Source organism: Petaurus breviceps, unplaced genomic scaffold (assembly GCF_028583685.1).
Source record: "Petaurus breviceps papuanus isolate PSGF00001 unplaced genomic scaffold, PetGlider_PUasm1.0 91133, whole genome shotgun sequence".
In the NCBI taxonomy this organism is placed as follows: domain Eukaryota; kingdom Metazoa; phylum Chordata; class Mammalia; order Diprotodontia; family Petauridae; genus Petaurus; species Petaurus breviceps.
Window position 1 is genome coordinate 58,604,123 of NW_027187419.1, and position 116,289 is coordinate 58,720,411.

General features: G+C 36.9%; 2 protein-coding genes across 2 annotated transcripts in view; one reads left to right on the top strand and one right to left on the bottom strand.

Moving 5' to 3' along the window:
• Positions 1-19,708: 19,708 nt before the first annotated feature.
• On the bottom strand, positions 19,709-81,765 carry MTMR6 (myotubularin related protein 6). The gene is made up of 14 exons (XM_069080259.1): positions 81,418-81,765; positions 56,671-56,787; positions 52,547-52,709; positions 50,859-51,016; positions 49,514-49,642; positions 42,434-42,568; positions 38,409-38,541; positions 37,781-37,890; positions 33,657-33,782; positions 27,468-27,517; positions 26,762-26,962; positions 25,249-25,380; positions 25,040-25,166; positions 19,709-22,230 (listed from the first exon to the last, which is right to left on the bottom strand). Exons 1-14 carry the CDS (start codon positions 81,439-81,441, stop codon positions 21,964-21,966), a joined length of 1,872 nt encoding a protein of 623 aa, XP_068936360.1. The 5' UTR covers positions 81,442-81,765; the 3' UTR covers positions 19,709-21,963.
• Positions 81,766-90,366: 8,601 nt separating this feature from the next.
• The window catches only part of NUP58 (nucleoporin 58), a 73,181-nt gene continuing 47,258 nt past the window's right edge, over positions 90,367-116,289 (top strand). Inside the window, exons 1-9 of the mRNA XM_069080199.1 lie at positions 90,367-92,303; positions 102,625-102,755; positions 105,776-105,811; positions 107,310-107,462; positions 108,119-108,253; positions 111,244-111,354; positions 112,117-112,141; positions 114,782-114,847; positions 115,676-115,850. Coding sequence (XP_068936300.1) covers positions 92,194-92,303; positions 102,625-102,755; positions 105,776-105,811; positions 107,310-107,462; positions 108,119-108,253; positions 111,244-111,354; positions 112,117-112,141; positions 114,782-114,847; positions 115,676-115,850 — 942 coding nt within the window. The 5' untranslated portion in view covers positions 90,367-92,193. The remainder of the gene's footprint in view (positions 92,304-102,624; positions 102,756-105,775; positions 105,812-107,309; positions 107,463-108,118; positions 108,254-111,243; positions 111,355-112,116; positions 112,142-114,781; positions 114,848-115,675; positions 115,851-116,289) is intronic.

Genomic DNA, 116,289 nt, shown 5'->3' on the forward strand with positions numbered 1-116,289 from the left:
TAGATAGATAGATAGATAGATAGATAGATAGATAGATAGATAGATAGTAGCTCTTTTTGTGGTGGCAAAGAATTGGAAATCAAGGGGATGCTCATCAACTGGGCAATGGCTGAACAAGCTGTGGCATGTGATTGTGATGGAGTACTATTGTGCTATGAGAAATGACAAGGTGAGTGGTTTCACAAAAACATGAGAAGATGCAAAGTGAAGTAAGAAGAACCAGGAGATCATAGTACACAGTAACAGCAATGTTGTAATGTTGTAATGAAGATCAATGGTGAAAGACTTTGCTCCTCTCATCAATCAATGATTCAAGGCAATTCCAAAGGATTGATGATGAAAAAGTGCTATCCACCTCTAGAGAGAGAACTGATGAACTGTGAGGGAGGTAGGGAGGGAGGAAGGAAAGAAGGAATGAATGAAGAAAGGAAGATTGAAAGGAAGGAAGGAAGGAAGTCAAAAGAAATAGGGATGTACAATATGGAACACCACATATAACATATTTTGGGGATATAGTGATTAGTTTTACTGGATTTTTTTCTCCTTTTTTATTTATAAGGGATGGCTCTCTGGGAAAGGTTAAGGGGAGTGTTACAATGGGAAATGTAGTTGATAAAAAAAAACAAAAGATATCAATAAAAATCTTTTTTTTAAAGGAAGATCATTGGGTTTGAGTCAAAGGAACTGGGTTCAGATACTGTTTCCTGCCACTTACCACTGCAATCTTGGGCAATTCAATTACATTCAACAAGCATTTTTTTTTTTAAATGCCTATTACATGCAGGAATGGTGCTATGGCTTGGGGATGTCAAGAAATAAGAACAGAATGTTTCTCCTGCCCTTGAGGAGCTTACTTTCTGCTGAAGGTGAGGTGTGATAAACAAACATAAATAAAAACATAATTTGAGAAAGAAGAGAACACTAACAATTGGGGAACCAGGAAATAATAATAATGTTGTTGTTGTTTAGCTGCTTAGTTGTGTCTGACTCTTCTTGACCCTATTTGGGGTTTTCTTGGCAAAGACCCTGGAATGGTTTGCCATTTCCTTCTCCAGCTCATTTTACACATGAGGAAACTGAGGCAAACAGGGTTAAGTGACTTTCCCAGAGTCACACAGCTAGTAAGTGTCCAAGGCCAGATTCCAGCTCTGGAAATTAGTCTTCCTGGCACTCCCTCTGTACCACCTAGCTGCCCACAAGCATGGTATAGTAGACTTGACCAAACAAACATGGCAAACATGAAAAAATTCTCCAAAACACTAATAATTAAATAAGTGAAAATTAAAATACTTCTGAGATTCTTCTTCACACTTGTCAGAATGGAAAAAATAACAAAAAGGGAAAATTACAACTTTTGGAGGGAATTCAAGAAGATAGGCACATTAGTATACATTTGGTGGCAGAATTGTGAATTGGTCTAGCCATTCTGGAAAGCAATCTGGAACTATGACCAAAAAGCTACCAAAAAGTTGAGCATATCCTTTGGTCTAGTGGTAACACTACTGGTCAATACCAGAAAAAGAAAAAAAAAAGAGAAAAAGATTCATTTCCACAAAAATATAGTGGTATTCTTTGCTGTAGCAAAGAACTGCAAGCTAAAGAGCTACCCATCAGTTGGGGTATGGCTAAACAAATTATGTATGTGAATGTAATATAATATTGTCATTGTTGTTCAGTTGTTTCAATCATGTCTGACTCTGTGACCCCATTTGGGATTTTCTTAGCAGAGATACTGGAGTGGTTTGCCATTTCCTTCTCCAACTCATTTTACAGATGAAGAAACTGAGGCAAAAAGGGTTAAATGATTTGCCCAGAGTCACACAGCTAGTGAAGTGTCTGAGGCTCATTTTGAACTCAGAAAGGGGAGTCTTCCTGCCTCCAGGCCTGGCTCTCTATCTACAATGCTACCTAGCTGCCCTAGTGTCTTAATTACCTTGAAATTAACCCTCCTGAAGGTTTGATTGTTAATGAAATGGCTTTGGGGAAGGGGGTTACTTGCTAGCTTCTCATGGAGTGGCTAAGAATGAGGTTTAAATCTAAGCACTCAAATTTTGTCTCTTTAAATTCTTAGGTTTAATTTGTTCTTAGCTTATTGGACAAAAGGGAAGTCTATATCTAAATAGCTAAAATGTATTCTTGAATTCCTTGATTTGCTGTAAACCAAAAAGGATCTGGTGTCCCAGGAGTGTGGAACTTGCAACCTGGAGGCCACATGTGGCCCTCTAGGTCCTCAAGTGTGGCCCTTTGACTGAATCCAAACTTCACAGAATCCGGCTCTGGGCTGTATGGAACTAGGAGGAGCCATAGGCTACTGGCAATCATGATGGGTTTTTTTTTTTTTTTTAATACATTTGGTTTTTCTTTTTTCCCTTTCTTTTTCTTCTTTCTTTCTTTCTATGGTTATGAGCATAGAACTATATATAGTTATATCTTTTTTGTGAAATTTTATATTTATATTCTAAATTAATGAATGCCAAAAAGGACATTTCCATATTAAAAATTAGAACAGAAAAAGAGGATGGTACAGTGGATAAAATGCTAGGCCTGGAGTCGGGAAGACCTGAGTTTAAATACAGTTTCAGCTACATACTAGTTGTGTGAAAATGGGGACGTCACTTAACGCTGTGCACCATAGTTCCATCTGTAAAATGAGCTGGAGAAGGAAATGGCAAAGCACTCCAGTATCTCTGCCAAGAAAACCCCAAATGGGGTCACAAAGAGTTGGATACAACTGAAAAAAAAATAAACAAAACTGAACAAACTGAAAGACTCAGGATTCTAGGCATTTCTTTGCCTGCCACTTTTCTTCACTTTGTTACTAGCAGGAACTTGTGATCCTGCCCACTGCCTAACCCTGACTGCTTCCTGGCATGGCTGGCAACTCCTTGCATCTTTTTCAGACTCAAGGACAGGCCAAGGCAGAAAGAAGAAAGAGAGCGGGGAGAAGAAGGAAAGGGGGGAGGGAGAAGAGGTGGTGAGATGGAAAGAGGAGAAGAGGAGGGGAGGAGGAGAGGGGAAAAGGAGGGGAGGAGGAGAGGGGGAAAAGGAGGGGAGGAGGAGCGGGGGAAAGGGGGGGGGGGGGGAACGCGGGAGGTTTCATATTCTATGCCTGTTCTTCCAAAATACCTTCTACTAAGCCATGAATGGATAGTGTTCTGGGTCACTTCTGCCCAGAGGCTCTTTGACTCCTTCCAAAATGGAGAGAAATTCACAAATAGTAATTACAACTTTGAATGTGAACAGGATATTTATAGAAGCTCTCATTGTAGTGACAAAGAACTGGAAATTGCAGGGATCCCTATCCATTGGGGAATGCCTGAATAAGTTGTGGTGTATGGTTGTGATGGAATACTACTGTTATAAGAAATGATGAGCTCACTGAGCTTAGAAAGGCATGGAAAGACTTGCACAAAATGATTAAGAAGAAAGTGAGCAGAACCAAGAGAACATTGGATACAGTAACAGCAATATTGTTTTTAAGTACGACTTTGAGAGACTGTTATTTTGACTATTATGAATACCCAAATTAAAAATAAAGGGCATATGAAGAAAGATGCTATCTGCATCCAGAGAAAGAACTGATAAATAGAAGTATGCATAGAATAACTTCACATGTATTTGTGTCTAATAGTAGCCATCTCAAGGGGGGGGGAGAAAAAAAGGAAAAAAATTTACATAACTTTATTATATTTTTAAAAGGAATAGCAAGTTGTACACAATAGATTTGCTGTTTCATATGCCATCATCTTTTTTTTGTACTATGTTATGGAAATGCTTGTTTTATTCCATAAATTAAAAATAAAATAATTTTTTTTTTAAAAGCCTTGTAGGGGACGGCTAGGTGGCACAGTGAATAGAGCACCAGCCCTGGAGTCAGGAGGACCTGAGTTCAAATCCAGCCTCAGACACTTAACATAAAACTATCTGTGTGACCTTGGGCAAGTCACTTAACCCCAATTGCCCTACCTTTCCCCCTCCAAAAAGAACATAAAAAACCTTGTGGGCACATATACCTCCAGAAGGGCCAAACCAGACACAGGGTCAATGCTTTGGGTGGAAGTATCCCCTACTCTATCTATGTATCCAGCTAAACTCTTAGTCCTCAAGGGCAAAAACTGGATCTCATCTAAACTCTCTACTAGTACCTAGCAGAATACTCTAAACCCAGTAGACACATAAGAAATATTGAACTGAGCTACTCTCATACTATATTTTTATCCCTCGTATCAGAAGCTGAATTATATTTCTATATGTGTGCATTTATTTTTCTGGGGGAAGCAGTACTTGAAATTAAATGTTTAAAACTCAAACTCACAGATGCACATTCCCAATTTAACTTTGCTACTACAAACACTTGTACTGGTTAGTTCACAAATTATAATTTCACAGTATAAAACTTCTTCTCTTCCCCATCCTCATCTCCCTAAACACGTACTATTATGTGGTATTTTCTATTGGGGACCTTTATTTTCCTCAGAGATTTCAATTCTTGTCTTTTAATTCTATTCCTGTCCTATTCATGAATTGAAAAAAAAAGTCAAGTCTGTAAATATTTCTGGAGGGGAAGACATGCATTTCCTGTTAACACAACCCTAATTCCACCACATGAATCACACATTTTATCGGTGTTTTACAAACCCCCAATATAGCCTTTAAATTTTTTGCTTTGTGATTCTGAATGTTTATAATAAAAAATATTGTTAGAGATTCCCCTCATGAAACTTGAGTCCCATGGCAGACAAGTTCCATTTCAATCCACAAAGTAAATCTAAAATATTGAATAAAGACAAGAGTTGGCATTTTCTTTGCTCCTTCTGTTTGAGAAAGGAGATATAATGATTACTTGGCCTTTATTTGATTGTATATTAGTTTTAACATAGAATTGTTCGGCATCTGAAAGAACTCATAGAAAATCTGAGCGTACTCCAACAATACCACAGTACTTCTGGGATTCCGGTTTCAAAAGGGCAGGCAACACTGACTTCATTCATTCTCGCTTCCCCATTGGTATTTATAAGTTGCACCTTTTCCTACTCTCACAAACACTACACTAGTGCAGATAACTTGGAAACAATGCTCTTCGTGGCATCATTGAAGCTCCTATGGGGCAGTCTCCAGCTCCACAATGAATGAAAAGGAAAAACAAGTTGATAGGTTGAGTCTCAGATACTTATCAGCTGTGTTACTCTGGGCAAGTCACTAATCTGTTTGCCTCAGTTTCTTCAACTGTAAAATGGGGTAATATATCTGTAAAGTTCTTAGCACAGTGCTTGATACATGGTAGGTGTTATATAAATGCTAGTTATTATTATTAGCTGCTATAGTTCAATTCAATAACAAATCCAATTCAACAAATTTACTGAACATGTTCTTATGTCCAAGGCACCACGATAGTATAACAGGACTGTAGAATGCAGCAAGGCTGCCTCAATTTATGTGGCTCAAAGGGAAGTAAGAATAGAAACAGCTAGTATCCCTTCTCCCTATTCTTCTTCAAGGACACCAAGATACTCCAGAGTAGCTGGTCACTCTGCTATCCTCAGGCAGAGGGGGTACCAGACTAAAATTAAATTTATTTGCTTCCTTAATTATTGTTGGTCTGGAGCAGGGGTAGGGGGGACATAGTTTTCAGGTTCAAGCTAAACTCCTGATTGCTATTTCTTAACAGGCAAAGAGGACCCTAAGCATTAGATCCAAGGCTTGACTTCCTTCCCACCAAATATCAGTTCCATGATGAACACACATATAGCAAATAAAGCAAAAAAAAACAACAACTATGAAACAAACATTTATCCAAATTGATAGCAAAACAAGAGTCAGAGAAAGAACACATAGGAGAATATACACCAGACAATACAAAGTAAAGGAGCTCTCTCCCATTGGGAGTGAGGTAACTCAGTTCAACCAAGAGAGTCTCAGATCTCACCCAAAGGGGAAATTCCCCCAAGTATCTCATGGAGTCACCTAAGGATGGGGATGACAGAGGTTGCCAGCTCTTCTCTTGTAGGTCTCTTCCCAGCAACCTTTTCTCTTTTCATTGACCTGAAGTGAGGTTGGCATGGTCCATCTTCTCTCTTAAGGCTAAAAGTCGTAAGTGCTAGAAGCTAGAAGATGCCAGAGACTCGACAGCCCCATAAGACTGAAGAGAACAGGTCTCTCGTCTCTCCCACTCTCCCCAACTCTGTCCTCACACAGAGCATTGATATTCACCAGCGAGGAGAAAGTCTCATACCACTGACCTTTTGCACCAGGGTTAGAATAGAAAAAAGACAACTTCTACCATCAAAGAGCTTGTGATCTAGTAAAGGGGAATTAGACATAGATGCAAATAAGCACTTACAGACAAAATAGGGCTTCAAAAGATAGGAGAGGTACTAGAGGCTAGGACAAAGGAGAGAAGGATCATATGTGACTGCAAAAATTAAAGAAGGTTCCTCCAGAGATGGCTTCTGGTCTGGGCCTGGAAAGGTCTCAGTGTGAACAAAAAGGAATGAGGTGAGAAAAGGCACAGAGCACTGGCAAGATTGAGGAATTTTCTGGGAAGGCCGAGTTACCCAGCAAGACAAGGAATATTCTGGGAAGGCCATATTACCCAGTTTAGGGGACAGGAGGAAGAATTGTGTGAGAAAAGATTGAAAATCTAGGTTGGGGCCAGATTTCAAAAGGCACTGGAAAAGTTAAGAGTTTTTACTTTATTCCAAAGGCAACAAGAAGTCATTGAAGACTTTTGAGCAGAGGAGTGATGCAATCAAATCAACGGATTAGAAATATTAAATAGGGAAGAGATCATTCTTTTCTAGCTCTAACAGCTTTATGGATTAATTGAAGTAGGACAAAAGTCATAGTTTGAGGAGTACAGCTTAATTTCCATGACCATGCAGAGATTCATCCACAAAGTCCTTTAATAATAGCTAATAATAGTAATAGCTAGCATTTACATAATTCACTAAACTCTGCAAAAGGCTTTAGAAATATTTTCTCATCTGATCCTTACAACCACCCTGGGAGATAGGTACTGTTATTATTTGACACATGAGAAAAATTAGGCAAACAGAAGTTAAATGACTTGCCCAGGGTCACACAGTTAGTAAATGTCTCAAACCAGACTTGAATTCAGTTCTTCCTGATTCCAGGTCCACTATGCCACAATCCACTGTACCAATTAGCTGCCTTGTTTGATTTCTTATTATGATGCAGAAATGATAGGTTTTACAGCTTTGTCTATACTCCTGGCAAAAGTCTATTTCTACTTTCTGCAGACCAACCTAATTAAGTAAGGAGAGACATTATCAAGGAGACTAGCTACTTGGTGATAAATTCCTTGGCCATTGGGTAGAAATAAAACAAGAAATAAAGAAAAATTTAAAATGACCCTCCGCCTTCCAAGGATCCCTTATGCTCCTGTAGTGACAGAGGCAGAGTAGTAGAAAGTAAGTGAGAAGTAGTTAAGGATCTTATAGTTTAATTTTTTTTAATTAACAAAAATCTATTTTCTCTTCTTTCTACCCACCATGCTAACAAATATGCATAGTCAAGCAAAACAAATTTCCATCTTGACAATATCCACAAAATATATTTCTCATTCTGCACGCTGAGTACATTGACTTCTCTGTCAGAAGTCTACAATATGTTTCATCATGGTTGGTCACTGCATTGATTAGAGTTCTTAAATCTTTCAAAAAAATTTTTCCCCAATTTTGTTCTTGTTTAACATGAAACTATTTTCTTTTCCTCTCATAAACAGAATCTACAGTTTTTAGATCATCTATAAATATTAATTTAGCTGATGGTATTCAAAATGTGAAATATTTGTCCAGTGATTAAGGAGTAGACAGATTACTTATAGGAACTGAATCATATTCATTATGACAGTCTCTCTACAAATGAAACCAGAAGACAAAAGGAAATCATAATTAAATGAAGGAATAGTTAACAGGATCTTTTTCTGGAGAGATGAACAAAGGAAGAGGCAGTGATTTTTTCATGCCTCCCAGGGCAACAAGAAACATCATTTCATTGGACATTTGGTCCTTCCATTTTTCAATGCTCCTAATACACATTTGCAAAAAATATCACCATAAAAATAATCACAGTTTATGTGCCAACATCTGTTGCTGAAGATGAAAGTATAAAAAAAAATCCTAGGGAGAACTCAACACAACTGCTCAAATAAAACCAACATATATGGTTAGAGGTAACATAGGACTTTTTGGGTCATTTGCCCTATCAGTAAAAAAAAAAATTAGCATGCCAAATAAGTATATATTTATTTATAAATTACATAGGTGAAGTATTGTACTAATAATGATACACATTATAAAACTTACACAAACAAAAATATTAAGGATAAAACATTTTGAAAATGTTTTATTTCTTAATGACATAAAAATTTTGCTCTCACTAGAATATTATGAATAATGACATTTTTAGTGAGATCAATGCAACTGCATATCCTTCACTATTTTTTTTTTATTATCTTGACTTAACACTTTGTGATACAGTGTTAAGTCAGGTTCTAAGTGCAGTTCAATTCAATACTTGAGTTACTGGCTATCATAGGTAAGCAAGAGATCTCACTAAGACTTGGAGATCCAAATGGAAAAAGTATATTGCTGGCTGCAGTTAATAAAGCGCAATATGAAGTTTTTCTTGAAATTCATCTGGTAAACTTCTATCACCCCTGTCGTCACTCACTGTTCTTACAAACTAACAAGCAGGTACTATATTTTTATTTCTTTGTTTTTTGGAGGGGAGAGGGCAGGGCAATTGGGGTTAAGTGACTTGCCCAAGGTCACACAGCTAGTACATGTGTAAGTGTCAGAGGCCACATTTGAATTCAGGTCCTCCTGACTCCAGGGCCAGTGTTCTATTCACTGTGCCACCTCGCCGCCCTATATTTTTAAAAAATAAGTTCAAAAGTCAATGAAAATTTCCTTTCAAAGATTTTTAAATAGGTTAGAAAAGTCTGTTCCCAAGTTATTCAAGTTAATCCACGAGCAAGTATTTAAATTAAGCATTTATGATGTGCCAGGTGCTGTGCTAAGTGTTGAGGATACAAAGAAAAGGTAAAAAAACAGTCCTTGCTTTCTAGGGGCTTATATTCTTTTAAAGATCAACAGGTGTATCACAGGATAGTCAGACATGGAGGGATTGCAATCTGCATCTTTGAAGGGAGTACCCACATCAATGAGGTCTTAGATCCATCTGAACACTGAAGTACGCAGAGATTATGACATTTTCACAAGTTCCATTTTAGACAGAAATCTACTTTTTAAAATGTTATTTTATGAAATAAAACAAGTATTTCCATAACAAAGTAGAATTTTTAAAAAGGGTACACACGAAACTGCAAATCTATCATATACAAGTTAGTTTTTCTTTTAAATATATGGTAAATTTATCATGTAAATTTCTTTTTTCTTCCTTTACCCTCCCTCACCCTAGAGATGGCTACTATTAGACACAAATGTATATTATAAAATCATTCTATGCATACTTCCATTTGTCAGTTCTTTCTCTGGATGCAAACAGAATTTTCCTTCATATGCCCTTTGTAGTTAATTTGGGTATTTATAATAGTCAAAATGACTTAGTCGCTCAAGTTCTTAAAACAATATTGCTGATACAATGTTCTGTTCATTTTGCTCTTCTTTAGAAATCTACTTTTAAAAGTGATTTGAATAAGTTTGTTTAGAAGAAGCATCCTATTCACAGAAAAAGGAAGTTTTTAAACTTTTAAACTAAAAAGTCAAATAAATCTTCCCTCTCACTATCTCTTGTTTCTTTCTTTTCTATTTTCCCTTTAAAGATGAGGGAAGGGAACAAATCTTTGGACTTAAAAATCCTGAAAAGAACACTGTTGTAAATTTCATTAGTTCAAACCCAAATCCCTAGGAACCAGAAAATGAACACTAAATCAGAAGGACTTAAAATGAAACAGATGGGTTAAGAGGAAATAGAAACCAAGGCATTGTAGAGCTAGAAACTGGGTTAAAATGTCCAACAGAAGTTATGGAGACACATCGCATCATACAGTATGCAAGGAAGATCTGTTCTTAAAGAATATTGGGCCTCTAGTAGCAAGAAAGAGAAGGCACATTAAACATTTATTGATACCGTCTACTTTCACTTTTAGAAAGCACTTGGCAAAGATCCACTTGGCCTGCCTCCTAGAACAGAGGCAAAGAACTCTGGCTGCCTAGAAAATTGGCTAAAGAGTAAAAGATGTTATCTAAATGGAACCTTTGTCAAATTGGCAAAAAGCTTTTAGCCCAGTATTGCAGGAATCTCCATTATAAACCCAGATTCTTATTAAATCACATCAATATTGGAATTAAAAGAAAGAAAAAACTTGAATGAGTTCCAAGTTCTAAAAAACACTAAAATATTTAGACCTATCTTCGGTTAAATCTGTGGGTTTTTTTGTGGTGTTCAGGGAAGGTGGGGAGAAGGAAAGCTTGAAAAAATTTTATATAGCAACTTTAGAAAACTAGGAAATTATAAATTATTTAAAATCTACTTTACCCTTCTTCATAGGGACTAGTAATTATATTTATTCAATTTTAAAAATCAATATTCTTTTATTAATCAATAAGCATTTATTCTTCATACACTTATTTGAATGGATGAAAAAGCATTTACTGTATTAAGTGCTTCCTCTCTGCCAGGCAAGAGGCAGCAGGGTATGATGGAGATATGGCTCTGAAGCCAATAAGACCTCAGTTCAAGTTCTGTCACAAACATATACTAACTTTGTGCTCTCTAGGCAGCTTAAGTCTACAAATTACAGAAAAGTGCTGACTTTCAGGGGTAGAGGGATTTTCCTCACCCAGGAGTTCCTTATATTAATGAAATCAAAGGTCCTGTCCCTATGTGACAGATACTAGGCTAAGTCCTGGAGATATAAAGACTAAAAGGGTCTCAAAAGGAGACCAGATGTCTGTGTTTTCTCTTTTAATATGGTGTCTCCCCCCATTAGGCTGATAGGTAGTGCCATAGTGCATAAAATGGTGGCCCAGGAATCAGGAAGACTCCTCTTCCTGAGTTCAAATGTGACCTCAGACACTTACTAGCTGTGTGACCCTGGGCAAGTTACTTAACCCTGTTTGCCTCAATTTTCTCATCTGTAAAATGAGCTGGAGGAGGAAATGGAAAACCACTCCCAGTATCTCTGCCAAGAAAACCCCAAATGGGGATAGTTAGAATTGGATCCAATTGAACAATTCACCCTATTAAGACTGTCAGCTCCTTGAGAGTAGTTATCTCTCATTTCCTATGTATATCATCCCTTAGAATTTAGCATGGTGCTCGGCATAGGGTAAGCACTTAAACATTGCTTTTGTATTCATACATAGGTACATACAGAATAAAATTAAATAAATATGAGGAAGTTTAGAGGTCACTAGCAATGGGGGAAGGGTGAGGCCAGATAAGGAGGTCAAGAAAGGTTTTGTGGGGGCGGCTAGGTGGTACAGTGAATAGAACACTGGCCCTGAAGTCAGGTGGACCCGAGTTCAAATCTGACGTAAGACACTTAACACTTACTAGCTGTGTAACCCTGGGCAAGTCATTTAACCACAATTGCCCTGCCCTCCCCCCTCGGAAGGAAGGAAGGAAGGAAGAAAGGAAGGAAGGAAGGAAGGAAGGAAGGAAGGAAGGAAGGAAGGAAGGAAGGAAGGAAGGAAGGAAGGTTGGTTTTGTGTAAAAGGTAATGCTTGAGTTGAGCCTTAAAGGAAAGAAGGTCCCTCCCTTCCTCTCTTAGTTCTGCCCTCTAGGGCTAACTAGAACAAATCTAACTTATTTCACCTGACAATCGTTCAGCTATTTCTTCTAGACTATTCTTCTAAAATCATCTTTAATTCTTTGAGATCCTATAATTTTGTTAATGAAATTGTGAGTGATGCCACACAGGGTTACCCAAGATGGACAGGTCATAGTGGAGAGTTCTGACAAGAGGTGATCCACTGAAGAAGGAAATGGCAAATCACTCCATTATCTCTGCCAAGAAAATCCCATGGGTAGTACTAAAATGCTAAAAGATATTATCAGAGACAAGCCTTGAAGGTCAGAAAGGCCTGGAGTTTTATGGTCCATGGGGTCACAAAGAGTCAGTCACGACTAAATGACCAAATGATAAAAGCAGTAATAAATTTATAGGTAAGCAAATAAGCCTCTCTCTTCTAGATCTATCCTCAAGGCACAAAGAAACCTTGCCCTTCCTTGCTGTGACCTTTAGGGGAAAAACTTTCTCCTGAACTTGGAGCGCTAGGACCAATAAGAGCACAGAAAGATGAGGAGTAGTCAAAGGCCTAGGTTGTAGGCGAATGCTAATTTTTGTAAAATAATATTATGTTGTGATGTTTGGTGAAGTAAGTTGAGTAACCATAAGGCTGACCTCATGAAGATCACCTTAATGTTTTTGCTTCTTTAGACATCTGATTTCCATTAGATTGTAAGCGCCTTGGAGGGTAAGAACATCTTTTGTATTTTTTATACGCACAGCATTGAGTACAGTGCTTGGCATATAGTAGGTGTTTAACGTTTATTGATTAATTTTTTTATTACCTCTCGTATCAAGTTTTCCCCTCTCCAGGAGCTTTCTGCCACTCCCAAGCATACATAGATTTTTTTCCCTTTTTTTTTTTTTTAAAGCAATTGGGGTTAAATAACTTGCTCATGGTTACACGGCCAGTTATTTTGTGTGGGGTGCCAAGTATCTGAGGCCAGAACCGATCCCAGGTCTCAGGACGCCGGGGCTGGCGCTCTTACTGCACCACCTGGCCATCCCTGATTTTTTTCCCTTTTGTAAACTTGTTTCTTTACCTTGCTGCTCTCCTAGTGAGATTTCCTGTGATTTTCCTCATGGCTTCCATTCATTCAACATATATTTAAAAGTTACTGCTGTATGTAGTAGAGGTAGGAGGATGGAACGGATAGAGTGCTGGGCTTGTATGACAAGAGCTGGGTTTAAATTCTGATTCTGGTACTTACCAGGTGTGTGGCCCTTGGTAAGTCTATCCTTTGTCTATCTCAGATGCTGACAAAATCATAAATCCTTGAAGTATCAGTTCTGTGTTCAGATCATTTTGTTGAGGGAGAAGGGGAGTTACACAGCTAACGATGGATGGGGAGAATCTAGCCACTAAGGCCATGTTTTGTTTTGTTTTTCATCCTTCTCCTCAAGGAGAATATAATCACCTCCAGACTTTTCACACCAGTGGTTTGCCTTAAGATGATCCTTTATACCATCTCCAGATGAACTATTCAAAAATACTTTCACTTCCCAACTCTCCTCCGTAAAATGAAGACAAGATTAGTGAATAAGGAACACCATAAAACTTGAAAGAACTATAGAAATATTTTCCAAATTTCTTGCTAGACTACTAATTCTTTTTTTCTTGGGGGGCGAGGCAATCAGGGTTAAGTGACTTACCCAGGGTGTAAGGGTTATGGGATTTAAAGATCTTCCATGCCCCATTGGACTTGCTGACGTAGCAGGAAGGGGCGGAGCAAGAGGAAGCGGAAGCCAAACTAGAGTTCCTGCGGTGGCTGGCGGTGGTGGCAACGGCGGCGGCAGCAGCAGAGGCAGCGGCAGCGCGAAGCCCTTTTTGAGTTAGCCAGGATTTCTGCTAAGGACTCCTGCTGAGGACTGCCATGGGCCGGAGCTGCTGGGAGTGCGCTTCCCGGACGCTTAGGTGGTTGCTGTGAGTGGGGAGAGGAGGACCTTTGTCTGAGTTAGCCTGTTCTGTTTTAAAGGCTTGAAAATGTGGGTGCTTTCTACTTTATCTCCCTGTGCCAATGTCATAACTACTCTGATGGCTTTCACTTTCTGGTTTTGGGACTCAGTCTTTTGGTATCTTAATAAATTTTCTGGTTTATTCCCCCATATGGCAAACATGATGTATTTTGTGATGGATAATTATATCAGCATATCTGTAATCTCCATAGGCATTGTGAATATGGCATTGCTGATACACAGGGTCACACAGCTAGTATCAAGCATTTGAGGCTGGATTTGAACTCACATCCTAATTCCAGGGCCAGTGCTCTATCCACTGTACCACCTAGTTGCCTCTATACTACTAATTATTAAAACTGTCACTTTTCTATTTACAAACTTTGCAGCTCCTTTTCAGAGAGCAGAAGCCATCTCCTGCTCCAAGTCTAGGGCAACATTAATACGGCTTCTTCCTATCATGAACTATTTCCCTCTATGTTGTGGTGGTGAAGCTGTAGTTTATTGGTCAGGATCTTTGCATAGCCCATGCCAGAGCCCCCAAGATCCATGCAGAGGACAGAATGGGGAAGGGCATAACTTTCATAGATGGGCATAGTGTGGGTCACACCATTATCGGAGTCCATCACAATATCAGTTATAAAACCAAAGGCATATAAGGATAGCACAGTCTGGATGGTAACATATGTTGAAGGTCTCAAACAGGATGTCATTTTTTCTCTGTTGGCTTTGTGGTTGGGGAAGGAGGTTCTGTGAACAGCAGTATGCTCTACAGGAATCACATGAAGTTTATTGGTACCAAATCTTCATGTTGTCCCAGTTGTTGACAATGTCATGTTCAATGAGGGTACTTTATAATCCACAACACCTCTCTTAAATCTGGATCACAGTCTCTACTTACCCATATTTCTGGCCCATACCCACATCACACCCTGATGTCTGGGGCACCCAACAATGGAGGGGATGACAGCCAGAGAACTTGTCTCCCATAAAATTACCTTTACATATTACAGAGCCATTTTATTTTCTAATTTCTTAATTCAAATTTTGTATTTAGTTCTGAATTCTCTCCCTCTTCCTTGCCTCTCTTACACCCATTGAGAAGGCAAGGAAAACAAAATCCATTACAAATATGTATAGTCATACAAAATAAATCAATATCATGGGGTCAATTTTGAGGTGGTGAAGTTTAGAGGAGGGGGGTCTCCAGGATGCTGCTGGAGCTCATATCTATCCTCAGATTCATTCTTAGCTCTTCCGTCTCCCTCATCCTCTTTCTATCCAATCAGTTACCAAATCTGATCAATTTCAATTCCATCAAGATCTTCCATACCTCTCTCCTCTAGATAAACAGCCACCACCCTATCCTTCATTATTTTTTGGCCTGGATTATTGCATAACTCCCTAATGGACTCCTTGATTCCTGTCTTCCCCCTTACCAATACATTCTCACACAGTTGCCTAAGCAATTTTTAAAGCACAGATGCATCCACATCATTCCCCTGCACAATGGCTCCTTATGGCCTCTAGGATAAAACACTTTTGCTGGGCATTTTTATCTTTCACAGGCTAGGTTCAGTCTACCTTTCCAAACTTACTTCACATAACTTCCCTTCACATGCTGTGTTTCAGTCAAATGAATCCACTTGTTGATCCCCCAAACTGCCATTCCAACCTATCTCCCTACCCTTGTTAACTTTCCCTTATTCTTGGAATGCATACTCTCCTCACTTCTGTTTTTTGGAAACAGAACCCCTAGCTTCAAGATTGAGCTCATGTGCCCTGTCACCTTCTACAGACAGCCTTTCCTGTTACCTTTAATTATTAGTACTCTCTCCTTCTTCAAACTACATTGTACTTATCTATTTTAATGTATATCCCACTGACAAGTAAAATGAAAACTCCTTGAGGATAGGGACTCCCCCCCAATTTTGTTTGTATCACCCCAGAATGTAGCATAGTGCTTTGAATATAAAATGCAAGTTGAATTCAAAGATCTACTAAGTAATCATGTCAAGTGAGGTATCTCTGTTCCCAATGATGATAGAGTTCTCCAAATATTATTTGTCAATATTATAATCATGGCATAAAGTTCTAGCACACTATAAAGCTTCTTCAGTGAAAGAAAAACAATGCAAAGGGGACTAACTAGTTTAAAAAAAACCAAAACTATGGGGCAGCCAGGTGGTGCAGTGAGTAAGAGCGCAGGCGCCAGAGTCAGGAGACCCAGGATTGGTTTCGGCCTCAGATATTTAACACCCACACAAAATAACTGCCTGTGTAACCTTGAGCAAGTTACTTAACTCCAATTGCTTTAAAAAAAATAAAAGCTAAACTAAATGGATGAAAAATTTACATTCAAACAAATACCTTGTTAGATAGGCAGCTAACTGGCCAAAGTAGCTTGTCTTTGTATGTGTACATATATACACCCACATATAATACATAATGAAAGTAGCTTCAGGCAGTCAATGAGAAGGCAGAGGAGCCTTACTCATCTGCATGGAGTACCCACCCCAGTGAAATTGTAGATTCAATGAAAAGTATGGTGATCCAATTTTGAGATGAAGCAATGTGACTACAAATGAGATTCAAATGAACATGCCCCATCAAGATGATTGTATTTGAACAGATGGAGAAATAAGGGAATCAAGTGAATGTGAACAAAATGAAAATGGCTTTAGTGTAGTCTGGTCCTGAGATGTCTCTGAAACAAGATATATGTGAAGACCCAGCAAACCTACATGGAGGCTCACATGCTAACTTGAAAGCAAGGAGCTGAGGTAGATTATAGAATGACAGAAAACAAGACTTGACCGAAGGTAGCATGATCCTCTTTTGAGTAATCTTGTAAGAAAGCCAAAGTCCTGGCTTTGACAGACTGATCCAGAAATCTCTAACTACTTGGGAAATTTAATTTTATAGACACAGAAGCTTGTAGACAGGATATACTTATGTAAACAGAGATCTGGTGAGAAAATACGTAACACTTTGGTTTAATTCTACTGGTCTGAGAAATGGTGTCAAAGTGAGATTAAAAATTTTGAAGCACTAAAATAAACCCCACTTTTTTCACAAATTCCTTTAATAGACACCTCTTTGTCTTCCTGAAGAAATCTTATAAGGGAACATAAAGGTAATATGAATGGGTTTGGACATTTTTGGGGGGGAGGAGAGTGCTACATAAAAGCATATGCATATAAAAGCTACAGCTGAATTATATTAACTGTCCATAATATATAACAGCACCGAATGAAATCAAAATCATTCAAGGTAACTGTTCCTGCTTATTTTTAAATGTCTACTTGAATATAAATTACACACCATTTCAGTATATAATGCACAGCCCTGATTTACCAAGGGTTATTCCAACCATTGTAACAACCATTCAGTCATCTCAGGCAGGCTTAGAAATATGCTGCTGAACAGAAAAGCCCTACTTGGTAGATAACAATCTGCCTCAACTTCAGTAATTTCATTTCGATCACCTCACACTGATCCTCGGGGTTTAAGATAAAATTAGGAAAGTAGGGAGAAGGGAAAAAAAGAGGAGGGAAAATTCAGTGTTCTGGTACCAAACATGCCTTAGCCTCCCAGTTTTTTTCCTATCTTTCCCCTTCCCCATCATAAGATTCTTAATGGCAGATATCTACCTATTATCTATTTTCCATTCTCCTTTAGCCACTACTTTAAGTCTATCCTCCCAAAGAACTGCCCTAAACGTCACTGATGATGATTCCTTGCAATAATCCAATTACTGTAAAAATCCCCAGGCTCCAAGCTTTGAGATGCCCTCACATAAGGGGAAATTTTTAAACTAAGATATGGTTCGAGAGATATAAAAATTGTAGCAGCACATGAACCCCTTGTTCAGGAAAAGAATTGGCCAACTGTTTGAACTGGGAAATTTAATGATCTCATCTCCACAGCTGTTAGCAACCTATATTACCTCAAATATTGCTATACTTTTATATTACCACCTTTATTATAGAATACAGCTATTATTTTATTTTCATGCCCCACTTGTAAAATTATCTCCTCTGTTGGGGAAACTGAGGTTGGGAGAAAAGAGGTTACAGGGCAGGTAGGTGGCACAGTGAATAGCACTGGCCCCAGAATCAGGAGGACCTGAGTTGAAATCTGACCTCAGACACTTAACACTTACTAGCAGTGTGACCTTGGGCAAGTCACTTAACCCCAATTGCCCTGCCTTCCCCCCCTCCAAAAAGAAAAAACAAAAGGTTAATTTGCCTGCGTTGGTGATTTAGTAGTGTTATCCAAGCCTTAAATTAATTCTTTCCACTAACAAATAAATCCTGTCTCTTCATAACAAATCTGATCTTGATGGTTTAGGTACAAACATGTGTAAAGGTAGAATAAAGTAATTTCTTAAAAGTTGCTTCTGCTATGTATTATGATTTTTCAGAATGTCATTATCACAAAATTTGTAAGAACACATGCAACTGGAAATGAGCAAGAGTGAAAGATGCTGGGGCGGCCAGGTAGCACAGCGAGTAAAAGCACTGGCTCCAGTGTTGAGAAGACCTGGAGATCGAATCCCGGGCTCAGACACTTAGCACCCACCCAGAAACACCTGGCCATGTAACCTTGAGCAAGTTACTTAACCCCAATTGCTTAGGGGCGGCCAGGTGGCTCAGTGAGTAAGAGTATTGGTTCCAGTGTCGGGATGACCTGGATCAAATCCGGGCTCAGATACTCAGCACCACACCCAGAAATAATAACTGGCCTGTAACCTTGAGCAAGTTACTTAACCCCAATTGCTTAAGAAAAAAATTTTTTTAATAAAAAAAAAGGGTGAAAGATGCTGAATGAGTCACAATGGTATCCACAAATGTTTATGGAAAAAGATGGGTAAGAATCACACAGGATGGAGGGCAAGAACAGATGTAATCGGTACCAGCAGGGGGAGTACTTATGTCAACAAGCTCACAGCCATACCAGAGTATGTAAAGTAGTTGACCAAAGTATAATTATTTACTTCCTTAGAAATATTTCTGAATTTGACCACAGTGACTCTGTTTCAGTGTAGAGGCCTGGTTGGGGATTTCTGGTTTCCGTTTCCAAAGAAAAGGCAAATCTGAAGACAAGTGATATAAGCAGCCTTTCACAAGTATGCAGTTGACATTTTAAATTACAGATTGCCATTTTCCTTGAGACAGATCACTAGCAATGTAATTTTTTATATGCACAGACTCCCTATTCTATTTTATTTCACTAATCAGGGTATATTAAACCAGTTGTCTTAAAAAAAAACCAGGGTCAATTTAAACAGCTCACAACAGAATGAGTAACAGGAAACCTGAATTTGGATGATCATTACCATTGATAAGAACCTACCATGCTTTATGCTACATGTATCTTATTTAACTGGTAGGCTAAAAGGAAGTCCTTTAGTTATCTGAAAGATTAGGCTACAAATCAACTTGATGGTCTATTTTTAGGACCTGTCAACTAAGAATGAACTCTTTATGTCCCCATGTCATTTCCTAAGCTACTGATATCTTCCCCTACGTTGCATCCTTTACCAAGATATCCCTCTTTAAATCTCTGTAGACAAAGATGACAGATATTTTTCTCTACAGTTGAATTTCTTCTCATATATACTATCAGACTCACACTGGATAAGAATAACTACATTCCTGGTTTCATGCAAACTTAATCTTCCCAAACATCAGGATAAAGAATATAATGAAATTCTGTTTGCAGCATCAGAAAGTGACAGGGACATCACGAAAACAGCACAACAGTTTTTAGCAACTGTATCAACTGCAAACTATTTTCCTTCCTTACCCAATATTTTTCTCCAATAAGGAATATTAATCTGCATGCCTACTTTGGATATTTTTAAATGATTTTTTTTAACATACTAATAAATGAAAAAATTAATAGTATTAAAAAAATCCACATATACCATTATAATCAACAAAGGTGAAGAGAATTTGACAGAGAACCAACTCTTCCTCATTCTTTAATTGGCTTTTTGTTTCTACGTTAATGGGGAAAAGGGAATGGCAAGGACTGGCACCTTTATTAAAAAAGAAAAGATTTCAAAATAGAACTTATACATTTAATTAACTCTACACAATATATATGAAATAATATACATGTTATAATTTCCATACACATGGAATGTAAAGATAATTTTACAAGACATACACAATCTCGTTTTTACCAACATATACTTTGTAGGACACTGTGAATGATAAGTGATTTTTATGTATATACTACCTCAGTTTAAAGATTAAAATAATAAACCAGCAAAATGAATACAAGAAGTTTGCCATTAAAGATTTCAATACCCAAATCAGCAAGTAACAAGGCACCAAAGTTTCCCTTTGTTGATGGATACAAAAATGACTATGCTCCCTTGAGCTGATGCTTATAGTTGGAAGGGAGAGGAGACTACTAACAGACAGACTGAACACGCAGTATTTTTTGCTAGTGTTTATAAAGGAGTATTCCTCTTATTATGTAATGTGCTCTGGAAAGACATTTAAGGATTACATAATAAACTCTCCTATAAATAAGGCTTTTTTCCTTTTGAAAAACATAGATGCTTCTGAAAGGTCAAAACTCATCAAACAGATTCAGGAGTGGAAGAAAGCATGAGGTTTCCTATACAGCTTTTCCCAATACTCCTCAATCTTAAACTGTGCCACCTGTCTTACTCCAGTTTTGAGCATCTTAATTAGTTGAGATTGACAATTGTATGTGACCGTGCTTCCTTGGAGGGGTGAAATAAATCTGTAATAGTGAACAGATGACAATTCAAACTATTTTTTCCACATTGTGACAAGGTAAACACTGTAAGAACCATAACCAGATCCTAATTTTTGTGCTTATACTACTACTCAAAATAAGGCATCCACCATTTGTTAGTAATACAGTTTTGAAAACTGCTTTTCCCTTCTACTTAGGAAACATACACTGATGATTATATGAAGTATGTAAAGGCTAGGAATAGGGGAGAATAAAGCAGAATTTTATTTTAGCTATGAGCTCTTGTAAAACTTACCAAAGAAACCTTTCAAAATCTGCTCTTATTAAAGTTTTTTCCTGTTTTCCCTCTTCTCATTAAAAAGAGAAGGAAAAATATCCTATACACAAGTGAATTACTTTTTGAAAATCGTGCTTTTAAGCAAAAACCTAAGCTGCCTATACCCCATTTTATTATTAAAAGTTTTTGTTTTAACTTAAAGCTAGACAAACTAAGAACAGCAAAACATTGAGGGATAAGGCCTTTCTTCAATGAAAGTCTATAATGTGCTTTTCATTATTTCTTTAAAGAAGAAAATGTATTACAGGGCATTGTTTTTATTGTATTGTTCTTTATATCTCATACATTGTTACCAAAGGAAGAAAATTCACCACAGCAAGCTGTTAATTATTGAAATGCAATAACTGATATATATAAGCCACAGTCTTAAATATCCTGGCACATGCACATGAAACCAATAATCTATATTATAACATGTAAATGCTCTAAAGTGGTAATATATAAAACAAGAAAAACGGAAGAATTTTCCATTTTTACCAATTTTAGATTTAACACATTTGTAATTCTTAAATTGCTCAGACCATGAACTTCTGACAATATTCTATATTCACAATAAAGTTCTTAAGAACAAAACAAGGCTCCTACTGCCCCCTCCCCCCAAAAGGTAATGTGAGTGTGTGTGTGTTTTAGCTATAAAAATTAATAGGGAAGACAAAGTTAAAAACTTGTATTAAGGCCCAGTTCAGAATATTTATCATGGCACTTCAGCATTAAACATCAATAGTTGACAAATTCTGTAGGAATCTATTTTTGTGGACAAGTATATGTGTTACTTCAATTGCAGAGTGAATAAAAGATCATTTTGTTGATTTTTTTCCTCAGTTAAAATTAAGGTAATTTTCATGTTCAGCAGAACATGGGATCATCTAGCTACAACGAACATATACATCATAAACTAACATCAATTTTCAAGGTTACAGTGCAAACTGCATTTTTATTAATATCCCCCAATACCGCAAATGTCATCCCTTCCTAAAAATGAAATCACACTCACTTAATCCCCTCAAGAGAGTTATTTGCATGCTGTTCTACTCTAAAACCTAACATTGGATAAATTAGCTTTTGGTCATGCAGCACAGACCATCCTCACAATCATCCATCTCTTGTATTTCAGTCCATCCAAAACTAAATGCATTTCACTGTGGTAAAATTAACAGGTCATCCTTGCTACTCCATACTCCAAAGTGACAACTGCAGGTTCAGTTTTGGAAAATTCTTCCGCATATTCACTATAACGATTGTCTGCGGTGTTGCTGCCCTCTATAGTTCGAATAGCATCATTCATAGGTAACAGGGTCTGCTCCTTCTTAAAACACAGCGGCGAAGGTTTGAGGGCTGAAGAGTCAGGATGGATAGAGTGCAAAGATTCCTTGGTGAGAACTGTATCAGGTTGCCTGTCTTTCTGGTGTTTAATTTTCTAAAACAAATCCAAATTTAAAAAATTACTGTTACTGAGAGCCTTTTAGGCTTATATATTTATTATTAAATTGAAAACCTTTTTTAATATTAATTTTAAAAAGTTCAAATAAATAAGATATGGTTATAAATGCCAGCTGCTTAAACAGATTTTAAAGTTTTTTTTTAAATCAATTCAGCTGGACAGGACATGAAGGAAATCACTTAATTTTATCTCCACATATGATGCAAATATGTATCAATTACCCAGAAAAATGTGCCTCTCTACCTATTTACATTGCAGATTCTTATATTTCTCATACCTGATTTTTCATGGAAAAAAGTTTATAACAAAGAAATTAAGATACTTATTCAATAATAAAATATTCTCTATGAAATTTTTCCTGATTTCTTCAACTGCTACTGCCCTCAACTATTTAGTCTTTTTATGTATATATGCATACTTATTACATATATATATATGTATATATATATATGTATATATATATATATGTATATATATATATATGTATATATATATATATATATATATATATACCTCCTTGTCTCCCTAGTTAGAATACAAGCTTCTTAAGAATAGAGATCGTTTTATTCTCCATATTTGTATCCTCAACAGCTGGCACAGTAAGGGCTTAATAAATACCTGCTCATTGAGTGATATGTTATATAAATTATTATGTAAAAAAGAATAAAAGAAAACATAAAAGCTAGTCATGGTCTAACTTCAGTCAGTCTAGTTATGAACTATGATATAAAAAGTCATTTCTAATACTTATTCCAACAAATATCTGATGATGCAAAATATAGTATATTCAACCCAAATCCACAAGTCTTATGTGATTTAACTTGATAAACACGTATTAAGTGCCAGGCATCAGAAATATAAAGACAAAAAACAAAATAGTCCTTTCCCTCAAAGAGCTGATGTTCTATTGGGGTGACAACATATATACTGAGTAAGTCCAAACAAAATAGTTTAAGGGCAAGAGAATGAAGATGAGAAAAAAAAAAAGTGTCAGTAGGAGCTGACACCCAAGCTGTCCTTTGAAGGAAGTTGGACATGTTATAAGATGTAGATGAGAATCTTCATAAATATGCTTACCTAAATTATCTTTACTGTATATAAGAATTCAATTATGGTCTTTCCTACTACTGTTTACTATGTTCACATGATGGATTTAAAAATCTTCAAACTTGAAGCCAACAAACTTGACTGATTCCTGACAAAACTGACAGCAAATCACTTGACAAAGAATATTCTTGTAGAAAACATGGAGAGAAATGAGCTAGATGATAATATAATTAGATAAATTTAGACTTGGTTCAATGTCTGGACTCAAAGGGTGGCCATTAATGGTTGAGTCCACAAGGCATCAGAGCTCAACATGTGCTGCACAACATTTTTATCTACAACTTAAAGAGATGACATATTTATCAAATTTTCAGACGATATTAAACTGTAAGGGAAAGTTAATCCCAAAAAGATCATGACAGGCTAGAGCACTGGGCTGAATCCTTTAAATTCAATAGGAATAGACATAACTTCTTGTTTGGGAGTTTAAAAAAATCACCTTCACAAGTGCCAGGATGGGCAATGTTAGACAGTAGTATGTCTGAAAGACATCTTTAGGATTTTAATGCCCAGCTTCAATTCAACAATGACATGTGGCAGCCCCCCACCCCCTCCCCCCAAAAAAAGCTAATATGCTCCAGGTCTGCATTAAAAAAAGCCTAGTCTCCAGAAATAAGGAAGTGATAGTCCCTCTGAATTCTGCCATGGGCAGACCAAACTGTGACTATATAGTAAGTGCTACGTGACACAGTTTAAGAAGGAAATTGATAAGCTGAAGAATGTCCAGAGGAGAGAAATCAGAATTGTAAAGAGCCTAGAATCGGTGTCATATAGGAAAAGGTGAAGGAACTAGGGATGTTCAGCCTGGAGAAAACTGATAGGTGACATATTAGTTACTTCCAAGTATCTGCTGTCATGTGAATGAGGGATTGGATTTTTTCTGTTTGGCACCACAAAGTCAAACAAGGAAAAATGGATGGAAGCTGCTAGGAGGCAAATTTTGGCTTGTTCTCATGAAAGAGTTCCTGTAATACTTGGAACCAGTCAAAAATGGAATGAGCTGCCTTTGGAGATTCCTCTTCATCAGAGGTCTTTAAACAGAGCCAGTATGAGTGGATGAGTTCTTTAAGATATATATATATATATTCAGAGAGACTGGAATAGTTGGCCAGGGGGATCCCTTCCAATTAAAATTCCATGATTCTATGAACTTTCCTTAGAGTGTAATGAAGAGAAAAAAATATTCCTCAGAAGATAAACTGTACTTTTCAATGGCTTGAATTATTCTCTAGACTCACCCTCTATAATACTGACATCTTCCCTCTTGCTATCTTTTGATGCCCTCACCCTGGTAATCATTAAGTACTACTGTGGCATCATCCTCTGGGAAAATTTTTAAGACTGGTATACAAACTAATCTATGTGAGATGGTCTCCTAGGTATACTGTCTGGGAAAAGTCCTCCTTAGCGAATGGTAGGTCAACCATATTTTCTCCCAAAATCCTATTTAGTTTTTTGATTTTAACAATCTACTCTGTCCTTTTGGATAACAGAAGACACAAAAGATAAAATAACTATATAACTGACACAAACTACTTTCTTTGAAAGAAAGGAAACGAAGGTTGGTTTGTGGTAATGTTACTGACTTAAAAGACTTATTGCAATGATTGATTACAAGAATAAAGAACTGAAGTTACTTAATAGTTCAAACTAATATTATGTATTTTAGAATACTCACAGATTCCAGTTCTTTAATTTCTTTTTCTAGTTGTTTATTTTGATCACTCATGTTCATAAGCAGCTTAAATACGGACTGCCTAGGATGCATTGCCTGATCAAACTGATGATACATGTTTCTCCAAAACCTCAAAGGAAAGGAAACAATTATTCTCACGAGTCGCTCTTCAGAGGAGAAGAATGTGTAGACACTTGGGTATGGCCACTTACTTGAAGTTGAAAGGAACGGTAGCAGGCTCCAGCACGGCGAATTTCCGAGAACTGGGGTTGTAGAAAGGATTTAAGTACTTTTCTTGGTCATCCAAAAGAAAGGGCCACAAGGAGTAAGTCTTCTCTTTCAACCTTAATATAGTCAGAATGAGCAAGTTCTCGAATGTAAATTAACATGTACCATTCCGACGCTCATTTCTCACAGTTCAACACTGTGATTCGCGCCTTTTATTCTTCTTCTATGCTCATCACATACACAAAGTAAACCCCACACGTATACGACTTAAGTACACCGAGTGAAAATGAGAACCTTCTTCAACCCTGGCTGGGACTGAAATTTAACTAACATGGTAGATTAGAAATCCCAGAGTTTGGATTCTATCCTCTGGATCTCCATTATCCAATCTGTCATCAAGTAATATAAATTGCTTCTTTTAAATATTTCAGTTTCTATTTAAATATTTAACTTTGGCTTAATCTCCATTCCCACTGCCACAAACTTAGTATAGACGTTTGTCATTCCACACCTAGATTTACTGCAGGAGATTCCCTGCTAGCTACTGGCAACCCGTCTTTCCTTTCCTCCACCATTCATTTAATAAACAACTACTCAACGCATTTTATATGTGAAGCATTGTGCTGAGTGTAAAGGATGAGATGCTAGGATACTGCCATCAGACTAGCCTTTCATCAGAGCACTTCCCCACTCAAGAACTTCTAATCATTCCTTACTGCTCACATGGAGGCTAAAATGTTTATGATTTTCAAGGGCCTCCACAGGACCTCTTTGTATAATTTCCAGGTTCTACCAACTTCATTAGTTAAGTCACTATACCTAAATTATTGTTTAAGAACAAGGGATTTATACTGGAGAAGAAACAAGTTCCCACAAGGTGGCACATCAGCATAAAGTAGTGAGAAAGAACTTCTCTAGGTTATTAAAAAAACCAGTTTCTAGTTTAAACTTTATCACTAAGTAGGAGTATGAAGGTCTCTGTACACTGTTTTCAATGGAAAAAATGTAGGAATCAAACTTGAAAACTGTCAGATCTAAGATTACATATTTCTACACAGAGTGATCCTGAAACAATCTGTGACTACTATAATGGCTAAACATCCTTATACATTTCTAATTTTATTTTTATCTCACAAAATTATTTATTTGGAATTATGAGAAATGTGCTTTTTCCTTATACTTTAAAATAACCAATAGTTCAATGTTGTATCAAATTTTCTTCCCCCCCCCCCCCCAATCTAGTCCAGTGATTTCATCAATGTAGAGAACTCCCAGTAGGAAAACCCTATTGACTCAAAGATCAGTTACTCATCTGTATAGGGAAGATGCCCTCAGGCAGTTAAGAAGTTAAATGACTTGAAAAAGGACTTGAAACCAGATCTTTACAAATCCAAATCCAGGGCTCTTTCCGCTACTTCACAGTAACTCGGTAACTATTATTAGTCTTCAGCTTGTTAGAATTTTTTTTAAAAACCAATTCAAAATACATAATCTTACTTGAGATCTTCTCTTTCTTTTTGACAATTCCCAAGGAAGTTTCCAAACTGGCATGAATGGACATGCTCATGGATCTGAAGAAGAAATGCTTCATTGTATTCAAAAGCTTGTGGAAATTGTTCTGTCAAATGCCACACACATTCCAAAAACTGAGTAAACACTGGTGAAACTTCCTTTGGGTCACCATCCAAATGGCCACACCTATATATATATGTCCCCCAAAACAAAAAGTTTTTAAAACGTATGTGAAAGAAATTCATCAATTATGTTTGGATAAACTACATACATGAAAAAAGTCCAAACATTTTTTGTTATACTGACATATGAAAACTGGAATTAATTTACTTATAATAAGGTATATACATTTAATAGACAGCCTTACAAATACATTTCAACCATAACAGACCAAATCATCTGCTGCATTCAAATACTGAACACTAAAACTAGTATTCAATAATCAAGTTACTTTTATTTACACATCATCCAACTAGCCATTAAAATAAATATAATCTAGAGAGCTGAGAGCAATTTATTCTGGTAGCAAAAATGTTAGCTTTCATGTAAATAATAATATAATTTATAATAGTACCAATACTTCAAGATATTAATGCTCTCTGCCATTAGACACAATTCAGTTCAAATAAACTGTACAATATTGTAAAAGACCAAGGTTGTTGATTATACACATTTTACAACTATTCTGTACCTATCTGAAAACTTATGTCCAAAGGAGATCCAGTCCTTCTCTATCAAAACCTAGAAGAAAAATAAATTACCAAGTCATTTCAAAAAACTGCCTTTCAACGTACTCTGAATGATCAAAACACATTATCCTAAATATAGCATTAAGCATCTTTCCTTAATAACTATAAAAACATCAACTTCTAGTATTTTCCTGTGACATTATCTTTTCCCATATTATATTCTACAGATCTTGTTAGCTTCATCTAACACTCTATAAAAAAGTATTGAAAAGAAGGACAGCTGTTTCCTGTTAATCTTTAATGATAAAGCAGCCTAGGAAATAATGTTAAGAAAGAATTTTAACATTTAAACTGAAGTACAATTTTAAAATGAATCCAGTTGTTACTATCAACTAACATATTGAGTTACTATTGTGTTGACTATAGACCTAAAAAGGCTTTACAAAATAAAAATAAGTTGCAGTCTCTCCTTAAGGTATTTTTCAGGTTAAAAAATGAACACAAAGAAACACAAATCCAAGTTTATACAAAGCTATATCGAAGTGGGTTTTTATAACTATTATGAATTGTTGTTTTGTGCTTGTCCTTCATTTTTGAAGAGGACCATGACATCAGGAAAATGATGACAGGACCTGCAGCTGACTGTGATTGAGGGAGAGAGGGTTGTGCAAGGTCACCAGCCTCACTTTCTCCTCCAGAGCCGTAAGTGTTTTTTATCAGAGGGTTCATGGAACAGGTGTGTTTGAAACCATTTTAAAGGATATGAGGAATAAGGACAGTAAAAAGACAACTATCTTCCCTCAATGAATTTCAGTCACTTGGCTGAGGTCCACTACATGCTCTGGTTCTGCAAAAATTGGGAAATGTCACTGATGAATTATTGTTAGTGATATCTGGAAGACCATGAAAAACAGGAGCAATACCACAAGACTGGGAAAAATGCACATATTTTCCCAATTTTCAAAAAAGGTAAGAGAATAGAACCTGTATATTATAACCCAGTGAGCTTGACTTTTGATTTCCTGGGTGAGAGAAATGATTAATTACTAATGTCTTGGGAAGACTTAGAGCTCACAAGCCTTCTTTCAAAATTCTGACTTTAAATTTAGTTTTCTTGAAAGACTTTACTGATAATGAGATGGCACTGACTCTCTGATCTTGGTCAGACCCCACCCAACCTTGCAAGGAATTGGGTGGACGCAGATCCTTTTGTCTAGATAACTCAAGACAGCAGGTGATCTGAGTAGAGAAAATTTCTCTGTCCAAAGGTCACTCTCAGCTCATCATTTAACACCTAATAAACTGTGAGCCCCACCACCATGGCTGTCTTGGGTCTATGACAGACAACTAAATGAACATCCTTTTATTGAAAATATGCTGGCCTTATTAATAAAATGATTAAATTACCCAGAAACTATGTCTTTCTAACCTTTTTAATCACATGGGAAAATTCTGGAACAGATTATTAAAGACATGGTTGGTGAACATCTAAAAAGGAAAGTGGATAAGTACAAAAAACATGGCTTTAGCAATAATAAACTGTGCCAGACTCAATACATCTCTTTTTTGGATAATATTACTGAACTGATAGATGAAGATAATGGTGTGGATACAGTTTACATAGATTTTAGCAAAGCTTTTGATAAACTATAGCATATTTATGGAAAAGATGGAGAGATAATGATTAGATAATATACAATCAGATTCAGAACTGTTTGTATGGCAGGGTTCAAAGAACAGGTGGCAATGGTTCAGTGTCAACATGGTGGGTCTTTAAGGAGTAACTCAGGCAATCTGAGCTTGGCCCTAGGTTGTTCACCATTTTTATCAGTGACCTGGATAAATGTATAGATGGTATATGTTCATCCAATTTGTGGATAACGCAAAGTCTGGAGGGTGGAAGAGGAGATGGAGTATGATAGATTATCGACAGTCAGGATCCAAAAGGATCTCAAAAGGCTGAATCTAGTAAGATGAAATTCAATAGGTTTTTACCCTTGGATAGAAAAAAATCAACTTCTCAATAGATGGAAGAGAAATAGTTAGATAGTAATTGTTCTGAAAAATATCTGGGGGTTTTAGTGGACTGAAAACTCAGGATGTTAGTAGTGTGATGTATCAGTCAAAGAAGCTAATAAGATCTTGGCTACATTAAGAGTGGCAAGGCTTAAAATAATACAGTTGATACCGTCATTCTATTCTTCCCTCAGGAGACCACATCTGGACTTCTGTGCTCAGATCTGGGCTCCACACTTTAAGAAAGATATCAATAAGCTGAGTAATACCCAGAAAGGGCAACCATGACAGTGAACGGTCTTGAACCTATGCCATATGAGGATCAGTTGATGGAATGTGAAGTGTTTAGCCTAGTTAAAAAAAAGATTTGGGGAATATGGAGACTATTTTCAAGAATTTAAAGTGCTATGGTCAAAGGATATGAACAGGCAGTTTTCAGACAAAGAAATAAAAGCTATCTACAGCCATATGAGAATGTGCTCTAAATCACTACTGATGGGAAGAATGCAAATTGAAACAATTCTGAGGTACTACCTTATACTTATTTAGATTGTCTTAAGAGGACAGAAAAGGAGAATGACAAATGTTGGAGGGGATGTGGGAAAAATGAGACATTAATGCACTATTGGTGGAGTTGTGAACTGATTCAACCACTGTTTAGAACAATTTGGAACTGTGTCCAAAAAGCTATAAAAATGTACATACTTGGGGCGGCTAGGTGGCGCAGTGAATAGAGCACTGGCCCTGGAGGAGGACCTGAGAGTTTAAATCCAGCCTCAGACACTTAACACTTACTAGCTGTGTGATGTGACCTGGGCAAGTCATTAAACCCAACTGCTCCGCCTTCCCCCCTCCAAAAAGAAAAAAAAATGCACATATTCTTTGACCCAGCAATACCACTACTAGATCTGTTGCAAAGAGATTTTTAAAAAGGGGGGGGGGGGGGGGCAGGAGTGTCTGTAGTGGCAAAGAAATGGAAATGAGGGATGCTTATCAACAGAGGAATGGCTGAATAAGTTATAGTATATGATTGTGCTATAAGAAACGATGAGTAGAATGCTTTCAGAAAAACGTGGACTTATTTGATCTCATGCAAAGTGAACTAAGCAGAATCAGGAGAACACAGTAACAGCAATATTGTATGATGATCAACTGGACTTAGCTATTCTCAGCAATACAGTGATCTAAGAAAATTCCAAAGGACTGAAAATGAATGAAAAACACTATCTACCTCCAAAGAAAGAACTGATGGAGTCTGAATGCAAATCAAAGATTTTTTTTGTGTGTTTGGTGTGTGTGTGTATGTGTTTTCCACAACATGACTAATATGGAAATGTTTTGCATGACTGCACATCTAAAACCTATACCAAATTGCCTGCCATCTCAGACAGAGGAGAGAAAGGGGAGAAGAAAATTTGGAACGGAAATATTTTTTAAAAATAAATGTTAAGGGGTGGCTAGGTGGCGTACTGGCCCTAGAGTCAGGAAGACCTGAGTTCAAATGCGACCTCACACACTTGACACACTTACTAGCCATGTGACTTTGGGCAAGTCACTTAACCCCAACTGCCCTCCAAAAAAAAGCAAAAAAAAAAAAGTTAAGAATTATTTTTATATGTAATTGGGAAAAATATTTTTAAAAATTTTTTTAAATCAAGGAGGGGTTTATTTGTTCTTTTTAGCCCCAGAAAGTAGAAGCACAAGTAAATAGGTGGAAGCTGCAAAGAGACAAATTTATCCTCAATGTGAGGAAAAAGTTCCTTACAATGAGAACTCCTCTAAAGTGAAATAGACTGTCTTGGGCTGCCCTCCTTGAAGGTCTTCAAGTAGACACTGTATAATCACTTGTCAGATATGCCATAGTGGGGCTTTCTTTCGTGAATTGGTTGGACTAGATTGACTGCTGAGCACTGGGCAGCTGGATGGTGCAGCAGATAAAATGGTAGGTAAGGGAGCCAGAAAAGACACTGATAATTAGGGGAGTATGTAAAAAGTTCAAATCCATTCTCAGATACTTCTTAGCTGTTATGATCCTGGGCAAGTGTAATGGGAATGTAAATTCTGAAGATCTTCCCTGCCCCTAGGCTAAAGTGCACCTGGAGCCTGGGGTTGGAGGCTTGTTTTTCAGTAGATACTTCTTGATTGGCCAGTGGGTCAATAAGGTTGTTACATTCTCTGAGCCAGGAGAAATGTGTATAAACCCTGATTTGAGGCTTTGTTTTGGGGGCTCACTTTGAAAAGTGTTCTGTGATTTGATCTGGATTCTGGGAAGCCACTGTCCAGAGGCTCCCCCCCCCCTTTGAAAAACCCAGATGTTGACTGGGTATGGATGTAATGGTTGGACAGTTTGAAATCTGTCTATTAGATCTGTTTCTGTCTTGATAATTCTGTCTGTGTACTTTGAAGTTGGGGTGCTGACCTTTTCCCCTGAACAAGGTAAACGATATATGTCTGACTGATTAAAGTAAACTTGTTAACCCATTTTGAGTTGCTTTCCTTTAACAAAGCAGATCCAAGAACCTGTGATGGCAGCAAACCCTGAGGACGATTGGGGTGCTTGCCGCTACAGCAAGTCACTTAATCTCTGTCTGCCTCAGTATCCTCACCTGTAAAATGGGGATAATAATGCACCCCCCCCTCACAGAGTTGCTGTTTATAAAGCGTCTAGCACAGTGTTTTGCACACAGTAGGCACTTAATTAAGTCTTATTCCCTTCCCTCCTGAGGTCCCCTCCAACTCTCAGATTCTACAATTCTACAATTATTTGTGCAAAACAGACTGGCAAACTTTGAAAAATGTAACTGTTGCAAACTGTGAGGCTGAGACATTAAGAGCCATTACAAAGGAGGCAATTAGCATAGCCAAGACTCAAAACCAAGTTGTCTACTACACAACTTTCTAAATAGTAGAACTTTCAGGTTAACCAGGCACAAAATCATCATGCTAAGAAACTCTGGCTTCTGGAATTCTCAAGTACAAATGATGTTGGTAGGCTCACTATGAATTTTTTTTTCCTTTGCTTTTTGGAGGGGAAAGGCAGAGCAGTTGGGATTAAATGACTTGCCCAAGGTCACACAGCTAGCAAGTGTTAAGTGTCTGAGGCTGGATTTAAATTCAGGTCCTCCTGACTCCAGTGCTGAGGCTCTACTCACTGCGCCACCTAGCTGCCCTGACTGTATTTTTTAGAAAGAAACCTTTCAATATCAGTACAAATGATGTTGGTAGGTTCACTATGTATTTTTTAGAGAGAAACCTTTCAATGTCACATAATAACAATAGTTCATATTTAAATAATTCAAAATCATAATCATATCTACAGAAGCACAAAATCTCAGAGATGTGAAAGACCTCAGAAGTTATCCAACCCATTTATACTTGAACAAGAATTACCTTATTCCATACCCAACAGTTGGTCATCTAGGCTCCCAATGAACTCCTCAAGAAAGAAGGAACTCATTACCTCCTAGGGCAACCCATTTCACTTGGATAGCTTTAATAATTAAGAAGTTTGCCTTTAAAGTAACCCCAAATCCACCTCTTTGCAGCTCCTAAAATTTGTTCTAGTACAGTTTTCTAGGCCAACCACAAAATCCAACCCTTCTTCCATATGACAGTCCTTCAAATACCTGAATATAGTTTTCATCTCATCCCCTTATCCTGGAAAAAAATCTCCAGGATAAATATCCCCAATTCTTCAACCAATTTTCATATGGTATGATCTCAAGGCCCTTAACCATCCTATTATCCTACAAATGTCTTCTAACTTGTCAATATAATTACTAAAATGTGGAACCCAAAATGGAACACAATACTTATGGTGTGATCTGACCAGAACAAAGCACAGCAGGACTATTATAATCTTATCTCACCTTCCTGACATGAAGCAAAGTACAGAAGATCACTAGACAAAAGTGTTTCCTTAATTCAGGTCAGTTGTTGTCAGGTTTGATAATTCTTATTTGTTAAAAGATGGCAATGTGTAATCTTTTGTAAGCAATTCTAACTCAGTCTGGTATGAGAAAAATAATTTTCAAAATATAGTACTTTTAAAAGAAAGATTCAAAAAGAAAATTCCAGTACATTTTGATTAATTTCACAAAGTCACAAAACAGCATTTTGTATAGATTATGTTAACAATGAAAAACCTTCAACCTGAATATCAAATAAATCCTCACCATGAATCCTTTGATTGTTCTGTAATAGGAATCCAATAAGAGAGCACCAAGGGAACAAACTTGAGAGGTCCTGTCCCAACCATCAGAGCAATGGACTAGCACACTTGCACTTTCAACCACTATTGCCTGAAAATAGAAACCACATATGCATACATGAAGAGAAAGCATTTTAGTTGAATCAGTAGCCCTTCTAATTATAAACCTACATAATCTCATATAACAGGGTCAACTGAAAAAGGAATATTTGTCACAATGTTTTATGTTGAATTCATTTAGAAAATGTCACTTGCTGGGAAAATATAAAGTCCTAAGAAAAGGCAATTTCTAGGTAATACACTATAAATATAACCTGTTTTTCTTTTCTTTTTTTTTTTTTAAAAGCAATTGGGGTTAAGTAACTTGCTCAAGGTTACAAGGCCAGTTATTTCTGGGTGTGGTGCTGAGTATCTGAGCCTGGATTTGATCCAGGTCATCCCGACACTGGAGCCAGTGCTCTTACTCACTGAGCCACCTGGCCACCCCAATATAACCTGTTTTTCTAAAAACAGAAAAAGCGGATTTCCCTCTAAAGATGGGGTTTATTAAAAACTATGCTAGAAAGAAAAAGAAGTCCTGAAAAAGATAACTAGCAAAATTCAGGATTTAAGTAACAGACATAATCCCAGCTTCTAAAAATTTAAGTAATTCTGAAAACAAGTATCTTCCCATTTTTTATTTATGACTATATCCCCCAAAGACCAAAAATATTCAGAAAGGCTAATGGGTCAATCAACAAATACTGATTAAACTGCTTATTATGTGGCATGAAATATGACAAGTGTTAGAGATACAAAGACAAAAGTGCCTGACCTCAAGGAGCTTATATAATTTAGTCAAGAAAGACACTGTGTACATATATAAAGTGGCAGGAGAAAGCGCAGGGAGGTGAAAGGATTCATGTGGAAGGTGGTGCTTGAGCTATTATTCCTTGAAGGAAGTTAGAGATTCTAAGAGTTGGAGATGAGTGCCTTCCAGGTACACAAGACAGCCACAGCAAAAGCATGGAGATGGGAGATGGAATACTATGTTATGAGGAAAAGTAAGAAAGCCTAGCAGGAAGGTTGGGCAATAACATGCATGAAAGGGAGTAATGGACGTTAAGGCTGGAAAGGTAAGCCAGACAATTATGAGTTTTAAAATGCCAAAAAGGAGTTTTTATTTGATCCTAGGGATATTAGGGAGCTAATGGGCTTTACTAAAGTAGAGAACAATATGGTCTTATCTCGTTTGTTATTCAGTTGTTTTAGTCATGTCCAATTCTTCTTGACCCCATTTAGGGTTTCCTTAGCAAAGATACTGGAGTCATTTGCCATTTCCTTCTCCAGTTTATTTTACAGATGAGGAAACTGAGGTAAACGGGGTTAAGTGACTTGCCCAGGGTCACATCGCTAGTAAACATCGGAGGCCAGATTTAATTGGGAAGATGAGTCTTCCTGATTCCAAGTCCAGCGCTCTATCCACTGTACCACCTAGCCGCCCAGCTCATGTCTCTACTTAAGGAAAATCATCCGCAGCTGTATGGAAGATGTGTTGGAATGGGGAGAAATGTGAGGCAGGGAGGCCAATTAGAAGGCTATTAAAAGAGTACCAAAAAGAGGTGATGAAGACCTGAACCAGAGTGGTGGCTCCATGAGTCAAGTCTTAAGATACAAGCAATATTGCAGAGATAGACACAAGATTGGAAACTGACTGAAAAAGGGGGTGACTAAAAATAAAGAATCAAGGTTGGCATTGAGATCAGGAACCTGAGTAACTAGCAGGACAATAGGGAAGTTTGGAAGAGGAGTGGGATTAAGATGGAAAATAATCAGTTACATTTTGCTTGAGACGTCTATGGGACATCAGTTCAGAATTTTCAAAAGGTAATGCAGGACTAGAACCCAGAAAGAGAATAGGTCTGAATATATAGTGATCTCGGATTCATCACTTGGGAGATGACGAGGTTATCAAAAAAGTGTAGAGAGAGAAGAGGAGAGGGCCCAGCGTCACAAAAACCCAGAGAGAAGAGATCATGCAGGAAAGAAAAAAAGTGGTCAACATATGCCACAGAGAGGTCAAGGAGTATAAACGATTAAGAAAAAGCAATCAGTTCTGATTTAAGAGATTTTGGGGAACTATACAAAGAACAGTTTAGGCTGAATGACAGTGGACTTTGCTAAGGAAATTTCATGGTAAGTGGGCTGTTCTAGGGTGAGGAGGCCCCAGGCACTGGGGGAAGTTCCAGGATGAGACAGCCAATTGTAGAAGAGGCATGGAAATCTAAAGGAAGTTATGATTAGGGCCGGGAGAAAGAGTATATATGTTAAACTAGCATTTGTACTAGAGAGAGGAAAAGAAGAAAGCCTGTGATCAAAATTTGTGTCCAAAAAGACATTCATTCGAGGATATTCCCTATAGTAGCCTAGAGATGGAGATGTGGGGTGCAGCAATCTTCCAAACTGGTGCTCATAATGAGGTGATGTGGTATGGTAACTCTTCAAAGATGAATTTCTGACTTTCCCTTTTTGTATAGGAAAAGTCCTAACTGGCATTGTAGAGTGGCTTCCTACTTTTTGAGAAGTAGTATGGTGATAGGGCATTGAACTTGGAGGTAAGAAGACTTAGGTTCAAATTCTGCCTCCCCGGCTGTGTGATCCTAGGTTTAAACTTTGATGGGTCTCAGTTTTTTCCTATATAAAATTAGAGGGTTAGACCTGATGACTTCTAAGGTCCCTTCCAGGTTCTCCCATTTTTTGCCGTTTCAACAATTGTAAAGAACATTGTACATAAAGTAGGCAGCATATACACCTAAATATTGGCAATAATATTTATAAAGCCTTTTCTTCCTAGGAGCTGACAATGCTAAACAGACCATTCTACATTCATTATCAAAATCTCAAGTAAGAAGGGGAAGGTAAATAGTCATAGTTTTCCTATAGTCTGTAATGGTATGTCTGTCTGCCTTTCATACCCATTGCAATAACTATGCCCAAATACTAATGCATTAGTAAAACTTTTATTTTAAAAAAATATAGCTATAACTCTCAGAATCCTAAATCATCTTACATATGTGAACTGTAATTCAAAAGCAACGAGACTGATTTTCACGTGTGATTATGAAAAGAGAGGAAAAGCCAACACAGAAGGTCAGAGACATGCTGCAAGGGATAATTTTACAACATGCAACTCCATCTTATACAAGTAATTGTTTCAGGCCAGTATAAAAACAATGAATTTACTTTGAGAGAATAACATCAAATTCTGTGTGATAAAGAAAAAAACACAATTAAGTGTTAAACTTGGTATATTAAAAGGTTACTTTCACACACAAATTAACAAGAAGACTAGAAGGTTATTTTTTTTATATGGAGTACATAAAGCAGTTAAGGAGGATATCCATGATAATAGCACAAAGGGTTACCTAGTTACTAGATTTACATAAATAAATTAAAAGGGTCAAAGGCTACTATAGTGCTTGACAATAGTAGGTATTCAATAAATAGATTTATTTCTTCATTTAATAGAACTAAGGTGACATTCTTTATTTTCTGATTAAGTCTACATACCATATGAGGAGTGAACATTAGCCCAATAAATCTTTTCTTTATTATTCCAGTATTTTAGGTCACTGAACATTTATATTATTTAGTCTCATAAACCATCTTACTCAAACTTTGTTCTGGTCACTTTCAGCTATTTCTAAAAGTGAAATTCACCCTCATAACACAAAGATCTGATACCATCAAGGATATTTTTTTTAAGTGCCATTAGTTCTGAAGGCCATCACTGGACTAAGTAAATAACCAAATACTTTCTTAAGGACAACATTCATTTGGACATATAAATTCTGACATTTATGTTTAAAAATCAGTCTCATTCTTTTAGAATAGTATCTCAGTCTTAATAAAGTTAGAAGGCAACTAGACTATCTATAGTTAGAAGTGTTTAGTACAAGCAAACTAAATGGTAATTTATAAATTAAACTAAATGGTAAGATTATAAAAGGAAATCGGGTAGATTTCAAAGCACCTTATTTTTTACCCACAAAAACACAAAGTAAGGTAACAGTTCTCCTCCTTGCTTTAATTACAAAAGTAAAAAGTTACTTTGGCTAAGAAGATAGCAGCATCCAAAACAGTTTTGATATGGCGAAGCCATCCAGAGCTCTCCAAACCCGAAAAGAAATCACTCACAGAAAGACCTTTTGTCCCACTGACTGGAAAAGATAAAAGGCATTTTTATTAGAAAAATGATAAAATTCCTACTTCTCTTATTCAAGCCTGGTAAGAAAGTAAAACTACTGCTTTTATTTTCAGAGTGGAAAATGCAAGATTATAGAGGCACAACTACAATACCAAACCATATCAAATAAATAGATATAATTTTCTGTGGAAAAAAAAATATTGCCATTCCTTTTTTTAGTTTTAATAACAAGCAGGATCATTGAATCACAGAACATGAAGCTAAAAGGGACCTAGAAATCATTTGGTCTAATCCTTCAAGATATAGGTAAGGAAACTACTTTTAATTTTTTTTTAAGTTTCTAACATTCCATTAACTGAAACATGTCTAATTTGATTTTCCTACCAATATATAATATCTAGAAAAGTAGCCTAATATTAAAAAGGAATAAACTATAATCACAGGTTTTTACTATGTTGTACTGATTATTTTTAACATAACTGTAGAAAAAGCTGTAAAAGAACATTATTGTAGAATAGTTATAAATCATACCTTCTAATAGTTTCTGCAAACTAGATCTCATTACATGAATATTCTCAATTCCAACAAACTGGAACCTAATGTTGGAATAGTTGTCTTCATTTTCATAACCTTTTCCAGCTGCTCTATTAGCTATAGCATTCAGCTAAAATACAAAAGAAAACAAAAAATTTTTGAACCAAAGTTTATTTTTTAAAAGTAATTTGCTTTCTTTTCAAAATTTTCTTATTACAAATTTTCATAAAAAGATGTAAGCATGCCATTTTTAGCTAGCAGATACTTAAACTATTCTATCTGCTAAATTTAATTAATATAATCAATCAATTAAAAAAACAAATAACTATTTTAAACAAATGAAAATGTTAGTTTTTTCTTAATGAAGAAAAATGCTAAAAAATACAAATCTTTTTAACAGGAAATCCCAGATAAAAATCCCACATGTTAAATAAACAGAGAGTAAACACGTTATGACTGAGGACTAGAGAGTTCAGATTTGAGTTGCCCTACTGCTTAATATACCAGTCAAATTTTTATAATGTGTAATTTTTAAAAATTTTTTTGTCTTTATTAATTTGTTTGTTTACTTTTAATTTATAGGATTCAATTCCACAATTCCTTGAATTTCAAATTTCCTCCCCCTCTCTCTCCTCCCTCCCCATGGTGGCATACAATCAAGTATAGGATCTGCAAATAGTTTCACATATAATGTGTAATTTTTATATAAAGAGCAATTTTCACTTATCAGAGTCACAGTAATTAAATTGCTATACCTAAATATATTTTTAATTCTTCCAAGTCTTTTGGATATTCCATGATAAAACAGAAAAAAAATATTATTAAATTTACTTATAAATATTTTTAAGATGTGGTTTAATGGGCCAAAAAAGAAGGTAGCTTAATCAATTATTTGATCTGGCCCATAGGCTGAGAATCACTATTGTTATATATGGCAGAGTTACTCATTCACTGATTCACTGCATGTGATAGCTATTTTTTAAAAATAGATCACATACAAAATATGCTTCCAAAATTATCACTACCTGACTTCAAGCCTGACTAGTAAAACATCCAAAAGAAAGTGTACTTTCTCTCTAAAAACAAGTACACAAAGAAGGGAGAGTTGATAAAGATTTGTGCATTCATAAAGAGCAAATCATCCTCAAAACTGCTTTTCTAAATGTTTTACATTATAAACAATTGTTATATCTACTAACTAAATGAGAACTAGTTTAACCAATGACTCCACCCATTAAATAAGTCAAAAATATAAAACTAAAGACTTTCTTACTGGAAATTTTACCAACACTTGTGGTTCTAAAACAATAATTAAAAAAATGATTTTCACAAATCAGAAGTTTTATAAGTTTATGCATTTTCTTCCCTTTGCTAACTTCATAATATTAAGCCATTAAGTTCAATTCATCTTCCTTTTCACCCATTCTTTTTCATTTGTGACTGTAGGATGAGGTAAATTATGTCTAAAACAACTATCATTCCTTTCAAAAGCTGCCTAAGAATAAAAAGTCTTGGGCTCTAGATCGCTCACTCGCGCTTTCTCATTGCTTTCTCTTATTTTCTCATCTCTCCAGATTTTTGAAGAAATCCTCACTACAATTCTGCCAATGTCCTTTTTTGAAGCCCACCAGCTCTGCATGCGATGCTATAATAAAAATTAAAAGTAATATATTAGGTATAACGATCTAATTGGAAAGTTAAAATTAGTTCAATGTTCAGCACCCTATGTGAACTGATTTCAATTTTGCTTATTATAGCCAAGAAAAAAGTTATTCAGGCGCTGAGTCTATGTATCAAAATTTAACTTTATAAGTCAGCCAAATGAGAATTTATTATACAATATTTTTATTCCTCTGTCTCAGTGCTTCCTAAAATAACTCTCTATTTTCCTACATCTTTTACACACACTTATTTCTCTCTAATTAAAGTCCACTATTTCATTAGTTAGGAAATTTCTCCAATTAGCACTACCAAAAAGGAAGACATTTAGATAGCCTCATTTTCCAAAATGTGCTTTGTACTCCTGTATGGCAATATGGTGAAATTACAAATGCACATCATTAATAAAATCTATTTTACATGGAAACTGAACCTATCAAATAAGCAAATTTTTTTCATGGTGAAATATAACAATTATTATTGTGTAAGTGTCTATATGTGGGCCAATCTATATCATTCAAAATGCCCTACAATTAAGAAAAATTAGATAAATATTTCTGGTATTGTGAACAGAGTGAATCATTGCTTATATTGCTTAAGAGATCAGGCAAATTTTTATAACACATAATTTTTACGTATCAGACAATTTTTAATTATCAATCACAATTATTAAATTGCTACATCAATTAAATATACAAACATGCAAAATAGAGTTGCTGGAACCTAACAAACCAAATAATCATTCCTTATATAAAATTTCCATGAAACACACAACAGCAGAAATAACCAAGCTTTCAAAAGTTCACAGGTTACATACACATACACCAAAATATGCTCAAGATGTTCACTCTGCATTGCTAAGAAATTGTTTTAATCCTATGGTGCTACTCTGATGTCCTGTAATACTATTTAATGTACTGTGATGTATATAATTTTAGTCCCTATGAGGGGAAAAGGGTCAGAGCAGAAATATAATTTGAAAGAGGATATGGTTACTGCCTCCTCTTACCCTCTTTTTAGAGTTCCAAAGGAAGTATATTGCCTGACTTTTCTTATATATGAGGTAAAAGAAAAAAGAGGTCTCACCATTTGTCAAAAAAAAAAAAAAAGCTTAATGGGAATATGTTCTAGATCTCAAGCAAATAAAAAGCCACATTAAGAGTTACATGCCCTACTCTATGACAACTTTAAAAATCAAATAAACAGTTGTTTAAAAATTTTTTAGGCTCTGACATGTGGCTACTGTACCATTTTATTAGAATTAGCAGTTAAACCAATCAAGCAATCAGATAGTGCACTAAATTAACACTTTTGCTGAATTTTCCAAAATTTTTATTTTGTCATGCAAACAAGTTTAGTGTAGCCCTCCATGTAAGCTAAGACCTGAATCACAAAACCTTATGGTAAGCTCCACCTAAAGCATATTCTAATTTTATGATGGATATATGAAATTAATGTAGTATGTAATATAGTAAATGTAAGATATATTTAACAATTTTTTAAACAAACAAAAATAGTTTTCATAAGTTTGGAGACCCTATTTTTTTTCAATATATGCCATAGTTTAGCAACTCTAAATTCATACTCTCTAGTGAGATATTTAAGAGAGTTGAAAGTATTGAAAACTCCTAGAAATTTAATCAAGAAATGCCTAATGGCAATTTTATTTCACAGAGAATCCCCCAAAAAAGAAAACAAATTATCTTTGCCCACTATAATAAACCTTACATAAAACTATGACAAAGACTACAATTAGCATATTATCTAAATGAAATTCCTTAAATATTATACTGTACTGGGTTTATCTCAACTCCACAAAATGCTATCTCAAGACTGTTCTATTTATATTTTATCCCTTCCCCCAAATTATTTATATTTTAATCTTATCACCTGAAACTTATAGAACTATGAAGGTTATAGCCAATTTTGAATTTGATAAGGCTTCTTTTTAGGTTTATCATGGATCTCCACATCAGAGATATACGCAATAAATGAAGTGGTTTAAATATTTCCCCACTTTGGACTGCTTCTATATTTTTCCCATTTTCAGAAAAAAAAATCTTTAAAATAAGAGAAGGTAAATGCCCCCTATATGTGATAACTTTGTAGTCCTGTCCTTTTGTAGCTAGTATCCACTCAAATGCTAAATATGGGATCATAATTAGCAACAAGGCCAATAGTAGCAATTCACATTGTAGGAAGATTAAAATATTTTATAACAACTTTCTTGTCACCACAAGTTTTAGCTTTAAATTAAGATCTAAAGATAAAAAGGCATATCCTTTTCACAACTCATATTTTAGCAGGTAGGAATACTTTTATTTAAAATATAAATACTACTCCACACTATTAGACATACATACTTTAGGTCTGGTGTCCATGACATACATATACTCATTACTTGGGTTGATTTTACTGATAGCTTTCAACATCTGTTCATCCTCCACACACCTGGCACTGAAACCTGAGAGAGGCTGACTGCATCTGCAAATGGCAGCCTAATTAAAAAAAAAAAGAGAAGGGGGAAAAATACAAATGATCTAAATATCACTAAAATGTTTTAGAAATGCTGAAAAGGAAAAAATATTTACTTAATTTCAAAATGCATTTGTAATACCAATCGAAAGACTGTTTGTTTGTTTTGCCTTTTGGAGGGCAATTGGAGTTAAAGTAACTTGCTCAAGGTTACACGGCTAGTTTTTTTGTGTGGGTGTTAAGTGTCTGAGGCCGGAACGAACTTGGGTCCTCCTGACTCCGGGGCTGGGGCTTTACTCACTGTGCCACCTAGACGCCCAAAAGATAGTTTTAAGACACTGTCTCAAAGACAAATTTCTAATATTTTGGCTTTCCAAGAGTCACTTTCTTAGGTGCCCAAAATATTCACTTATTCATTTTTTATAAGACTATCATAGGTCAGAAGAACATATAAAAATAATGTGTGCCCCAATCTAATGACTCTCATTTTGGAGATAATTCTAGTTTATACCATTTAATCAAATAAAATAATGTACACAAAGTACTATCACAAACCTTCAAGTTTTAAATAAATGTGAGCTGGTGTCACTGTTCTTGTCATTACTGCTATTATTATTATTCTTTAAGTGAGGCCTGCCATTTCAAGTATTGATATAAGGCTAACCAATTAATCAATAAATATTTATTAAGATCTTACTATGTGTATTGACTAATATCCCTAGTGAATATCAATGCAAAAATTTTAAATAAAGTATCAACAAGGAGACTACAGCAATATATCACAAAGATTATATACTATGAACATTTATACCAGGAACACAGGACTGGTCCAATATTAGGGAACTATAAACATAAATACTATAACAACAAAATTATGTTTAATAACAACAAAATAATATGATCAACAGATGCACAAAAAGCTTTTGACAGGATATAAATACCCATTCCTGTTACAAACATAAGAAAGCATAGGAATAAGCAGATCTTCCCTTAATATGATTAGAAGTATCTATCTAAAACCAAGTACCGGCATTATATGCAACACAGATAAACTAGAAGTCTTTCCATTAAGATTAGTGATTAAAAAAGCAAGGATTTCCATTTTCATCATTTTGATTCAATAAAGTATACTATATATAAACATGCTAGCTATAGCAGGAAGACAAGAAAAAGAAATTGAAGCATAGGCAAAGAGGAAATGAAGATGATAGTTTTGCACATGATAGTTTATTTAGAGAACCCTAGAGAATCAACTAAAAAACCTAAATGAAACAATTAACTTCAGCAGCTTATAGGATTTAAAATAAACCCACAAAATCATAAATATTTCTGCATATTACCAATAAAATCCAGCAGGAAGAGACAGAAAGATAAAATGTATTTAAAATAACTATAAACAACACAAAATATTTGGTAGTCCAACTGCCAAGATTATACAGAGTAACTATATGAACATAGTAACAAAGCACCCTTTATTCAAATAAAGACAACTCTAAATAACTGCAGAACTATTAATTTCTCATGGAAAGACCAAGTCAATATACTTATTCAGTGCTATGCCAATCAAACTACCAAAAAATGATTTTAAGGGGTGTATAGGTGGCGCAGTGAATAGAGCACCAGCCCTGGAGTCAGGAGGACCTGAGTTCAAATCCAGCCTCAGACACTTAACACAAAACTATCCATGTGACCTTGGGCAAGTCACTTAACCCCAACTGCCCTCCAAAAAGCAAAAAATCAAAAACAACAACAAAAAAGATTTTATAGGAAAGCTAGAAAAAAATTCAACAAAATTCATCTGTTAAAACAAAAGGTCAAGAATATCAAGAGAATTAATGAAAAAAAAAAGGGAAGGAAGGTAATCTACCCATACTAGATCTCAAACTGTATTATAAAGTGATGATCATAAAAGCAACGTGATGCTGGCTAAGAAATAGAAGTGGCCAATCAGTGGAATAGAGTAGGTACACAAGACATAGTAGTAGCAAATGATCAAAGAAATCTAGTGTTTGATAAACTGAAAGACCCAAACTTTTGGGACAAGAACTCACTATCTGACAAAAAATGCTGAGAAAACTAGAAAATAGTATGGCAGAAACTAGGTATAGGCCAACATCTCACACAGTATACCAAGATAAGGTTAAAATGTGTACATGATTTAAAAATATAAGGGGATACCATAAGCAAATTAGGAAAGCAAAGAAAAGTTTACCTGTCAGATCTATGGAGAAGGGAAGAATTTATGACAAAGAAGAAATAAACAGCATTAATAGATATAAAATGGATAATTTTGATTATGTTAAATTAAAAAGGTTTTGCACAAATAAAACCAATGCAACCAAGATCAGAAGGAAAGCAAAAAGCTAAGAAACAATTTTTACATGAAATGTCTCAGATAAAGGCTTGATTTCTCAAATAAAGAGGACTGAGTCAAATTTATAAGAATGTTTTGCATGATAGTACATGTATAACTTAGATCAAATTGCCTATCATCTCAGTGACAGGAAGGAGAAAATTTGTAACACAAAATTTTAAAAAATGAATGCTAACAATTGTCTTTACATATGAGAAAAAATCATATATATAAAATGACAAGGATGATTTCAGAAAAACACAGGAAGACTTGTGTGAACTGATGGCAAGTGAAGTAAGCAGAACCAGCAGAAAAACGAATATAATGACAACAATATTGTAAAGACAAATAACTATGAAAAATTTAGGAACTATGTTCAACACAATTCCAGAGGATTCAAAAAGAAACATGCTACTCTAATGTACTTTCTGATAAAGAGATGATAGATTCAGAGTACAGTTTGAGACAGATATATATATGCATGCATGTGTGTATAAAAACTTTTCTTGTACATAGTCAATGCTAGAATTGTTTTGCCCGGTAAGACATGTTTATGATGGGTTCGTTTTTCTTACTCCCTCAAGGGGGAAGAGAGAGAGAAATGGGGCGGGGCCGGGCGGACGTCGCCCTTGAGGGAGAAAGAAAATAGATGTTCATGGGAAGGGAAAAACCTATTATATGCCAGGCGTTGTGCTAAGAGCTTATGATAAAAAGACAAAAATAAAAGCTTGGGCTTTAAAAAAAAAAACAAACCATGGGTGGCTAGGTGAAGGAGTGAATAGAGCACCAGCCCTGGAGTCAGGAGGACCTGAAATTTTTTTTTTTCCAAATTTGGCCTCAGACACTTAACACTTACTAGCCATGTGACCTTGGGCAAGTCACTTAACCCCAATTGCCCTACCTTCCCCTCACAAAAAAAGGTAAAAAAACAGAGATAAACATGTATAAATATAAGTAAATATAAAATAAACAGAAGATAGTTTAGAAAGAGATTACACTAAAAGCTAGGAAGAATAAGAAAGACTTTTTGTAGGAGAGGTGCTTGAGCAGAGAAAGCATTCCAGACATGTAAGACGGCCAGTATAAAGGTCTGGAGATAGGAGATGGGAGAGCTGTATTTCAGGAACAGCAAGAGGGCCATTTTGGGAGAACAGCAGAGTGAGATGAGTAGGCTGGAAAGGTAAGTTGGGGCCAAGTTATGAAGGCCTTTAAGAAGCCAAAAAGAGGAGTTTATATTTAATAGGAGTCCTTGGAGTATACCGAGTTAGGACAATAGCCAGATCTACACTTAAGGAAAATCACTTTGGCAGCACTGAAAAGAATGAATGGACCAGGGGACAGACTTGAAGCAGAAAGCCTAGTTAAGAAGTTTTACAACATTCCAGGCAAGAAATAACTAAGGGCCTGAACTAATGTGGTGGCTTGTCTGAGTAGTGAGAAGAAAACAGATGAGAGATGTAGAGATAACAAGATTTAGCAACTGATGAGACATCTGGGATGAGGGAGAGTGAGGAGTTGAATATGACAGTGAGTATTTCTATCTGGGTGTTTCCTAGTTTGCCTATTTAACCACTCCTCAGTCTCCTTTGCTGGATGGTCATCCATATCATGACATGACTCTTCTAACTGCTGGTTCTCAAGACTGAGCATTGGAGCTCTCCACTTTGCATCTGCTGCCCTACCTGGTTTCAACCCTAAGGAACAAGATGCCCCTCTCAGAATGACCTCATCACTTCTAAACTCACCACCATGTTGCTAACTCAAGCCCTGATTGACCCCAAATCCCTGAGTCTCCTCTCCCAACTCCTCCCAATGCCTCTTTATAGAGGACAGAAACTGGACTCTCAGATCACTCCACTTTGAATCTGCTTCCCTGCCTGGTTTCAAGTTCAAGAACAAGATGCTCATGCACTGGGTACCCCCTGGTGTCCCATCTCATTTGCCCTTCTCCCTTCAGTCCCCTTTTCCTCTCTCCTTTTGTGTGTTGTCTTCCTCATTATACTGTAAACTTATTGAGGGCAGGGACCATGTTTCTTTTTATTAACTGCATTCCCAATGCTTAGCACAGTGTTTCACATGCCATAGGCACTTAATGTTTATTGGATTGGATGGATTTATTGGAAAACCTCTTCTCTTCTCCTTCTACCATCTCTTGGTAACCTCATTGGTTCCCATGGGTTTAACTATTATCTCTATGCAGATGACCCCCAAATATATATCCAGACTATCTCTCCCCTGAGCTTCAGTTCTGCATTACCAATTGTCTACTGGACATTTCAAACTGTATGTCCCAGAGACATGATATACTCAACATGTCCAAAGCTAAATTCACCATCTTTCCCCAAAAACTTTTCATTCTTGTAAACTTCCCCTATTTCTGAAGAAGACATCACTACTTAGTAGTTATGGTTCCTAATCTTGCCATTTCTACTTTTACCACATCTCTCACTTCCAACTCTTCTCTATACTCACAAAGCTACTGTAATAATGTCAAGCAGAGACAACTTCCAAGGTTCAGAATACCAGCATATTAACTCTCTATTTTATTCAGGGACAAATTAAGGCAAAACATTCACAGAACAGAGAAAATCAAAATACAGCATTCACCAAGTGTAATTCAATAATTTCCAAGTACTACTCCACCCTTGGACAGTACAATCATTTAGTCAATCACAAAGTCTTCTCAAATGGAAATAAGTTTCCAATCATAAACAAAGTGCATTCATTTGGTCAATTGCAGAGCACAAAAAAGTCAAAAAGTTTCCCACAACAAAAGGGGGAGTGGAGAGCACAAAAGCCATCTACCCCTGAGCTACAACAAGGTTAAGATATCATCACAGCATTTAATACCCAAGGAGAGGTCTTTTCTTCATCTTGACCCAAGGCAAGTCCTCGGCAATCTCTGTTCCTGGGGAGACAAAGCCTAACAAAACCACAAGATACACTGCCAGTGTCCTCATCAATTCACTCTGTCTACAGAACAGTCTCAGGACCCCTGAAAACATCAACAAGACCCTCTTCCAGGATTTCTGTAAACATACAACAAGAGAATCCTTCTTCAGGGCTTCTGAACCAACAGCAAGGTTCCAGGACCTCTGCACAACAGCACTGTCCTTCACCAGCAGACAAATCTGGCAAAACAATATCAAAACAGACAGACAACATCCTGGCATCACAGCCATGTCTCCTCAGTCCTTGGCAACTCTGGGTGGCAGCTCTCAAAAGTCCTGGGCAGCTCCAACTGGCCGTCAGCAATCCTCTCTTTCTCTCTGCCTCCACAATGCTGCTCCCAAAAGTTCTTCTGCTTCTCTCTGCTTGGGCCTCTCGGTAAATCCACGGGCCCAGCTCCTCCCAGTTCAGCCCTCTATTTTCACAAGCCCATCCCACAAGTGGGATTCACAAGCTCTGGGTTTCAACACTCAACCCAAAAACCAAGCCCATACAGGGGGATCTTTAAATTCCATTACTATTATAGCTACCATCTTAATTCAGACTCTTCATCACCTCTTACTTAGATTACTGTAATAGTGTCCAAATTGGTCTCCCTCTTCTGTTTAGCTTCTAAAGTCCTATATAACCTGTTCCTAACCTATCTTTTCAGGTTTGTTGGACATTACTTTCCCCTCTCATACTCCTTAATACAACCAAACTGGCTTTCTCTCTGTTCCTCACTCACAACACTGTCTCTCATTTCTATTCCTTTACAATGGCCATCCTATATGCACTGTCTCCTTATCTTCACCTCAGTTAAGTCCTCTTATTTTAAGAAGCCGCTCAAACAACATCTGCATGAAATAAGCCTGTCATGAGCCCCTACAAAAGCTAGTGCCCACCTTCCAAAACTGCCTTGCATTTACTACTTTGCATATAATTAACTTTATGTTTATGGTGTACATATATATTTCTATAAGTACCTGTTGTCTCCCATATTAGAATATAAGCTCCTTGAGAATAGGAGTTATTTCATTATTTGTACTTGTATCCACAGAGCTTACCACAGTGCCTGACACATAATAAGTGCCTAATAAGTACTTGCTGATTAAGTGACCAGCAGAAATAGAAAAGTTTGGAAGAGATGTAAATTTGAGAGGAAAGCCAAGTTCTAACAAGATTTCCCTGGAACAGTCAGTTAGAAATAAACAATAGGCAGTTGGTATTGCAAAAATATGGATATTTAAACATGTTTAACTACTCAAAAGGGATATGTGAGCTCATAGATTTGGAAGTCCCTCCAATGATGCAGATCAAAACCCAGAAAGGCTTGCAATCCTGGACAGCTCTTGTCCATGTCCCTTCAGAAGTTCACCAGAGGGGGTTCTTAAATCTCTGGTAGCCTAAGTTTCCTCACCTGTAAAAAAAAAATGGGGTTAAACCACATGACCTTTGAGGTAACTCTCAGTTCTAAATTTATGATCTTAGACACTACAAAATGCTAGATATCTAATTTGTTTTACTTAAAAGTTTTAAAAATTTAATAAAGAAAATGAAATATGGTTTCTCTTGTCAGCAAAAGCATTAGAATATTAAATTTTTACACCTGGTTTCTGTTGCTTTGGGTCACTGAAATTTGAATACAGATTGTAACACAACCAAAAGAAAAGCAAAGGGTTTGTACCTTTTTATCCTGATAATAATATGACAGTACTGGGAATCTTCCTTTGCTCCGGAACTTGGAACTACCAACAATTACTGGTATAGTTGCCTTCCCAGGAACATAAAGGTCTCTGGGATAGGTTTCACAAATCTGTAAGAAAGCAACTAAATTTAAACATTTGATTCATATTCCAAAAATAATCTACATGAAAACTACCAAAAGAAAACTCTGCAAGTAGATTTTACTTGTAAAAATTATCTGTTCTGGGGCGGCCAGGTGGCTCAGCAAGTAAGAGCACTGGCTCCAGTGTTGGGATGACCTGGGGATCAAATCCGGGCTCAGATACTTAGCACCACACCCAGAAATAACTGGACGTGTAACCTTGAGCAAGTTACTTAATCTCGATTGCTTTAAAAAAAAAATTATCTGATCCCCCTCCTCCAAATGTCCCAAAACACCGATGATCAGAAAAAAACGCATCAAAATACCCCCAAGATATCACTTCATACTTATCAAACTAGTAAAGTTCCTAAAAAATAGAAAAACTTTTGAAGAAGCTGTGGAAAGATAATTGTGCTAATTTACTTCCAGTAGAGGTATAAATTGGCTCAACTTTCCTGAAAGACAATGTGGAATTATATAAGACCACTAAATTGTCCATTACCCTTATCCCAGAGATTCTACTGTTAGAACAATATCCCAAGGTCATTCACATCTGCACAAAAATGTTTCCAGCATTATGTGTGCCCAAACAAACTATGTGCTCCACAATTAAGGGAAGGCTGAACAAAGGAATTCAGAAAGACATGGGAAGATTTCTATGAACTGATGAGAAGGGTTCAATAAAATCTCAATACATATAACTACAACAATGTAAATAAAGTCAACATAGAGAGATAATAACACTCCAAACAAATAAAATGATCCATCTCATTACCATACTGTCAAAATTATATAACATTTTTCTATTACTAACTGATAAACTAATTTGGGGGAAGGGAGGGAAGGCGCCCTGGGAATATACACTATTTTAATTTTAAAAACAAAAGATGTTAGGTGAAGAGTTACAGGAAGCAGTTAGCTCCACAATGATAATATTAGGTTATAAATGGGTAACGAGCCAGACAATCTTACAGCAAGTTTTCTTGACTTTACAATGGTGTTTTGATTACAATACATTAAATAATGTATTACAAAATGTGACTGATTGAAGCAATTTTACATAGCGGATGGCAATACTTAAAAATAAATCTTACCATACCATTCTCTGATCCTTTCCCCTCTCCCTCCCTAATCTCTGCCCTTCTTTCCCAAAGTCAAGTCACTTTGGAAACTCCCTCAGGGAAAGTACCAAACCCAGATTTACCTTGTAGTCTCGATTTGCATCGGACAACTCCCAGTTGAAATTGGGAACTCCCATTCTTCTATATTCCTCAGTCAAGTCAATGAGTTGCCAACCCTGTACCCGTTCAGACTCATTTTGTTTAGGATTATAAGAAAATGCATAGAGGTCTTCATATTTTGCTATTTAAAGAAATAATATGTAAATATTTACTAGAACAATCTTCAGAAAAATAAGCAAATTTTAAAATGAGTAAGATGGTTTTGAGGGGGTTCCCATATTTTAAAAATCTCCAAAGAGACATCCATTGCCTGAAAATATTTAAACACAATCTTATTCTTAAGGTTTTTTGATTCGGCTATATTCATATAGTTAACTAAAAATATACAGCTACTTATAAATTGTTTTAAAATATCATCTAACAATCCAGGATAAAATTTAGCAAACTAAAAAACTTTAGACAGATGAATAATGTAGTATACCATAAGTTCAATTTCTCTACTAAAACATTTTAGAATTAAAAAATATTTTAAGCAACTAAGAGCAAATGGCAGCTACTTATCTGCCCATCTACCATCTCTCCCAAATGAGGTAAAATATATTCATGCAACAGGAACAGTAGAACTGTAACCAAAACAAATAAACAAACAAACAAAAAGACTGAGAATAGCAAGTGCTCAAGAATATATATATACACTCTAAAGGTAGTGGGGAAAAAAGAAGAAAGACACAGTGATGATTCAGGAGTTCACAAACTAAGAACAGCAAAAGTTGCAGGAAGCTCAAAAGAGCCTACCTACCCAGTCAGCAACTATTCAGTGCTACCAGAACCAGATTTAATATGAAATAGATGAGGCAATGTCATGGGTCCCATGACTTGTAAGGGAGAGGGAAAGGAAGGAAATAGAACCAGAGAAGAACACAAGCATATAAAAATGTTCCCAGGACATCTTAAAAAGTTAGATCTGATCAGTTTAAAAAGAAAAAAAGGTACCCAAGTACCAAGTATTCAATTTTGGCTTTCAGGGATATGTGTGTGTGTATGAGATAAAACTCCCAGATCCAGTTAGAAGACAAAGTCATTCAGATTTCCAAAGCTGATTAAAAATCACTCTCTGGGCTCTGTATTACTATAGATTATGGGACACCTTTCTCTGTTAAGTGTGTTATTACTTAAAGTAAGATTCCTCCTTTTCATGATATTCATCACATTTCAAAGAACCACTCCTCTTTTCTTTCTCTCTCCCCATGCCCCCCATACATATATACAGAGCCAAAACAGCCCATTCCCTTTGCTATCAGGAACTGTCCACAAGCATGCTAACTAACCTACTTTGCCCTAAGTTTCATGCCTTCTAATGCCAATCATGATGCTATTCACCCTGGTCATATAATGCCCATTTAAAATTTGTTATTGCTCCACTAGCTTCCCATATCCTCCTGAAGCATTCGACTGACTCTGCAAAAAGTGTTATTTCTCTATATCTTGGTTATTTAGGTCATCGCTGTAGGTTTTATTTTAGCAATTCAGATTAATACTTATCTGACCATCCCTACATAATAATGACTTTCTAAGACAGACAGAATATTCAAGAACCTGTACTTAAAGTTACTCATCAAGTCAAACTAATAATAAATATCAAGACCAAGACATTAAATATCCTATTCCAAAAGTAATTCAGCGATGTCTTGAATCTAAGTAATTATCATACCTTGTCTTGACAGTTGTAGCAAAGAATTATAAATATCATGGCAATCTCTTTCTCGTGGAACAATGAAGTGCACTATCCTGAAGTTCTTACACTGAATCACAAGGGGACATCCAGATGTGGTCAAAGCAAGTTTCTCTACTGCAGCAATGTGATGATGCAATATCTACCACATACAAGAAACAATTAGATCATTAGTGTGAAAAGGTCCAAGCAATCTATCTTTATAATCATGCATAAATTAATACTGCTAAAAATGTTATTTTAAAAGGGTAAAAATATCACATGATATACAAGAATTCAAAAGCAAAAAAAAAAATCAGTAATATTTTAATCATTCAAATGCTGTCAAAAGTCAGTAACCATCAGAAGATGGTTAGTCCTCACAGAGAACTTTCATAATTGTCTAATGTGCTTAGTATTTCAGTTTTCAGTATTTATATATTATCCATTTCTAAACAATAAACTCTGTGAGGGCATGGGCCTTGTTTTCTCTAACCTTTGCATCTCCTTCAGAGACTAGCACAGTGCTCTGCACACAGTGAGTCCTTAAATGTCTGTTATATAAATGAATGCTGTTAATAAGTTTAAATTAAATATAAATACACAAGAGAAAAACCTTACAGGCAAGAGATAAAAGGTACAAATATGCATTAGACATTCTGACTCATACTCAGCTAATTTTTAATAGTAATTTCAGAAGACTTAAGTTTGTTCATGCAGATCTATATACAGAGATTCACTCCTTAAAGGTAATTTTATGACTCTTTTTCTTAACTGCTATTAATAAGATACTGCTTTCTAATAATATCTTCCATCTGTAGAGTAGTTTATATCTTGTAAAATACTTTCCTACAAATTATCTTATTTGACTCTCACAATTAACTCTGTGAAGCAGTCAGCTTTAAAGAAACAAAAGCTCATGGAGATTTCGATTTGTCTTAAGTCAGACAGCAAACTGGTATCAGTTGGGATTAGAACCATGTTTCCTAGGTTACAATGTCATTTCCCTCTATTTATCAATTCTCATTTCCTTTTATTTGTATAATGCCTATGAAAATTACAACAAAATGACAGAAAATGTTCACCTAATGCAATATGATGAAAATAGCAGTGATCACATAGCACCCTAAAAGTAATTCCTTAGATTTAATTTCCTACTTTTCAAATGGCAAAAGTGGGGTACATACAATGGGATCAATTCAATTCTACTATGCTCAATTAAATAAAAATTCAGAATTTACTATATGCAAGATACTACCCTAGTTAGGCTGAGGCAAAAAAATGAAAAATCCATTTGAAAAATTTCATGAGTAAAAAAATCATAGCAATGGAGGGCCTTCAGTAGGTATCTAGTCCCATCTAGAAATGAACAAGAATTCACTCTGTCAACAATCTACATAACATGTCATCCAAACTTTACTTGAAGACCTCTAAGGAGGGGAAATCCTTTACCTGAGAAAAGTTATTTTACTTTTGGATAGCTCTAATTATTAAGAAGTTTTTCAGGCCATCAAGCCTAAATTTGTTCCTCTGAAAATTTCACCCATTGCTTCTAGTTTGGATTTCTAAAACCAAGTAGGACAGGTCTAATTCCTTTGACACACAAGAGCTTTTCTACTCAAACACAACTATCATGCTCTTTCTTTAGTCTTTACAGATGAGGAAACTTAAGGTAATCAGAGGTTAAGTGACTTGCCAAGGCCACAGCTAGTAAGTGTTTGAGGTGGGATTTGAACTCAAGTTTCCTTTCTCTAAGTCCAACACTCTACTGAAAGCAATGCCTAGCTAGGCAATAAGAGCAAAGGAATATAAATCTGGGAGGAATCAAGAAAATTTTCATGTAGAAGATGGTCCCTGAGCTAATAATAATATTAGCTAACATTTAACAGTGCTTATTATGTACCAGGAACTATGCTATACTTTACAATTATTACTGAATTTGATCCTCACAAGCCTGGGAATTCAGCTTAGTACATGTCTGACCATCCCATCCCTACATTATAACGATTTTCTAAGACAAAATATTCAGGAACCTGCACTTAAAGTTATTCATAAAGTCAAACTAATAATAAATATCGAGACATTAAATACTCTATTCCCAAAGTGATTCAATGATGTCTTGGATCTAAGTAATTATCATACCTTGTCTTGAAAGCTGTAGCAGAGTTATAAATATCATTACAGTTAAAAAAAATTAGGCAGCCAGAGGTTAAGTGACTTGTCAGAGTCACACAGCCAGAAGTGTCTGAGGTCAGATTTAAACTCAAGTCTTCCTGATTCTAATTGTGGCACACTATCTACAGAACCATCTGGCTGCCCCTCAGAAAACAAAACTTAACTAGCCATGACTCCAAGCTTAGGCTTTCTTCCCACCATGGTAACAGCTCTGGCTTTCACACTGATGTCGCTCAAGCATCACATTCCTGCTCTTAATTATGTTTTACGTTGTGATCACCAGCTTCTTCTTGAAGATGAGCTTCTGCATTGATAATAAGTTTTATGACAAAAACATAGTAAAGGAACTACATAAGAATCAGAAATTCTGATTCTAAGGAGACCCTAAGATCACTAGAGCTGAAGTCAGTACATGTGGGTTCAGATTCCTGTATCCACTCATTTGTTACTAGCAGGAAAAAAAAAAGTCATTCAGTTACAAAGGACTCAAGATGGAAAATGCTATTCACATCCAGAGAAAGAATTGACAGACTCTGAATGCAGATCAAAGAATACTTTTTTCACTTATTTTTTTTTCATGTTTTTTTTTCTTTTGATTTGTTTCTTCTTTCACAGCTATGACTAATATGGAAATGTTTTACATGATTGTCCATATATAACCTATATCAAACTGCTTACCATTTTAGGAAGAAGGGAAGGGAGGGATATGGAAGGGAGAAAAATTTGGAACTCAAAATTTTGTAAAAATGAATGCTAAAAATCATCTTTACATATAATTTGGGGGAAAACACTACTAGAAATGGGTAGGTCAAGACACAGACTTGTTTCATTTTATTATCCAGATGTTTCAAAGGAATTTAAATCATTTAAACCATTAACTACCACAGCCATCAATTATAAAATCATTTATGAAACATTACAGAAGATGGTGAAAATAATTAATGTCGATTCAGCTTGTGAAACTGTTTAGCAGTAGTTTTTATAATACATCTTAAAGACCTTAAACATCTGATCTTTTTCATATGGTTTAAAAATGTTATAAATGAAATATCATAGTATGTACACTTTTTTTTTTTGCTTTTTGGAAGAGTAATTGGGATTAAGTGACTTGCCCAAGGTCACACGGCTAGTAAGTATTAAGTGTCTGAGGCCGAATTTGAACTCATGTCCTCCTGACTCCAGGGTTGGCACACTATTCACTGCACCACCTAGCTGCCCCAGTACGTACACTTTTAAGCATGTACTTCATTCATACCATTCACTTTTAAACATCATTTTATTTAAAAGTACCTTTATAAAATTCAACTTAAAAATTTTCAATTAAATTTAATTTAATAAACATTGATTAAGTATCTACTATGTTCCAGGCACTGGAGATACAATTAAGAGGCAAAAAAGAGTGCCTTACCTAAAGGAGTTCATAATCTAATGGACTGTTATTTCACCTCTATGGGTCTCTTTGCTCATCATCAGTAAAATAAAAGGGCTAGACTGGATGATCACTAAAACCCCTTTTAGCTCTAAATGTGTGATAAGTAATAGAGAAGAAAATTTTTCAAAAAATTGCTTCCATATTCATGACATAAAATTTCCTGCTGCAAGAAGCCCCATATTGAGGTGGCTAGTGGCGCACTGCCCCTGGAGTCAGGAGGACCTGAGTTCAAATCTGGCCTCAGACACTTGACACACTTACTAGCCCCGTGTGACTCTGGGTAAGTCTTAACACCAGTTGCCCTCCAAAAAGCAAAAAAAAAAAGAAAGAAAAAAAAAGCCCCATGTTTATCAGGAAATAAGCTATTAGTCCATGTGCTGTTAGTATACTTTTTATTATAAAAAGAAAAGTTTTTTTTTAAAGGAAAATGCCAATCATTAAAATTTTCAGAGACAAAATAATGTTAGGGCATGATAGCTGTTATTATGCAGCTAAACAATACAACTAGAAACCTTACCCAAGTTTCTTCCTGAAGAGAATCTATAAATAATAGATGTGTTGCTGTAAGGTAGAGTGTTCCGGTTAATGACTTATTGTTTGTGCTGAATCGGTCAAGTAATTTCACCTGTTCAACCTAAAAAGAAACAGCATATAATTTTAATTTCAAAAATAATACAAACGCTTTTCATTATTCAATTTAACAAACATTTATTCACTTCAGTCAAATATCTAATATCACAAGGCTCAGAGAATACAAAAATGACAAAAGTTCTCAATCTTCATAGGGAAAATAGGACATGTACATACAAAAGCTTGATAAAATACAAAGTGTCTCCAAAGTCTTAAAGCATTAAGCTATTAACACTTAAAACTGCACTAAGACTTCGGGTACTATATTAAAACGTGACAGGGCAAAAAAGAAACAAGGACAAAATGTTCCAAGAAAACTTGGGGGGAAAAGTTTCAGCTGACTTGATCAGGAAGGCCTTACTTAGGAGGAAGAAGTTGATCTGGGCCCTAAAGTACGTGAAAGATTTCAAGAAATTAAAAAGAGTAGGGTGTGTGGATCACAGGCATGCAGGATGCAAAATACAAACTGAGACAGGAATAATTAGTGCAGTTTGGCTGACATGTAAAGTGATTAAAATAAATTTGGGAAGGAAGGTTTAAAACTAGGTTGTTGAGGTCCTTAAGTGCCTGGCTAAGTAGTTTGGAATTTGCCCTATAATCAACTAATAAAGCAAGAGAATGATACATCTTACCCACTAGAAAGATTATTTTGGTAACTGTGTAACCAAGAAGAGAAGATGGAGCCAGGGAAACTTTTTAGGAGGTTATTATAACAGTCCCTGCAAGAGAAGAGGACGGCTTGAATTATAGTGGTGGCAGGGTAAGTGGATAGGGAGAGAGGATTCTGTACAAATAGAATCAACAAAATTTGGCAAATAGCTGAACTTAGTGGAAAAAGAAGAAGGAGGAGTCAAGGATGATTCCAAGGCTTTGAACCCAGAAAGTTCAGAAGCCCATGTGACCTGTCATCAACAGAAACAGGCAATTAGGGTGAACAGTTAGTGAGGAAGTGGAAGCACCAAGTGCAGACCACTCTTTGTAGAGGTTTGTAAAGAGAAACACACAATCATTAAATGATTCCTGTTGAGAGGTACTAGGAGAGATGCACAGTTTAGATAACACCCAATTCCTACCTCATGAGATTTGTAGTAGAAACTCAATACATCGACAGAAATAGCTTTAATATACAATATGATAGACATATTACAGAGTTACAAAAAAAGTACACTGCACAATCTGAGAGGTAAAGTATTTATCAATTAGTGGAGCAAAGGAAAGCTTTCTCAAAAAATAATAATAATCCTAAACAAAAAATAATAATAATCCAAATTTAGATAGCTCCTCAGGGTTTGCAAAGCATTTTACATGTATTACCTACTTTTGATCTTCTTAACAATTCTAAGAGGGTACTAAAGTTGTCATTCCCTTTTAACAGAGAGGAAGCTGAGGCGAGAAAGAGGTTAAGTGACTTGCACAAGTCCACAAAATTAAGTATCTATTAAAACCCTGGTCTTCCTGACTCCAACTTCTGTATATGCTCTACACACCATGCCATAATGCCTCTCCAAAGGAAATGAGTGTACTACCAATTCAGGTCAAAAAGCCATGTGGATTAGGCAAAGTCAAGAATGAGGAGAAAAGGCAGTGACTCCCCTGCACTCTTACCTAAATCCCTCCAAACACCTTTAAATAATGCCATAAAACAACTCCTGAAGCAGCAGAACCCACAAAATCCCAGGGTGAAATAATTTTCCAGTCCAAGGCAACTTAGGAAAGGCCTGTTGTACCTGTGTAAGGGTGAGGCACAGTCCAGCACAAGTCACACCAGCACAGGCTGGGCCCCAGCAAACCAGGAGAAGACTCTGGGAGCCACTGAATCCAACAGCAGCAGCAGCTTCTTCCAGAGCTCTCAACCCACAGATGGTAAGGGGATTCAACAACTGATCAGAAGGAGATTACAGGGGTTTCTGCTGGCACTGGGGGCAGGACTCTGTTGCTTTGCCCATACTCAGATCTGAGGCACAATCCTGCGTGGCAGTCCCAGGGAAATGAGAAGTACTAGCATACCAGAGCTTGCAGCAGTTGAGGAAAGACCTTCATCACAGTTCCAGGACAGAAAATAGTGCTTGTGGATCACTCAAAACAGAGCACAGGCCAGGAGAGTAATAAACACCTCTCCTTAGAGCATACCACTTTGGAAGAACTGAAAATTTACAAATTCCTAGAAGTATCTCTGGAAACAGTTGTACAAAATCCCTGAAGCTTGGGACTGTGCACCCTCTACCCTGGAAGCAGAACCCGTCTTTTTTTTTTTTTTTGGCTTTTTGGAGGGCTGTTGGGGTTAAACGACTTGCCCAAGGTCACACAGCTAGTTTTTGTGTTAAGTGTCTGAGGCCATATTTGAACTCAGGTCTTCCTGACTCCAGGGCCGGTGCGAGCCACCCCAGAACCGGACTTTAACAAAGATAAAAGTCAAGAAATAAGCTGGGAAAATGAGCATACAACAGAAAACAATTCTGACCACAGAAAGTTACTATGGTGACAAAGAAGTTCAAAACACACACTTAAAAGAAGGTAACAAAGTCAAAGCTCCAAAAAGCAAAGCCTCAAGAAAAATATGGATTGGTCTTAGGCCATGAAAGAGCTCAAAAAGGATTTTGAAAACCAAGTAAGAAAGGTAGAAGAAAAATTGAGAAGAGAAATTAGAATGATACAAGAAAATCATGAAAAAAAGAGTCAACAGCTTAGTAAAGGAGACAAAAAATACTGAAGAAAATAACACCTTAAAAAAACAGAGTAGGCCAAACAGTCAGGTACAAAAATTCACTGAAAGAAAAAAAAAACTTCCTAAAAAGGAGAATTAGTCAAATGGAAACGGAAAAAGGTCACTGAAGAAAATAATTCCTTAAAAATTACAATTGAGGGATGGCACAATGAGTAGAGCACCAGCCCTGGAGTCAGAAGGACCTGAGTTCAAATTCGGCCTCAGACACTTGACACACTTACTAGCCATGTAACCTTGGGCAAGTCACCTAACCCCAACTGCCCTGCCTTCCCCCCTCCAAAAAAAAAAAAGTTACAATTGAGCAAATGGAAACTAATGACTCTATGAGAAATTGAGAAACAATAAAACTAAAAAAATGAAAAAAAAAGAAAATGTGAAATATCTCATTGGTAAAACAACTGACCAGGAAAACAGATTCAGGAGAGATAATTTAAAAATCATTGGATTACCTGAAAGCCATGATCAAAAAAAAAGAGCTTAGGCATCATCTTTCAATAAATTATCAAGGAAAACTGCCCTAATATTCTAGAACTAAACAGCACAATAGAAAGGTATAAAACAGTATAATATCACATTAATTACTCCTATTGAATTTGTAGTCTCTTTAAAAAAAAAAACTTAGATCTTTTTTATACAAACTGTTATATGGCTCCCCCAACCTAGACTTGTAAGTTTATTTTTTTAACCAAAGTATAAAACTTTATATTTATTCCCTACTTAAATTTCATCCAATTAGATTTGACCCAACTTTCTAACCTGTTGAAATCTTTTTCAATCCTGTCATCCAAACTGAAACCTGTTCCTCCTAATTTTGTGTCATCTAAAAATTTGATAGGTAAGCCATCTATGCTTTCATCAAGACATGGATAAAAATGTTAAATGGCTCAGGACCAAGAAAAGTTCCCTGAGGGGACACTCTTTCCTTACAATATGACATTCAATCAACAAGCATTTATTATGCACTTATTATGTGCCAGAGAATGTGCTAGGTATTAGAAGACACAAAAACAAAAAATAAAACAGTCCCTGATCTCAAGGAGCTTGCATTCTATTAGAAAGACTGTGTATATAAAAACATATAAAACAAAAATGAGGTAGTTTAGGAAAAGAGGATGCTAGCATTTTGGGATAAGAAGAAAATCTTCATGGTTCTTGAATAAAAAGAAACCATGAGGCAGAGGTGAAGAAAAAGAGCTTTTCAAGCACGTGGGACAGGCAGTACAAATGCACAGAGACAGAAAATGTGGCATAATGTGTAAGAAACAACAAGGAAGATAGTCTGGCTGGACTTTGGCATGTATAAAGAAGAGGGATATAAAATAACCTTGGACAAACTGGTAAAGGCCAGGTTGTGAAGAACTCTAAAAGCCAAAGAAAAGAATTTATATCTGATCTAATGGAAACCAGATGCTGTTGGGGTTTACTGAGCAGATGACATGATCAACCTGTGCTTTAGGAAGATCTCTTTGACACCTGTGTAGAGGATGGGCTGGTGTGTGTATATTTACTCATAAATTATATACATGTACTACCATATATACTATATCAATATCACATAACATCTATAAAAAATAGACATTAAAAAGAATGAGGAAAAAGATGAAATCATATTTGATCCCAGAATCAATAAGAAGCCAATAAAGTTTGTTAGGTAGGAAAGTGACAAGGTCAGTTGTGTGCTTTAAGCTTATCATTTTGATAGCTAAGAGGGGAAGCAGAAAATGAGGCAGGAAAAGCAAGTAGAAGTCTACTGAAACAAGCAAGACATGAACCTAAACTAGGTTGGTGACTATGTGAATTGAGAAAAGACTGGTATGAGATATAGTGGTAGAAACAAGATTTAACTGACATAAGGAGTCAAGGATGATACCTAGGCTGCGAATCTGGGTGACTGGAAGGATGGTGGTGCTCTCTAAAGGAAACAGTATAGTCAAAAGACATTTTTATGGCATTTTCAATGAACAGCAACCTTTTCTTAAGCTTCTTCATTTAAGGAGTTAAAAGCTGACACAAGAGCTATTTGTACAATTTTACTGTCCTTGAAAGACAAAAAAAAATGAATAGTATCATCTAATATATTAATACCCTAAGTGATTACTTTAAAAAGTTATTCTCAACTCAGAATCAAATGACTATTAAAGTTGGAAGGAAGCTAAAAGATCATCTTGTTCAACCTCTTCATTTTGCAGATAAAGAAACTGTGGCCTATTGAGTAATGTGACTGGCCCAAGGACACACACCTAGAAAATGACAGAACTAAGATTTGAACTGCAGTCATCTGACTCTCAGTCCATTTGTAGCCAAGGTGAGTTTATTATTAATGGTCTATTCATTTGTTCTGAAATGACATTCTTGAAAAGGAGATACAGCATACATATTTACTGAATTGGATATAAATATGGACAAAGTCATGGTACTAAAATTTAAATCAAACGTGCTGTGGCTACTTTGTATAAAAATTAAATTTAAGAGGTAAGAGAGTGGGGCGGGGGAGCACCTATTAAATGCCAGGTACTGTGTGAAGTGCTTTACAAATATCTGGTTTGATCCTCACAATAAATAATCCTGAGAAGAAGATGCTATTGTTACCCCATTTTACAGTTGAGGAAACTGAGGCAGAGAGGTTAAATGACTTACCCAGGGACACATGGTGTCTCATTATATTTGAACTCAGGCTTTCCTGACCTGTATTTACTGTGCCACTGTTGGGCATAATGGGAATGAGCAGAAAATCCCCAAGATTAAAATTGGAAGTGGATTTTATTCCCGAGGGACTGCCGGGGGTCAAATACCCAAATCAGACAGTGAATTGGCATGAACAATATACCGGATTTTAAAGAGATTACAACAGTCAGCTTACATAAACTGAAACTACACTCAGTGATTGGTCAGTGTATATTTGAATTTTCCAGAGTTTTCCTAGTCTGAGGTACAGGGAACCCAGAATGGGTGGAGATGGGAAACACCCAGCGGGGGGGAGGGGTGTCAGGGGAAGAATGGAGCAGGGATTTTACCCCAGGCTGAAGGATCAATTAGGAGAAGGAGGGGTAAAGTTATGCTAAAATGCCTACTTACAGATCAATTCAGGGAAGGGAAGGGTGAAGTTGTTGCTTACACATCAATTAAGGGAATGGAAGATGGTGTTGTGCTCAACACCACTTAGCTGCTACTGTTGTTATTATTGGTCCTTCATTATTAAAGAGGATCAATGACATCAGGGGGGATTAACTTGAAAGTAAATTAGATTTCAGTGAGGCAGGTGCAAAGTCATCAGCCTCATTCTCTCTTCCAGAGTCATGGGTGTCCAGTGGCAAGACATAGGTCAGTCAGAATGACTGATTACAGGCCGTGGATGCAGTGGGAGACCTTGGCCTTTTTAAGCTAAATTCAGTGATTAAAGGCTAGGTAAGATTTGAGGTAAAAGATGACCTAGTTCATCAAAATCAATCTGGGAGGGGAAGACCCTCAGAGTTTTGAGTTGCCATACCACCTTGCTGTCTTTATATTTTGTACAATATTTTATATTTTTTTATATTTTGTTTTTTTATTTTGTACAATACAATTTTTAAGATAAAGCAAGAATAAATAAAGCATGCAAGTAAACATGCGAAACCTGTTGGCTTTAAGAGCTTTGCAAAGCACTCAGAATTTTTTTTTTTAAAAACAACTGTTCTTCCCACAGATATTTTATTGTATTAAAAATAATAAAATCCCATTTCAATTCATCATATGTAGTTGTTAATTGACTCCAAGTAGCTATCTAAAGTGTTGTAAAGTTTCTTTGGGCATCTATTTCAGATCAAGGATAAAATGTACTTTTCTGACAGTTTACTGTAATCTTTTTTGTCACATTTGAGTTTATAATTTCCTCCCTTTACTTCAAAATCAATTTTTAAAAGATGCTTCATTGTTAAAATAAGAAAAAAGGAGATATCTATACAGCCTGTTTCCTTGACATTGGTAACCAACAGTAAACCTGAGTTTGCAAAACTGAGTCTCCAGAGTTTGAAGATGAAAAGGTCTGAACAAGAGTTAACCATCAGAATTATTAAAAAGGTTTTTAAAGATAGACAGTAGATATGGGTTAGGGGAATACTGCCACAAAGAATCAGTGTGACAAAACTAGCATTTTATTTGGGAGCATAAAATTTCAGAAAAAAATTTTAAATGCTGGTATCAAATATAACCCTTGGACAGTCAGAGAACAAAATAGTTTGACAGCCTTTCCTTTTGAAAGGAATGGTCTGGCTATAGACTTGTAAAGACAGCTCTTGCTTTACATAAATTTGCATTACACAAATTTGACTTTATGTGAAGAATTCTGAAAGAAATAGGAAGGAACATCAGATTGAGCTAATAATTGCAAAGATTGCAGAAGAAGTAAAAGGAAGCTTTGGAAGCTGAAGTCAAACCAAAAAGGTTCATAACAAGACAGGTGGCAGAAGGATTTCATCATGTGAGTGAATGTTTTTCTTATATTGAAAAGATGGATCCAAAATACTTCAAGATTTTTAAAAGTTCAAAGACTAGTAGAGTATAATATTGCTTGCTATTGTCAGATATATGAGGAAAAAGAGGGCCACAGTTCAAACATCTCATAATAGCTTCATAAACAAAGTTAACCCAACCAACCACGTGAGTGGTACTTGAGTGAGGGATAACCTACTTCACACCTATGTTAACTTTACAGTACTGTGTATATCTCATTAACTTTACCTTTCACAAGTCCATTTATCATCATGTTACAGTATTTATTATGTCTGCATTTTAGTACACTTTATGACTTGCCTAAGGTATTATTTTGTGTCCACCTTTGTTGTATAAGCTAAGTGAAGTGGGTGGGTAGGAGCAAATTTGCATTACATGAAAACTGATTTAAGTAGAGACCAGAGCCAGAAGTCCGAGGAACAGTCCACTTAAGTACTAAAGCAAAAACTGTTCATATACTGATGGGTACATTTAAGATCTCAAAGTAACAATTTTAAAACCTAAGTAATTCCCTCACTCTTATACAAAAACTTAAAAATTGCTTAAGAAAATAAAAGGTTCATTCAACCAATTTCCACAAATATTTATTAAGCACCTACTAAGTGCAAAAGCACAGTGCTAGGGAGGCAAAGAAACTCTCAAGCATTATTTGGGGGAGAGGTGGGGAGGAGAGTGAAGGACAAAATCTATACAGGGAGAAAGTGGGAAACTGCCGGACCTTAGAGGCACAAGACCTGTGTCAAATCACAAGACTTGTGACTCTGGGCAAGTTACTTAAAATCTCTGGGCTGCTGGGATTCCTCATCTGTAGATTGGATTACCACTAAATCCTTTTCAATTCCTAAATCTAAGATACCATGAATAAGTATAAGAAGAATGACTGCTATCCATCTCTGGAGATCCCCATAGATACAAATAACACCATCAAAAGACATAAAAAGCATTATTAAGAATTATTAACTCTTGTACAAAAAACCCTGAATACTTTAGGAGCAAAAGTTATCCTTTTATCACTGTGACCAATCAAAGCAAAGGCTGAGAAGCTGTGAGAACTTAATCACTTAACAAGATCGATGTCTGAGAAAGACTTAAATGTCTGTAATGGCTTAAAACTCAGAAATGATGGGACGATGGTCAGTAATGAAGTACACCTAATGAGGTCTGGCAAAAATGTAAAAATGAAAGTTCATCATGAGTAGGAATTGGCTCATTCTTTATACTTGTATCTGATGGGGTACCTGGGGTCTAAATCAATTTGTAATAACATCAGTCTGTACAACCAAGTCAATTTGTAAAACCAGTCTGTAAAATCACGTTTCCCTTTCCCAGCCTCAAACTCTGCCCTGTCCCCCTATCCGAACTCTGCCTAGGCAACAACTTGTGACTCCTTTGTCCTAACTTTATCTCCTCATATCTCCTCCGGTCTGGCCCAAATCTCATCTTCAAGTTAAATTATCTATGCACAGGTTAGCCTTGGTTCCCTTATATCCATCAGGTCAGCCCTGACAATGGCAGCCCTACCCTTTAAAAATAAAAGACTGTGCCCCCTTCACTTGCAGGTCCCCTAAGGCTCCTTGCCCGCTGCAAAGCGTAAAATAAAAATTTTCAACTCTCACTCCAATTAAGTCTGAGACTTTGAATTCTTTCCAGACGTTATTGCAGGTTTTCTGGTCTTAGATAAGATCAGAGTTCCTGCTGAGCCTATTGGGAGTCATCCCTCATCATATCCACCAGCACATAGCATAGTATAGCACTGGTCTGCACAACCTGCGGTCCACAGGCCACTTACAGGATACCAAAGGATTTCAGGTGACCCTCGAAAAATGTAGAGGAAAACATCCTTTGTATATAGGGGAAATCCTGTGGCATGCCACAGCAGTAGGTTACACGGGTCTGGTATAGTACATAGCAGGTACTTACTCTATACTTGATTGGTTGAGTCTTAGAAATCGAATCAAAAGAGTAAACTGAAAAGGAATGAAAATGGAGAAAATTGCTTCTGAATATCTAAGTTCCTGGGATGGGGAACCTGTGGCCTCCAGGCCACATGTAGCCCTCTAGGTCCTCAAGTGAGAACCTTTGACTGAATCCAAACTTCACAGAACAAATCCCCATGTGGCCTTCAGGCAGCAGGTCGCCACTCCATCAGAGCAGCCATAAGGTTAAAAAAAAAAGTGAAAACACCAAGGAAATTCTGAGAAAAAAAAATCTCAAAAGAAGATAGCAATAGAACCTCATATATCTATACATAAATGAACAAAGGATTGGCAACAAGCAAGGTGAAACTAGAACATGGAGACTAGTTTAACCAAATAATTTATCACTGACAACTGGAAGAATGGTGCTGGAAAATGGTTCTCCAAGGCAATGTCTATTGTAAAGGACTGTATTGATAAAAGAAGGGAGAGGTTCATCTTCCTATAGTGGATAAAGAACCAACTACAGAATCAATAAAACTTGGGTTAAAGTCCTACCATATACTGGTGTGTGACTCAGGTCAAGTTACTTAATCTTCAGTGTCCAAGAAAATCTTCAAAATTATAAATTGAAGAAAAAGTGCCAAGCTGCATTCATATACAGTTTACCCTTCACAGACTTTGTGAGTTAGGAACATGGTACCTTCCCACCTAGATCTGGAAAATCCATGTAAAATTTCTTGCCCCTCCCTTTATACCACAGAAGACATCTGAATGATTATGGAAGTAAAAGATAAAATGTGTTGACATTATACAATACTATACATATATTTTATGCATTTCTGAGTTTCTAAACTTTTTCTGTGTCATCTACTGGTTTTTGCATGACATTTGCAGCTTCCAAAAAATTTCCATTTAATTTCTTATGCCAACCTATCAAAACCTAGAAGGGGAAAGTCATGATGTGGAAGGGATAATGGTATACAGAAATCCAAGAACCAGAAATGGAGAGCAAGATAGAAAAAAAGCATTTTGAAGAAAGACTGAAACAGAAAGGAAAAAAGAAATTAGTGCAGGAAACGGATCATAAGTCTGACACAATAGTACAGTAGAGCACAGGAGGCAAATGTTCCTTGAAGTGAACTGAAGGGACTAAAAGCTCTTAAGTAAGAAAGCTGGGAAACAGAATTTTGTTGAGAAGGTTTTCTAAAGAGACACATTTGTCTAGACAGAGGAATGTATATGAAGAGTAACTAATATTTTTAAAAAGAAATATACAAAAACTAGGAGGAAGAATAACAGGATGAAAAAAAATGGCAGAGCTAAGAGTCCTAAATTCATTATAAACTAGGGCTGCATGGAAAGCTAAAGATAACAACCAAGTTTTTAAAAGTTATTGGGGGGGCGGGGGGCAGGTATGTTCCCTGAGAGAGAAAAACTCAAAAGGAGAATGGGACAAAGATTACAAAAGCAATGGCTTAGGCTTTCATGCTATTTTTATGGAAAAAGAGAGACTTGGTTCAGGAACTGGCAGAATAGTTCAAAGTCAACTTTGAAGGAAATTTCTAGATATCTAACCTTTTGTTCTATGTTAAAGAGCATTTATCAGTGACTCAGATAAAGGAATAGGTGGCGTGATTATCACCTTTGCTGATGATAAAAAGCTAAAATACAGCACAATATAGTAAAGAATGATGAACCTGCTTAGAGAGTGTAATAGTAATGAAATTTGAAGATCCCTTTGTATTGCTAAGCTAAGAGGTACTTAGTACCTAGTTTCAAATTAAACCTCTGCTAAAGAAACATAAGATATGAACCCATGTTGCTGATATAACAGGAAGGGGCTAAACAGGTAACCCCTGATGCTGACATAAAGGGAAGGGGCTGAACATGGAGCAGCTATGCCATATTTAAGGAAAAGCACAAGCTGGACAGTCAGAATTTCCTGGGGTATGCATCATGGAGGCAGGGCAGCTGCTGCTAGATTGAACTGAGAATTGAGAAGAACTGAAAAGAGGAATGAGAATTGAGAACTGAGATAGAATTTCTTGGAGCAAGCCACATGGATGCTGGATAGATTGATTTTGATTTTGAGAACAAAGTTTATGGTGCCGAAGACTTCCAAGGGCCACATGGAGCTGCTGAGGATTTCCAAGGGCCAGTGGGAGCTGTAGAAGACTGAGGAAGCATGACTGTGGTGCCAGTACTTTGTACAAATGTTGTTTTGACTTTGTTAATGCATATGAATGTTCTTGTGGCTTTGTTAAGCCTTGCCTTCCCAGGAACAGACACTGTGAAGGATTTGAGATGGACTGGATACAGAGAGCCCCAGTGTGGAGCAGGAACTGCACCGAGAACTGGACAAGGAGCTGGGAGCTGTCTGCCTTTGAAATCAGGTGGCAGTTGGTTAGATTCAGGGAGGAGCTGGGACCATGGAAGAGGAACCATGGGAGCTGAAAGTCTGCCCCAAGTCAAGATGAAAAGACCTCATGGGTACTGAGTAGTGACTGATGAAATTGACTGAGTAGTGACTGATGAAATTATAATTTACTTATGACCTAGGGGTGGATGGCTTTTGTATTTTACACTACCCCTTAAGAGGGTACTGAGTAGTGACTGTTGAAGTTGAACTTAATTGCATTCCATGGGTGGAGAACTTTGACTTTTGTACTTTGTGACCCTTGAGACAAGCCTCCTCAAGGATGATTGAATCATGGAGTTACTAAATAACTGTACTTTGTTGAAAACTATGTACCCATTTTAGTGATAAGTTGTTGAGTTGTGACATGGTGAATACTGTATTTTGATTTTCTGTTTTAAGTTGTAACATTGTGAATGCTGTACCTTGATTTTCTGTGAATGTTTTGCTCTAATTTGTTACTGAATAAATAGTTTGCTATACTATATAATCAGAACCTTGAAAGCTGTTCATGCTTGGCTTTACAGAGAGGAACATCTGGTTTCAAATACTGCCTTTATCACTTTCCAGCTGGGTAATCAGGAACAAATCATCATCTCTCTGAGCCTGTCTGCTGATCTCTAAAACTGGAATGCCTGAAATATCTAATATGGTTCTTGAGGAAAGAAAAATAAATTTCTACTAAGAGCTTTGCAAGCCTTAAAGCACTACATAAATGAAAATGTTATTAATAACAATACTACTGTCATCACTGAGGGGATAGCTGATAGTGAATAAAGTCCCAAAATGTTAAACATCTGGTTAAATCTTTTAAGGACAACAAGGTGATGCAATGGATAGAGTGCCATACCTGGAGTAAACAAGAATCATTTTCCCGAGTTCAAATCTGGCCTCAGACACTTACTATCTGTGTGACCCTGGACAAGTCACTTAACCCTATTTGTCTCAGTTTCCCCATCTGTAAAATGAGCTGGAGAAGGAAATGATAAGCTCTCCAGCATCTTTTGCCAAGAAAACCACAAATGGGGTCACAAAGAGTGAGACGTGACTGCAAGACGCAAAAACAAATCTAAGATAAAATTTACCAAGAATAAATATGACATCTTATACTGGCACTAATAAATCAATTTCACCTGATTAAAAAATAGAAAAGTATATCAAAAGAACAGATAGGTAGAAGCACAAACTTGGCATGAGCTTCTGCTCCAATCACTTCCAATACATGTAAAAAAATTACTCTAAACAAACTTTAGAGCTACAGAACCCACAAAGTGACAGAAAAAAACAAATCTCCTGCTGGGCAGCCCAGCAGGCCAATAGGAAGGATCTATCACACTGAGCTGGGAGAGAAGCAGTAGAGGCGTGGCAGCTATGTGGCCACCTTGGTGTGGCTTCCTCAAGAGCTCCTGGCCTGCAGATGTAGGGGGACCTGGTGTAGCAGCAAGCACCCCAGTGTCCCCAAGGTGCCTGCTCACACAGGTTCTTGGATCTGCTTTGTTAAAGGAAAGCAACTCAAAATGGGTTAACAAGCTTACTTTAATCAGTCAGACATATATCGTTTACCTTGTTCAGGGGAAAAAGGTCAGCACCCCAAACTTCAAAATATACAGACAGAATTATCAAGACATTAACAGATCAAGTAGACAGCTTTCCAAACTGTCCAACCATTACATCCATACCCAGTCAACATCTGGGTTTCCACATCTGGGTTTTTCAAAGCCGGGGGACTCTCAACAACAGCTTCCCAGAATTCAGAACAAATCAGAGAACACTTCTCAAAGTGAGTCCCAAAACAAAGCTACACATCAGGGCTTATATAGCCTGCTCCTGGCTCAGAGAATGTAACAACCTTATTGACTCACTGGCCAATCAAGAAGTATCAACTGAAAAACAAGCCTCCCACCCCAGGCTCCAGGTGCACTTTAGCCTAGGGGCAGGGAAGATCTTTAAGTTTGCATTTCCATTACACCTGGCAACCATTCACAGGGTAATCACTCTTGCTTTAACCTGCTTGGATCAAGACTGCTGTCTAGGGTGGTGGTCCTGGGGTATATGGCCAGTGTACCAGAGCTTGTGGGAGCTATAGAGAGGGCACCCTCCTAATAGCACCAGCAGCTACGAAAACCCCAGCGACTTGGCACAAAATTCTCTCCATTCTGGAAGCAGAGTTCTACTGTGACAAAGAGCTCAAACATCAAGTAATTGACTGGCTATATAAGCAAGCTGAGGAAGCACAAACAGACCATAGAATCTTTTCTGGGGGATAAAAAGGATCAAGGCATGGAACAGGAGGAAGACAACAAAGTCAGAACTCCTGCATCAAAAGCCTCCAAGAAAAATATGAACTGATTACAGGCCATGGAGGAGCTCAAGAAGGATTTTGAAAATCAAGTAAGAGAAGTAGAGAAAAAAATGGGAAGAGAAATGAGAATGATACAAGAAAATCAGGAAAAGCAAGTCAATAGCCTGCTAAAGAAGATCCAAAAATACACTGAAGAAAATAACACCTTAAAAAATAGACTACTAACTCAAATGGCAAAAGAGGCCCCAAAAGCCAGTGAGAAGAATGCCTTAAAAAGTCAAATTTGCCATTTGGAAAAGGAATTTCAAAAACTCACTGAACAGAATAACTCCTTCAAAATTAGGCTGGAGCAATTAAAAGCTAATGACTTTAAGAGAAATCAAGATACTATAAAACAGATCCAAACAAATGAAAAAATAGAAGGCAATATGAAATATCTCATTGGAAAAACCACTGACCTGGAAAACAGATGCAGAAGAGATAATTTTAAAATTACTGGACTACCCGAAAGCCATGATCAAAAAAAGAGCCTAGACACCATCTTGCAAGAAATTATCAAGCAAAATTGCCTTGATATTCTAGAACCAGAGGGCAAAATAGAAATTGAAAGAATTAACCAATCGCCTCTTGAAAAAGATCCCAAAAAGAAAACTCATAGGAATATCATAGCCAAATTCCAGGGTTCCCAGGTCAAGAAGAAAATACTGCAAGCAGTCAGGAAGAAACCATTTGAGTATTGTGGAAACACAATCAGGATAACACAGGACCTAGCAGCTTTTACATGAAGGGACTGAAGGACTTGGAATATGATATTCTGGAGGTCAAAGGAGCTAGGACTAAAACCATGAATCACCTACTCAGCAAAAATTAGTATAATGCTTCAGGGAAAAATATGGTTATTCAATGAAACAGAGGATTATCAAGTATTTTTGATGAAAAAAACAGAGCTGAACAGAAAATTTGACTTTCAAATACAAGAAGCATGAGAAGGTAAACAGGGAAATTATAAGGAACTTATTAAAATGGAACTATTTATATTCCTACATGGAAAAACAATAATTGTAACAATAATAAATAAATGTAACTCGTAGTTGAAGGGAATATATATGTACATATATGTATAGGAGGGTATGTGTATATAAATATATATGTGAGTGTGGGCATATGTATGTTCATGTATACATAGAAGGCACAGGATGAGTTGAATATGAAGGGATGATATCTAAAAAATAAAATTAAGAGGTGACAGGAATTTATTGGGAGAAGGAGCAAGGGAGAGACAAAATAGGGTAAATTATCTCATATAAAAGAGGCAAGAGAAAACTGTTAAATGGAGGGGAAGAGCAGGAAGGTGAAAAGGTATGGGACAATCTGATTCTCATTGAATTTGGCTTAAGGAGAGAATAACATACACACTCAATTGGGTATCTTGACCTATGGGAAAATAAGGAGGTAGTGGTTAAGAGGAGGGATGATAAAAGGGAGGCCAGACTGGGGGAGAAGGTAGTTAGAAGTAAACATTTTTGATGTCGGGGCGGCCAGGTAGCACAGAGAGTAAGAGCACCGGCTCCAGTGTTGAGAAGACCTGGAGATCGAATCCTGGGCTCAGACACTTAGCACCCACCCAGAAACACCTGGCCGTGTAACCTTGAGCAAGTTACTTAACCCCAATTGCTTAGGGGCGGCCAGGTGGCTCAGCGAGTGGGAGCACTGGTTCCAGTGTCGGGATGACCTGGATCAAATCCGGGCTCAGATGCTCAGCACCACACCCAGAAATAACTGGCTGTGTAACCTTGAGCAAGTTACTAAACCCCGATTGCTTATAAAGAAATAAAAAAAAAAAAAGAAAAGAAAAGGGATAGGGTCCAAGTAGAAAACAGAATAAGTGGGGGGCAGGATAGGATGGAGGGAAATATAGTTAATCTTTCACAATATAACTACTATGGAAATGATTTGAGTAACTACACAATGTACAACCTATATCAAATTGCTTATCTTCCTAGTGGGGGCAGGTGAGGGAAGAAGGAAACAATCTGGAACTCAAAGGTTTTAAAAACAAATGTTTTAAAAAATAGTTTTTTACATGCAACTGGGAAATAAGATATATAGGCACTAGGGTATAGAAATTCATCTTACCCTACTAGAAAGTTAGGGGGGGTGATGGAGGAAAATATAGGAGAGAACAGATTGGGAGAAGGGGTATTCAGTAGGCTTGCTATTTTGGGGTGGGAGTAGGGAAAAGATGGGGAAAAAATTGTAACTCAAAATCATGTGGAAATGAATGTTGAAAACGAAAAATAAATTTAAAAATTTTAATGGAAAAAAAAACCGAACAGATTAGCTAAGGGAAAAGCAAAAATAATGAAAGTCAATAACCCAGTGTTAAATAAACCTGAAAACAAATTACTTAGGAAAGAACACTTTACTTAACAAAAACTCATGGGAAAATAAGAAAGAAGTCTGGTAGAAATTAAGCTAAAATAAAAAGCTAAAATTAAACTAAATGCCATATACCATAATAAATTCAAAATGGATACATGACCTGAATATTAAAAACATCATAAAAAATTAGAAGAGAAGTAATTTACCTTTCACATTAGATATGTGTAAAAGAACAATTCCTAACTACACTACAGAAACAATATTGCACAAGATAAAGAGGCAAATTACAAAGAAAAAATTGATTACATGAAATTGAAAAGCTTTTGCACAAACAAAATTTATGCTCCCAGCATAAAAAAAGAAGCAGTGATATAATAAATATCACTGATAATGGCTTGGCATCATATATAGACAAATAACAGAAATACATAAAACCAAAAGCCTTTCCTCAATAGATAGGTAAATAGTCAACGGATGGGAAAAAAGAGTTCTCACAAAAAGAATTGTAAAATATTAATAAACATATGAAAATGCTGTAAATTGTTAATAATAAAGGAAATGAAAGTCAAAATAACCATGAGATTGTTATACCTAGCAAATTGATAACAAAAGATTCAAGAGAACATTTTGAGACAAGAATTTTAATGCACTGTTGGGGAAGCTATGAATCAATACAAGCATCCTGGAAAAAATTTGGAATTATGCAAATCAAAATATCTGTATCTTTTAATCTAAAGAATCTACAGTAAGGCATATAAGTGAAAGTTTCCATATATACCAAAAACATTTATAGCAGCATTTTTTATGATACTAAAGAACTGGGAAGGAATACATGCCAATTGACTGGAAAATGGCAACAAACTGTAGTATATAAATGTAATGGAATATTATTGGGGTATAAGAAATAGTATATATAATAAACACAGAGAACCATGAGAAAACTGAAATGAACTTATGCAAAGTAAAGTAAGCAGAGACAGGAAAATAATATACACAATAAATATGAACAATATATAAATATAAACATAAATGGAAAGAATCACAAAACAATTGAAACTGACTACTGCAAAATTATAAACAAGCTTGCCTCCAAAGAAGAAGTATGAGAAGATACTTCCCCCCCAACTCCTTACTGAGACTGGGGAGGAAGGGAGGAGTCCATAGCTGTGGAACACAGGATAAGTTATAAGATTTTTAATGTACTGATCAGTTTTACCAAATTTGCTCTCTCCCCATCACTGCCTCAAAGAATCCCTCTCTTCCCTGAAAATTGAATTTCAAAAACCATGTGCTACATGAAGCTTCCCCTACTCCCAACTGCTAATGCTCTTCACTACTAACTACTATATTAACTACCTTCTCTTTATTTGAATTTTTAAAATTTATTCTATATATACTTATAAATGTACTTGTCTTCCCAACAAAATGTAAATTCCTTAAAAGTGGGAAGTTGTTTTATTTTTTTTTTATTTTTGTACCCAACATATAGTATGGCTAATAAATGCTTGCAATTGATTCAATTAAATGTACATTAAACCTGCTAATTCAGAGCATATGTGTAATGCTACTTTTTGGATAGTATAATAAACTGCATTCTAAAGGAAGATTCTGAATACTATAGTAATTTTTTGGATACTATAGGAAACTACTTGCCAAAGGACATTTACTAATTCTTTCAAGTCCCTACAATAGCACAAGTCACTACAGAAATAATTCATTAAATCAATGACTGAGTGCATTACTTTATCCATCCCAAAGTGCATAAACAGGTCTAATATTGCCTACAGGTGCCAGTAGCGGATATAAGGCAAATGAGGAGAGAAAAAACAGAGAAAGAGAAAAACAGTGAAAAACAAAGAAGAAAACAAAGGAAAAAGGAGTAAAAATGGAGATGAGGGGAGAAGGAAGGCTAAAAGGTCATTATGCTGGAGAGGAGAAATTAACACAAGTACCACTTACTGACATCACTGTCATTTGAGACTGGTTACATTACATAATAACATGTCAAAGATATACAATAATATTACAATACCAAGGGTCAAAGATCAAAATTTGGCCCTCCAAACAATTAGATATGGGGATAGGCTGATAGGGCAATCATCCAACACCTTTCCTCAGAAACATCTTCTTGGAAGCTGAGTGGTAGCATTTCAAGATTCTCATCTCTCCAACTCATTTGATCTTAGTTTTTTTGTCAACCTTTCCTACTGAGATGTAGATGCTGTTGACAATTAGTAAGAAACCCCACAACTAGTCCCTGTATATTCAGGGCTCCTGGAATCACTACTCTACACACTCTATCATGGTGGCATCCCTCCTAAACAGGTTGGAAAATGTAATACTTATAACAATCCCCCACAACAGATTATCAACAACCTTCTGGTCATATTCTTGTGTTTTTCTACACAGTAAAAATAATAACCCTCTTCAAAGCAGAATAACTGCAAAGGACAGAAGCAAAAGACTTACCTAAGGACCTGTTACATCTATCACCATGTCATAGTAGTTGCTAGTGCCCTGGCCTTTATTTTCCTAGGCCCCTTCCTTTAGAACCCCTTATTACTACAGGCTTCCTCAAATTGCTTAACTATTGGGAAGGTAATTTTTTTTTAAGCAATTGGGGTTAACTTGCTCAAGGTTACATGGCCAGTTATTTCTCGGTGTGGTGCTAAGTATCACAGCCCGAATTCGATCCCAGGTCATCCCAACTCTGGAGCTGGTGCTCTTACTCACTGCGCCACCTGGCTGCCCTTGGGGAGGTATTTTTTAAAAATTAAACTACCATTTAAAATTATTTGTACAGTACCTTACATGACACAAAACACTTTTAACATGGTTTTTCTCATTTGATCCTTATGGCAACCCTGAAAGGAAGGTGGAATAAGTGGTATTATTTCCATTTCACAGATTAAGAAACTGGGTCTTAGTTAACTGGCTCCAAATTCACAAAGTTATTAAAAAGAACCAGAAGAAGCACTCAGGTCTCTTTACCGAAGATCCAGTGCTCTCTCTACTAGCCTTAATCACTGAATGGGCACTGCCTCAGTCAAATTGAGACCTGTTAAAAAACCTTAGCCTTAAAAAGGCTAAGGTCTCCCACTGCATCCAAGGCCATCTCCAGTTTTCCTGATCTATATCCGGCCACTAGGTCTAGATGGAGAAAGTGAGGCTGGAGACTTTGCACAGCCCTCCTTCATTTAAATCCAATTCATTTGCATGTCATGGCATCACCTCCCTGACGTCATGGGCCTTTTCAAGAACAAAGAATAAGCAACAATATTGTGCTCTCTACCTGTATTTAACTTAGAACTATGGAAGAAATCAGAAAATATAAAGCCCTTTATAATTTAAGTGACAACAACATCACAGCAAAAATGTATCAAATTCATGTTATCAGTTAGCAGTGACAGGAAAGAGGCCTTTCATGTATAATTTAGTGCCCTGGGGAAAAAAAGCTCTTAGTCAATGCTTTTTTATGGTCATGTTTTTTTGACCTACTACAATGATCTCCAAAATATGATAGGTGTACCCTATCTGAGTACAGCTATCCACCAGGGTGTAAGAAGAAATTACTAGAACTATTTATATTTATCTTATATCTAAAAAGCAAATTAGGCTTTACTAATACTTAATATACAGCACCCTAGGTCTGTGTATCAGCTGGTCATGCATCCTGAGCCCAAGTGCTGAATTCCACAGTGCAGAAGGATTGACACTGGCACCTCAACTCATTTGTTTCCTTTCAGTGTACTGAGATGTATTACAGTTTAACAGTGCCCAGTTGGGTGAATTATATATGTTATCTAGGTTTAACTAAAACTAATCCTCACAAATTGAACAACTGGCTTAGAAAGTCTCTTGCAAAGAAACTTTAGATTCAAGAGAATAGTAACAGGAGACCAACAAACAAGAAAATGGTGGAGCTATAGCTTCTTTTCTCCTAATACAAACCTCTTCATCAGTTACATTACAATAAAGACAACGACAATCTAATCAAATCTGATAAGAAGTAAACCAAAAAATTCCATATTATTAAGCTCAGTTGAAATATACCTAGATGGGGTGGCCAGGTAGCACAGCGAGTAAGAGCACCAGCCCCAGTGTCGGGATGACCTGGGGATCGAATCCAGGCTCAGATACTTAGCACCACACCCAGAAGTAATAACTGGTCGTGTAACCTTGAGCAAGTTACTTAACCCCAATTGCTTTAAGAAAAAAAAAAAAAAAATATATATATATATATACCTAGATCATTACCATTAATGATGAATCCCATTCTGAAGCATTTATTGTTCTTTGAAATATCTTAATTAGCAAGGCATTTAAAAACTAAGCTTTTGTTGCTGAAAATTATGTCACCTAAAAAACCCTCACATCTTCACACTTGAAAAACTTGGAAAAAGAATTTTCTGACTTGTACAAAATTCTTCCAAATGAAAGGTTTCAGGGGGTTTCAAATTCATTCTTCAAAAATATAAAAATATAACACTTTCTGAATTGTTTGCAAGAATAACTGATTAACATCAGGAAGATAAAAATTTACTAGCAGAATTTCAACAAAAATCCATTAAGCAGTTGATGGGATTGGAAAATGAGTATCAGAATTCAGTAAGGACAGATAATGGTAAGGCTGTTTCCACTTCCATCTATGTATCTTTGTCAGGTATCTTTTTCAATCATGATAGCCACAAAAATCAAATTATCAAAATAAACAACTTAGAACTAGACCTTCAAAAGGCTGTATCTCAAAGTGTTATACCAAGATTTTCCAAAATAATGAAGCATATAATGAATTATATTGTTCTCAATAAGAAAATATTACTAGTCATTATTTTAGAAAGTAAAAAGGGTTTTCTACTGTTAAAATGAAAAATTATTTTTAAAAATTTTATTTCACCTTCATCTGATAAATTTCTATTTTCTGTTTTATGTTATAAGTATATTAGTACAGGAAGTAAGAGGGAAAAAATTAGAAAGTTAGAGGGAGAAACAAAGTAGTCGCTGACAAAAGGAAGAACTAAAAGCAGGAGAGAATACTAAATGAGAGAAGAGTTACAACTATAAAAACTGACACTATTTCAAGAGGTATTTTTATTGTGTGGGTCTATTTTAGTATAGGAACAACAGGTCACCTCCCCTTAGGGCAGTATTATACAATACCTGCACAGCATAATAATTGAAGATAAATATATAGTCCCTAGTCCCTATCCCCTAAATTATATGAAGCATATTCTTTAAGAAGGCAGTTACGTGCTCAATAGATTTTTAAAAAGGTTTCCATGGATAAAAAAAATTAAATTTAAAAAATTTTTGACCTTTAAAGAATAAGCTTCAATAGGAAATTTACTTTAGTGAAAGACCTCCTGAAAATTCTAGATAAATATGGGGTTATTTTAGTACTTCAAATCTGTGACACGTTTACAAAAAGATGTTCGTAATAACCCAAATAAATCAACGCATACATTTTCCAAAGAAAAAAGGGGAATATTTTTAGTAGACCCAAAATCCATAGCTATACTGTCCTCTACAACTAAACAACTATCTAAAAAATGAAATTGTTTTATTATCTTCTTTAGTTAGGCTGTGCTTCCCAATGTTATTAGTAGTGTGTCTATTTGCAAAATAGAATAAGGGAAAAACTACAATTTAAAATGAATAAAACCTGAAGAAATGCCAAAAATACATTCTACCAGCATGAAGAGAAAAAGTGCTAAAAAGCTGTTGAGCACTGCTTTTGGAATACGTATCTCTAATTGAAGGTTCAGTTTTCGAAGGGAAAGAGAACATTCCTTAATGAGTCCTAGGGAGTGATATTTCACAAGGTTCACAAAATCATATGATTATATCTGAAAGGGACCTTAGCAAAGCTCTTACTCTCTTCCATCACTACCATCACTATTTCTTCTATTAAATTTTATATAGACATCAGTTTAATTTGAAAATAGTATGGCATGATCAGTGTGTTAGAGGAAGAAGAGAGTCTGTATAATGAAGAATTGTCTTTCTGTATTTCTCATTGTTTCTTGGCAGGATTACCTCATTAGGGCTAAATTAGGACTCAGTAAACAGAGATGGCTCTGAAAAGCATGTGTGTCTAGTTAAGCAATGCTCTTTCAGGGATCTAATCAGGCATTTACAGATTTCTAGATCTTGCACAGACACCAGAAACCAAAGCTGAAATAAGTTAGCATATTTATTTTTAAATGTAAATTTTTAAAGTCTCTTATAACTAATCATTTTATAAAAATAATTCAGCTAAAATATATTTATAGTGCCATAAATAAAATAATAAACTAACAGTAAAAGTATATATGTATGCCAGGAGATTTGAGAGAGAGAAACAGCTTTTAAAAACAATTAAGCTTTGTTAGTGAATAAGCAAACCAAGCTAGAAGTAATGAAAACCATACTGACTACTCAGCCAACAACAGTAGGAGGAAAGGGAACAGTCTGAACAGTTCTACTACATTTATGTATATATCACATCTATTGTTGGGGTCCATTAGAATTTATTTCCTATATTTGTATTACTAGATCAAGACTCTTACTAATCATTTTTATTTACTTGGAAAACAAATTTGGTTGGTAAAATGATTACATCACAGAATTTGAATTCAAAGGGACATCAGGAGAGATCTAGTCCAACTCATACACAAAAGAAAAACTCCAATGATAAAAACCTGAGATGTCTTCATCCAGTGAAGGCTGGAAATCTTGTGAATTCTTGTAGTACTTTTCAAAGATTTAAAAACTAATAGTGTCAGGGAAATTGAATTTTTCTGAAGTAGTTTTGTGTATTTGACAATATTCCTTCACAAATGCCAAAGTGAATTTTCCTAAAGTAAATCTAACCATTTCACTCCCCTCTTTAAGTAGTTTCAGAAATTCCCTATTAACTTTAGGATAAATGCCTATGTTTAGCATTTAAAACTCCAGGCCGTATTTTCAGACTTATGGTACATTACTCCCATCACACAATCAAATGACCGCTTTTATCTCCTAAAACTGCCCTCCCTCCCAGGTCCTAGAATGCACTCCCCTCACATCTACCTGCTCTAGGAATCACAATCTTCCTTTAACATAAAACTTAAGTATCACTTCCTACATAAGGACTTTTCCAATCCTATCCACTCTTTTCTCTCTCCCCTCCTTCTGGAAAATTTCCTTTCATTTACTCTGCACATATTCTGTATCAAATTATGTATGTACATGTTGTGTGCCAAGATACTAAATTATTAGCTCAGCAAGTCATTTAACTTTTGTCTGCTTCAGTTTCAACTGTACAATGGAGATAATAATAGTAGCTACCTTGCAGGATTATTGTGAGGATTAAATGAGATATCTGTAAAGCACTTTCAATATATAAATGCTAGCTATTATTACTTACAAAATGCAAGTTTCTAAGATTATTTCAATATCTTAATATTTCAATATCAGTTGTTTACTAAGCCACCAACACTTCCAAATTCTAAATACAAACTCCTAGATAATGTTTCATTTAAAAATAGGACTTCCAGACAAAATCCGGGCAACAAGGAGTTAATTATTATTGTTCTGTATTTTTCTGTATTATTCTGCATTTTATTATTGTTCTGTATTATTCTGTATTTTAAAGAGAAAACGTGGATCTTTCTGAAAACTAGCTATACTTTAAATAAAAAGATTTGCAAACTGGTTTGACACAAAGTTTTGCTTGGAAAATATGAAGGTAAGAGTGTTTATTACCACCACTTCCGTAAACGAATGGTGCTTTTTAAATGGGCAGGGTTGGATGGATGAGTTCAGCAAAACACAGGAAGTTAGGAATCACGGGTGGATTTATCTTTCCAGACTGTGCATTCTATAATTTTGAGCCCGACCCTTAAAGAAAAAAAAGTGGATCTCCACATACCCCACCCCCCTTCCTGTCTTCCCTTATTCCCTCTCCTCCCCCGCCCCCTGCACCGCTGCCAAATTTAGAGACATAAAACAGGAAAATCAGGTATCACACTTATGCACTGCGGTGTATTAAGCATCCCTGGATGTTTCCTGACAAGGAAGGAGCAGGTGGCTAGCGGCTCCAGACCTGCTGCCTTTTCAGTAAAGAGCGTCCAGACTGCGAGGGCTGCAATTGTCAATCTTCCCACTCCTAAAACTCCCCTAAATCTTCCCGTCTCTAGGGCGGAAGGGAGGGTGTACACAGACTGCCTCCCACCTCCCTCCCCCCTCCTTGGCAAAGGCTGGCCGTGTTCCCCCGCCCCCGCACCCTAACAAGCAGTCAAGACACTTCTGTCGCAGAAGCAGGGGGTGTCAGGACGACCCCCGCCCCCTCAAGCCAGGGACCCTGGGAGGCCGCCGGCCTGGCCCCTCCTCCCAGAGCTAGGAGGGCAGCGCAGACTCCCCATGTCCCGTCCGCCATCTACCTTGGTCGTGCGAATATGCTCCATCCCGAGGCCCCTTCGGAAGAAAGGCCCCAGAGCCTGCCTCACGGGCGCACCATGAACCAGAGAGAAAAGCGACTGCGGCAGCGACAGACTTGCAAGTCACAGCGAACGAAGTTACTGCACCCGGCACGGCGCGACCCCGCCCACCAGTCGGCCCCCAACCTAGCGGACGCGCGCAGCCGCAGGCGCTGGTCTCCTAGAAACACTTTCCCAAACCGAAGCAGGAGCGGAGGAGAGAATGAGCTGGAAGCAGAGAGTTCCAAACAGAAGAGAGGGGTGCCATCTACGGTCTCTTGGCTGGGTGACGTTCATCACAGTGCCCCCTCTAGGTCGGAGGGAAGACAAGCTCACTTACTATTGACTAGAAGCCTGACGAGACTTTTTTTAGAGGCGAGGGCGGGGGCGGGGGCGGGGTTGAATGCCTTGATCTGGGAGAACCCCCCTAAGTTCCGGAAGCCTTTTCCCTCAGGCCTATTGTTAAGAAATAAACCATAAAAATTGTGGAATCATGCGGAAAAATATATTACAACACCTTTAAAAATGTAAATCAGGATTTTAAAAAATATATCTTCATTTGAATATTATTTTAATGTTTTAATTTATATTTTCGGTTGAAATATACAAAAATTGCATCTCTAGTTTGATTTTAACAGAGGTTTTGTGAATTTGGTTTTTCATTCATTTTTAAAATTCTGTTTTATTTTCTGATTTTTAGTTCCAAATTCTCTCCTCCAACTCTCCCACCCACTGAGAAGGCAAGCAATATAATATCAATACATGTAAAATCATGCAAAACATATCTCCATATTAGTCATAAAAAAGCAAGAAAAGTAAAGTAATAAAATTAAATATAAATTTTCATTCAGTTCTCTCCCTGGTGATGGATAGCATTTTTTCATCATGAATTCTTTGGAATTGTAAGATCATCATATTGGTCAGAGTAGCTAAATCTTTCACAGTTGATCAGCCTTAAAATATTGCTGTAACTTTGTATGATGATCTCCTGGTTCTGCTCACTTCACTTTACAGCAGTTCTTATGTCTTCCCATGTTTTTCTGAAACCACTCCCCTCATCATTTCTTATAGCACACTAATACTCCACTACAATCATATGCTATAACTTGATCAGCTCTTCCACAATGGATGAGCATCCCTTCAGTTTCCAATTTTTTGTCACAACAAAAATTTTGAGTTGCTATAAGTATTCTTGTATAGATAGTGTCAAGGATCAGAGTTAGGAGAGCTGATTCAGGTTTTGAAAGAAATCAATCAGACCTTCTCTTTAGCCAATGGGAGTTTTATTAACGAAAAAGTATGCAGGCCTGAGACTTAGCAAGGAGCTAAACAAAGGCATTGAAATAGAACAAGGACCAGACATATAAAGCCAGAAAGCTACACAGCTTATAGGATGGTGATGTAATTTTTAGGGTTTCTAATGGGGGTTGGAGATTTAGAGACAGGATGAGGAAGATGGATGACAATGGATTAGAGAGGGGAAATTTTATGACCCAGAATGGGGGGGAGGAGAAAAGGAATTCCATGGTCCAGGACAAGAGGGAAGTTTTATGGCATTTTTAGATAAGGGAAGAGACTTCAAGACCTCTCAGGCTCCGGAGGGCCTCACAAGCAATCCTTAATATTAACCCTTAGAGCACCTTTGTATCCACATCAATAGGTCCTTTTCCTTTTTCTCTGATCTTTTTGGGGTACAGACCTAGTTGTGGTAGTATGGGATCAAAGGGTATGCACAGTTTTGTAGCCCTTTGGATGTAGTTCCAAATTGTTCTCCAGAATTGTTGGATCAGTTCACAACTCCACCAACAATTCATTAGTGTCCCAATTTTTCCCTCATTCCCTCTAAGATTTGTCCTTTCTGATAGGTATAAGGTGGTAGGTACCTCAGGGTTATTTTAATTTACATTTCTCCAATCAATAGTGATTTAGAGCATTTTTTTCACATGACTATAGAAAGCTTTGATATCTTCTGAAAACAAATTAACAAATCTTGTGAATTTGTTAAATTAATTTTAAAAATATAACTTATTCAAATAGCAAGTTGAATGAAATTGTAATAAATATAAAATCAAAGAAAATAGATTAATTAAGAGCACTGAGCAATTTCTCAGTGGCAATATAATGACTCTCCTTTTCAGTTCTGGGTCCAGCTCAGTACCCATTTGCAATGTCAGTCCAAGAAATACATACTCAAGGGTCGGCTAGGTGGTGCAGTGAATAGAGCATGCGCCCTAGAGTCAGGAGAACCTGAGTTCAAACTGTGACTTTGGGCAAGTCACCTAATCCCAATTGCCCTGCCTTACCCCCTCCAAAAAAAAAAAGAAGTACATACTCAATGACCAGTGCTATGAGTGGGCCATCCAAATATATATTATGGGATAGGAATTAGATCTATGATTTCACTGACATAGTACACTCTCAGATCAAGTACTTCCTTTTCCCTGCCTATTGAGAAGGCAAGAAAAACAAAACCCATTACAAATATGGGTGGACCTCATGAAAAATAAATTCCTATATTAGCCATGTCCAAGAACAATATATTCTTCAATCTGTATGCTTAGTCCATCAATTCTCTTTCTGGAGGTGGACAGCATATTTCATCATGAGTCCTTTGGTTGGTCATTATAATCATCAGAGTTGTTAAGTCTTTCAAAATTGTTTATCTTCTATATTGCTGTTAATGTATAAATTATTCTTCTGGTTTTGCTCACTTCATTTTGTATCCGTTTATACAAATCTTCCCAGACTTTTCTGAAATTATCACATTCATCAATTCATAACTTGACCAGCCATTCCTCAATTTGTTGGGCACACCCTCAGTTTCCAAATCTTTGCCACACAAAAAGAGCAGTGTATGTATGGGCCCTGTTTCTCTTAATCTCCTTGAGGATATTGGTCTAGTAGTGCTATTTCTGGGACAAAGAGTTTGTGCAGCTTAATAACTTTGTGGGCATAATTCCAAATTGTTTTCTAGAATGGTTGGACTTGTTCACAATGGGGGAACACTTCATCGGATTGTTTGAACCTAGCCCTGAAAGGTAGAGAGACCAAACTTGTTGCTTAGAGATCAAATTTATTTAATGCTTAACTTAGGACTTGAGTTATGCTGACCAGAAACCTTGTAGGGGATCCAAACACTGATGCAAGAAATGTGAGGAGTTTTCTCCAGATGTACCTTACAAGAAACCTAGGTCATATTGCTTCCATACTGGCCATTCAGTTGTTTCCTTGTTCCTTTGTTTGAACTCTGTATAACATAAAACTTACTCAAGGGTGAGCCTATTTCAGCTTTCCCTTCTGCCAGATGACATAATAAACTTCTTAATAAATGTTTTCAGTTCAGGGGAAGCTAGGTGGCTCAGTGAATAGAGCACTAGCCCTGGAGTCAGAAGGACCTGAGTTCAAATTCTGTCTCAGACATTTAACACTAACCCTGTGACCTTGGGCAAGTCACTTAACCCCAATTGCCCTGCCTTCTGTCCTCCTCCAAAAAAAAAAAGATAAATGTTTTCAGTTCTGGGTTTTGTTCTCTACTGAAAATTAAGTGACAATAGGGCCACCAAGAGTTCATTAATAAGCCTGCACTTATCAATTTCCCTTTTTTTGGTGAATTTTGCCAATCTTATCAATGTGAGATGGTACTTCAGAGTTGTTATACTTAGCATTTCATTAATTATTGGTAATTTAGAGCATTTAAAAATATGGTTATTGACAACTTGGATTTCTTCCTCTGAAAATTGCCTACTTATATCCTTTTTACTAATAATTGAAGAATGGCTCCTATTCTTGTAAATCTGAAGTGAGACCTTTATTAGAAAAACTCGTTACTAACAGTTTTACCATTTGCCTGCTTCTTTTCTAATTTGAGTTGCTTTAGTTTTGCTTTTGCAAAAGCTTTTTAATTTATGTAATCAAAATTATCCATTTTAACCTTGTAAACTTCTGTATCTTTTGTTTGATCATAAACTCTTCCCTTATCTATAGATTCAACAGGTAATTTCTTTTATGTTCTACTAATTCAATTACAATGTCTACCTTTATGTCTGAATCATGTACCTACTTACCTCATTCAATACTAAAAAAAAAAAACCCTGTGTGGTGGGTACTATTATTACATTTTACAGATAAGGAATCTGAAGCAGAGAGAAATTAAGTGATTTGCCCAGGATCAAGTAGCTAGTGTCTGAAACAAGCCTCCAACTCAGGTCCTCCCAATTCCAAATCCAGTTTACTAACCTTCTATGCCATCTAGTGGGGCAGGTAGGTGGCACAATGGATAGAGAGCTGGCTCTGGGAGTCAGGAAGAGTTACCTTATATGTTCAGATCTGGCCTTAGACACTTCCTAGCTGTGTGTAGCAGCAAGCACCCCAAGCGTCCTCAGGGTTTGCTGCCACCACAGGTTCTTGGATCTGCTTTGATAAAGGAAAGCAACTCAAAATGGGTTAATAAGCTTACTTTAATCAGTCAGACATATATCATTTACCTTGTTCAGGGGAAAAAGGTCAGCACCCTGAACTTCAAAGTATACAGGCAGAATTATCAAGGCAGAAACAGATCAAATAGATAGCTTTCCAAACTGTCCAGCTATTACATCCATACCCAATCAACATCTGGGTTTTTCAAAGGGGGGGGGCCCTCCGGCAACGGCTTCCCAGAATCCATATCAAATCACAGAATACTTCTCAAAGTGAGCCCCCAAAACAAAGCCTCAAATCAGGGTTTATATACCCTTCTCCTGGCTCAGAGAATGTAACAACCTCATTGACCCACTGGCCAGTCAAGAAGTATCTACTGAAAAACAAGCCTCCCACCCCAGGCTCCAGGTGCACTTTAGCCTAGGGGCAGGGAAGATCTTCAAAATTTACATTCCCATTACACTGTGTGACCTTGAGCAAGTCACTTAACCCTGTTTGCCTCAGTTTCCTCATCTGTAAAATGAGTTGGAGAAGGAAATGGCAAACTTCTCCAGGACTTTGCCAAGAAAACCCCAAATGGGGTCAGGATGAATTGGACACAATTGAAATGAATGAACAACAATGCCATTTAGCTGCTTATATAGGTCAATATTGATGAATGGTCTTTTGGTGATTTGTTTTTTGTATAGGGGTGGGGTCAAAAGTACTACATATTCTTTTAACTTTTAAACTTGAACTTGTTGAGAATAGTCAATCAATCCATTAGCCTTAAACTAAGACCTTTGAATTGGAATGGAATTTAGATGGGCCACGAATCAGGGTCTACACTCTAAGGATTGTCTATAAATTATCGACTGAGTTGGGAAGAGATTCCAGAAATTGGAGCAAAGTGATGTTATAGCTGAACAATAATGTTCCCTCTTCCCCCTCCCCACCCCCACTTCCGTTCCCCAAGGAATTGCCTTCAGAGAAAGGAAAGGCCTCAACTTTGTCCTAGGCCAGCTCTCCAGCTCCACTACCACTACCACCATCACCACCACCTACCACCTATCCCTATCCCTTTGGCCAGAGAAGGACCTTCAGAATTTCCAAGGATCTTGAAGGTTTTGGACTTCCCGTACTCTTCTTAGCACTGTTCCCTCATGGTCTAGCATCAGTGTTTAGAATTAAGAGCCTAGAATAGATGGATTGGATGAAGATTTATCCTTAAGAGGAACTTCTTGAGCCTCCATAAATGGGAGAAAAGGTCTTCCAGCAACTAGGAACTGAGTTATCCCTTTGCCACATGTTCTCTGAGCTTCAGTTCACTTTTCCCCCTTGACCCTGTATGTTTTTGTGGGAGTATTTATCACAGACATTGTGGATGTTCGTATTAGCTGATCCTATTGTACCACTTTAGTAAATACCCTTTTTTAATAGCTACTTTTGGTAGATATCTGGAAGGAAACATGCCTGAACCCTGAGGGAGAGTTGTAACTATTAAAACTCTAGCAACAGGACTTATCTGTGGAAATGGGAGTTGGGATTGGAACTCTTGGATCCTCAGAGTTATATGGGGTATATTAGCAACAATACACTCCACGTTGTTTTTTCCCCACATCTTTGACATCTTAACTTTTAGCCTTCTCCTGCCTTCCTCCGTTGGAACATGAAAGGAGCTCCTTGTTCCTGTCCCCCACCTCCCATCCTCATAATACCTTCATCCTAAAGGTGTGCTCCATCCCAAATACTAGAGTCATGGCCTAGCTCAGATCCTTCCTTCTTAAGAACTGATCCTGCATGCTCACCCCACCCCCAGAGGCCTAAATGTATTATTTAGTCTAATGCACCATTATTGTTTTCTCTATTATCATTTTTATTCTTAATGTAGTATCCTGGGGGCTAGGTTGCCCAGGGCAAACTTTTGAAAGAGAATTCACTCCCTCCCCAGGCCAAAAAGAAAGTTATAGATTGCTATCTTTTTTCCTTTGGCCCTCTTCAGAGGCCACACCAGAATGCAGCAGAGTGGACATGTATTCTAGAAGGGGAAGTCAGTGAGTGCATGTACACTGCTCATTTTCTCCCAAGGAAATGATAATGGCTACTCTCTTAACAGGGAACCAATACCCCCAACTTTCTTTTAAGACTTCGCTCATATCCTTCAGAAGACCTTTCCTGTTCCTTCCCTTCTCGGTCTAGTTGCTGGTACTATCCCCTAAAGTTGCCTTCTATCTACTCTGTATTTATCTTGTATGGACTGATTTATCTATGTTGTATCCTCTAATAGAATGTAAACTTCTTGAGGGCACATATAAGTACTTGACAATTGATAATGAGGGGCATTCATTAGCAGTTGGAGGGATAAAGATTTTTTGTAGGTTTTGGTTCATCTGAGTTTAGGGAAGGAAGTAAGGAATTCAGTGAATCACAGGTAAGCAGGGAATGCATTCCAGGAATGGAAGACAGCCAGTGCAGTGAAAGATGAATTGTCATGTGTGAGAAACAGCAGCTGTGTCATTTTTCAGTCATGTCAGACTCTTTGTGAAGATACCAGAATGGTTTGCCATTTCCTTCTCCAGCTCATTTTACAAATGAGGAAACTAAGGCAGACAGGGTTAAGTATGAGTTGCCTAGGTCACATAGCTAGGAAGTGTCTGAGGTCAGATTTGAACTCAGGAAGATGAGCCTTCCTGACCCCAGGCTCATCACTCCATCCACTTCGCCACCCAGCTGCTTGGTGACAGACAGAGGGCTTTTTTGACTGGATGGTTGTTGTTTGTCCTTCTTTCTCAAGGACCATGACATCAGGGAGGTGATGCCATGACTTGCAAGTGAACTGGATTTAAATGAGGGAGAGCTCCTCACTATCTCTTCCTGAGCCATCTGTGTCCAGTGAAAAGATATAGATCAGGACAACTAGAGATGGCTCTGGACAGAGGGGGAGATTTTGGCCTTTTTAAGCTAAGGTCTTTCCGAGTTCTCAAGTTTGACTGAGGCAATGCCCATTTAGTGATTAATGTTAGGTAAGGAATGAGCCAAGGAATGCCCCCCTTTTATCTAATTAAAAACAAAATCTATCTGGGAAGGGAAGACCCTGAGGGTTTTGAGCCAAAATAGAAACAATTACTATTTATAATCACTCTGAGCCAATCAGGACCCAAACCATAACCAAGTGGGGCTTGGTCTGGGAGCTATTCTTGGCCAATCAATGAGAGATAGAGTGAATTAGGTTTAAGATATGGTCTTTAAGGAATAATTCTAGCCCTTAAACCCAAAGATATCTTGCTAGATTTCAGTCATCAAAATTTACATTCTTTGGGCAGAGCACCAGCAGGTAAGGGTATGATACCCTAAGTGAACAGAGGGAAGGAGAAGGGGAAAAGGAAAGGTGTGGAGGGAAAACAAGTTATATACAGGTATAGAGGGAATTATGATTTTTATAATAATCAATATGATACGTGTAATGAATATGCTAATAGATTAGATTTTGCAGAATTGCCTTTTCCAGCTTGTGAGTCAAACTCACAATGCAGCTTGAATTGATCAATCAAATCTTGACAAGGCTCAATCATTGGCATAGTTCTGCCTTTTTACCTTGAGTGAAGTGAAAAAAAGACTATAAAACCTGTTCCTGTCACAGAACTCTGGTCCTGTGACCCATTAAGTAATGACCCCCCAAGTACATGAGCAGTATTACTCTCACAGAACTCCAGAATTGTTGTATTGTCTTCCATTTGTGGGTTTGTCCTGGGAACTATCATTCATAATCCACCTTCCCACTCCCTACCCACTTGTGATTTATGTATGTAACCTCTGTCTTCACTTCAGCAAGGTGATATTCTGATCAGGAGAATTCCTGATTTGCAAATCTGATCCTCATAATGAAACTAATTAATTAAATAGCTACCTGATTGCTGGCACTTGGTCTCTAGCTTGCTGTTCCATCATTCTCAGACCAGAGAATGTAAAACCCTGTTAATAAAGGAAAGGAGGAGAGAAGGAAGTAGTATTGCCCAACTGGAACTGGCCAGCTGGGTCCCCAGTGAAGGAACTCAGGCTACTCAAAGGATGTTGTTTGTCCTTCATTCTCAAAGAGGACCAAGACATCAGGAAGAGGATGCTGCAACATGCAAATGAATTGGATTTAAGTGAGAGAGGGCTGCTCAAGGTCACCAGGCTCCTCTGGAGCCATTTGGATTCAGTGGCAAGATATAGATCAGGATAACTGGAGATGGCCCTAAGGCTGGATGGTATAGCATAGCAAAAAAAGTAATGTATAATAAGGCTGGACCAACAGGTTGGGGTTAGGTTGTGAAGAGCTTTAAAAAGTCAAACAGAGGGGCAGCTAAGTGGTGCAGTGAATAGAGTATCAGCCCTGGAGTCAGGAGGTCCTGAGTTAGAATCCAGATTCAGCCACTTGACACACTAGCCATGTGACCTTGGGCAAGTCACTTAACCTCAATTGCCCTGCCCTCTCCCCTCCAAAAAGAAAAAAAAAGTCAAACAGAAAGGTTTCTATTTTATTCTAGAGACAATAGGGACCACTCAAGTTTACTGAGTAAGGGAATTACATCATTAGCTCTGTACTTAAAGATGATCACTGGCATCTGTGGGAAGGAGGGACTGGATGGGAAAAGACATGAGGAAGGGATAGCAATTAGGCAGTTGTTGCAATCAGTTAGCTGAGTGGTGATGTGGACCTAAACTGAAGTGGTGGTTAAGAGAGAAATGCTGTAAAGGTAGAAATGGAAATATCAAGTAACTCAATGGATACGTGGGAGGTGGGAGAGTAAGAAGCACTTTCAACAGAAATAGTGAAGTTGGAAGAAAGGTTGGTTTTGGGGAAAAATAGAATGACTGCTGTTTGGGAATTGAATTAGATGCCTACAAGGATATCGGAGTTCAAAATGTCTAACAGGCAGTTGGTGATGTAGGACTAGAGATACAGAGAGACTGCCTAGGGCTAGATCAGGGAGTTATCTGAAGGATATAGAGCCCACATGAGCAAAAAGCTCCATCTCCCAAATCTGGGCATTTTTAATGGCTGTCTTCTGGGCAGGTAATGCTCTTCTACTTGATAAGGCTTCTTCAAGTCCCAGCTAGAATCACATTTTCTACAGGATGGCTTTCCTCTTTTTATTATCTCTAATTTATCTTCTGTACATATAGTTGTTTGTGTTCCATTAGACTGTGGCACAAATAAAGCAGAGAATTTGATTTTATTTAACCTTTCTTTGTATCCCCAGCACTTAGCAAGTGTCTGGCATACAGTAAGTGCTTAATAAATGTTTATTGACTGAGAATTGGTTTTTTTTTTTTTTTCTGGCTGTCCCCCAGGCACGGAACTCTTTCCTCCTTCCCCTCCCCCTAATGGCTTCCTTGAAGTGGGAACGAAAAGCTCATCTTTTGTTGGAAATCTTCCGTAACCTTTCTTAATTCCAGCATCTCCCTTCTTTTATTTCCTATTCCTATGCTTTGGATTAAGGATTATGTAGCACGCCTCAATCATTTTAGGATAGTCAAAAGGAGGATCAGATCAATAACGAAGGCAACGCTTTAAGTCGAAGTAACTTTCAATTAAAATTGCTTTGCTCCTTAAAATCTTGGCAATTGTGGCACAGGTTCATTTCTAGCAATTTGGCTCACTTTGTTCCTCCCCCTTTTTTGTTTTAATAAGGACTAATGTGGAAAACACATTGTCACTATGCATAGTTATGCATCGCTTATTTTATGTTTGTTTGCTTGTTGTTCCCCCCCCCCCCCCCATTAGATTAGTTCCTTGAAAGCAGGGGCTGTTTCTCGCCTCTGTTAGTATCCCCAGGGTTTAGCGCAATGTCAGTAGGAACACCGTAGGCGCTTAACAAACCTTGATTGACAGTAATTGATTGATGCTCAATAAAATGAGGTTTGAGTCAGTAACATATAAAGACCCTTCTTGTCTCTAAATTTGTGGTCCAGTATTCGAATACGGAAGCCCCGTCCCCACATCCGTCCCCGAATCGATTAAATTAAGGCAGGGGCCAGGACACCTAATCCGAAGGGCCGCTCCGCACCGGCGCCTGGCCCTTTAAGACGCGCGCTGCTGACGTCTCCCGGCATCTATCCCGTGGTGCACCGCAGTGGCTCGGCCGGCTCCCGCGCGGCGGCGTGCGCGGACCCAGGGGTTGCGGCCGCTCGCTCGCTCTTCTTTACCGCCCCCTTGTAGAGACTGAAGTGGCCGCTGGCGCTCTTCGAAGTTCCCGCCCGCCCGCGAGCCCGGCCGGCCACTGTGTGGGGATGCTGTGGGTTCCCCGGCGGCGCTGAAACGAGAGACGCGGCCCAGGCCGCGGCTGGCCGGCTTCAGCCATGTCCACGGGCTTCTCCTTCGGGACGGGGACACTGGGCTCCATGGCTAGCGCCTCGGCGGGCACCGGGACCTCAGGAGGAGGATTCTCCTTCGGGACGGGCACCTCCAGGTAAGCCATCTCTTCCCTGCGTAGCCGCGCGCCTCTCGGCTCCCGGCTCGGACGCGGGAGTGCCTCCCCGACGGCCTCCCCACATGCTCAGCCCTTTGCCCTGACGTCTGGCTCTTTTCTCGTCCCTCCTCCCAGGGCGGAGCTGGCGCCACCCCTCTTCCCCACCCCCCCCTCCCCGCGGAGGACCCGCATCTCTCTCCGGACTGTTTGTTTTTGCGGGGTGGCTTCTCACTTTTCCCTCGTCCCTCTTCCTCATCTTGGGCTCTGACGGGGTGGGAAGGAGGTTTCTGTGTGAGACATCTGCATACCACCGTGGGGTTGCAGGCATTGCTTTTATGTCGTGAGGGGCGTGGATACAAAGGAAGGGATCCTAGTGATGGGCCCTGAGGGACGATGGAGGGGAGTACCTGATGATGGTAGGGACCCGGAAGAAGGAGTCGATTAGCATGGCAGCTCTTTATATTTGCCTTTGTTTGTATAACACTTAGCACTGTGCCTGGCCCAGAGTAAGCACTTATTAAGCACCCGCTGGGTGATGGGCATTTGAGTATTCAGCACCGGGGATACAAAGAAAGGGGGAAAAGTGGTCCCAAAGGCTGCATTACTGGTGGTAGGGACTACTGCTGCTTTGTTCTAAGGGGCTAGGGAAGGATTCTTAACCTTCTTTGTGCCCTTTGGCTATCTGGTGAAGCCTATGGATTTTTTCTCGGAATGATTTTAGATGTATAAAGTAAAATACACAGGAGCAAATTTTTTTTCCACTCTTCAAGTTCTATCCTCAGATTTCCAGATGAGAACCTCTTCACTAGCAGATTTGATAGGGCGCAGTAGGAATTTGAATCCAGACTCTTTGGTTCCATATCAGATTCTGATATTCTTAATATTAATGAAACCATGCTCTTAGTGGCCTTCATGGATGACTTATATGGCCTGGGAGCTTGTACTTTTTATTTGTACAATATTCTGGTATAAATACTTTGATAGGTGTGGAGAAGGTAGTGATTTGTGTAGAGAGCTTCAAGCTTTGGAACCTTGAATACGTGAGTCCCAAGACCTACTGCTGACAAAAACTGGCTGTATGACTCTAGACAAGTCACTTAACATCCCGGTGCCCTAGGCTGAGCTCCAGGAGTTTAAATTTAAGGGAAGAGGCTGAGTTTCCTATACCAATGAAATCATAGGTTCAATCCCTACCCTTATGTTAGGTGTAACACAAAAAGTACAAAGGTATGATAATAATAATAGCTATCATTTATATAGCATCTACTTTGGTCGAGGCACTGTGCTAAGTACTTTACAATTATTACCTCATTGGATCCCCACAACAACCTTGGGAGGTGGGTGCTATTAGTATCCCCATTTTACAGATGAGGAAACCGAGGCACATAGAGGCTAAGTGATTTGCCCAGGATCCTCACAGCTAGTTAAGTGTCAGAGACCAGATTTGACTGACTCCAGGCTCAATGCTCTATTCTCTGCTCCACTTTAGCTGCCTCAGATGAATAAATTATTCAATATTTATCATTAATGTTTTGCATGGGTAGAGTAATATTAATGAATTTTGCAGCATTTGGTATTTGTGATCCTTTGTTTTTTTATGTTGCTGTTTATAATATGTCACCATTGTTCTCACACTCCAGCTCAAACCTTGGTCCTTGTAGACATCTTTCACTCCCTGTTCTTTCATATCTAATTCATGATTTCCTGCTTCCCCACCCCCAGATCCCATGCCATACCTTATATATGCTTCTTGTACGTCACTTATATTCTGCTTTATCTTACATTTATTTAAGTGTCTTATATTCTCTGTTAGATTATAGTTAGTTTCTTGGGGCCAGAGCCTTAATGCCACTAATGCCACGAAGCCATGAAGTCTTAATCTGATCTCCCAGCTAGAAGTAACTCCTTTATTCCCAGCTTTCTCTTTGATATTTACTATGTACAGAGATTTCATAGAATATTAGAGCAGGAAGGAAGCTTAGTGATATAGCCTATTCCCACCCCTCTCCATAAGAAAATAGGCTCATTGAGGTTAAGTTACTTTTCCCAAAGAGGTCACATAATCAGCAAGTATAGAACAGGTATCCACACACTTATTCTAGTGCTGTATCCCTTTGGTCTCTATTACATTCTCTAACCTGTTTTAGAGTTATTCTCCAAGATCAGAATCTTAAAAGGGCATAGACTATTTTCTTTCTTGTATCCAACATCTACTACCATTAGTGTTCTACATTTTGTTTTTTAGTTATTTTCAGTCATATCTGACTCTCTGTGACCCCATTTGGGGTTTTTTTTTTTGGCAAAGATGCTGGACTGGTTTTCCATTTCCTTCTCTGGTTCATTTTACAGATGAGGAAACTGAGGCCAACCAGTTTAGGTAACTTGCCCTGGGTCACACAACTGATAAGTGTCTGAGGCCAGATTTTCAACTTGGGAAGATGATGTTTTCCTGACTGTGGGCCTAGAACTCTGAACACTTAACTAGGTGCCTTGTTCTGCTATATTTTGCACAGAAAGTGCATAATAAGTGTGTTTGTTTGTTTGTTTTTTCCTTTTGGAGGGCAATCCCATGAGGTTAAGTAACTTGTCCTAGATTACACTAGGTTTTTTTGTTAAGTTTTTTTGTGTTAGTTGTTAAGTTTTTTTGTGTTAAGTGTCTGAGGCTGGAACCGAACTCAGGTCCTCCCGACTCCTGGACTCTTTACTCACTGGGCCACCTAGCTGCCCTTGATAAGTGTTCTTGAATTAATCCACTTTTATATTCTCCATAATGATTTGTCCATAGGTATGCTCTGAATAAATTTTGGTTGAATAAATATTAGAATTTTACCCAAGTTTAGATTGGAATTATTTGCATTGTCTTTTAATTCAGAGCACAAAATGTAAATTATTGGTTTAGCTCCTATATTGGGACCAGGACTAGACCTATGATTTCACTGGTATAAGGAACTCTCAAATGAAGAAATATGTACCAATGTAGTTGGTCAAATCAATACTTCCTTTGCAACTCACAGTCTTAAGAGAGTTATCTAGAGTAGGGCTTCTTAAACTTTTTCCACTTGAGAACTCTTAAGCACTTCTTAAAGTGTGGGTTGTGATGTGGGGTCTAGACCCACAGTTTAAGAAATGCTGGCCCAGAGTAATGAGAGGCCAAAGGACTTATCAAAGGTCACACAGCCAGAGGCAGCACGTGGACTCAGATCTTCATAACTCCTAGGCTAATTTCTTTCACTGCCTTTCCTCTGCCACAAATATATGATGCCATATATTTTATATTTTTGTTCAATGAATTCTGGTTGCTACAGATAACCAGAAAAGGTCCATATGTAGTCAACTGAAATCAAGGTGATGGTTCCTAAAGTTAAGTTTATAAAATAAGAAAGAATATATAGATTAGATGAACACTGATATTTGTCAAATCAAAGTATTTTGGAGAGCTTGGGCAGGTGAGAAGAAAGAGATACTGTGTTTGCATGTGACTGATTTTGATGGGGGACCAACTTGTCCTTAATTGTAGCTTTTTTATCACCCCATACTTAGGTATATAATACATAAATGGAGGAATGTTGGAGCCATATTTGAAGGAAACTGATTTAGTAATGAGTAATGAGTTTATGCAGCTGAAGAGATAGTGTATATATAATGAAATATATCACTGAATATGTGTTCTCATCAATATGAGCACTCCAGTAATGGAAATCATAACTTATGTAAGCCTTACCCTGTGTGGTTCTCATTCATATCTTCCCATAAATTCCCAGTTGGGGACTTTTTTTTGCTTTATGTCTCTTGACAGTATGTAACTGCAACTACAGCAGGAAGGGACTGATGGACAGTAGATACTTCATATATTATTAAAGAAAATTTGTGATGTAAAAGATTTGAGTTATCAACAACAATGATAGTCACTTTCCCACAAAATATCCTTTGGTGACCATTGCCAGCAAGTACCATGCTAGATGGATGTAGTCTAATTTAGCAGAATCTAGCAGAGCATTTTTATTGTTGATAATGGTGTGATACAGTGGAAAGAGCATTGGATTTGGAGCCAGGACCTTGGTTCATATCTTGCCTCATTCACTTACTACCTCTATTTGTGAACCTGGGCAAGTCACTTACCTCCTCTAGGCCTCAGTATCCTCATCTCTAAAATGATGACATTGGTCTAGATAACCTCTTAAGTTTCCTTCCATCCCTAAATCTATGATCCTTTATCATTCTTAGATCCTTGCCTCTTCGTGACACCAAAAGTAAATGTTATCCCTGTAGCACCTCTGAGAAATTAGTAAGAAATGTTTTCGCCTTGATGTTGATACATCTCTTTGGTGATTTAAAAAAAAAAAAAAAAATATATATATATATATATATATATATATATATATATATTTACCTTGAGTTGACAACATTCAGTTCCACAATCCCTTGAGTTCCAGAGATCCCCCACCCCCCCACCCCATGGCAGCATGCAATCCAATTTAGGTTCTACAAATACCTTCACACTAAATATTAGTCAAGTTGTAAAGAATAATTATAACCGATGGGTGAACAACGAGAAAGAAGGAACAAAACAGAGCAAAAGAAAGAGAGAGCAAGTGGTTTGCATTCAGACTCTGTAGTTCTTTCTCTGGATGTGGAAAGCCCTCTCCATGATGGGTCCCTTGGAGTTGTCCTATATAACCTTGCATTGCTGAGAGGAGTTCAGTCAAAGTTAGTCATCACAGCATATGATGTGTCTGTAATTGTGTACAAAATTCTCCTAGTTCTGCTCTCCTCACTCAGTATCAGTTCATGTAAGTTTTTCCAGGTTATTATGAAGTCCGCTTGCTCTTCATTTTTTATAGCACAATAGTATTCCATTACATTCATGTACCACAACTTGTTCAGTCATTCCCCAGTTGATGGGCATCCCCTTGATTTCCAATTCTTTGCTGCCACAAAAACAGCTGCTATAAATATTTTTGTATGTGTGGGTCCTTTTCTCACTTGTAAGATCTCTTTGAGATACAGCCCCAGAAATGGTGGGTCAAAGGGTATGCACATTTTTATAGCCCTTTGGGCATAGTTCCAAATTTTTCTCCAGAATGGTTGGATCAGTTCACAACTCCACCAACAATGCATTAGTGTTCCAATTTTCCCACATTTCCAGCATTTACTATTTTCCTGTTTTGTCATCTTAGCCAGTCTGACCAGTGAGATGTCATTTGGTGATGTTTTAAACTCTGGTTATGGACAGCCCTGCATACCTCAATTAAGCAAATACATATTTATTAAGCACCTACTAAGTGTAGAAGAATTCTAGGAACTTAGGGGATAAGGAATGAAGCAAGGTCTCTTCCAGTTTACAACCTAGCAAGAAAAGTGACTGAGAGATTGTAAATTGCCCATATTCAGAAACCTAATAGATCCCTAGTGCAGTATTTTCTACTATACCATGTTGTTCTTGAGTCTTAAATTATTTTATGGGTAGATGTTCTTAACCTGCTGTCCATGACCTTGTTTTTAAAGATATCTTGATAATTGTGTTTCAGTATAGTTGATTTCCTTTATAACTACATGTTTTATTTTGTGCATTTAAAAACATTCAGTTTTCTGTTTATAATCTTCACTGGATTCCCAAAATAGTTCGTCACACACATTTCTGTTGTAAGTGGTGTTGAAAAATTCTCACTTTCAATTCACTTTAATTTAAAAAATAAATATGCTGTACAGCATATGTCTGTGGGCAGTTAGATAATATGATGCCATTCCAAAAATTTGGAAATTATTTTTTCAGATGAAGGAAAAATCATTTTCCTAGTTTATTTAAATTTTACTAACATTTTAAACTAACTTCTTAAATATTTATTTACTACTAAAGGACCTAGCTTCTAATTAATGAAATTGGCAATCCTCAGAGGTCATCTTCCTTATCACTAACCAGAACTATATATCCCTTTTTTGCCACATCATCTAGCCTTTGCTTGAAAATCACTAATAAAAGGGAAGCTCTAATCTTAGGAAGTTCTTCAACATATTGAGTCAAAATCTGCCGTCCTTTAGCTTATAGGTATTGATGCTAGTTCTGTACCTGAGGCTAAGCAGTATAATCCCTCTTCCTCTGAAGAATCCTTAGATTTTTGAAGACATTGATAATGTCACCTCCAAATGTCTTCAGACTGACCATCTCAACAAATGACATGATTTCAAGTCCTCTTACCCTCTTTCTCCTTACTCTGCTTACTCTGACTTAATGTACTTTATCTGATGTGCTCAGAGCTGGGCATCATATTCTAGTTGTGATCTCACTAGAGTAGAGAGTATGGCAATACCATAACCAGTACAATTCTGTCAGTTAGCTGTTCATATTCCTCCCAGCTAGGTTGTAAATTCCTTGACAGCTGGAACCATTATGCTTGCTTTCTCCCAAGGCAATATCAAATACCTGGAGAAATTTCTCAGAATCTTTTATCTGAGAAGGTAAATATAGAGAAGCACATAGGTGATTAGAAGGATAGCTGAGTTTGGACATTTGACCTTGATTCAAATTCCAGCTCTGTTTATCTGACCTTGAACCTGTCAGTCAGTAACATTTAATAAACACTTATGTGCCAGACACTTTGCTAGGGACACAGAGCAAGTCCTAGCCCTCAGGGAGCTTACAGTCCAATGACCTCTGAGTTTGTTTCCCTGTCTGTAGAATAAAGGAGGTTGAACTTTAGTAGATATTCTTTAAGGTTCCTTCCAGCCTTAAATCTGAACTGAAGACATAGGAAGGAAACTGATTCTAGGACTGCTCCATTATAATAATAGTTTGCATTTTTATAGCGCTTTAAAGTTTGCAGTTCACATTACATACTTTATCTTATTCATACAAGCTGCTGAGAAAATGGAAAGAGATGAGCAGGATTGATTGGATTAAATGAAGTTGCATTTATTGTTTCTGTTCTATGTGCCCCATTTTTTTCCCCTGCTCCTGCTATAAGCCCCTCTTTCCAACTAAGCTCCGAGACATTGAAATCATGGTAAGAGTTATTTTAATAGCTGTGAATAGTGTTTAACTTTACATTATCTGTCTAAAATAAATGGCAAAGTTTACTTCTTTAGCTCTGCTTTTAATAAGCTTGCAAAGAAGACTGCTACTCATAATCATAATAGCCTAATAGAATGATTATACTTGGACCTTCATTCTTAGGGTAGGAGAAATAATTATCAGTGAGTTTCAGTCTTGTTAAGACTGCTTAATTTAAATTAGAGGTTGATAGGGCCTTGCAAAAGGAGTGCAAAGGTGATAAGGCTTTCCTATCCTTTCCCTGCTGTTTAGTAGCAAATGTTTTCTAATCGATACTTTTGTGGTAAGCTATCTGCCATGCCAGAGAAATGAAAGACCACCCATTCACAAAACTTAAGGATTTGGAGTCAGATTTATTGAAGAATATTTAGGGTTCCCTCATTCTTTTCCACTTTGGTGTTTCCGGGTTTTAGAATAACTGCTGACACAGCTCCCTTGAAGCACAACATGTAGCCCTAACTCATAGGAAGAAAGTAGCAAAATGTTTTTCCATCTTTCTCTTTATATACAGAAAGAAATTTCTTTCATGCTTCAGGTGTTTATTTTATTGATTTCTTTTTCCAGTTTTTAAAATCTATACCTTATGGAAGGCTCAGAGGTCATAGGCCTTTGGCTTATGAATACAAGGACATTAAGAAGAAATGTTTTATTTGAACATTTAAGAGAAAAGGTATTAAAATCATCTAATACAAGTAATTTCTAATTATTCTTAAGGTAACAACATGTAAAAGAAATACAGAAGTTTATTCATTTAAGATCTTTGCTAATTTTCTGTATCTACTTTCACATTTCCATACCTACTGGATTTTGGACAGAAAACAGAGCTTTTCCTTATCCCTCATATTAAAAAAAATTATTTCAGCAGAACGGGAAGAAATGGAACTTTGATGTGCAAGTTATCAGCTGGAAAAAATAAAAGCATTATTAACTTCCAGAAAGTTAAAAGAATATATTTATATGTATGTATAAATACATATATGTAAATAAACATAATTTCTGGCTAACTCAGATGTCAAGTCATGATGCCCCTATTTTATCTTTTAAAAGCAAGTCAAGAAGTAGACTTGTAAAAATTTGTCCTTTCTTTCAGGAAAGTGTCTTTCCCATGACGCCCTCCCACCTCCCTAAGCAGATATATTAAAATCCCTTTCTTGGAAGGAAGGGGGAGAGTAGTAATGGAAAGTAGCTTTAATAAAGAAAGTTTTTAAAATCTGTGTCTGTAATAAACTTGGGACTACTTGAGAAGGCAAAATATGTAGCTGCATATTGACTTAATAACATCTAGGAGTAAGACAAATAATATTTTGAGGAGAACTTATTCTGTCTATATATGCAAGATCACAGAACTTAATCCTGTATATAAGGCCACAGCTATGGAAACAAAGCCTTCATCATAGAAAATTTAGCAGACAATATGATTTACATGTAATTATTGCTATACTTATTTCTTGCAATGAAAAGAGTAGCTATCTGGCTAGAGATTTATAGGAAGAATGCTCATTTGCATTATTTTTCAGATAAGAAGTAGTATATATGTGTGTACATCTATGTATAGATACACATGAGAAGGCTATTGAAGTAAGATTTTTAGTTCAGTGGCCCCTTGAACAATGAAACCTCATCTGTCAGTTTCCTTATCACCATACTTTGTCACTGATTCTCATAAAATAACTTCTGAGCTTTGAGACATGTGGGAACAAGCTTTATTTATTATTAGGAAGTATAATTTTTCACATTCTGGTGCCTAGCACTTTAATATGAATCAAGAAAACATAATACAAGGATGGAGGTAGCGAAGTGGTACATGGATAAAATGCTAGATTTGAAATCAAGAAGACTTGAGTTCAAATCCTCCTGGAGGCATCTATTAGATATGTGACCCCCGGGGGCCAACAGGTCCCAGCCTAAGCCTCACTAGGTCATTGTTTGGGTTCTAATGTCTTAGAGTGAGTGTAAATAGAAATTGTTTCTATTTTGACCAGAAACCCCAAGTCTTCCCCTCCCAGATTGATTTTTTTTTTTTGGACTAGGTAAAAGAGGTCATTCTTTGCCTCATTTCTTACCTAGCTTTAATCATTGAATGGGTGTTTCCTCTGAGGCCCCAGGAAAGACCTCAGTTTAAAAAGACCAAGGTCTCCCACTGCATTACCAGTTGTTCTGACCTATGTCTTGCCACTGGACCCAGATGACTCTGGAGGAGAGAGTGAGGCTGATGACTTTGCACAGCCCTGCCTCACTTAAATCCAATTCACTTGCTAGTCATGGCATCACCTTCCTGATATCATGGTCCTCTTCAAGAAGAAAGGTCCAGCAACAATCCTGGCACATCACTTAACCTTTTCCAACCTCAATTTGGCCTCAATTTTCTTCTCTGTAAAATATGAATAATTAATAGCACCTACCTTATGGGGTTATTGTGAGTCTCAAATGAGATGCTATATGTAAAGTATTATATGCATGCTAACTGTTTTTAATAACTGTGAGGACCCTGATAAACAAAATTGCTACATAAATTTCCCCTCTACACTTTTTAGTGGAAAATCTTACTCTTCTCCCTTCCCCAAAGTCATATATGTTAGTAGATTATAGGAATGAATATTATTATATATCAATAGACAGAGAAGACAGTGTATAAATTTGTTCTTGCCCTATCCCTTAGAGCCATTATTTTTGTTTTTAATATAATGAAAGTTGACAAATTGGATGGAAAAACTAATAGGATGATAAATACATGCATAAGCAGTTCATACCATCTTCAGAAAGAAATTGATTCACAAAATTACCACATGGCCTATTAAAAATATGATTTTTCAGTCAGAAAAATAATTAGATGCAAGAAATTATGTGATGGGCATTTTTGTGATAACCTCCTTTGAAATCTGATGTCTAAATTGCTGGAGACATTTTCTTTTATTGACTGTAGCATAATATTCTTACTGCCCTTCCCTCCATTGATTATATCTCAGTTTCATTCCTTCTTTTCTATTACCACTGTTAATAACCTACTTCAGGCTATTTTCAGCCCTTTCATGTTTGGACTACTTCAGTATTCTAGTAAATGGTTTCCCTGCTTCCCTTCTTATCCTAGTCTCGCCGATATTATAGCTATTGGTGTAATCTTTCTTCAACCAGTCCTTGGCCAAAATGAAAGAACACATTGGAAATTATAAAGCTCAGTTTCCCATTCATTTCTGATAGTTTGTTACTCTGTTCTGTTGTATTGACTAATCATCTTTGTTTTGTGTTTGTTTGTTTGTTTGTTTTATCATTCAGTAGTAGCAGTTTTGGATCTCTTGGAAGCACAACAAATCCAACAACTACAACTGCTCCTTCTGTTGGTTTTGGAACTGGACTTTTTGGTTCAAAATCTGCAACAGGGTTCACTTTAGGAGGCACTAATACAGGTAGGGAACAAGTAATTTTTAACTATATATTTGATACAAATTTAGAAATTAAATTTCCAGGTTTATTTATGCTAATTCTGAGTCCCTTTCCCAGCTCTGTAGTATGTATTTTCTGTTTACAGGTTTTATGGTTGATTAATGATTGCTCCTATACACTGCAGCAAGAGGTATTTGGGGGGGGGGGATATGGTATTAATAGTCTCTGGAGGTTAGGAGAGTTCAAAGTAAGAAAAAGGAAGGGGGAAAGAATCTAGTCAGCCTAGACCTACTGAAAAGACCTGTGTGTACAAGAATGCTGTCATAACAGTTTGTAGACTGTTATGGTTAGAACCCAAGTTTAGACAATTTAGCTCTAATATAAGATAAGGCCCTGCAGTAGAACACAGGGCTCATTTGTCTCCAAACATGGCTCATAGAAATAAATGACATACAAGACATGTCTTTACTTAGCTGGGTAGATGTGGTAATTACTTGGTCATGATACCTCAACAGTATTGGAAGTTACTACTGACGTAGTTCTCAGTAAATAGTGCAATGGGATGTCTACTTGTCCATTGAAGGATTATTGCCTGTCCAATATATCAGAAGTGGAACTTTCTTTAGATCATGGTGTGCATGAGAGAGGTTTAACTTCTGACTTATCATAAAAGTATCTTGTATAGTTAATGAAGTTTCTAGGCAGTTTTTTCCTTCTGTTTTAGTGGTATTTATGGGAAAATAATTGGAAATTCTGGCACTGCTTGACTGGTTAATGTTTATACTGAATTTTACATTTCATCTCCATAGTTTGGTGAGGCTATTTTCTTTTTTACTTATCTAGGTTTAACTTCATATCATAATTTCTAAACAATAAGAGTCTCAGGAAATAGGTACAGAATACAAGACTAGTAAAAAGGTACTTTGGTTCACTTTTGGGTTTTGATATATTGGGCTGTCGCTTGTGACAGTGAAGACAAATGAAGATCCAAATCCCAGAATGCGAAGCAACTTATCTGAGGTGACAACAATAAAAAGGCAGAGATAGGACTGGAACCAAAGTTCTCCAACCTCAACTTTTTCCAAGTTAAAGCTGCCCTGCTCTGTTAGAACAAATGAGAATGTTTATTTTACCCTTTATGCTTTTGATTGTTAATTTGGAACAAAATATAATACGCATTTGAAATGTTCAGAAACTTGCATTTAGTTTCCAACTGTGGGTACAAAGGCATTAGGCCCTCTTCATCTCTTTTACTGTATTTTCTTTCTGGATAAACTTATTAGTCCTGTGTGTGTAATTATCATTCTATGTAGATGATTCCTAGAGTCATAAATAGGGCCCCAATCTCTCCTGAATTCTAGGCATGTATCACCAATGTCCTATTGGACATTTTAAATTTAATGTACTTGTTAGTTTCTCAAACTCAACATGTCTCAAATGTTTTCTCTTCCCCTCTTTAAACTTTAACATTTTTGTTAATTATCCTTGCAGTTTGAAACCCCAGTTGTCCTTGATATCTCTCTCCTACCCCCTACATTCAACGTTTGCAAATTCTAATTCTAACACCATAGTGTCTCCCAAGTCTTTCCTCATCATTTTACTTTACATGGTCATAGTTCTGTCCCTCAGCTCCTTTGCCTGGATTATTGCAGTAATTTCCTAATTAGTCTCTTTGCCCCAAGTCTTTCCTCTCTGTCTTCTCCCACAGCCACCAAAATGATATTAAAATATGATTTGATCACATTTTTCTCCTAACTATATACTCCTAGGAGCTTTTATCTTTAGGATAAACTATAGCTTCTTTATTTGGTATCTAATTTCTTTTATAAACCTTGAGCATTTCTTAACTTTCCAGGCTTATTAGACACTACTCCTCTTCTTTCACTTTGTGTTTATGCCAAATTGGCCTTTTTGCAGTTCTTTAAACACTCAGCACTACATTTCCTGTCTCCTTCCCTAGAGTACTCCCTCTTTGACTTGTAACTTCATCAGAGCTCAGCTCAAGTAATGCTTTTACATGCAATCTCGGCTTTTAGGGTCTTTCTTCCAAAATTACATAGTATACAAATTACCTTGTATGTTTTATAATTGCTTAGATGTGTAAATGTTGTCTCCTCTAATTGAATGTTAGCCCCTGGAGAACTGTTTTGCTTCTGTCTTTGTATCCCTAATACTTAGCACAGTGCCTGATTTGTAGTGGCTATTTAAGAAGTATCTATTGGGGGTGGCTAGGTGGCACAGTGAATAGAGCACGGCCCTGGAGTCAGGAGGACCTGAGTTCAAATCCGGCCTCAGCCACTTAACACTTTACTAGCCTTGTGACCTTGAGCAAGTCACTTAACCCCAATTGCCCTTGAAAAGAAACAAGAAAAAAAAAGTATATTGATTCACATTGATTTTGAGCTCTGCTTAATGGTTGCAATAAAGAAGGGTTTTGTATAATGTTCAGTCAGTATATATTCAAACCAAGCACTTTGCTAGGTATTAGGAACACAAATTTTAGAAAATGAACAGTCCATACTCTTAAGGAGCTTATTTATGTTCCAGTGAGGTGATATTATTAAGATTTTTCTTGTAAATCATTCCAAATCTTTTACAGGAGCATTGTGAACAGAGTGTGAAACTTACAGTGGAGAATTCCTGTGTTCTAATCTTTCTCAGACACTCAGCATTGTGTGACTGGGCAACTTAATCACTCAGTTTTGGTTTCCTCATCAGTAAAATGGGGATAATAATATCTGTTACAATTACACTAATATCAAGGGTTGACATGAAGCTTAAATAAGATTTAAATGTTTTATAAATTTTAAAGCGGTGTATAAATGTCATCATTATTCATTCATTCATTTATTTATTAAAGCAGTTGGGGTTAAGTAACTTGCCCAAGGTTACACGGCCAGGTTTTTTTGTGTGTGTGGGTGTTAAGTACCTGAGGCTTGAACCGATCCCGGTTCCTCCCGAACTCACTGCGCCACCTAGCCACCCCTGTCATCATTATTATTAATAATTATTAAATTCTTTTTTTTTTTTTTTTTATCCCTAGGAACATCAACGACTCTAGGTACAGGATTAACCCTGGGTAAGAACATTTTGGCAACAGATCTGAAATGACTGATTTTATTTAGTTTAATCCCTTGGGCATGATTGACATGACCTTCCTGCAACTTTGCTAACTCTGCCACTCTCAGAGCTAGGGGTGTATGGAATGAAGAAAATACAGAAATAATTGAAGATAATCAATAAGTCTTTTGAATGTTCTGGGAATGTAGGGATTCTTTTTTTCCTGTTTTAATTGCCTTTCATAGTTTGTAAAGTGAAACATTTTTTAATATGCTACTGCTTTTCATGAGTTACTTCGAAGACACAACTTTAATAAGGAAAAAAGCTTCACATCTAAAAATCACAAAACTTGGCACTGGCAAGTAATTAGGGATGGTTATTTGAAGTTCATTTTCTCATTTGTAAAATAAGTGTGCCTGATTTCTGGCTCACAACCCTCTTCCTTTATATTAGGGGATTCAACTAGATGATTTCTAGGTTTGCTTGTGGAACATTGAGTTCTCAGGTGTGGTCATTTTTTAATTTTAGTATCCTTAGCAACAGATATACTTTTGGAAATAATGTTTAGTGGATATACATCTGGGCTTGATGATGATAACCTGAGTTCAAATCTTTGAAAATTTGTTGAGAGGCTCAAATGAGATCAAGTATGTAAAGTGTTTTGCAAAATTTAAAATACAACCTAAGTGTTAGTTATCATTATTTTCCACATGTTGCAGTCCAGTTATTAGGTGTAGACATAAATAGCATAGAGCAGTTATTGTTTTGAGTGATAATTCAGGTGGACTTTTAGTGGCATTTCTACTATTCCCCCATAAAAATGACATTTCTTCCTCTCCCACCCATTTCTTAGGCCCCTCAGTGTTACCTTTTCTTACTATAGCCCCCAGGGCTAAAACCCTTTTTTTTGGAGGGGGAGGGCAGGGCAGTTGGGGTTAAGTGACTTAACCCAAGGTCACACAACTAGTAAGTGTGTCAGGTATCTGAGGCAGGATTTGAACTCAGGTCCTCCTGACTCGGGCTGGTGCTCTGTTCACTGTGCCACCTAGCTGCCCCTGCCCCTTGATCTTTCAATAATAATTATTTATATGGGACTTAAAGGTTTACAAAAGTTTTATCTGGATAGATAGAATAGGTATAATTTCTCTCATTTTGCAGATAAGGAAAGAGGCTCATAGAGATAAAATGATTTTCCTCGAGGTCACTTGGCAAATGAATGTTAAAACCAGGTCAGATTCAGATCTTCTGACTCCGGGATCCATATTCTTTTGACTACCTTGCAGAGTCATTGACTGCAATACCTGAGATTTCTGTTCTGTTTTAAAGCTTACAAAGTGTTTTATATGCATTATCTCATTTGATGCCTGACCCATGATTGTCACTTGATATGCTGTTGGTCATATCAGTCCATGAAGAAGGACTGCAAGTGGTATTGTTATACCCATTTTACAAATGAGAAAATTGAGAGTTGCAAATGTAAAATATTTATATAACATCACGAAATATTTTTATCACAGGAACACCTACCACTACATCTGCAACAACAACAGGTTTCAGTTTAGGATTCAGTAAACCTGCAGCATCTGCTACACCATTTGCTTTACCTGTTACTTCTACCTCAAGTGGTCCTCTCTCTCTTTCATCTGCCCTTACATCAACTCCAGCAGCAGGTAAACTCATGGAAGAAACATAAGTTGAATTAAATTGAAATGTTTTGTTTTTATTTGGTTGAGGACTATAAATGCTCCTCATTTTAAGAAAATTACTGAAAATTAGATTTTTTGAACTATGTAAAGTAGGAGGCAAATTTGGCCCTTTTTAACATAGGAATGTGTGTGTGTCACATGCACACATGTAAAATTTTGCATCTCTAAATTAACCTTTTTGGGAGAGGAAAATGTCACCATTTAATTTTAAGTGGCAGTAACAGATTTGAAAGTTTGTCTTTTGTTCCCAGGGACAAGGATAGTAATTAGTATGTGGATATGGCATGTAGATAATTGACTAGTAACAAAAATGTATATTTAGTCATTCTATTACACAGCAGCACTGGATAACTGTTTTGTGTATTTTGGCTTTTAAGGACAACTTGTTATTCTAATCATTGTAGTATAAATACATAAGTGCTGATAGTCTGAATGTTATCTACCAAGGAACAATACTTTTCTTTAGCTTAACTTGAAAACTATTTCCCAGAGAGGAATCTATGCCTATTTTAATGTGATTTTATTAATTTAGGAGTAAGGTTTTAATTGTATTCAAGAAAAATCTATAGTTTATGAAGTAGTGTTTCTTCTTGATGCTTAGTCTGTGTTTTTCATTGCAGCTTCCACAGGCTTTTCTTTAAATTTGGGTGCAACACCTGCTACAACTACAACTTCTTCAGCGGGACTTTCTCTAGGAGGAACCTTACCTGGTTTGGGAACTTCTCTTTTCCAGAATACAAATACAGCTGCATCAGGTAATTGGTTACTTTTGTTTCAGAATTTCTTTTCAAATGTTAAAGATTCGGTATTGAAATAATTTATTTTTCTCTTATCCTCAGTTGCTATTTTGAGCAGGTTTCTTTCTTTCTTTTTTTTTTTTTAAAGCAATTGGGGTTAAGTAACTTGCCCAAGGTTACACGGCCAGTTTTTTTGTGTGGGTGTTAAGTATCTGAGGCCGGAACCGATCCCGGGTCCTCCTGACTCTGGGGCCAGCGCTCTTACTCACTGTGCCACCAAGCCTCCCCTGCAGGTTTATTTTCTGAGAGCATTAAGGTCTGTATTTACTTTTTAGCAAAAACCTTGAAAATAATTTTATTTTTAACTTGTCTGTAGCAGTTTTTATTCTTGAACAAATTGGCTTTATTTTTTTAATGTATTTTTTCTCTTTCTCAGAATTTGTTGAACAGCTAGTGGTATGCCAGATACTAACTAAATGGAATATAGATCTATTACAAAACTGTGAGGAGATCCCTGACATCATAGAAAAGTCATGTTTATGTCAAATGACAAATCTCTAGTTTCACTTTAAATTGGGACATTGAATTTTAATGCTTTATGGTTTTTGTTACCTCGTTTCATGTTGTTATTAAAATCTCTTTAGTGCTAGAGAACTGAGTTCACTGGGCATTTGTGGTTTGTTTTTTTAATGTTCTGCTTGTCTTCACTAAGTATCAATATTTGATTATTATTTTAAATAGCATCCTTTTGTAGGTTGATTATAAACCAATAACTGTAGGCTTTGGTTAGTACATTTTGTAGAAGAAAGACTTTGAAGTGATAGCAATGCTGACCAAATCATTTTTGCCTTGTTCATATTGGTCTTGCAACAACACCATTATCCTCACCAAACTTTCCTGCCTACTCTTAATAACCTCTGCTCTACATCAAGACACACAACTTTTTGGTAGATACTCATTCTAAAATTATCTTAGATGCATTTGAAAAAATTCAGACAAAGCAGGAATAGAAAGGATAGATAAATCATGCTTCATTCATTTCATGTCTATTTCCTAAATTTTTTTCTGATCTTTCCTAATTTTTCTTGTATTCTTGAGTTTATAGTTATGATTGTGCTAACCTAGAGATCCCACATAATCTTTTCAGTAGAAGGCTTGAAAGGTCTTGATGACATTTGGTCATTTAGGGGCAATAGCCATGTACCTTAGTGATACATCCTGGTATATACTTTGTGTATGTAAACATGTATAGCACAGAGGTAAAGTCAGCATAATGCCTTAAATTCTATTATGGTAACTAATCTTCATTGATTTTAGTATTAAAAATAAAAAATACCAATGATAAGAATTTGGACTTGGAGGACTTAGGTTTGGATCCAGGTTCTGTCACTGATCACCTGTGTGACTTTGTCACTTAACCTTGCTAAACCTCAATTTCCTTATCTATAAGTTGGTTGGGTTGGACTAGATGACTTTTAACATTTTCTTCAGGCTCTAAAGCTATAATTTTATGATAAAGTGAATTAAATTTTCAGAGAATTATTTTAGAAGGTCCAAAATACTATTTATAACATTGATATATAAGATTGCTGAATTACCATACATCATAAGAAAGTTAAGTAAATTTTTTTTATCAGTAACAAGTGAAATAGTTTTATATTCATGTATTTGTGATCTTATTGACATGAATATTGCCTTCAACATTTAGCACTGTGTCTTGAAGTTGGGAAGACCTGTGTTGAAGTCCTGCTTCTATGGATTTCTTTGTTGGGTTTTGTTTTTGTTTTTTGAGAGGGGAAGACAAGGCAATTGGAGTTAAGGGACTTACCCAAAATCACACAGCTAGTGAGTTCAGGTATCTGAGTCTGGAGTTGAACTAAGGTTCTCCTGACTCCAGGACAGGTGCTCTATTCACTGAGCCACCTAACTGCCCCTTCTGACAAATATTTGCATCATCATGGGCAAGTTGCTTGTTCTCATTGCCCCAGGAAAAACTCTGAGAAAGTTTTAAGCAGTTGCTAATCTGCATGCATGGAGGGAGTTTCCATACAGGCCATCCAGCACATAGAAGGAACCAGCAATCTGAACCAAACTAAAAATTCAAAGTAACCCTAGCAGCAAGCTCCCTAGCACATGCTTGGATAGCTGCTAGCACAAGTTCTGTGATCTGCTTTTCTAAAGGAAAGCAAACTTAAAAAGGCTTAACAATCTTACTTTAATCAAACATACATCATTTACGTAGATCAGGGGAAAAAGTCAGCATCCTGAACTTCAGAGAATACAAACAAGTTACAAGCAGACACAAAAATACAGAGAAATAGACCAGTAGATAAGACTTCCAACCGTCTGACCATTAGATCCATACCCGGTTATTTACCAGAGAGAGAAGCACCAACATCTGGGTTTTCAAAGTTGGGGAGCTCAACAGCTGCCTAGAGTCTCATCTGGCCAAATCATACAACTCTTCCCATGAGTGAGCCCCAAAGCAAAACCTCACATTAGGATACATATAGCCTTCTTCAGGGTCAGAGAACATCATAACCCTCATGACCTACTGCCCAATCAAAAAGTAACAAGGTGTGGGTGTTCCTGAAAAACAAAGTCTCCCACCACAGGCTCCATGTGACCACATTCAGTCTTTTAGGGGACAGAGTATATTTTCAAATCAGGGAAGGTACTCAAATTTACTTAAGTCTATCAAGTGGCAGGGAAGATCTTCAAATTTCCATTACCATTACAGTAACTTCGATTAAAGTTACTTCATTCCTTTGTAGTAAAATTGTTGGATAATTTAAACCCATTTTTTGACATTTCATTTTTGCTGAACATATTCTCTAGAGTGTTTATCTTATGTCTGATTTTAGCTGGTTTCCTTGTCTTTTTTTGTTTGTTTCTCCTAAAGGTCAAGTACAGAAAAGTAATTCCTTGTTCAAGTTAATAAGTGTTTTACTCTGCAATATTCATACAATATTTTTAGGATATCTTTTCCTTTACATATCATTTTGTAGGACTTGGACAGAATGCTCTGGGCTTAACATTGGGAACTACTGCAGCTCCTTCTACTACTGGAAATGAAGGTCTTGGTGGTATAGATTTTTGCAGCTCTTCAGATAAAAAGAGTAAGTCTTGTCTTTTTATGTCATTTACATCCATATTAAGGGAGGGGAGTATAGTAAATTTGAAACCTAAACCACAAAACCAATCAGTGAAAATGTTCTATAGGTATAAAGTATGAGTTATAGTTTTAGGCTTAGTTATGCCATTTTTATCTTTAAGTTTTCCCTAATTTAATTATCATTGAAGTTGGTGTCACAATTTTGGGTTTGAATGTACAATAAGTAAAAAAAATCAGATCTCAAATATTAGGAAAATACTTCATTGTACATTAGAAGTTTACTAATTAATGACCAAACTCAGAGCCTGGGACTTAGAGGTAAATAAAGTTAGTGTCTGGCTAGAGTGCATCATGTAAGGAGTTGTAATGTGGGATATTTTTAATGGTACTTTAATAAGTGAACATACTTTGATAGAAAATTTTGCTTTCTATGGTATACAGATTTTAACTTTGTGATGAGTCAAGTCACATGTCTGCTATGGACATTGAGTCTTTACTATAACACTATGTTGGAGGGTAGGACCAGAACAGGGACGGAAGCAGATTTTCAAACCTTGCTTTGGATAATAAATGCCTTAACTCAGAAGTATTCTAACCAAATAATTTAAATTCATAAAATCTAACAATATTGGGCATTTGCAAATTTCATATGGGATCAAGACTTTAGTTTCTCTACCTTTTGTATATTCAGATTCAGATCACTAGTATTTTTAAAAAGTTCTCATACTTGTCCTGTACTTACATAATGCTTCTTTAATTTTTTTAGGTGACAAAACGGGAACGAGACCAGAGTAAGTAGTTTTTATTTTTCAGAAAGAAAAAAAAAATGTTTCTTAAATTAAAAACAATTTAGCACTTAGATCATAAGGTTTGGAATAAGATGAATAAACTCCAGACTAAGTCTTTCATTCAAGGTCCAGTGACCATTCAAAGTCATACTCTGTCTCCAAACTGCCTTTCTAGTCTTATCAATCTCTCTCTTTTTTCTTTTGTTGACTATCTTTTTGTTATCTTTTGTTTTTACACCTCCCAGATTTCCCCGTTGCTACTTTGTTTCCAGTTCTTTGCTACCACAAAAAGTATTGTTATCGATGTTTTGATGAATGAAATGGGGGAGCCTTTCTTTTGGTTACTGATATCGTTGGGGCATATGGTAACAGTGGAATCTCTGGGTCAAAGGATGTGAACACTTGAGTCCCCCCCTTTTTTATATATATATATATATATTGTAAATTAGTTTCTAGAATTATTGTATGAATTCGTAACTCCACCATCAATGCATTAATGTGCCTGGCTTTTCACAACCCCTTCAACATTGACTTTTATGTTTTTTCTTTTTACCAATTTTCTTGGTGAGTTGAAACCTCAGAATTGTTTTGATTTTCATTTTTCATTTTAGTAATTTGGAGCGTTCTTTCATATGGTTGTTAATAGTTTGCAATTTTTTTTTCAATTCTTCTTTTGAGAACTGTTTATCTTCTTTCCTTATTGGGGAATTATTCTATGGAAGTGTCCAGTCCTGTGGCTTCTCAGTGAAAACTTTAAAATAAATTGACAAATTAGGAAAGAACTGAACAAATGGAGAAATTTTTCACCTGTAGTGCTTATGTCAAGTGAATGTAATATCAGTATCAAAGCTTTTCAAATTAAATTATAGCTTTGATGAAAATAATACTTGAGAAATCAATAGGCTACAGAATTAGAGAAAAAGAAAGCAAAATTCATATAGAAGCATAAGTGGGCAGGTATATCCAGAGGAATTTTGAGGGGGGAAAACTATGGTTACCTTGCTAAATTTCAAAATAGTCTTTAGAATAGTAATAACAAATATTATGTGGTACTGGACAAAGACAGGAAAATAGTTCTCTGCTAAGTAGTATAGAGAATACAGATATAGAACCATTGCACATAAATGATTGGTGTTTCGTAATCTCAGAACTCGGGAAAACAAACCATTGGGAAGAAGCATAAAAATTGTTGGAAAAATTGGATAGGATGTTGAAATATAGGTTTGGATTCACACCTTGCTTCATACTATGTATTATAATAAATTCAAATTTGATCCTTGTTATAAATATGATAAGAATTATTATGTATTGCCAAAAAGTTTGAGAAATTGGCCTAGTGGGTTAAATCAGAACACTTCATCTTGGCATTCATATAGTCCTCCCAAGCCTGGCTCTGCCTTATTTATTCAGCTTTATCTCCTTCAATAGTCTTCAATAGATCTTTTATTCAAGCCTTGCTGGCATTTTTAGTAGCTCCCCTTTTCTCTTCTCCCTTAATCCCCCACCCCCTAATGTTCATGCCAGCTTTATGTTTTTACTCATAATCTTTGTTTTATCTAATTCACATAAAAATAGCTCATGTTTTTTTATTTTGAAGCTTCAAAAAGTGTTTTCTCATAACCATTTCTGTGATTTTTTTTAAGCAATTGGGGTTAAGTAACTTGCTCAAGGTTACATGGCCAGTTATTTCTGGGTGTGGTGCTAAGTATCTGAGCCCGGATTTGATCCCCAGGTCATCCGACACTGGAGCCGGTGCTCTTACTCGCTGAGCCACCTGGCTGCCCCTAATTTCTGTGATTTTTTGAAAGAACTATTGATATTCTTTTTGCGTACCAACAACAAAGAACTTGTTGATGAAGTGCTGGTTTTATAAATGTCTTAGGACTTAATAATTGTAAAGTTTTTTAAAATTCTTCCAGAAAAATTGAGTAGGTTTATGCTAATTTTATGGTTTTTACTAAGGTGGGGAATCAGCCAAGGACTCCCTTTTTCCCAGGTTACACTACTTGCATGGGAACTCTATAACTGGCATGCTTTTGTTAGGGTCCCTGTCATTCAAATGCTGTCAGCTTAAAACATATTAAAGCTTTTTAACTAGGAATGTCATTTCTTCTACTAGTTCCTGAAATATTTGTGCAGATAAAAAATTTCCTATATTTCGGGGCGGCCAGGTAGCACAGCGAGTAAGAGCACCAGCTCCAGCGTTGGGATGACCTGGGGTTGGAATCCCGGGCTCTGACACTTAGCACTCACCCAGAAACACCTGGCTATGTAACCTTGAGCAAGTTACTTAACCCCAGTTGCTTAGGGGCGGCTAGGTGGCTCAGCGAGCACTGGCTCCAGTGTCGGGATGACCTGGGGATCAAATCTGGGCTCAGATACTCAGTACCTCACCCAGAAATAACTGGCCATGTAACCTTGAGCAAGTTATTTAACCCCGATTGCTTAAAAAAAAATTTCCTATATTTCTGGAAAAAAATTCTTCTAGCAAAGGTGCTTATGTAATTGGAAAGTACTGTGATCTTGATCAATATATAAACTGTTCTCTTGCATGATAATTGCCATTGTTTTATCTGTCTTTGAAGAAATTTCAAGTTTCCTTCATCTTTTTGGTTAAAATAAATATATGGTGGTTTTTCTTAGGGATAGTAAAGCACTGAAGGATGAAAATCTACCTCCTGTAATTTGCCAAGATGTTGAAAATCTCCAGTAAGTATCTAATCAAATTAAAAATGTTGAACTTCAATGATAAGCATTCAGATCCCAATTTGGAATATTATTATAAGTTGAATATCTGCTTTTTTCCGAAAATTTACAGTTGAATGAAAACTTAAGTACGTAAAAGAAATTTAAGCAATGGAGAATAGGAAGCAAAATACTTTTGTTCTGCTTGGTATTTTATAGCACAGAGAGCTTTATGCCCAGTTGCTCTAAACATGGGGTTTATTGATAATACACAAACTAGCCTTATACGTGAAGGATATTGAGAATTCAAGGTCACTGACTGTCTCGCTGTTATTTGAGCCTCCGTATTGGTTCCTGATCTGAAAAATGAAATACCATAAAGATTGGTCCTAAGCCACTATCTTTGCCTAGAACTTGTCAAGCCACTAAGTGGCCTGGGTTGGTGAGAGTCTGTATTTTGTAGTCTGGAGCACAAAAGGGAAGTATCAGACTTTCACAAATACTCCAATTTTGAGTAAGTAGACTCTAGCAACCTTGAAATATACTAGTAATGGATAAGTCAGATTAGGTTATATGTAGGAATTGATAAGTTTTTTTCCCCCTGGTGCCAAGGTTGTATTTAACTAGTCATCCTATCTATCTGACTTTTATCTTTCCCTTCACTTGCCTGGGGGAAGGGACCCAAGTGGGTAGACTGCATTGAGTATATTTCTGCAGTAGAACACATGTACTTCTAGTAGGTCTTTTTAATATATTTCTGGCACTTGATTTTGACATGTTAGTCAGCTTCTTTAATTTTAGTTGGTTTAGAAAAAAATTTTTTTTAATCGCATTTTCTTGAAACTTTTGCAGAAAATTTGTGAAGGAACAAAAACAGGTTCAAGAAGAAATTAGCCGAATGTCTTCTAAAGCAATGCTCAAAGTCCAAGAGGATATTAAAGCCCTGAAACAGCTTCTCTCATTGGCTGCCAGTGGATTACAGAGAAATACTCTCAATATTGACAAGTTGAAAATAGAAACTGCTCAGGTATTGTTTAGTCATTTTAAAATGATACTGCTTAATTGAAACATTGTGAGCTAGAATGCCACCTGTCTTCATTGGTCAGAATAAGGACTACATAAAATATTGAATCATAATAATGATACATAGTGAAAAAAAAAGTAGTCATAGCTGTAGTCTTTTAAAATCATTTAATTCACAGTTGACAGGACATATATTTTATTTTATTTTTTTTCCAAATGCTTTATTAACTTCTGATTTACATCATTCATTTCCTCTAGATTTTGAGTTACAAATTTTCTCCCCATTTTTCCCCTACCCACTGCCCCAAAATAGCAGTCCCACAGGATATCCCCTCCTCCAATCTGTTCTCTCCCATATTTTCTCCCATACCCCTTTCGACTTTTCCAGTGGATCTCTATGCCCCAGTGCCTGTATATCTTATTTCCCAATTACATGTAAAATA

Excerpts from the sequence above, each read along its gene's own strand:
- MTMR6 (XM_069080259.1), bottom strand. The coding sequence starts at position 81,441 with ATGGAGCATATTCGCACGACCAAG. Across the intron at positions 52,710-56,670 it reads CTCTTCAGGAAGAAACTTGG|ATATTGCATCATCACATTGC; the intron begins GTAAGGTTTCTA and ends TGTATGTGGTAG. Across the intron at positions 49,643-50,858 it reads ATGCAAATCGAGACTACAAG|ATTTGTGAAACCTATCCCAG; the intron begins GTAAATCTGGGT and ends GCTTTCTTACAG.